General features: G+C 39.6%; 3 protein-coding genes across 6 annotated transcripts; all 3 read left to right on the forward strand.

Annotated features, from left to right (window-relative positions):
• Positions 1 to 19,498: 19,498 nt before the first annotated feature.
• Positions 19,499 to 23,472, forward strand: zfp64 (zinc finger protein 64 homolog (mouse)). 3 transcript variants are annotated; one of them, XM_037771872.1, is made up of 7 exons: positions 19,499 to 19,766; positions 19,921 to 19,940; positions 20,016 to 20,082; positions 20,172 to 20,318; positions 20,527 to 20,589; positions 21,476 to 21,727; positions 21,824 to 23,472. In XM_037771872.1, exons 1-7 carry the CDS (start codon positions 19,745 to 19,747, stop codon positions 23,242 to 23,244), a joined length of 1,992 nt encoding a protein of 663 aa, XP_037627800.1. In that variant the 5' UTR covers positions 19,499 to 19,744; the 3' UTR covers positions 23,245 to 23,472. The 3 variants fall into 3 exon arrangements, with proteins under 3 accessions (XP_037627800.1, XP_037627799.1, XP_037627801.1); XM_037771871.1 differs by having other exon boundaries at positions 19,500 to 19,766; positions 19,921 to 20,082; XM_037771873.1 differs by lacking the exon at positions 19,921 to 19,940 and having other exon boundaries at positions 19,500 to 19,766.
• A 37,806-nt stretch (positions 23,473 to 61,278) lies between these two features.
• Positions 61,279 to 68,845, forward strand: sall4 (spalt-like transcription factor 4). The gene is made up of 4 exons (XM_037771849.1): positions 61,279 to 61,532; positions 63,901 to 66,369; positions 66,456 to 66,760; positions 66,858 to 68,845. The coding sequence occupies exons 1-4, from the start codon at positions 61,466 to 61,468 to the stop codon at positions 67,296 to 67,298; spliced, it is 3,282 nt and encodes a 1,093-aa protein (XP_037627777.1). The 5' UTR covers positions 61,279 to 61,465; the 3' UTR covers positions 67,299 to 68,845.
• Positions 68,846 to 75,725: 6,880 nt separating this feature from the next.
• Positions 75,726 to 121,576, forward strand: LOC119489433 (probable phospholipid-transporting ATPase IIA). Of its 2 annotated transcripts, none has more exons than XM_037771852.1 (28): positions 75,726 to 75,886; positions 79,381 to 79,525; positions 83,503 to 83,616; positions 83,812 to 83,920; positions 85,597 to 85,655; positions 86,593 to 86,644; positions 87,795 to 87,889; positions 91,393 to 91,473; positions 91,898 to 91,973; positions 92,331 to 92,407; positions 93,838 to 93,998; positions 94,096 to 94,238; positions 95,073 to 95,185; positions 96,503 to 96,712; positions 102,023 to 102,184; positions 102,737 to 102,829; positions 102,946 to 103,029; positions 105,026 to 105,196; positions 107,048 to 107,146; positions 108,443 to 108,532; positions 108,796 to 108,940; positions 110,768 to 110,832; positions 113,022 to 113,177; positions 116,039 to 116,103; positions 116,340 to 116,448; positions 116,531 to 116,588; positions 117,415 to 117,618; positions 119,817 to 121,576. In XM_037771852.1, the coding sequence occupies exons 1-28, from the start codon at positions 75,843 to 75,845 to the stop codon at positions 119,951 to 119,953; spliced, it is 3,117 nt and encodes a 1,038-aa protein (XP_037627780.1). In that variant the 5' UTR covers positions 75,726 to 75,842; the 3' UTR covers positions 119,954 to 121,576. The 2 variants fall into 2 exon arrangements, with proteins under 2 accessions (XP_037627780.1, XP_037627779.1); XM_037771851.1 differs by having other exon boundaries at positions 75,727 to 75,910.
• The last annotated feature ends 2,592 nt before the right edge of the window (positions 121,577 to 124,168 follow it).

Here is a 124,168-nt window from a genome sequence, read left to right on the forward strand (position 1 = left end):
AAAATGATGAAATGCTTTGGCTGAGAGGTAAACTATTAATAGACTCCTCCACCTGAAACTGTCACTGTGATCCCTGCTCTACAGCCCCGCATCCACACCAGGAGCACCTTTCAGGGACCTGTGAAGGGCTGCTGAGAAGGACTAACACATATGCTGCGGCGCGCACAGCGCCTACTGTACAGAAGGCACGCCTATCCAGAGACCAATACGGTTCATAATTGATAGTAGCATGCATGTGTCAGTAACTCGATGATGTGAAAGCAAAGTGTGGGCATGCAGATATTTCCTATTGTGCTGATTCTGTGTGTATAACTGCAAGTCTGTTATAAAAGCCTAAAGTATTGTTGAGTCAAATAGAGGGTGATAGTAAAACAGGCACGCCTGCATTTTTCATGGCCGACTAATTAGCCATTTCCCCTAAGAAGCACAATAAGAGCTCTTGCGTGTGTCACTGCCGTCTGCTGTGCATCATGAATAAAACGCTCATTTTAAATATTTTGGGGACAACTATCGGGGATGTAAATCAGCCAGCAGTAAAGTTATGTCAGAGGAAAAGTCACTGCCGGTAGCGGCCACGTTCCGCAAATGATCATTTATTACCCAACACTATTTTTAAGGGGGGAAATGGCAGCCTCCCTTTGTCAAATCTAACAAGGGAATAGCTTTCAGGTGCTTATACCACTATAACTCATCTCGGTGACCTTTTGAGCAGGAATTAGGGCACTTTCATCCTTGCTCAGGTGCTTGTTGGAGTCCATTAGCATTTTTAAAAAGTGCGACGGAGTGTAAAGAAAAACAGGGAATCTTTCATTAATAGACCTAGTGAACTTTAGCATGTTGGGTAAATTATGAAAAATGACGTGATAAGGGATGATTATAGCATTGCTGCAGACTTTACTGGGGAGACACCCCGAGTGAATAGGGTACAAAAATGAACTATATCACCGTGAAACTTCCCCGGTTCATTACTTACATCAAGACAATTATTTATTACATTTATAAGTTTTCTGAAAAAAAATGTTCAAATGATGCATTATCTTATCAAATGGGTGCTAATTTGCATAAATTTCCAAGAACAGAAATCTGAACATTGGATAAAGCAACCCGATCTCATGAGAAGGCGCATAAATAGCACAACATAACAAAGACAGTCTGCATGTCATGAGGACGCATTTTTGGCTTTTGGTGTGTCATTTGTACACCACACAACAAAACTACGGTAATGTCCGCAGTTAGGTTTAGGCAACAAAACCACTCACTTAGGTTTAGGAAAAACGTCATGGTCAAGTACGTAAACTAAGTAAAATAATTACAGAAACAACTTAAGATGAGCATGGAAAACACGTCACAAACGTAACTTACAAAACAAAACAACGGTTTCCTGGTTGAAAGTCGTCCTGGTTGTTGGACCCATTCACCTCCCCTCCCGTCCGCCATAAGCAGTCTTTCTCACTTTTTATCTAAGACACAAGCTCTGAGTGTAGCATAATTCAAGCAGATGCATTTGCATTGCAGTCAGTACAAACTACACGGCGTACAAATGACACGCCAAAAGCAAGAACTGCGATCTTACTGCACGCTACATGCCTTGCGAATTATCATATCACTCATATGCCTCATATGTGCAACAAGGGTGGGATATAGCCACGTTCAAAGTTCTTGTTTCATTTTGTTAACCTATTGGAGTCAAAGGTTTTTACAGAGGGAATTTTTTATATCTCTTTTTATCGCTCCATAAATCAGAAAATACTGACAAAGAAAAATCAATTTCTGCCATGTTTTTAGGAATAAAATATAAAAATCAGGCTATGAATGATATATGAACAATCCCCGCTGTAAAAACCTTCAGAATATAGAAAGGAATGGAACTGGAAAGTTTGGTGTACGTAAGTGCTACTGAAGTGGAGATTTCTTGCTCAGAGTATGAGAAAAACCTCATTTTGAGAAAACAGCCTTTAAAGTTGTGTTTTATAAAATACCTTACATTTTGAAGACACTACAGGTGAATAGGATGAAATACATTTTAACTACTAGATATCACCATGAACTGTCCCCAGTTGATTACTTACATTAAGACAATTTTTCTTTTGTATTACAAGTTTTCTGAGATGTTATGTTTAAATACGCAAATGAGGCATTATCTAATGCTAACTTTGGGTGATTTTCGGAGAAATCTACAGACGCAAATCAACAAAGTGTAGTAAAATAAACACCTGAAAGTGTATTTTGGATGCTTTCTTTCCACTAGTCTGATTGAAGACATGTTATGGAAGCAAAATAGCCCAAAATCTCAAAACTGACCAGTGTATGAATAACCATGTTTTTGCCTGGGGTGTCTCCCCTTAAAGCACCATCTACTGACTAACAAGATGAATTGTGTGGTTTTATTTTATAGCTCTGGTTTTGCACAGCATTTCATATTGAAGCTAAAATCCATGACAACTTCAAGCACACGTAGCAATCATGAGTTCATTTTTCCTTGTTTCAAATGCTCAGTTCCTCCTTTATCATTATTCTCCAATTCAACATGCCCCTCCTTCAGGGAAATTACATAGCCAACCACCTAATCCCAGTCGTGGTGAGTGCTATTCCACGCTAGTACACCAAATTAAACATCTGACTGAGATTGCTGAGAGAGACAGGACGCACACAGTCTTGGAACCCATTCTCTATTTTTGAAGCTTCTAAATAATTCATAGATAAAACAAAACACAACAAATACCTTGAGACGCGTGCTACCCGGTAAGTTAATCCCACAAAATGAAATAGAACTTTATCTTGCTGCTCAAATTGAAGCAATACCGTGATATTAAAGTGTGAAAGAGAACACAAACACTGCAACAAATTACAAAATGCCAGGGGGACCAACAACAGTATTACAGAGGACGACCAAATACCATTTCGAGTTTCAGTGTGGGACATGCAGTTCAATACTATCGTTATTGTCAATAAATTGTTACATGCAAGCTCGTTGGAGTCATCAGCGCCAGTGTGATGGGTGATTCACTGTTGTGCACCGTCAGAATTATTATGCAAGACCAGCAAAATTACTGATTATAACGTTTAGTTTGAATCAACCATGTAAGGCACACAGGAATCCTAAAGTGCCACATTGTGTTGAGATGTCATACCTGCTGCTGTCTGCCGCTCGTTTTGTATTACCAGTTTCCCTGTGATCAAAAGCATTAATCTAAAAAAAGGGGATATCTGAGTGCAAATATCATCTTTATATGGCCATTACTTATTAATCTTTATGTTCATTCCGGGGCCACTAAGTCATGTCACCTAGATGTCCTCTGAAAGCAAATGGCCCGACACAGTATATTGAATTACATGTTCCCCTATTTACTGGAAAAGCAGGTCTTGGAGATAACAAGAAAGGTGATATTTACAGTAGCCTGCAGCCGTGTGATGTGCCCTGCCAAATCACAGCTCAGGTGGGCCGGGGAGCTCCTCCGTGGTGGGAAGAGGACGAGACGGTGTCAGAGACGTACGAAGAAGATGCATTTACAAGCACCTCACATATGTGCTGAAAAGAGCGATTGTGCCTAAAGATCAGCGACTAGTGGTGATTGTTTAAGTGCCCTTTACAGTGTGGCCTGTACTGCCTTTTTTTTCCCCCCCTTGGGTTTTCTGTTAATCAAATTTCTATACAGACAGTTTTTTTTGTTTTTCTGTTTAGCCATGGTGACAAATGCTGCTTTATTCTTTTAATTCTCTCAGACAAACCACTGTGGCTGCTGTTGAGAGGTTGCTTTTTCCCAGGAAAGAACTTGCTGAAACAGCAAATGCAGTAAACAAAGCAGTCTCAAAAAAAAGAAATTGGTGATACCGCCGCAAACTGAAACGCAGATAAGGTCCTATGAATGCAAATAATGTGAGGAATATACAAGGTTATGTGACAACAGCTTAACCGTTTTCATTTTAGGACAGTGGTTCCCAACATGGGGTCTGGGGGCACCAAAGATCACAGGGGGTGCGCCAGGATTTGTCTGCTCTGAGGATGTCAAAATTAGATTTGCACATGTATAAGTAAAAAGTCATAACACATTTTCTGCATAATTTATACAAAAGTCTGTGTATAAAACTATTTAAAAAGATATGTTTTTTTGCTACTTAGTAGGCCTCATTCTGTCACTGCACAGTTGCAGATAAAGATCAGGCTACACTAAAATTATTAGTATTATACTTTTTATAGACTGAAGTGATTTGTGTGATCCAAACATTTCCAATGACTACAGGGCGTTGTAACGTCCAGAAGTCAAAATTTATTGTAAAAAGATAGATGTGGTGGCCAAAATGTTTAATATTTATCTTTGCTCTACTTTAGTGTCCAATATGACGCAATTGTGCCATAGCGTCATCTAATGGAATGTCAAATCTGTTCAATTTCTGTGGTTCGATGTCACGAGTTGATGGAAATTCATGCGGCCTCCTTTTTTCGGTAGTGATATATTATAGCTAAAAAACTAAAATTGAAAAGATTTTTTTCACTTCATTGTATTTGTCATTGTTTTTTTAACTAGGCAATATAGTTTTAGTGTAGTTTTAGTTTTTCTTAAAGGATATTTTTATTTAGTTTCAGTCAGTTTACTAAAAATATTTTTCACTGCTTACTTTCGTTTTAGTTTCAGTTTTAGTTTACTATAATAACCCTGATGTTTCCTCTATATTCATTCTGATGTGGTGCACCACCGCGAGTCCATGAGCGAGGCAAGTGGATAGTTCACATGTCGGTAATAACATCAGGAGAGTTGAGTGTCTGTTATTTAAACTTTTAAAATCAGTTGAAGAGGTGAAGTGAAGATAACGCTGTCGGTAGCCTACTGGTTACAAACAGACTCAGTAGTGAATGGCACACTAACGTGCTGACGGATTTGTGTGCTTCTAGCCAACCTGATCACATGGGAAGGTTTATAAATAGCATGACATTACAAGGACATTCTGCATATCATGAGGATTTATACGCCGCATTTATATGCCACGCAACAAAACTACGGTAACGTCCGCAGGTTTAGGCAACAATACCACTTAGTTAGGTTTAGGAAAAATGGCATGGTTGGTTAAAATAAGTATGTAACCTAAGTAAAATACATACAGAAAAAAACGTAACAGAAGCACGTAAAACACGTCACAAACATCACTTCAAAACACCGGTCTCAAACACCGGTCACCTGGTTGAAAGTCCTGTGTTTGTTGGACCCATCTACCTCCCCTTCCACCCACCATAAGCAGTCTTTCTCACTTTTTATTCTCCGTCACTAGCTCTGAGCGTAGCATATTTACACAGATGCGTTTACATTGGAGTCAGTACAGACTACATGGCGTACAAATGACACACCAAAAGGAAGAAGAGCGTTCTTATTGCACGCTAAATGCCTTGTGAATTATCATGTCATTCATACGCCTTTTCGTGCGACCAGGCTATTTTAGCTGAGCTAAACCAGAGAATATTTGGTTAAAACAGATCGCTGATGCTGGTTTGCCCTCACTGTTCTGATGTAACATAGCCCCAGTGCATTTTATGTGGAGTGACCACTGCACCGGACTCCCTTTAAAAAAGTAGCCTTTTAAATGCAACATTTCTTATCAGCAACTGGTCATATGGTAACTTGGGAGGCAATTTGGCCGTGTGTGTGTTCTGATTAATTTGGCATGCAGTTAGCAGTTAACACACCAGTCATAATTTAGTTTTAATGAAAACTCATCTAAACCTTTCATTTGCTCCTGGTGTTCTTCACCACTGTTTTGGAAGAAGGAAATAATGGGAGTAACTGGCAAACCAGCTTCATAAGTGACGTATGACTTTCTTTTGAAATAAGTGCTGTGCGGTGGATCTAATTTATGCCGATGTGAAGATTGTCTCATGTGGATTTGGAAAAGTGAGTGATAAATATTTGGAAAAGTAACTTTAATCCATTAATCAAAAAAATGCCGTGCAGATTAAAGAATAATGAAAATAATCATTAGTTGCAGCCTTACACCAGATGTTTGGGGGTCTTTGCTGTAGCTCGAGGGTGACCGCGTGTGGAAAGACTTCAGCTTTGGGTTTAGGGTTGAACTCCTTGGTCGTGGTTACTGTCAGATTTTCATGTCATAGTAAAAAAAATTGCTTCACATTTCACCAAGAAGAAATGTACTTCTCTGATTTCATGCATGAAGCACATACTTGGACACATTTTAAGACAGCTTGTTTATTAAAAGAATCATCGATGCTTTCATGAGCTGTTTTTTTACTGTAGTTTAAATCGATTTGCAAAATATCAAATTAAAGTTTATGTTTTTAGTTGGCTACATTTTCCTGTCTATATACATGATTTTTGACGCAATAACCTCCGTTACATCAATTAATTACTTCATGGTAATATGTGACTGTGAAACATTTAGAGGCAGAGATAGTGCAGCATGCGAACGAGAGCACTTTATGGTTAATAAAGTGTTTTGATCATCATATATAGGACTTGGGGAAACAGGTGCAGATGAAACAACTGGAACACATGGTGGAAGCCAGAAGCTCAGCGCACCTGTTCCCTCCCTGCTAAACAGCCTCGCAGTGGATCGTCTCTGGAGCACAAAATAACTTCCATCTCACACACGCGGCAGCAGCAGCAGCAGCAGCACCACCACCACACATTTCTCCAATTCTAATAGCGCAGAGATGGAGAACAGACATTTGTCCCTTTTAGGGCCAATAGCAATGGTGATAAATGAAAGCAGGACTCTTTCTCTATGCTGCTGGAAGATCTTAATGCATTTTCCTCTGGCCTGTGTAGACAGAGCACTCCACAGGGAGGGAGGGGAGGATAAGTAACTATAGGAGGTGGTAATGGTGTTGGTATCGGCTGGTGTTGTTTGCCCTAGCTGTATTGAAGCGATGGTCCCTGAGGAGCCTGGCACAGGGAGCTGGGTTTGTCAACCTTGTCTGAGGGACTTAATATGAAAACAACACTAATGAGAACCATTTCCATTGCTCTGTTTATTTTCAGAGATGCATTGAGCGGGGCATACGCACGGCTCAGTGATCGCACGTTGCATTGCATTCATTATGGGGCCCTGGATGGGCTACTGATACATTACACACAAACACACTTATAATTGCATTTTTTTTTTTATTGTTCAGTGCTACTTTTAATGCCGCACTGAAGCAAAATGGGCTCCATCTGACCAAACACAATCATAAGGTTATGCATCTTTTATCCTTTTAGAAATTCTGACTAAAAGCTAGAAATTAGACGTATTTAATAAGGAATCCACGACCAGAGCAAAAACACTACCATACTGTAGATTCTATAGTATCTGAAGAGTTATTCTCTTCATCAATAAATGACAAGCTTCAGCAGACAAGTATCATTTCCTCAAGCAAAATGAATCCTCCCGCGTCCATCTATTCACTCACAGACATGCCATTTTGAAAATCTCTCTAAAGTGACATTACTCCAGAGATTGAAACCACTATTTCATTGAGCAGAAAATTGCTATTGAATTTGGAGCTGAATAATTGGAAGCCGCGTTCCAATTCAAGCCGCAGAAAAGGTAGAGTTATGTTTTACTGTCACACTCAAACCAATGACATTCTGAAGCTGAGCGGCACAAATGGTATGGGTATTGTTGGACGGGACATTGCTCTCCTTTGTATATGTGCCATATCAAGCACGGAGTTGGAAGGCAATTTGGGAAAAGGATGCAATTCTCTTTGATTTGATAGAAGGCCATGAAATGGAATAAAGAAAAAAATAAATATCAGCATTTTAAAGCAAAGATACATGCATTGAGCTGTGTCCTTACATTTGCTGTATTTGTCAACATATTAGATTCCAAAATATTGGCTGAACTGAAACTGAAAACAGCGCTAAAGTCTTCTTTCAACTATTTCTGTACAGTTTTACAAAAGAATGCAGGGACGTATTCTTTGTGCAATGTCTAAGTATAAAAATCATAAATTAAATGTTTATTGTAATATTATGTTTACTAGGGGTGGGAACCACCAGAGGCCCCACAATACAACATTATCACAATACGATCTTACGATTTTAAACATTTGGCGATATGCTGAGTATTGTGATATGCTGTGTATTGTGATATACTGCGATTTATTACCTTTTTTCAACTGCAAATTATGTCGCTTGTCAACATCTGTATTATCTAATAACATACAGTTTTCAGTCTGTTCTACTCAGAGTTTTAATTCATGTATCTTGAGGTCAGAGGTCAAGGGACCCCTTTGAAAATGGCCATGCCAGATTTTCTTTGTCAAAATTTAGCATAACTTTGGAGCGTTATTTAGCGTTCTTCCCGACAAGCTTACAGGACATGTCTAACAGGACACCAATCTATTCCTTAGGTTTTTCTAGTTTCATATGATACCAGTAACTTCCCTCTAGCTTTAAAGGCATCAAAGAACTAGCGCCAACGAAGGCCAACCGTTGCGTCGTCTCACGTCGCCTTTGTCTTGGCCAAAAAGTTGAACTCGAACACACCGCAAAGACCACAGCCACAGCCAACTACCACGTACATTCTGCTCCTGCGTGAGATGAAATAACTCTCCACACCAGCAGGTAGCGGAAGTCCAGAAAACCAGAAGACCGAGGAAGGAGAATATACAAGCTGTTGTTATGATACATAAATGAAACAAAGCAGTGTTTGCCGACCATTTTCACACCACTCTCACTCACCACTTAGCTTCATTCCAGATGGCCATGTCGTTGTGAAAATATCCATGTGTCGGAATTAGGGCTGCACAAATAATCAAATATTAATCACGATCATGATTTTGTGATTGTGATATCGAGTTCAATAGAGTGCTGCAGCGATGACGTATTTTTGTAGGCCAACCAGGAAGTTAGCATCGTCCTGGTTCCCTCGACAAAATGCCAATGGGATTTTTCCATTGAATTTTGGATTATTGCAGAAAACAAGCTCTGTGGCAAAAAAACATTTATGCTACTTAATGATAATAATTACAAATGAACACCACTTTTATGATTTTTTAAGTGTAAATGCAATCGCCATAAGTAAAAAGCTAGCGCTACGCTATTAACAAACTACGCCAGTATATGTATACACATGACGGTGTTTAGTAGTCTCATTTAACCACTAGTTAGCAACCGCCTTTTTTAAGACACATAAAGGCCTCAAAATTCAAGAGTGGGATATTTACTGACATATTTTATGTCGTAGCACAAAAACGTTGAAATCTCTAAAGCTTGAATTAACCACAGACCTTATTTCAGGCAACTAACTAAAAACCCATTCCAAAAAACCCATTGACTTCCAGAAGGGGGGAACCGGAAGTGCTAAAATGCTAACTCATTTCCGGGTTTTAGGACTCATTCCTGCAGCCCTTTATATTGCCACAAAAAATATTGCGATACTATGCTGTATCATGTGTATTTTCCCCCACCCCAAATGTTGACATGCATCCAAATCAAAAGCGACACTATATTCCCCCTGATGTGGCAATAATGTTACAGGCATCTTTACAAAATTCTCATTTACAAAAACAGCCATCATTTAAGAAAAGAAGAAGTGCTTCAGTAGCTCTTTATCTGTTTGCTGTATTTCTTGTGTTGAGGTTGGTGGCACTGCCTCTCCCCCCCCCCGCCCCCCATCTCTCTGCCCCTCCCTTCATTCAGTGATCGTTTTGTGAACCCGTTAGCCTGTCATTGGTTTAGAGACTCCAAATGACCCTGTGTTTCTGCAGAAGACTCATTCATCCCCTCCCTCTCCCTCCCCAGGCCACTGGCAATACTGATGACCACCAGAAAGACACACGCACAGACATACACACACTTTATACAGACAGGCATTAGCACATGCACGAACACACTCGCACGCACACACACTGCTGGCTGCTGTGGTTTGCTGGTGTAATGTGCTTTGTTGTGTGAAGGTATCAATCAGAGGGGAGCAGATTATTAGAGTGTCTGAAAGAGATCAAACAATGTTGCCGTCTGCACCCACACATGGCTGATTTACAGGCAGGCTGATAAAGTACTGCAGCTCTCTGTCAGGGGCTACATGACGGCTCGCCGCGCTCTTAGGATAAATTATTGCAGAGGCCCGCGGTAATGTCTCTCCACCTAGCAACCAGCCGCCCCAGCCGCTGCCAGGGGAGCCCTGCCTCGTCTGCCATAATGGCACTGTGTCCGGGGTCAGCAGTTACTGTATCGTAGCAGGGTGGGAGGGATATATACACACACATATACACACGCGCACGCTCGAAATGCGTGTGCGTGCCGCTCCTCGTTTGTCTCTACACCTGCCATTGGAAGCAATGCCAAAAGACACTCAGGGATGACTGCAGGAGGACTGAGTGGACACAGGGGAGGCGCTGATGTCCCGCCACAATTTTGCAGTAGAGCAACATTTTGAAAAACTGACGCCAAGGTTCCAAACAAGACAGCGCTGAGAAGGGAGGGGGGGCGCCATTATCAAAAAATAAGGCTTGGCGAAAACATTATAGAAAGCCATTTGTAACACTACGTCTGATCTCACTTATGCGATTGGCTGAGAGGCAATTCTACAGACACATTATTTCACACTAAGCCGTAACTGTCTCTGCCCTCATGTCAGTACGCAGGCCTGCACAAACACAACCGCTTCCTGATTGATAAGAGCCTAATAGGCACATTTTTATATACTAGCGTCTTTATGACAAAACACAGCATCTACTTGATCCACTTCCCAAAACAAGGCCACACATTTTGCTTTAGCAGGCAGTGACAAAGATAGATATATAGATAGGAATCAAAATGAATAAGTCACCACCCAGAAGTGGATTTCACTTACAGATGACGCATAACTATTTCATATCCCGCTGAGTTCCTGGCCTTTTATTTACTCAAGATGGCTTTTTTTTCTCTCTCTACACTGAGCAAGGTCAGAGAATGTAGAAGAAATTGGTAGGGAAGACACAGAGCTGCAAAAAAACAGAGTAGAAAAACTATACCGAGATGCTAAAAGATAGATGCTGTCGATTGAGTGTAATGAATATTTTACTGAGGCTTTCTCCATTAGAGCTTTTCAACGGCATCTTTCTATATAAAAAAAAGAGAGAATGTAAGAAATAAAAACAACTAAAACGTATTTTTTTCTAGCACTAAGGTGGTCCGCAGTGAGGAGTTCAGAAACTGGCTTTGGCAAGTCGTCTGCCATTTCAGTAGTGGCTGGGTGATCGCCGTCTCCCTGCCCCCTCCCCTGTGTTATCTCGCTCAAAGCAGTGCCATCCCTCCATTGTAATAATGCCGCTTCCCAGCAGCCCTTGGAGTGACCTTTCTTTAATTAACTGCATCTTGATGAGCAGATCTACATAGAATGTGAAGGTTAATTAATGAAGTATCACTGCTTAGTCTTAAAACCATCACCTAGCGGATGACAGCCAGCCCACCACTCTCAATTTTACCCCCCGATCTCATTAGCAATGGTAGGCCAACGGACAGCTTCGCTCTGGCCAGTGGATCTCAAGTAAATTGTATCAAAGACAGGCCCTTTGATATCCTTCATATGGCTACATAAGACCACATTCTGACTCTACACTTTGAATAATATATGAGAAATGCTCACAAATACACACACACACACACACACACAGTCTTGCATCACATAATGTGTTTCTCTGAGGTATGAATCTAGTCGGCAACCCCATAAATAATTCAAATGAAGGTAAAATAATATTTCAATTAAGATCCGTGTAATCGGTTTTCCTGCAAACAAATACATGATGGATGGTGATGGATAATTCTTGTATTATTGCACAGTTTCATCTTGATAAGCTTTCGGTTTCCGCGTGATTTCATTTCAGCGTCGCTTATCGTCGCGATTCGGAAAGAGGATCCACATTAGCGAACGTCGCCCGACTACTAAAAGTGTCCTCCGGTGGCGGTTTCGAGCTGGTAAAGGATGGGACGATGATGATGATCGGGGGGTCTACGGTTACGGCGCGTTATTCCCAAACCTGGCTGTGCTCACACAGCTTTTTCGTCTATCTGTAATCTATCACAGGAAAGCGGATGATGTGAGCCGTCACCTCAAAGCACTTAGAGCACAGACACTAGGACACGGTGGACATGTCCATCACCATGCATGTTGTTGATTGCAAAGTTTTCCCTCCTGGGTATCGCGGGCCGGGCCAGCCACCTGGGCTCATTTACCTCCCCACCTGGCCTGGACATTGGAAAATTAAACTGAAAGTATCCAAGATTACCACACTGGGCTTGGCTGCTTTCATGTCGAACGAGTCAAAAGAGGATGATTTTTCGAATTCATTCAGATTTTTCCACCCGATTGAATATCGTGTCATTATCCTGCTATAAATCTGCCAGCTTGTATGCATTGTATGCAGTTTCACTGACAACTAACAACTTCTCTGAGTGACTGTGTGCTGCTGCAGCATATACACAGATGTGCACGGAGATCTCCATCAGGAATCACTATATCGTCTCTGTGCCAGTATTTCTCAGCGCTGAGAAATATGATTGAGGTTCTCTGAGTAACCTTGCCGTAGCCCCTAAAGTCAAAGCATTAATGCATGGCTTGACTTTCGGAGGCACGAAACAACTTCCGCGAGACAGCCGAGTTTGACAAGTGCGTGTTTATCCTTTTTATCCAATATCTGCGGAATAAAAAGAATAAAATATGACAGATGTACCACGGCCATCTGGATGCGGCTAACCCGGGAGCAAAGCTACCAGTCTCTATTTGTGTCTGTTAGCACTAAAAAGTTATTGATTCTCACCGTTTACCCGCTAAAGCCGTTTGACAGCAGACACAACCACGTATGTAAAAGCTGACATGGCTGACTTCATGACAAGCTAACAAAGAGTGATACTCCCCTGCTGTCTGTGTATTTTATAGAAAAAGAATAGAATAGAACTTTCTCTTCTGGCGCTGTATATCTATACCTTATTTGTATGACAATGCCTCATTTATGGATCAAGTCGTAAAGAAAAAGACAGAGTGAAATTCCATTTTGTTTCTCATGAATTGTTAAGATTTTGCCGGGGTAAACTCGATCCCTAATTGGTGTAGCTTTTTGCTACCACTGATACGGTGTCACGCCTTCACTGATGATGACTGTCAGGTAAACTTTCTATATAGAAGTATTTCTCCGTCGAGGCGTCTATCTGATTTCCCTTTCAGCGCCTCGAATGACACCCCGCTAAAAGCTGGCACAATACGCTTTCCCGCACACAACGCTGTCACCAAAGACAACTTGGGGAGAGAGAAGAAGCGAGTGTTTTTTGAGAGTTTGAAACAAAATAGCTGGTGCAGCATTTCCCCATTTCCGTCTGAAATCCTTGACGCCAGAGGATTTACAGCGAAGTGAAGTGAGGTGGGTGCTGCTGTATGGAACGAGCTGTGGGGGCTGACTTAGCTGGGGTGTGTGTGTGTGTGTCTGTGAAAGTGGGGGGGTCCACACTATACACTCATGCTGACAGGGATCCTCCCTGTAGCGCGTGCTTTTTTTTCCATTAGTTCCTTACTCACTCTCTTGCCCTCCAGACCCGCAGAGTGAGGAAGATTTAAGTGGCCAGTCAAGTGAAATCCCCAAGGTTTGGCAGGTGTGAGGTCTGGCTTCATTATCTACAGACACCTCTGTCCAATTATGAGCCTTTCTCCCTCTGTGACGATGATGATGCCGCGTGTGTGTGTGTGTGTATCCGCGAGTTTGTCTGTAGGTGTGTGTGTGTCATGAATAAGCCAGCCTCATTGTTATCTGTCTAACTATCAAGATTCTCTCCTCTCTATCATTGACAACACACACATTCGCACGTCACACTCACGCGCGCACATGCACACATCTTTTGTTTAGATTTAGCTCTGTAGATCTATCTATCAAAAACCCAAAAATATTCATCCCATCCGTGGCTTCGTTTTCCTGCACTTTCCTGCAACACCTGAAACCGACTCGTGCGTTAATGGTCAGCAACCGTTAATTAGGACTCGCTGTAAAAGCAAAGCGAAGCAAAAGCAATAAATTACACGCGACCGTCCTGTAATCAAAAGTCTCACTTGGTTTTTGATACATCTCTGTGGCTTCTCCATTTTGCTGACCCACTGGTTCCAAAATGTCAGCTTACTACAAACTGGAGCACTGCTTCAAACAAACACAGGGGTCTCTTTTTCTAGCCTGATTTTGGACACCCCCTGCTGACACTACAGCAAAATACAAGGCACCTACCTACAATGCATTCCTTCCACAGCAGACTTCACTAAAAAATACTTCAGTTTTGACAGAAATGCGCTTTTTAATGAGGAGACACGAAAGCTAATTTTTATTCCTAAGAGTAACATTCACATTTGATGCGTCCAAGCCGCTGTATCAGCAAAAACGTACATTTTAAACAATATCAAAAATTGTTATACATAAAAACAATGGTTACAATTGTGTCTTCATTTACATCCCAGCGTGTTTCTTAGGGTTGAATATTCCCCTACTGAGGCTACGGCCTGCTATTGTCTAAGAAGCCACATGTACCCTCTGGTCTCTGGTTAGCCTGCACTCATCTGCAGCCCTATCATCTGCATCAGTTGGCAGATACAAAGAGCATTGCGCTGTTTTGCGTGTGAGCATGTGCGCCTTTTGTGTGTAGCGCTGCCTTGCGCTTGCTCGTGTGTGTGTATGTGTGTGTTTGTGTGTGTTCACTGTCTTTTTATATGATAAAGTGGGAGTGTTGGAGGCATGTGACGGTTCCCAGACTTGGGCTCTGTTTTTATCTGATGCTGGGATGGCAGCTGTGTGGACCAAAGGAATTCATACATGTGTGTATAATTTGTCTTATGGCTCTAAACAAAAACACGGTACTCTTTTTACCCCTTCGATTTTTTACATGACCCAAACAGGAGGTCACTGAGTGTGTTTAGTTTCATTATAATTCAAGTGCTGTCTATAAATAGGATAGACCACAAATCTAAGCAGTGTTTTCTCTCTATATATATAACAAACTATCAACATATTTGAACCAATGAGGGCTGAAGCATGTTGCAGCACCAGCTTTGAACTCACCATTTTATTTGCCTCCTCTTAATGATAATAATCTCTGGGCTGGCAGCGGCGAATGAGCCTCCCCTGAATCGCAAAAAGAGAAAAAAAAGACATGAATTAATAATGAGCAAAATTACTCACACGCTGCACACCACGACCTGCCGCAGCACGGTGAGCAGCGGGCCCTAAGGTGACAAAGCTGGATAAATATTTTATGTCTAAATATGATTTTGGGGTCCCGGGCCTGCTGTCTGACAATCCTGCCCAGGTTATTGCAGCACATGGATGAACCGTATAGCTAAAAAAGAGCTTTGGAATCCGTCTGCGGCTCTTGTCTGGACACTCAGAGATCAGGTTTTAATGTGTAGCACCAGCCAGGCTTCTGAGGCTTGCTTCTTTGCCAGTGAAGTGAGTAGACGGTGTTCTTTGGGTGCCCTCAGGTGGAAGCCCGGTATAATTGCTGTTGACAACCTACAAGTCATTGTGCAATTAAAGCATCTGCCGCTCCTGTGTGGCAGCGGGCTGTGATGCCTTGTGACAGCTCGTAGCCATTAAGCAACTGTAAGCAGCTGGCGTGCCTCGGTGGGGGAAAATAATGTGACAGAGGCACTCCCCCCTATTGTTGCCCTTGTCTCATTGGGGAAAAGAGGGACATTACATCACTCACTGAATTCCCGGGCATCTCGATGAATGGGGAAGGAGCAAATCTACCAAATTAGACTTGGCACAGCAGGATGTCCAAGTGATACTTTGTTTCTGAGTGCAACACATGAAAAAGAGCTTATTGTTTTAAAAAAGACAGAGATCCCCTTAACTCTAGTGACAAAACAGGGACTATCATGCAGTCGCCTAACCAGGTTGGTATTGCTGTAAATTAAGAGCTATAAACAATTTGTCCCTTGGTCGATTAGTCAGGAAATCAATTGGCAACAATTCTGATAATCAATCAATCAATCATTTAAGTAATTTCAGCAAAAAAAAGTAATCAAATGTTTATATATATTCAATATGTGTACAAAAGTTTTTTTTTCTTTTAAAAGTACAGTGTGTAGGATTTGGCAGCATCTGTACAGGTGGGAATCACCAAGAGGCCTCACATATATACGATACAATATCATCATGATACTTAAGTCACGATATGATCTTATTGCAATTTTAATATGGTGAGTAATGTGATAATATATATTGCAATTTATTACCTTTTTTCAACTGCAAATCTTGCAGTTCGTCAACATCTGTTTTATTTAATAAGATACAGTTTTCATTCTGTTCATCTCAGAGTTTTTATTCATATATCTTGAGGTTAGAGGTCAATGGACCCCTTTGAAAATGACCATGCCTGTTTTTCCTCACCAAAATTTTGCGTAACTTTGGAGCGTTATTTAGCGTTCTTCCCGACAAGCTAACATGACATATTTGGTACCGTTGGTTTTCTTGTTTCATAAGATACCAGTATCTTCACTCCAGCTTTAAGACTGAGCCTGCTACAACCTCTGAAAGCAGCTACAGAATAGCGGCCGTCAGATTATTAAGAGGTTAATTGTTTATATAATAAAAGATATATCAATACTTGACATCCATGTATCGATACAATATTGCCCCGCGATACTATGCTGTATCGATTTTTACCCCACCCCTAGCATGTAGTGGTGTGGTTGCAGATTGCAACCAACTGAATACTCCTCCCTTTCCAAGATTGCGGAAACATGAGCTGCCAAGTGCAAAGCTTTTGCACTCTGTGGTTCACATTACTGCAGTTACACAAGCGTGTCGGAGAACTACGGTGGTCTTCAGGTAACGTATAAACGCGAAAGGCTCTCTCCAGAACCAGTGTTTGGTTTGTCTGTTCTGCGCTACTGTAGAAACATGGCAGAGCAACATGGCAGACTCCGTGAAGAGGACTCGCTCCCTATGTAGATATGAAGGGCTCATTCTAAGCTAACGAAAACACAACGATTCTTAGTTACAGGTGATTATACACTAATGAAAACATAGTTATGAATATCATATTCCATTTCTGCTAATAGATCCCCTGAAATGTTACACACTGCTCCTTTAATCTGAAAATAATTTGCATCTTAATCGATAATGAAAATAATTGCAAGTTGCAGTCTTTCTGGGAGTATTTGTAATGATACACCTTACTGTTGGTGCAGAGTTTCCTCATAAATAAGAGCTTATAATAAAGTGACTTAACTGTTCACTCATAAGACTCAGGAGCTGCAAGAGTGAAAAGTGAAAAACCAGATTTACAATTCTTTTGGTTGAGTCTAGATCAAAGTAGAGAGCATTGGCCTGTTCTCCGCTGCTGGGGGGATGACACAAGTCTTTCTTTAATTAACCCATGTCTGAGTCATTTGTCTGTCGCATGTGAATGTGCTCTTTGATGTACATTTAACAGTACCGACTTTGTGGGGGGATTTATGTGCATATGATTTGCACACTCTTCGGTCAGATCAAATGATTTATTTAATCATTTCCTTTTCATGCATTTTCTTTTTTCTTTTGGACCGAGTCATCCATTTTTAAAATGCCCTGAGAAAACAGTACTTTTCCTACTAATATGACATAAACTGTTACCATACATGCTTTTGAATCTATGGGGACAATCCTGACAGAATCAAATTCAAAGACAGCAGTAATCAAGTAGTCAGATTCGTTTGAGCAGGCCATGAAAGGCACTGCACTGTGTGTGAGTGTGTGTGTGTGTGTGTGTGTGTGTGTCAAGGATTTGCTGTTTCAGCAGGGAAGGAATCAGTCCTGTGCCTTTGCCATGCAGGAAAGTCAGCGTAAGGAAATTCCTGAGCTTCACAGTGGCAATCAGGCAGTTAAGGACCTGCCACTGAAAATGGAGCTGTATGTCAGTCACTTTCATGGCTTATTCACACTAGCACGACTGCTCTGGCATAAAAAAAGAGGCATTCTCATTCACTCACCCCAACAACTCAGTAAATTGCCCTTACTTGAAAGATGGTAGAGTATGTATATTTAAGTGCCCTACAGCAATTGCTACATCTGAAAGCTTACCTTCTCACACCAGGAATATTCTTTTAGTCGTTGCACCACAGCCAGGACTTTTAGGCCAACGTCGAGTATCAGTTGTTATTTTTATGGTCCAACAAACGAGTATTTTTAGTATGCATGGTAGCTAGGCCATTGTGGGCCTTTTCATTGGACTTCCAACACGACAGGTGGCAGTAATGCTTACATTAGCTTAACGGTCGTCCTAAGCTTTTTAGAAACGAAGAAAACACGGTTATAGCGGGAGAATATCCTCAAATGTTTCTCACTTTGAGTTGAATGTTGTCTGAATGATAAAGTTTTATATGAGTAGGCTGTCTGTACTTTTTTAAAAAGAACTAAATAACATGTTCAGGACAGAAGAGGCCATGTGGCTGAATCCCAAGTTCAGTGCTAAAGCTGCATTCAGGTACTCGTAAATACCCAAAGTCAATTACTCCAGTGACATTTACTCAACAATAGGCCAGGGGTCAGCAACCTTTACCGTCAAAAGAGTATAGAGAATATTACGAGAATAAAGTCATACGTTTACGAGAAAAAAATAATATTCATAATATTATGACTTTATTCTTGAAATCTCAGATTTTTTTTTTTTCCTCAATGGGGCCCTAATACTCCGTTGTAGCGTTGAACCATAGACCTACACCAATGATAAATAAAAATGAAAATGTAAACAAAAAACAGTGATTCATTTCCATTTTTAAAAACCCACAGGGAGCCACTAGAGAGGGGCTAAAGAGCCGCATGTGGCTCCGGAGCCGCAGGTTGCTGACCCCTGCAATAGGCCATGATTATTTATGTATTCATTTATTTGTTTACACTTTTTTTTTTGCGCAATTAAGACAGTCAGAAGACAGGTTATGACACACTGGCAGAATACACAGAGGAAAAATATCAGGCTTTTACAATTGGTGTTTTGATTAGTTGACTTTCCAAAATTACAAGTATATACAAGACAATTCTAGAGGAAAACCAAATAGCAATAAAAAATATATAAATAATAACAACAGTACAATAGTTACTGTAAAAAATATAATCGTGTAACCAAAAAAATACACAACTTTTATCGTGTTATCGTTCCTATCAGTTTTTATGCACCAAATATATCTGGAACAAGCTCCCAGAAAACTGCAGGTGCAACCAAAGCTTAAAACCTTCCTGTTTGCTGCTGCCTTTTATTAAACCAGATAATGATCTTATACTGCACTAGAGCTTTTACTCTTGTGTGTTATACTCTATTTTAGCTTCTTTCTATCCAAGCTTTTATTTTTAGCTTGTTTTTATTTTCTAATCTTTAATGTTTTTATGTTTTTATAACTGTTTTAATTATGTCTTAATGTTCTTGAATGTTTATGTAAAGCACTTTGAATTGCCCTGTTGCTGAAATGTGCTCTACAAATAAAGCTGCCTTTGCTTTGCCTATGGTCCATGCTCAGAGGTGATAGTTTAGATTTTTCCTACAGCTTTTAAAGGCATCATGTGACGTAGCCCGGACGACAAAACGCATGCTTATCCCGCTGCCGTAAAGCCCACGCAGCATGTCGCAAACCCGACTTGTATTAGTGTTGTCAGAGAAGTAAACTGTTATTGCCATTGATAATGTAAACCGCGGTAGATTTGCGTTTTGAAATATAATAATAGTTGTGCTGTCTGCGTTTAGTGCAGTTTAAAGACATGCTGGACGTCTTATAGGCTTTAAGGAGCCAGAAGATGAGTTGATCAGCAGAAACAAGCTCGAAAATGGCAACATACAACACCGAAGGTAAAGGATCCCTAACTAGACTACATCTCTAACATCCCAGTCATGATTTAGCATCTTAATATTGCAGTCATCTTGTTGCCAGTGTCACATATTCATGCAGCTTCCTATATTGACATCATGGGTGCTTGTTTTGTGTCTCCTGGTGTCTGTGCAGGACATGCTGTTGTGGTGGAGGTGAGCCCAGACATCCACATCTGTGGCTTCTGCAAGCAGCAGTATAATAACTTTGAGATCTTTCTCGCCCACAAGCAAAATGGATGCTCCTTACCCACCTCTGACACATCAGCCACCACTGCAACAACAACCACTCTCACAGGTAAAAAAACAAAAAGCTGTACTTCTGGTTTTGTTGTCAATTATTTGCATGCAGACTTGATTTACAGTCATATTCTCATTCTGCTCCAGATTCCAGCACTGAGTTTGTTTTCGAGGAAACCTACCAGACCTGTGTCATGAGAGGTGTCAAAAAGATCCTGACCAAAGCACAGAAAACACCTTCCAAAAAATTAAAACCTTCCCTGACTTCAAAGAGACACAGCTGCTGTTTCTCAGGTTGGTGCCTCTTTCCATTTACGACCGTAACACATTCCTTCTTTTTCAGCTGCCGTGCAGGGAAAACAGCACTTCCTGCCCACGTCTATTAGCTGTTATTTATTTAGGACGCTTCTAGATGCATTTACAACAGGCTACACACACCGGCTACACACACCTTGTAAAAGCACTATTTCAGTTTTTTTCTGTTCTGTATTTCTGTCTACAGGTTGCACTTTTAAGACGCAGTATGGCCAAAAAGACATGGAGCGGCATCTCAAAACCCACACCGGTATGTCAACGCTTTGCACTTGTCATTCTCTGTTGCTTAAGCACTTAAAGCAGCAGTAGGCAGAATGTTTTTGGCATTATTGGGACAAAAATTCCATAATAACCTTTCAGCATATTGTAATTCAAGTGTTCTGAGAGAAAACTAGACTTCTCACCTCCTCATGGCTCTGTTTACAGGCTTTAAAAAATGTATCCCTGTGACGGGAGACTTTGGCCAATCACAGGTCATTTCAGAGAGAGAGCGTTCCTATTGGCTGTTCATTCAACGGAGGCAGCTGTCAATCACTCGCAAACTCCGATCAAACGGTCAAACTAGGCAGCGCTGATCGAATATGAATCAATATTCTGTTACTTTAATGCCTATTTATGTTTTCAGAAACATCTTGTAGTGTACTGTTTAGCTGTGAAATGAGAAAGTTTGCTCCGGCTGGTGGGCGGTGCTTGGTAGTTCCTCAATTGATCTCAACATGGCTTCAAACTTTCTCATTTTATAGCTTTAACAGTACACTACAAGAAGTTTCTGAAAACGTTTTGTGCGAGAAATAGGCATTACAGTAACAGTATATTGATTTATATTTGATCAGCGCTGCCTAGTTTGACCGTTTGATTAGAGTTTGCGAGTGACTGACAGCTGCTCAGAGACGGCAAGGCTCCAGCTCGGCTCTGATTGGTTGTTTTCCTCCGGTCTCTGAAATCTTGCAGATGCCATTAGGAGCACCGGAGGACACAGAGGCACATTATTTTTTTTAAATTAACTATCTCATGCATTACTGTCAGGATATAGTGACTGTTTTATAAAAATAACTTTTTAAAATCAGATTTGCTCCACAGCTTCCCACTGCTGCTTTAAGAATCAGATATTGACTGGTGTTGTTTTTCCCATCCAGGTGAGAAGCCGTTTGAATGTGAGCTGTGCCACAAGCGCTTCAGTCGGCGGGACAAGCTCAACATGCACAGCCGCTCGCACACGGGCGAGAAGCCGCACAAGTGCAAACACTGTCCTTACGCGGCGGCAGACAGCAGCAGTCTGAAGAAGCACCTTCGCATCCACTATGATGAGCGGCCTTTCAAATGCCAGATCTGTCCATACGCCAGCCGTAACTCCAGCCAGCTCACCGTCCACCTCCGCTCACACACTGGTAGGTAGTCACAAATCAAGAATTGTCAGCAACTGTGGAATTTAGACTGCATTTAAGAATCATTTTTTCTTGTCATTCATTTGATTTCACTCCAAGGGGACGCACCTTTCCAGTGCCAACAGTGTGATGCAAAGTTCAAAATCAACTCAGACCTGAAGAGGCACATCCGGATCCACTCCGGCGAGAAACCCTACAAGTGTGACTTCTGCGAGTATCGCTGCGCCATGAAAGGCAACCTGAAGTCTCACATCCAGATCAAGCACGGCACCGAGAACTCCTTCCACTGCGTGCACTGCGATTTCCAGTGTGCCAGCAAGACCGCTCTGCGGCAACACTCGCGAGAACACCAGCCCACCCAGCCCATCCGGTGCTCCAAGTGCACTTACTCCTGCGCAAGCAAGGGGGCGCTCAAGGTCCACGAGAGGATCCACTCGGAGGATCGCCCCTTTAGGTGCGACTTCTGCAACTTCGCCTCCAAGCAGCGCAGCAACCTCGTCATCCACAAAAAGAAGTGCCACTCGGATAAGCCGGAAAACGGCGGTGGCGGCGGCGGGAAAGGTGGGGGGAAAAGCGGAGGAGGGGACTCCCCGAAGCCCGTTGGCTCCAGGTACCGGGCCAAGCTGGAGGCGGCTCGAGCTTTCTGCTGTGACTCGTGCGACGCTTCCTTTGTGAGGGAAGACTCCCTGCGAAGCCACAAGAAGCAGCACAGAGACACTCAGAACGTGTTGCAGCTCCAGCTCTCCGCGCCAACCGATACAGTCAACCTGGTTCCCGTCACGGCGTCGCAGAGCAACACCCAGCTGGAAGTTCCTCTCCCGTCTGACTCCATGGCTCCTTACAGCAGTGCACAGCTCAAAATCATCGTCTCCCACCCTCTTGGTCAGGAGAACGCCTTAATTCCAGCTGGTGTGGACAGTCAGCACAAGACCAGCATGGTCCTACTGAGCCCAGAGAACCAGGACATGGTTGTGAACTCCATGATCCAACATGTGAACCTGCTCACGCCCATGCAGCCCCTCGGGATGTCCCAGACTGCAGAGGCCACCCTAGAACCCCAGACAGTCCTGTTGACGCAGCTCAGCCCCGGCGGCGGCGACGCAAACAACCCACTCCACCAGGCCCTGCTGCACACGGCCATTACCGCTCAAGACTCCGGCGGCAGCTCACAGACTTTCATCACAACCTGCTCTGAGCTGGAGGGACTCAACGCCTTGATCCAGGAGGGCGGCACGGAGGTCACAGTGGTGACAGAAGGGAACACCGCCACCATGGTGACCACAGCGACTCCACCCGACATGGTGTGCGGTCCGTCGGAGGACCTGTCCAAGCCAGCGGTTGCGTTCAGGGAGAGTGCCTTAACCTGCGAGGAAAGGGCGCTGCTGGTGCCGAACATCAGCCTGGGTGGCCAGAATGTGGTCATCCACGGCGTTCCACTGATAGTGTCCACTCAGCCACAGCAGCTCTCTCCTCAAACACTCTACTCAGACTCACACACACTGGAAGGCATCCCTCAATGAGTGGAGGGTCCGGTGTGTTTTTCTGAAAATAGAAAAACTTTAACTGCATCATAAGCTATTTCTTTGCCAGTAAGAACTCTTAGGTTATGTTACGTATGTGCAGGCTGATAACCCTCTGAGACCCACAATAGACCTGTTTTTGTCTTTTTTAGGGGGGTACAGGGGGTCTTTAGGGGGAGATAGCAGGTCAACAGTAGATGTCACATAGAAGTGGTGTACATCATCTGAAAGCGGAGAACCTGAAGATTAATTTGAGATGCAGCTCAGCACTGTGTGTCAAGTTGTTCTAGTCATAAATCAGAAATAAACATTCATTAATTTATTAAAATAAAGTGTATAAGGGTTTAGAACATTATGATTGACGTAAATGATGGTCATTCTCATGCTCTATTATGACTCATACATTTTTGGATTGATATCGTTTGAGTTAGTGCTAAATTTAAAACATTTTTACCAATTGAGAATTGATAATCCCTCCAAAATACCACATTAAGACACCAAGACCTTGAGGAACAGCATAGAAAAAGACATGCTGAGATTTGGTATCAAACACTTTTGACATTTGGAGATTTCCGCAAGAATTTCATTTTTTGGCGATTAGATGGCGAGCACTTCTGTTCTGGTAACTGCTCAGAAAGCCCCTTATTATCAATCTAGCTAGGAAAGTGATCCATCCTCTGAATGCTCTAGGTATCTAGTTTGTGGCTGTAAAGTTTCATGAGGCTGTGATAATGCTAGAGGTCACTACAGGTCATTTTATACAGTGAGGTCAAGTTTAAAAAAAATGGTCTCTCAACAATGAAATGGCTACTATGGGGACTAACGTCATTACACACATGAATACAATTGGGCTCATTGGATCCACAAGAATCTCAGCTTTCCAGTCATACCCAATTTATGTAATTCCAAGACTGTTTAGGTACCCCAGGATGCAGAAATATTCAAACACATAATTTTTAGAATAGCTAATAGAAACACATTTATACTGCATGTGATTATCATAAAGTGGGCATGTCTGTAAAGGGGAGACTCGTGGGTACCCATAGAACCCATTTTCATTCACATATCTTGATGTCAGCGGTCAAGGGACCCCTTTGAAAATGGCCATGCCAGTTTTTCCTTGCCAAAATTTAGCCCAAAGTGCGAGCGTTATTTAGCTCCTTTGCAACAAACTAGTATGACATGGTTGGTACCATTGGATTCCTTAATCTTTCTAGTTTCATATGAGATATGTAGCTTCACTAGCTCTAAAAGTGAACCTGTTACAGCATCTGAAAGACAGTAAAGTGGGTCGGGATCGCGGGTCTCAGAGGGGTAAACTGCTTTTGTTTCTTGCAATTTAATCATTGACCACTGAAGCAACAATGCTGTTGACTTTGAAGACATAATTGTTTTAGTTTCCAGCTTTTAGAATAATGAATTGTTGTCGTAGCACAATATTACTGAATAACTTTTGAATATGAAAGCTAATCATTTGGACATCATTTTTGCATACTCTATATTCAAGGGTTATTTTTGGATGCATCAAAATGAAAATATGAATTTAAAGAATATATATTTTTTATTAAAAATAAGGCTTTATTTTCAGGCAACATCTTGAGGAAAAACAAGTCTGAATGAGAGCATGAAAGAAATGGACACGAATTGAAATTGAATGTCTTCATATGATGGAGTTCTCCAGTTTGTCCACTAAGTGGCAGCAGAGTGATGCGAGTGACGGGTGAAGTTTACCCTGAAATTGTGGAGTATTGCAGTGTTGTAGTATTGATTCTACATATGTATGTGTAGCTTTTTTTTTCTGGAAATGAACCATTTTCAAGTCCTCTTGAAATTCTGAATCTAGGAAGTAGATGTCATTTGTAGAAAACATTAGTCTGCATATGAAGGTCTTTAGTTTTTAAAAGCCAAGTTGCTCTCCCAATAGATTTTTTCAATAAAGTGCCTGTCCTGCTCGTGGCTATCTACTATTGTGGCCGTTTTTTTACGCTCAGACTTCAGCACTTAGTGTTTCCAGAGATTGAAGGCTGCACCTGAATGGGAGTCTCCTATGAACAAGATGACCATTGATTTCTCTCTCGTCCCTTTGCACTAATGGCTCTCTGCTGATGCAGACTCTGGCTCAGCACGGCCACAGACTCTTTGCCAGCATTGAAGTTTCACCTCACTGTTGGAGGGGGGTAAAGGAAATGGTGTACTAGCAAAGGAATATAAAGACCATACTCCTTTTGTTGCTATACATGTTAGATTACCTTGTATATATTTGAATTGTTGATACTTTTATTCTGTTCCATTTATTGTCTGCCATTTCTACATTTTCTTGATGTGAAACTATCAGTGGTAGAATGTAACTAAGTACTTTAGGTGCAGTACTTGGTACATTGTAAAGATTTATTTTTATGATTACTACCATTTTATGATACTAACAATTCTCCTTCACGACATTTATGAGGGTAGTATTGTCCTTGTTACTACATGTGTTACACACATATTACTACAACTATTAGTTGGCTAGGCTACTAGTTACTTAGCAGATTAAAGGAAGAGTTTGACACTTTGTAAAATACACTTATTCGCCTTCTTGTTGAGAGTTGGATGAGAATATTGATACATATGTCTGCTAACAGTGGTATCGATCTTCTCATTTAACTCTGCAAGAAAGCAAATAAGCATATTTTTCATAATGTCAAACTATTCCTTTTAAGATTTAAAGGAACAGTGTGTAACATTTAGGGGAATCTATTGTCAGAAATGAAATATAATATTAATAAGTATGTTTTCTCTAGTGTATCACCTGAAACCAAGAATTGTGTTTTCATTAGCTTAGAATAAGCCCTTCTTATTTACATAGGGAGCGGGTCCTCTTAACGGAGTCCACCATGTAGCTCCTCCGTGTTTCTACAGTAGCCCAGAACGGACAAACCAAACACTGGCTCTAGAGAGAGCCTTTCACATTTATATGTTACCTGAAAGTTCTCCGACACGCTTGTGAAACTACGGTTTCTACGCCAGCCGCCGTCTGACTTCCGTTGCTCCTAAAGTAGTGGTATTATGGTATGGATGGCCTCTGAGTGAGGTGAACAGCGTTACCAAGGTTTTGCACTCGGCGGCTCACGTTACCGCAGTCTTGGAAAGGAAGGAGAAAGCGGAGGGGTACTCAGTTGGTTGCAGTCTGCAACCCCACTGCTAGATGTCACCAAATCCTACACACTGCACCTTTAAGTCGTCTACATTCTGCTGATAAGACTTATACATTTTTGAATGCAGGTCTTTTACTTTTAAATTACTCTCTCAATTCGCAGTGGGTATTTCATTTTCTCTGCTGCTCACAATTAATAACAAATTCTTCACAACTTCAGTTACTGAACGTAACCCATTCATAAAGAGCACCTTGTTCTGATTCTCCGGTGGGTCCAGACTGGGTTAAGTTTTGCTCTTTGCATTGTCAGTACCTGCACTTGAGCTCGCATTTATATTATAATCGCGCCAGTGATCCGCGGTGACCCCTTTTCAACATTGTGTGTGATTCAAGGACCAAAGTCTTGTCGTCTGATCTTCAGGTGGAATTGCAAAAAATTCCATTATGTATGAAGATGAGCGTTATGTGGGGAAAAGCAAGAAGTGCTCCCTGGTGTATCTCTTTGATCTATTATCTAACAGACTTCCAGGCCCTAATCCTGAGCACCCTTGAGGAGGAGAGCCCCCCCCATCCACCCACCGTCTCCAGTTCCTGTTCCATATGTGACGAAATGGGTGAGTTAAGTGCTTCTACTATGGACATCTTTAGAGCTTGTGGAGTTTGAAATGTTAGAATCATGCAGATCTTCATTTATTTTGTGTATGTTTGGTGGGTTTTTGGTTGAATAATGAATTAATATGTCACCTTGTTTTAAGCACTTAGATTTCAGACGATTAGACTGTTGTCAGGCTATTAAATACTGTAGGTGTTATTAGTCACTATAAGTCCCATAGATGTGGGGCAATAGGGGCGTGCTACAGGTTTTTCACCCAGGAGACTGGATTTCACATCCCGTGTAAAACCAACAATGTGTAGTTGTCTTTGTGTTAGTAGTTATTCTAATCCAAAACACAATGTTTTTCATTAAACTTAACTAGGTGATTTTTTTTTTGTACGAACCGAAAGAAATTGTAGTTTTGTTGCCTTAACCTAAAGAAGTAGTAGGCTTTTTTGCCTAAACCAAAAGAAGTTGTAGTTTTTTTTATTTTGCCTAAACCTAAAGAAGTTGTAGGTTTTTCTTTGCCTAAACCTAAAGAAGTTGTAGTTGTTTTTTTTACCGAAACCTAAAGAAGTTTAGTTTTTTGGTTTTTTTTGCCTAAACCTAAAGAAGTTGTAGTTTTTGTTGCCTAAACCTAAAGAAGTTAAAGTTTTTGTTTCCTAAACCTAAAGAAGTTGTAGTTATTTTTTTTTGCCTAAACCTAAAGATGTTATAGTTTTTGTTGCCTAAACCTAAAGAAGTTGTAATTTTTTTGCTTAAACCTAAAGAAGTTGTAGTTTTTGTTGCCTAAACCTAAAGAAGTTGTAGTTATTTTTTTGCCTAAACCTAAAGAAGTTAAAGTTTTTCTTTCCTAAACCTAAAGAAGTTGTAGTTATTTTTTTTGCCTAAACCTAAAGATGTTATAGTTTTTGTTGCCTAAACCTAAAGAAGTTGTAATTTTATTGCCTAAACCTTAAGAAGTTGTAGTTGTTGTTGTTTTTTTGCTTAAACCTAAAGAAGTTGTAGTTTTTGTGGCCTAAAACTAAAGAAGTTGTAGTTATTTTTTTGCCTAAACCTAAAGAAGTTAAAGTTTTTGTTTCCTAAACCTAAAGAAGTTGTAGTTATTTTTTTTTGCCTAAACCTAAAGATGTTATAGTTTTTGTTGCCTAAACCTAAAGAAGTTGTAATTTTATTGCCTAAACCTTAAGAAGTTGTAGTTGTTGTTTTTGTTTTGCTTAAACCTAAAGAAGTTGTAGTTTTTGTGACCTAAAACTAAAGAAGTTGTAGTTTTATTGCCTAAACTTACTCTTTTTTTGCATAAAACTAAAGAAGTTGAAGTTATATTGCCTAAAACTAATTAGAACGTGTTGCTTTTAAGTTTCATTTTCTCATTCACAACGTAGTAGGTGTAGTAGGCCCCTAAGGAACCACATCTATGGTGCTTATAGTGACTGATTATAACGCCTATTTAATGGCCTGATAAATGTCAAATCGGGTGCAGATTTAGTTAAAATATAAGAAAAATCACTTCCCTTCTGTCATGAAATCTTAAACTATTTCTTTTATTAAAAGTTATTTTAGTTTTTTCAAAAAGGTAGCTTGCGTTTTGAACAGACCCTTTTGATACTGTATGGCACTTCTTCTTCTCAGTTCCTTCCTTCCTGTGTTTGAGATGTCAGCCTTTGAATGGGGGGGTCATAAATGTCTCCCCGAAAAGCAATTTCCACTCACAGCTGCTTAAAGAAATCGTAAGTTGTGATGCATTCCTTCTGGACATAAACAGATCCGGAGAGGGCCAGGTGGTCGGAGGACAATAAGCAGAAACCAGACCAACACACGCGGCAGAAGAGGACAGGTACTTTAAATAGTGTGAACATGTCATGAATTTAATGAATTTAGCATTACGGCTCATTTCTTTCATCAGAGGTGGTTATAAATCGTCCAGACAGCCAAACTGTTATTCACACATGCGCTCCTCCGGGTGCAATCTGTCACTTCAACTACACATTTCAGACCTTTGGCTTTGTTTGCCGTCCCATCAGTAAATGGCACTGAATGCCTTAATGAAATTAACTGATTGGTGAAGTATTGATATGGATTTGTTTTTCCAATGCGGGCGTCTTTTCACTGTGACACTATTGACATCTTAAGTGAGTTTTGATTTCTGGGTACACTGGAGGCTTTTATCTCGCCCCCTGTTCAATTCTGATTGTCTGTGTGATAGAAATGCAACAGGATAGAACAAATTGATCCACAGTTTAAAGCCACATGTCACAAAAAGACACTTTCTGAATGCAATGTGATTATTTGCTAAGATGTTATTAGGTTATTGTAGTGTCCCAAGGGTGGAATCAATAGCACAACTTTAGGGCAAAATTGGTTGTAAGAGCCTTTGTGGGTGGTCGTATGTTTTTATTTATTTTTAACAAAATCATGCACAACATTTGTGATTTTCTGCTCAAATCTACAATTTTTATGAGGATTTTTTCATATTTTCTGAAAGCTTTGTCACCTTTTTTTTGTGGTTTTTATCAGAATGTTTAGGGTGTTGTTTTTCTCTATCTCGGGTTGTCAGGAAGCATTACCCTGACAGCCTCTTTTGTTGTTGTTTCTTTAAGATTGAAAGCAGCCGTTTAAGAGCAGTCCTCAGGGGGCAGAAAAAATAAGTATAATTTTGAGCCAATGGGCATGGCCGGAGTGAGAGAGAGCCAAAGCCCATAAAAGTCCTTTGATGGACAAAAGCATTGCTACAGTATCTCCCGCTCTCCCAACACAGAGCCACTGCCTTTTATAACAATGTCCTTTATAACGATGCCGGTTTCCCCATTTAGCAGTGAGCGCTGAGTGTGATCTCGTGAATGCAAATAAGCAGCTATCAGCTTTTGTGGTTCGGTAACAAAGACATTTGGCCATTGTTTCCCCCCCCTGCCCTGTTTCTGTGCCACTAACCCTAAACAAATGCATGGTTTTGACCGTGCACATGGTGCCATGTATTGAAGCTGGAACAATCGCTCAATTGTTTTTCTTTTATTCCATATTTTTTTGTGGGATGCAAGTTGGGAACGGTGGCTAAATGTTAGCCGTGTGCCATCAGGTTTTTTAGGATTTGTTTTTTTTTTTTTTGCTCGGTTTTGTGGCAGCTCATCGTTCTCACATGTCAGCATGTTGCTTTGTTGTTTTCTCTATCTGCATTCTCATCGTTCACACTGCAGGACAGCCAGGTTTTGTGTGGTTCAACATTTGTTGCCATTGCCAGCCTGACATTATAGAGTGATCAGATTGTTCTTAAGCTTGTGAGGAACTGGAATAGTAAAGCTGATATACCAATACAGATATTGTAGGGTTATGTGGACTTAGAATGAGGCCATACCAGTTGCTTTATTTCTAGGATTGTAACAGACATCTTTAAAATTAATCTACAGTATAGGTCTACAGATATGTTTTTCTTCTTCTTTTTTTTCTCTCTTGGATATATAAGGACTGTTTTTTAGCACATGGGACTCATTTTTGTTTATTGGGTTCTAAAAAAACAAATGAGGCTTTGAAAATGTGCAGAACCGCATAGTTTAAATGTATTGATCAGCCTATATTTCTAGTTTTCAGCTAGGGCTGGCAAAGTTAACGCAATAATAACAAGTTAACGCAAATTCGTTGTAACGCCACTAATTTCTTTAATACATATTAATGCAATCAATGTTTCAGAGGTTGTAGAGTGAAGATACTGATAACAAATGAAACTAGAAAAAACCTAAAGAATCCATCCAACCATGTCATACTAGTTTGTCGAGAAGGAGGCTAAATAACACTCCAAACTTGAGCTAAATTTTGGCGAGGAAAAACAGTCATGGCAATTTTCAAAGGGGTCCCTTGACCTCTGACCTCAATATATGTGAATGAAAATAGGTTTTATGGGTACCCACGAGTCTCCTCTTTACAGACATGCCCACTTTATGATAACCACATGCAGTTTTGGGCAAGTCATAGTCAAGTCAGCACACTGACACACTGACAGCTGTTGTTGCCTGTTGGGCTTGAGTTTGCCATGTTATGATTTGAGCATATTTGTTATGCTAAATGCAGTACCTGTGAGGGTTTCTGGACAATATCTGTCATTTTGTTGTGTAGTTAACTGATTTCCAATAATGAATATATACATACATTTGCATAAAGCAAGCATATTTGCCAACTATTAAATACTTGACAAATTTCCCTTTAAGGTTCATTTTGAACAGATAACAAATGTGTGATTAATTTGCCATTAATTTGGATTAACTATGGACTATCATGCAATTAATCGCTATTAAATATTTTAATCGATTGACAGCCCTTTTTATTTCATTATCAGACCAAAAAAAAGAAGTGTAAACAGCTGGTGGGCTCCACAATTCAAACATGTAACTTTTAAATGAATACCTATGTGTTCTCTCAGTCAGAGGCTAGTGTTGGAACAGTGTCCCAATTAAACAAACCTATTAACAATTTTAGACATTCCTCCGGTTTCAACAGATGGCAATGAGCAAGCAAAATATTTTCTTTGTTCGCAAATGCCTTATCCTAAGAAAACAAACATGATGGAAATCTGATCTTTACAGATACAAGCCATTGTTGTGTGCATGTGTATGTGCTTAAGTCTGTGTTTACCTTTCCTGCTTTCAAAGCACTTAATGTGCACAGAAACCGCCGGTGCCAAATTCATTCTTGTGCAATCTGAAAACATAAAACAACAAAAAAAAATCCAGGGTGGATATGGAGCAATTAGGAAAGCAGTGTGAGTAATGTGGATTATTGTATACTCAAAAGATTAACCCATTTGTGCCCAAAGACTATATTCAGTATGATAAGGAAAAATGCCACAACAATTGTTCTAATCAGACATACTTTGGGCAAGTGTCTTAACAGAACAACTTTGAAAAAACACATGAAAAATCACACTTTTATTAATAGTCAAAGTCAGGATTTTTGGAAAATGAGGAAAACACTAACATTGTGTTTATTCAATGTTTTCCATATGAAATATTTTTTACACACTGTATGCATATAGTTGATAATCAACTTGTTATGAGTTCAAAGATACCAGATACATGATTGTGCTCCTTGTAGTTCCTGAGATACAGACATTTTTCTTATCATACTATACTGTTTTTACCTAAAATATAATGCAGTCTATTTGAAAAAATTGTATTCCCATGTGCCCAAAGACTAGATATGATAAGAAAAACTAACTTGTCAGCCAAACGGTTTGAAATTTCTTATCATTTGTGCTTAGGCAAGCCCAGAGAACACTTCCACCAAAGGAAATTAAAAATTTCAGTTGCGGCACAAATGGGTTAATGAGTTTTTTTAACCATCTTTACAGGAAAGTTGATATAAAGTGTTTTGTTTCCAGCAAATCCTGAATCACAAACATTGTGAAAAAAACATTATTTTTTTGTACATGCAACGGGTCAAGAAATATTTTAAACTTCATAGCAGCTGTGGTTGCATGTATATCCTTTTTCATCACCGGTGATGATTCAGTACACTGAGAGGACTGGGACCCAGGAAATGTTCTTGTTTTCATTTTGATATGGCTCAGTGTTTCTCAGGAATGGAGAGAGAGGAGATGGGGACGGGGGCAGAGGGAGAAGATAAGATTAAGGCTTTTTCAAGTATTACTATTAGCATAACTGGTTGCAAAAGGGAGTTCTATTTTTTTGTGGTTACCAGTAAATAAAAGAATCCATCCCTACTGGTGCCCATTCTTCTTAAATTGTTCTGCCTTTAAATGAAGTTCTCTCACTGCCACCATAATGTCCACCCAACCCCATGATCTAAGTCATAGCCTGTCCATATTTGCTGTTTGTTTGACCCCATAAGGGCACGAACCCTGGCTGATCCTTCATCTGAGGACAAAGCTTATGTTTGCTGTGACATCATAAATGCCTGTGCAGAGAAAACAATGGCTGATGAATTCAGCGGGAGTCGGGCACAGTGGACGGCAGCAGAGACACACACAGACCCGAAACTTCCAGTGTCATGGAAAGTTTTTTTAGACAAGGACTCACACACCTTGGCCAAACACACAAATTGCTCCCAAAATGAAGGGAGTTAGTCTGAAGGGATCAGGTTGCGGCGGTTGTTTTAGAGACGGTGGCAGGGAGGGACGGAGTGTTGCGTTGGGTTATAACACTAAATGTTTATATGAAGCTTTGAGGCTGCTGGAGACAGTCGGAGATGGGGCTCTGCTCCTTGGGGAAGAAAGCCGCTTTGTTTTTATAGGCTGCCTGGAATGTGTTGAGGACTGCGGACATCTGCTTTATTAGCATATGTGATTCCACCACCACCCCCAGCTATGAATCTGCTGGTGGTCTGATAATGTGTCATACTGTCACTGATATCTGTAAATACAGAGCGTGTGAATGATTGACACCAGTTAATGAATGGGGTTGCGGTTGAGAGCCATATTTAAACATTTGCATTTTAATATGTGACACCAGAGGAGGCGGTTAAGTGCATGTTTTTGAATGCAAGAAGTGTTTTTTTGTTTCAATTGCACCACACAGAGATTAGCACTATATGAATGTGTGGTGCTGCAAAGTTTTAGTCTGGCTCTCCTGCAGCTTATTGGTGTGAAAATTCCTCAGAAGTATTCGCAGGTCTTTACAGATGCATCCCACCCATGGACTCATACTGGTTCATGGATTACCATTTTCTTTGTTAGGCTAATTGCATTATTGTGGCTTTTTGTCAAATCAAGCAGGGGGTCAATGGGCCTATGTATGAATGTACAATCACTTATGGATGAGATTTATTTTTCTTCAAATGGAAATGAAATCGTTTGAGATTCTTGTGACTTATTTGAAGATTTTAAAATGATAGAATTTTTTTTTTGATTGACAATTATAAAATATATAATTTCAAGCTCTTCCCTGATATTTCCCTGGTTCGTGACCCACGACACGCAGCCTCGGGGTATTTCCTGTTATCACGACGTCACGCCAGGGAATTAATTAGTTTATGAATGATGCCCCATTTCTCAAAAAAAAAGCCCAGTGATAAAGATCACGTGGCAAAGTCCCCCTCAGACAGATATCATCTATTAAATAGAGCCGGCCCCGTGTAACCTAACACCTTTTAGGGAATGCACTCATTCAAGCCTATTGTTTCTGCTCACATACAGTTCCCTCTGTGAGATAAGTACGGCCTGGCCACAGAGATAACAACAATGCCTTAAAAGCACGGATGAGACGTTCACTGTCAACACTTCAGTTTGTGAGAATCCTGTCCAGATTAAAGTGCTAGTCCGGCTCGGTCAGCTGGTCATTCGAGTGGAAGCAATTTATTATATTTTAAAGTTTATATTGATAACATTTTTATGTAGACAAATATTTGAAAAACCTACACCTACAGAGCTTTTAGAAAGGTGCCGAATAAAAATATGGCTTTTCCTGAAAAAAAAATATATATATATTATGATTGTGAATTAATCATTAAAAATATTTGGCGGGTCCAAAATGAATGTTTTGTTTATATCTGTAGACGATATCAGACATTCGGTTCCCATTTCTAACAAGGCTTGTGAGCCAATAGTATAACGACGTTGGTATCACGTGGTGTCTCTGTGTCATCAGTGAACAAGTTTCTAGTTAGTGTGGAAAAAAACAGACAAATGGCTGAGTTTGACACCATCTGGCTGCAGAGTACCTGAATATTTACCTTAGCAACAAGTGACAACTGATGTTAGCACAGATTAGCTGTCTTAGTTTAATCGTCCAAACAATAATAACTCATAAAATTACAATTTGGCATATTTAAACTAAACCAACAACAACTACCATCAGCCATAGTTCTTACAACCTAAACTGATGTTTTGTCACCAGTTAGATTGTCAAAATGAGAAAAATAACCACTTCAATCTCTGAGGAGCTATTTTTAGTTTTAGAAGTTTTATTTTGTTTCTGTCGAGTTTGACTGAAGTGTGCTTTACGATGCTCAGCCGCTACGTGTTCCAAAATGACTACATTACCCTTCCATGAAAGATTCATCACTTGACATGACTGTCTGTCTGAGTCTCACTCCATTCGACCATAAAATATGCAGGTTGTGTAACAAACTGGCAACCACTTGTTGTGAAGTGAATGCAATGGAACGGGGGAGGGAGAATGCGGTATCTAGTGACTGAATGTTATCAATGTTAGCTTATTATTATCTCCTTTAACAGTGTATATGGAAAGTTCTATTACGGCAGTGACTCTGCAGTACGTCATTGTTTGTATCCCTGACTAATATTCCGACTATTAGTCAGGATGTAATGAAGTGCGTCGGTGCCTGTGGTGGGATTCGCATAGCAATTAGACGAGGGGCAGCTTCTGAATGGGCGGCATAAATATTATGGCACGGAGGATGTGAGTCAGGACGGAGAGAAGCCAGTTCATTGGGCCATTATTTCAGTTGAAAGGAAGGAGAGGAAGTTAGTTTGAAGATTTGTCACCAGCAGATCTCTGTGTTCTAGGAAGGGGGTGGGCTCTGCACAGCTCAGGAATGTGGGAAAAAAAAGACCTGGGTGTTGGGAGGTTTTTCATAAATAAGACTAGTTACCAGATTCTATGTGTGTGTGTGGTGCTGTTTAACAGTAATTCCAAATGTATAAAAAAAAAAAAAAAAAAAATTATTTCATATTTATTTCACATCATAATTGAATGAAAAGCAACAGAATTCCTGAGACCTAAACATGCTGCATGTGTGAACAACAGATTCAGAAATCTCAGAGAAACAGGTAAATCAGACACCGACTGCATTCTCTTTAATTTTGTTTTCTGCTCCGGTTGGCTCATTATTTCATTTCAACTATTTTGACTAAATCTGCATTCATGCTAAAAGCCTCATTTGAGACAGTTGTCCTGCTCCGACACTCATCACCGGCGGTGGGTGGCTGATATATCCATCTGCGCCTGCGAAGGGCCGCTAATCCTTGACAACTGTGCCCCTCTGGCACCGTATCCGTTGCACTGCTGCTTGTGTGATACAATGGACTCCCCTCCTTTGTCCTTGAAATTGTTTTAATTAGCCCCACGGCGGGGGTTGGTGCTGCAAACATAAGACTGATTCAATGGGATTGACAAAATCACAGGAGCATGATACTACGGGCTCGGAGATGACAGACGCGTGTTAGAAACGGACCATCTGTAATGAAACCGGTGACAGATCTAGAATCCTCACAGACTTTTAAATCACAATGAGTCAAATCAACCTTGGGTGCTCAGCTCGAATAAATACAGGCTATCAGAAAGAGTATGAATAACTTTGGATCCTCCTAAATTTGGATCCATGAAGGTGTTTTAAACATGTTTCAGTGTCATGACAATGTAATTATCCTGAACTTTAATTAAGTGATTAAAGCAAATGGAGCAAATATGATTAAAAAAAAGTTATTTTTATAAAACGGTCACTATATCCTGACAGTAGTTTATGAGACAGGTAATCTGAAAAAAATCATGTTCCTCTGTGTCCTCCGGTGCTCCTAATGGCTTCTGCAAGATTTCACAGACCGGAGGAAAACAACCAATCAGAGCCGAGCTGGAGTATTGCCGTCTCTGAGCAGCTGTCAATCACTCGCCAACTTCGATCAAACGGTCAAACTAGGCAGCGCTGATCAAATGTGATCAATATTCTCTTACTGTAATGCCTATTTCTCTCCTCAAATGTTTTCAGAAACATTACTGTTTAGCTGTAAAATTAGAAAAGTTTGTGACCCGGCAGCCATGTTGAGATCAGTTGAGGAAATACCAAGCATCGCCCACCAGCCGGAGCAAACTTTCTCATTTTACAGCTAAACAGTACACTACAAGATGTTTCTGAACACATTTGAGGCGAGAAATAGGCATTACAGTAACAGAATATTGATTCATATTTGATCAGCACTTCCTAATTTGATCAGAGTTTGCGAGTGATTGACAGCTGCCTCCGTTGAATGAACCGCCAATAAGAATTTCTCTGGAATGACCTGTGATTGGCCAAAGTCTCCCGTCACGGGCTAGATTTTTTAAAGTCTGAAAACAAAGCCATGAGGAGGTGCAGAGGTCTCTCTCAGAACACTTGAATTACAATATGCTGAAAGATTATTATGGAATTTTTGCCCAATGGTGCCAAAATGATTCTGCCTACTGCTGCTTTAAGTGGCCGGTGATGAATATTTCTTGCTTGTAAAACCTGCTGCAAAACACACAACTAGACAATGACCCCAACAATAAATTGTCCTCAAATGTCACTTGCAGCACTTATTGCAAAACTCAAAAACCTGTTACGCTTGCTGGCCCATGGTTCACTCAACAAATGTGTGTGTGAACATGCACGTGTAGAGTCCAATAAGCCACAGCCACATTGCATTCTCTTGTCCCACCACCATACTTGCAGCACTTAGGACCTCCCAGCAGTCGGCCGGGCCTAGCTGCCAACAAGAGGTGACAAGAAGCCAAGTCTTTACCTGATCCAAGAGGATCATGTGACCTCTAAAACGCTACTATAATCCAATATCCATGTCTGTTGTGCAGGTCACCTTCTATTGGACAGTTTAATTCAAGGAATCTCGGTCGTAGCATTAGCACCAGTTTCTGATACGGGGGGAGGAACAGATGTAATTTAGAGCAATGACAACAAAACTCTCTGTGGGTGAAACATGCAGGCAAAAAAAACTTAGTTTGGCCTTTTATGTAAATGCTAATTCCCCCCCTTCCAAATTCAGCTCTCCCAAGTCAAACACACCCATCCCCCCTCGTGTTCTCCTCCTCCTCTCCCTGCCGCCCCATGGGAGGAGGGGTGGTGGAGAGAGAGAGAGAGAGAGAGAGAGAGAGAGAGAGAGAGATCCCAAACCATCTGAATCCTTTTTAAGTGGCCAGAGAGGAGTAAGTAAGGGCAATTATTCCACCGTGATGCATTCCTTTTCAAAAGAGGACACCATCACCGTTCAACACATGGAATGCAAGCTGTGTTATGGGCACTGAAGGCATGTCACATCCTCCTGCATGCTTGCCAAAAACTAGAGCCGTGCATCAAAAAACAGCAAAACAGGTGCTCGCAAAATTCATTGAGTGCTGCATGCACAGTGGGAAACTGAACATGTAAATGCTTTTATAGTGTGTTTTTTACTCACTAAAGTCTTATTTAGCAAATAGCCAAGTGGATTAGATTGAAATGTTTTAAGATGAAAATTCTGTCATAATTGCAAATTAACATGCACAGGAATGAAAGAATCAGCATCAAACTGATTTAGTTGTTTAGCTCCTTCATCCTGAATGTATTCACAATTTTATTTCATGGATTTGTTAATAATCAGAACATATTTTTTTTGTGCAAACCTTTTTTATTGTTTTTTTTGCAGACATGGCAAAGGTCATCATATCAAATGCAGAACATAACTGAGTGTCCTTGACATGAAATAAAAACATAAAAAGAGGACCCTCCACCCCATGTTGGTCTTGGTCACACGAAAAAAAAAAAAAATACATTAAAAAAAATTTAAAATAAAAATAATAATAATAATAATAATAATAATAATAATAATAATAATAATAATAATAAAAATAAAAATAAAAATATAATTAAAAAAATAAAAATTATAATAAAATAACAAAAGAGAGGGAAAAAATTAATTTAATTAAATAATAGATTTAGCTTAAAAAAGGAAATCAAATTAAGTTATCAGAAGATATTTTAACAGAATTTGGTGTAGATGTGGATAAACACTAGGATTTTAATGTATAAGACTCTTTGTACTATTGCACTATAGATGAACAAAATAGTTTGTGTTATGTTGTCGGTCAGTTTCCTGACACTATAAACAGGCCTAATGATGAAAAAATACCGCTCTGGGACGTTTGAATAGGGAAGCCTAAAATTAACAAAGATTAATAACGCTGCTCTTGTGATGAAGCCCCTCCTCATACCGGCTCCCTCAGGCAAAAAAGTTCTGTGAGAAAAAAAGTGTTTGTTTATTTTCACCCTTCATAGTCATGCTGATTATAAGAAACTGGAGACGTTGCATTCTTGTCTGCATGGAATTTGAAGTGTTTTCAACCCCCCCTGTCACCTTTCATCATCAGTTCATTGAAAATGAACAAAGGAGGGCATGTCGGTTTTCATAAGACAAAATGATGAAGGATATTGCATGTATTTTTAATTGTTAAATCAATACATTTAACATATTGCTTCTACTAATAACCACTTTTGTTAATGCTGATCTTCCAGACATCATAACTGCCTTTAACAAGAAATAATACACACTTTATTTTGACCACACCTTACGATAAAGTAGCATACTTCAAGTTATTATTATGAAGTAAACTTAATTAAAGTTCAAGTAAATTTCCCAGTAAGTATACTAATATCAATGTACTAGTGGTATACTTGTAAGTCGACTACTTCAATACTTCTTGGGATTAAATTTGTCCACTTTTTAGTTTATAAAAGTATACTATTTTAGGTGTACCTTAAGTGTAAGAATAGTACTCTTTGAGTGCACAACTTGTTTACATCTAAGTTGTATTTTGCAAAGCATGTTATACTATGAAGTGAACTATACTACAAGTGAACTTATAGGTATACTGTTAGTTTACTAGTCATATACTTGTAGCCCACGTTTTAGTTTATGAAAGTACACTTTAAAGTATACTCTCAGTAAACTACTAGTTTAATAGTTTTTACTGCAAGTATACTTGTAAGTTATCTTTACTTAACTTATAGTGCATAGCCAATGATTTATGTATTACATAAAGAGACGTTGAACGGAGAATGGAAAAACATGGAAAATTCTTGATGAATGAAGTAAATTCATATCAAAACATACGTTTACAAACTCTCACACAATCTAATAGGCTACTCTATCAAACAGCAAGCATAAGCCAAGTGTACTTAGACTTTTCTGTATGCTTGTCAGCATAAGCCAAATATGCTTAGACCTTTCTGTTTACTTGTCAGTATAAGCCAAGTATACATAGACTTTTCTGTATGCTTGTCAGCATAAGCCAAATATACTTAGACTTTTCTGTATACTTGTCAGTATATGCCTAATATACATAAGTATAATTTTGTTAAGTATATATCTGATAAGTACATAAAAAGAAAACTGAAAGCCTATTCTCTTATTTTATGTTTAAAACAACTATACTAACAGCACACTTGAATAAACCTCTTTTGGTAAGGGCAAAGATGTTAGTGTAGTGTGGCCCTGGCCTCACTCCCCATACCCCACCTGTAGCTTGTGCAGTATTGATTGCTCCTGCGAGGTCCACTTCTCCACTGGTGTTTAATGGAGCTCATCGTCCCCTACCAATTCTCTCACCATTTCCTCTGAAACTGGACACTTCTGCCCATGTTTCATCCAATAGCGCCTTTCTTAGGAAGCGACTGGAGCATGGCGCGAGAGCTTTAACGCTTCTTTTTTAAAAGAGCGTAAGACAATGAGCGCAAGACAAATTTCCAATGGAGCAGCTGTGTGGTGGAAAACACTCGCCTTTGTCCCATCCTTCCCGCCGTTGCATAGGGGCTGTCATATGCTGAGCATTTGTTTGACTGTTTCGGATGGGTTTTTGAATGCATGTGGGGTGGAACCAAACACATTCTTATGGGTGTGAAAGTCACAGGGTATAAAGACAGATGTAGTGTTGCTCAACTCCTGCTCTCCCACATTACTGCACTGTCCTGGAGGAATCAGCTGGGTTGTGTTTGATGAATTGATGTAAGCACCAATGTTTTTTACCTACATAAATGTTTATGTTGAAACAGGGGGAAACGGCTAACATGGCTCTGTCCAAAGGTAGCAAAACCTATACCATCACCTCTAAAGCTAATTTATTAACATATTCTTGTACGTTTGGGCAGTGCCGGACTAGCTGTTTCCAGTCTTTGCGCTAAACTAAGATAATTGATTGTTTGATTTTATTTGATACATTAAAATACAGTTCACAAATGTGCATTCAGTAATACAAATTCATCAGGATATGACTTATTTCCATTGCGGTCCAGTAGTCAGCAGACTAGGAGGCAGGCAGGGGAAGGAGACGACATGTATATGCTACTAATATCCCACTTCACAGTAATACACCTAAAAACATCAATAATTATAGAGTCGTAAAAATAATTTAAAAAGAAAACAAATTCAGAAACCAAAGGGTTTTAGGTTAGATACACTAGCCCTCGTATTCAGGCCATACATTTCCGAAACATACTGAAAATAGGCAATAAAATAATTTGGACATAGACCTTGTAAAATCTTGAGGACCATAATCATCCGTAATAATCTGTTGGTTCAAGCTTCATATTTACCGTAACCAGGTTGCACGAAAAGGCGATAATGCGCAAGGCAAAAATGTGTAATAAGAACGCCGTTCTTGCTTTAGGCGTGTCATTTTCATGCCATGTAGTCTGTACTGACTGCAATGTAATGATGTAGAATAAAAGCAGAAAGACCACTAATGGTGGGTAGAGGGAGAGGTGGCTGGATCCAACAAACACAGGACTTCCAACCTGGAGACCGGTGTTTTGTTTTGTAAGTTAGTGTTGTTAGTGACATGTTTTCCGTAGTTATGTTACATTTTTTTTCGTAAGTATTTTACTTAGTTTACGTACTTATTTTAAGCCCAACCATGACGTTTTGCTTAAACCTAACTAAGTGGTTTTGTTGCCCCCTGCTGGTACTGCACCTTAATACATGCATGTAATATTCACACCTAGGCAAGGCAAAACCATGAACTGTATAAAATATGGACGTAGTTTCCGTGACGTCACCCATAGGTTTCTAACGAGCCGTTGTGAAGCTCAAAGTGGGTGGCTCCGGGTCGTTGCCATCTCGGTAGTGACTTACTCAAAGCGTTAACATCCTCATAATGCTGAACTTTAAGCTTTAATATAAGTTAAACGGGTGAGTTATATAAAATTCAACCCCTGTACAGTTGTCACGAACGGGGAAATTAGCTTATAGAGACCAAAACCGTTTTTGTACCAGGCTGTAAACATGTTTATATCTGCTGTAAATATGGGCATTTTAACATGGGAGTCTACGGGGATTGACTCGCTTTTGGAGCCAGCCTCAAGTGGCCGTTTGAAGAACTGCAGTTTATGGCACTTCCTCGTTAGCTTTCTCAGCATCGGAGGTTGCTGCTTGGGCAAAACGTGACACTGATACACTATCCTCTGGTGGATAGGTGGATTTATTGCGCGCTTTGGCGTGATATCAGGTTGCGTACAGACATGAGAGTGCTTCAGTATTCTCATCAAACTAAAAAAATCAAATAGGCATAATTCCCAAAATGTCAAACTTAACTCCAAAATGTGTTGCCATTTTAACGTTAGCGAGAGAAGACATGAGTTCTCTATAATCTCTATATCTCATACCGAACCTCCCAGTGTCTGTATCATGTTAGCAGGCAGATTCTATGTGCTGACACACAGACAGGAGTCAGCTAAATGTGTCTGTGTGATAAGTCCGAGCCTTTCATCCTCTGGACGCTCGGACGGAGACACAGACAGGTCAGGGTTAATGACGGTGCTGTCAATGCACCTTTAATGTACTATGTGTTGAGTAAAGGGCGTTTATGGATAATACTTTTGAAAAGAGAAATCGTATACATAAAAGGAATTTGATAATGAAATATTGATGAGAACCTACAAGCTGTAGATGTATTCTGACTGGTTAATTGTGATAACGATGAGTCATTTTGATTTATAATGAATTCATCTCCCATCATACACCACAAAGGTGAGTTTATATCCCATATCTGTTGCAGCCCACCTCCCCTCTCCCCCCCACAAAGAAACAGAGTATGAACATTTCCTTCAGATCAGTCCGACTGTAATGGAATACTTGTTAAAAAGGGAAGAATGTGCTTTAATTTGTCAAGGGGATCTGAGCTGACAACTTTAGTAAAGTCCACTATAACAACCTTCCAGGGCCCCTGACCTAGGGAGGGAGTGACCCCTGACCTTATTTGGGCCTCTTTTATGAGGACTTTTTTTCGGCTCCGGCCAGATGGCTAAACTATCAAAGGGTTTTTTATGAGAAAAATCTGCAGGCAAGAGCGGAGTAGTATATTTATCTCATTGTGTGGAGGACGAAGCCTCTGTAACTTCCGACTAGGTGGGTCGAGCAAGAATCGGATACACAGAGGGGGTGTGTGAGTGCCAGCCTGCTCAAACATCTGAAGAGTTTTCAGTTAGACAATATTTCATAAATAATATCAGGACATTTTTCATTATTGACCTCCATATTTTCCATCTTTCAACTCTTTCATATTCAAACACATTCATGCTCACAACATATATATTCTGACAGTGTGATATAATTGCTATATGTTATATATTTTGCACAATGGTTTGGATTCACTATCCACAAAAAAATAGATGATGAGCAGCTTACTAGTGGCTCAGTTCTCCATCTCTAGCCAGCCAACGCTATAACAACAACAGGAAAAAACTGCTTGTCAATAGTGGCAATCAGACAATAGATTATATGAACATGTTTGTTGAATGAGGCTGCTGCTCTTCTATTTTCAAACAAAACGTTTTTCCCCATTTTTTACAGGTAACGTAAAACCAGCATATGAAAAGATTTTACAAATGCTACCCTGAAACTGATGTGACAGTTGCTTGAGATCACAGATGAGCGCAAATCAGTGGAATTTGCGTGTTTGAGAACGGGGAAGAGTTGTGTGTCCCAGGGTCACTATAACTCGCTCTGCTCACATCACTCATGTGGCGTCTTTATGAGCGATGGGCTGTTTTGTTGGGTTGGGTTTCTGGGGAAGCATTTAGGGCCGGCCTATTTGCACAGCAACACGGGAACAGACTTTAAGATCCCGGTAAATGTTTGATATGATGTTTGATATGCATAGAGTCCATGTTTGGATGAATCTGACTTTGTGAATGATGAGAAATGCTATACCATATTTTATGCAGTGGTGGAAAACCCGCTCAGCAGGAAGTGGGTGCCTTAATATACACACATGAATAGTCACACAGCTGCTGTAAGCATTACCTGTTTGTTGTTCTCTGCAGACACCAAATCAGCTGCTCCCTCTGAGCCTACTCATCATGCGTCTTTTGACCTCCGTATGAACAGGAGCAAGATAATTTCCAGACATGTATTCCGCACGAGTGGAAGCCGGGGGGATACAGGAGGGTTAAAGGCAGCATCGCACTAGATTCACCAAAGATGCAAAGTACCACAAATTATGTCACCAAAATATCATATATATATATATATATATATATATATATATATATATATATATATATATATATATATATGTGTTTTGGTATTTCTAACCTTCCATAATGATTCCCATAGACACCGATCAATCATTTATGAGCATGTGTAGCTTTTAAAGTAGCGTGTAACCCTTCATAACTGGGGTAACCTAAGCTGTCGCCGACCTGCTTGTTTTAATGTGGCCATTCCTTCCCCTGATTGCGCTCAGAGGTCGAGCAAGATCTGAAGTCACTGGAAGCAGTTAAAATAATAGGAGCTGACCATGTGTTTGAGGTTATGAGGAGGGGAGGGACGGCCCCCTTTTACACAGAGTCAAAACAGCAGCAGCGGAGAGAGTTTACTTCAACACTATTAGAACCTGGAGAGTGTATGATGATAAAGTATCAGCTAAAGTCAGTTATAGCTATGTATGTATGTATGTATGTATGTATATATTTATATATATATATATATATATATATATGTATAAAATTAAATAGAAAATAAGATTTAATCACGATTAATCACATGATTGTCCATAGTTAATCGTGAATTAATCGCACATTTTTTATCTGTTCAAAATGTCCCTTACAGGTAGATTTGTCAAGTATTTAATACTCTTATCAACATGGGAGTGGGCAAATATGTTGCTTTATGCAAATGTATGTATATATTTATTATTGGAAATCAATTAACAACACAAAACAATGACAAATATTGTCCAGAAACCCTCACAGGTACTGCATTGAGTATAAAAAATATCCTCAAATTGTAACATGGCAAACTGCAGCCCAACAGGCAACAACAGCTGTCAGTGTGTCAGTGTGCTGACTTGACTATGACTTGCCCCAAACTGCATGTGATTATCATAAAGAGGGCATGTCTGTAAAGGGGAGACCCGTGGGTACCCATAGAACTCATTTTCATTCACATATCTTGAGGTCAGAGGTCAAGGGACCTTTGAAAATGGCCATGCCAGTTTTTCCACACCAAAATGTAGTGTAACTTTGGAGCGTTATTTAGCCTCCTTCACGACAAGCTATAACATGGTACATGGTACCAATGGAATCATTAGGTTTTTATAGTTTGATATGAAAAGCAGTATCTTCTCTCTAGCTTTAAAACTGAGCCCGCTCCAACCAGTTGCGTTAAATAAATTAGTTGTGTTAAAACTAATTTGCATTAACGTGTTATTATCGCGTTAACTTTGACAGCCCTAATATATATATCATTTTACATTCTGCAGTACGCAGTCTTTAAAATGAATATTGTTGAACACCTATGCTAAATAAGATACAACAAAGTAAACAACAATCCAGTTCAAAGAAAAAAAACATTCACACAAACATACACTATGCAAATTAGCAATTTCAAAAAAAAAAATCAATAATGTTTTGGTGTGTACACTTCCTAAAGTCTGTACACACCGCATGTTTACTTTCCCCTGCAGGGCAACGGCTCAGCACATATACATCCACTGCTTTCAAAAATACTCACCCGCACACACACACACACATGTACATCCACTCCACATCGCTGTCTCCACCCATTTTCATTCACAAAGAGAAGCGTGGTGAGGAAGGGGGTGGAGTTTTTAAAGCTTACCAGAAATGTGTGCGTCACTGAAAGAGCTCACCAGGCATCTGCTGCAGAGCAAGTCAGCCCGAGTGATGACTTTTATTGTGAAAACATCCTCTAAACTCTAAACAAAAATGTTTATCATGAAGATGCTTATCAGTGTGCTTTATGAGCGCTTTGCTCCACAGCAGTTTGACTTCACAGTTTGATTTGTGTGCCTTGCAAATGAGCTATAACCAGATTTATGGAGGGGGGATAGAGGGGGTCCTTCACCTTTTTTTTTTTCTGTTCCACTGTTAAATCTCCCAAAGTTTAAAACACAAAGACCCCTCTGCGCTGGCCAGCCCACCCTGCAGATGGCCGGAGGATCAGAGGCTGTCAGCACGCTTAAACGAGCCAAGAGTCGAGGCTTCAGCCCCGCGGGGGAGGACAGAGCATGAATGGGCTATTTCCACCAACCTCTATAGCCCCCCACTGGGCATTTGTAATATGATTTGTGGCAAATTTGTTTAATCAATATGGATGTGGGGGTTTGGATACCCTCCTCGGACACAAGTCTTTCTTTCCCCCTCCCTTTTTCTCTTGCCTGTAAATGCATCAGTGGTCACCGCCCTGTATTAGGAAAACTCAGGATTAACTCAGTTTTTTTTGTTTGTTTGAGAGTACAAAAGTGAGCGAATGCATACCTGAGAGGAAAGCTAGTGATCAGGAGAGGACTCTTCAAACAAGTAATACAAGTTTGGACACTTCATATCTCAAAGACCTTTTGACAACATCTATTGCATGTGTGTGATCCCTCCTCTGCTGCTCCTCCTCATGTTTTTTTTTCCTTTTTCTCCCTTTAAATGTTATTTTTGGGGGGAGTATTTCCTTATCTGTACCAAGGGTTTAAAGATAGAGGGTGTCATGTGCTGTATAGATTGTAAAGCCCTGGAAGGCATATATGTAATTTGTGATTTTTGGATTATACAAATTGATTTCCATGAGTTCTGAATTCCCTTTGATGACATAATGTATCATACCAGGACCAATTACCTTTTTATACTTTACATACTGTTTTACAAACTTTTACAGCTCTGTATACATGTTTATTACTTCTGTATACATATTACATTCCTGTTTACACCTCTGTATATATATTTGTAGTACTTCTCATTATTACATACTACATTCCTTTTTACACCTGTGTAAATATATTACTTCTCATCATGCATATACATACTACATCCTGTTTACATTCAGTTTTCCCATCAGAAATATTGTCCTCAACAAAATTACAACTTACAAATTTACATTTACCTACTTACTTTTATATATTTACTTATGTTTATATTTAAGCCCTATATTTTAACTGCACTATTTTATTCCTTAGATTATATATTTTTGCAATTTCCCCTTATAGACCGTATATATATATATATATATATACATATGAAGGTTAGACCAAAGATTTTCATTGCCAATGACTGCTTTGCTGGAATTGACAAATGACAAATAAAGAACGTTGTAATGTAAAAAGCTTAAGGGGAGACCCCCCAGGTTAATAAGGTAAACAATATATATATATATATATGTAACTAATAGATATCACCATGAATCTTCCCCAGTTGATTACTTACATTAAGACAATTATTTTTTGTATTGTAAGTTTTCTGAAAATGTATATTTAAATATGCAAATGAAGCATTATCTTATCAAATATTTGCTAATTTACATACATTTCAAGAAGAGAATCCTGAACATTGGATAAAGTCACATTAAAAATTCTTACTTACATTTTGTTGACATATTAGAGTCAAATGTTTTTACTGAGGGATTTTTTTGATATCTCTTTTTATCACTCCATAAATCTGAAAATACTGTCAAAAAAATCCATTATCCATTATTATATGTTTTTAGGAATTAAATGTTCTATAAACCAGGCTATGAATGATATCTGAACAAACCCCTCCATAAAAACCTTCAGAATATAGATAGGAATGAAACTGGAAAGTATAGTGTATGTGAGTGTTACTGAAGTGGAGATTTCTGGCCTTCAGTATGAGGGAAAAAATGGCCTTTAAAGATATGTACTTTAAAATTCCATACATTTTGCAAGACACTAAAGGTTATCTAATGCAAACTGTTGGTGAATTTAGGAGAAATCTACAGACGCAAATAGACGGTGAAGTAAAATAAACACCTAAATGTGTATTTTGGATGTTTACTTTCCACTAGTCTGAAAGAAGACATGTTACGTAAGCAAAATAGCCCAAAATCTCAAAATTGAGTGCATGAAAACCATTTTTTTTGGTCTGGGGTGTCTCCCTTTGACTCCTTCCTTCATGATGTGGGGAAGCAGCAGTTGTGTCTCTTTTCTTCCTTGTGCACGGTGGCTTTGCAGACAGGCAGGTGGCTTCAATCCAATTCTACCATGGCTGCTGTCCATGAGGAATCAAAGGACAAAAGGCACTGGAGGGGTTTCTCCTTTTTGTCCAGCTTGTGATTTACAGTTGTGCCTCCCATAAAGTAAACCACCCTCTCTCTCTCACACACACACACAAACTTTTGCTCAATTTTTTTCTCGTCTGGCGGGAGAGTGAGGTTGCTGTGGTATTCACATCCATTCAATTTATGATGTGACTTTAGAAAATCATAAAAATCTTCAATTCTCACACCAGCATATTTATTTTCATAGCTCTCACACAAGTCCTGCTCTCTTTGAAACATCTTACTTTTTAATTGTCTTGCTGTTTGTATGTCCTGTTGTATCTGCCTCTGTTTATTCACCTGTTGTGTTTATGTCCCATTATGTGTCACCAATAAAAGCTAAAAGAAAGTCCTGGAAGCGCACATATTCTACCTCTCTGGTTGCTATGCACTGTTATTATTTACAGCCTCCCCAGCTGGATGCTTCTGGTTCTTCCTCCGTTATAAACCTCACACAGCACATAAGAACTTTTGTCACAGACATTTTTTTCAACCCCATTGAGTTGAATAACTTCAACCCTCATATGTCTCCTTTCTCTTTCTTTTACTTCCTATCAGAGTGGCGTTACACCGGAGCTCACTGCGTCACAGCTCCTGCACAGATGTTGGCAGAATTCCTAATTTCATTCTCATTCTCTGAGCCTGTCAGTTTTGAAAGGGGGAAACAGGACAGAAAATAATCGGCAGAACATCCCATAAGTCTGAATGTGGGGGCAGCAGATGTGGGTGTGGAAGGAGGCCTCCCCAAGGCCCAGCTGACTATTGTTCAGCACAGAAGCCATGTCTGCGGTTGCTATAACAACCATGATACACTCTTATCCATGCCCCTGCGCTCATGCTTCTTTGAGATCTGATTCTTGGAATTTTATTGACAAGAAGCAATAACAAGCTCATGCATGTCTTTTTAATATTTCTTCTTTTTAATTTCAAAATAAAATAACAATAAAATCTGACATTAGGGGACCAGGAAGCATAAGAACACCATGTTATTTTACTCATCTTACAGGAAATATAAGTAGATTTGAAGTGCCAGGGAGGGAATATTGTTGAACACAGTATAGACAGAGGCTGTGGGGATTAAGAGTTTCCTTTCAGCAGTCATTACCTCTGAGATCCGCTGCCGTCTTTGTCAATGGCCGCTGTAAACTTACATTGAAGAGCCTGGAAACCCACCAGGTGTCTTATAGTCTTTGAGCCCCGTGAAGAACGACCACATTCACTGTCAAGTGCTTTATGCTGCGTGTTCCTTTTGTATTCAAGGAAGTCTTTACCCTTCAACACCCCCAAGGTCACTTTTGAGATCTTTTTGCTTATGCTAAATTAACCCTTTAACTTAATTTAAATTAGCCATTTTTTTCTATTTGTACCTTTTCTGTAATTTCTTTTGCAGCTTCTGCCAGTGACAAGACTTAAAGCTAGGGTTGGTAATATTTAGAAACTAGCAAGAGTACGCTCGATTTTAAAAATGATCAAACCGAAAAACTGAGTCCAGTGTTGCCAACTCTTTTCCAATAAAAGTAGCTAGCAGCACTAGCTCTAAAAGTTGCTAAATCTAGCAAGAAAGTCGGCAACACTGACAACTCGTCAAATACCGCCGCTTGGTCAGTGACCCTCGGCATCGGAGGCCGACGCACGGAGTACCCCTCTTGCGTTACTTTTGGACGGACCAGGGACAGCGTGTCAATATAAGCTCAATATAGTGTCCTTTCAAAATAAACTTCCGTTTTCACAGGAAGTTAGGTTTAGGCAACACAACCACTTAGTTGAGGTTAGAAAACGGTCATGGTTGACGTTAACACTGACTAACAACTCACATGACAGAGACACATAAAAAATTAAAAAGTTCATAATACGGTCAAGAAAAGGCCAATAAAAGCAATAAGTAAAGTGGAGCAGTTATTCAGACAGATTAACTAAATTCTGTCTGAATAAAAACGTTTTCAGCTGCTTCATAAAAATGTCACAGGACTCTAGGGATCGCAGCGATAGGGGGATGGCATTCCATAAATTGGGTGCTACAGACTCCGGTGACGCGCAATCATTTCATTCGGGCCGAATGAAATGATTGGCTGGATTTATTACTGTCCTGCAACAGCCACAGATACCAAATTTTTTTTGTCAGAGCATTTGATTCATTGATTGCTATCAGGATGTAATGGGAATTTCAACAAATATAAAAATGTAAATGTTTTTGATGAAAATTACCAACCCTAGCTTTAAAAATGTAAGTGTGCTGCAATGTGTTTAGGACATGGAACATGGCAATACTTTGATATGTGTTATTATTAATTTTCTGAACATTTTTGTGTTTGCGTGTAAATAAATGAGACGTCGATATAGTCAATCAATATTCCTGCTTCATTGCAAATATAGAATCTGTGTGAGTGTGTGTGTGTGTGTGTCAGCATGAGATCATGTTAACATGGGCGTGTTACAATCATCAATGTTTCATCAGTGCCATACTTTACACTGGTCTCTTTGCCATCTGGCTGCACTTTTCCACAAAACTTAATAAATCAATGTAAATGAATGTAACATGTGTGCTCCTGCACCGTAAAACAACTCGGTTACATATGATTTTAAAAAGCAACCAAATGATAACAAAAATAAATGTATTCGTCTACAAAGTTGACTTATTTGAAGAGAGAATGTCCATTTGTAGTTTTCATTTCATGTTTTCTCTAGTACATTAATCTGATATCTATTTTATTCCTCTGCTGTAAGCTAAAACTCTATTTTCCCACTTCATCCTATTGCTCTGAATGGATTTCTACTGAAATTAACACTTGCAAATCCCCAAAATAAGAGTTGGCAGTGTGTTATTGTATAAGTGGTTCATTCTCATAAGCTAATTAGAAGTGAGAAAGGACTGATATCCTGCAGGCCCTCTGCTCAGCACTTCCCGCCCTGTAAATGTTTATGACCCTGGCCCAGATTGCATCTCAGATTTGAAGGATTGGCCCCCTGTTGACTCACAGCTTGATAGTGACTGCCAAAGCTCTGCCTATCTCTTTGTTTATTGTGTCTCAAATTCTCCAAGTTTGACCTCTTTATCCCCAAAACTACAATTCATCTTGATAAACATATTGAAATGTGTAAGTTAATAGCAGAGTTGTGGGGTTTTCTGACTGAATTAAGTGTGTGGTTGTGCTTTACCTTCTCTCTAATGTGTGGCTTCATCTCTCCGGGCTCCTTATTGAACAGAGTCATCATACGCTTCTTTTTCTGTGTGGCTGATTAGAAGTGAAAGAGAGAAGTGGACACAGTGGGGTTCTCTCTTCATACAGTGAGTCCTTGTTGCCCTCCCCAACACTCTATTGTTTATTGATGGAGGTGCTTGTCATAGTCATGCAATAACAAAAGCCTGACTATTGGTGTGTTTACCTCTGCACAGGAACCACTGGGCAATTCTCCATTAAATTACAGCCATGTGTGGGCCACTGATCTCTCCCCTCACCCGCCTCTGCACCAGAGACACACACACTCACACACACACAGATCACACTGCGCTCAGCAGGATATTAGACTGTTACCATCACTATACAATACTTTCTTTTATCATGTCACCACCTGTGAGGAAATAATAGGTAATTAAAGCAAATAAATAGCAGTTTGCAAAAATCTTGACAAGAATTATTATCCGAAACTAAATTTTAGGAATTCATGAGCGGAGCAGAAGTTGTTTGTGGAATGCTGTGGCACATGATTTCCTTCAGTGCCAACGCCCAACATCCCGGTCAACAGTGTGAGACAAATAAGCAGTCATCTTGTTATCTCTTAACATGCAAATGGATCAGTTCAATTTGATGTTGTGTTTCGTCACATTTTGTATTCAAAGAAATCCCCTCCATGTTTTAAAGGTCCCATATTATGTTCATTTTCAGGTTCATACTTGTATTTTGTGTTTCTACTAGAACATGTTTTACATGCTGTGATGTTAAAAAAAAACTTTATTTCCCTCATACTGTCTCCCTGAATATACCTGTATTTACCCTCTTTCTGAAACGCTCCGTTTTAGTGCATTTTGACGGAATTGCAACAGGGTCAGTGTGTACTTCCTGTCAGCTTATGACATTCACATACACTGCAACTAGGAATAAACTGAGACACATCTAGAAGATTTCAGTTTAAAATTGTGTCAAGGGTCTAAATATTGTATATTTGTGACATCACGAATGGGCAGAAATCCTGACAGCTTGTTTCAAATGCAGAGTTTCTGAATACGGGCTGTGTGTATTTCCCTGTGGATTGAGTGTTTCGATACTTTCACAGTATTTATATAGGACTTTAGCCTGCTTTATAATAAAAAATGTGTAAATCTCACTTTCTTATAATATGGGACCTTTAAGACATATAAAAAATGGTAAAAATTTGTGTCTGATATGGTTTTTCTACACACCCAAAAAAAATCTGCAATCAATGAATATGAAAATAAATGAAAATTGCATCTTGGCTTCCAAACCAGTTGTGATGTCACAAAATCATGAGTTGCTGGTCAACCACTGCCTCAATCTGTTAGTTTGTTTGTGCTATTGTGTGACCTTGGTGAATCATTACTGGGTTTTTTTCAATGGAGTCTGGTTGCTTTGGCGTGAGCATAGATAACAGCTTTAATTGCCCGTCTGCAACGTAGACTGTATAGTGACTGTATATTTTGGTTTTCATTAGTTTGGATTCACAAAAGTCACACAATAACACAAACAAAATAACCGAGGAAGGCAGCGGTAGACCAGCAACCGCCGTGTTCTGTGAGGTAAAATTACTGTTTTTTTCAATGGAGTCTGGTTGCTTTGGCGAGAGCATAGATAACGGCTTCAATTCCCTGTCAGAAACATAGATTCTATAGCTGTCTCATGGTAAAACATTCTAAATATAGCATACACTTAAAATGATATTGATTTTTTTAAGTGAGCTTTTCTTTTAAGTGTCTAAAATGTGTTTTGCTGCCAGCCCCGTCCACAGCAGTATATTGCTATGCTGTAACTCTCTGCTTCTCCAAACTGGGGGTGTGCCGACCGCCATCTACTGTAGGTAATACACTGACTATGGATAAGTACCTCATACAAGCCCACTTCAAAACACCCGAACTATCCCTTTAAACTCACCCTGTAGCGCTCACCTTAAATCGATGAATGTGAAAACCGCTTTTTGTATGAAACTCATACATTTTTATGCACACTGAAGGTCAAACATCCAAGTGAAGTAACAATAAACACATTTTTTGAGTGGAGGGGGCTTGAAAAATGTAATTTTATTACAGAAAACCCACAATACATACGCTGTGTCTACATCTAAATCAGTGGTCACATGTTGACCAGTAGGTATACAGTATGTGGCATGTTGTATGACTCATATGGGCAATGTTTTTCAAAACAGCTACATTCAATGGGGAAAAAAACAATATTGGAACAGTAGACAAACATCCAATACCATTCACCTCTATGCCCCCAGTCTCTATTCTATGCTGATGTTACCCAACAAAAGAACTAAATACATGTTCATGAAAAGGAGGACATTTGAATGGGTGTTTGCTGATCAATAATGAAAACAATCTGACACTATAGTGATTGCTGTGAGCCTCTTTGCTTGTATTTGCTAGATAATGCCATGTTTAGATGAAAACAAAGGGTGGCAGGGAAAATGACTACATAGTCTTAACAGCGCTCTCATAGAAAAAGGTGCATTGATCGCCTGCGAGCAAAGTGTATGTTGCGATATGACTAATATGAGTGGAAAAAAACCCAGGACCTAGGTAGTCTAAGTAACAACAAAAGGTCAGAGGGACTGTTTTCATTTGCGCTCGCCTGTCTTCGGCATTACTTACCCTTTCCATGGGAATCAAGTCTTGCATGAAAAAACAAACTTTTCCCTTTGTCCTTTGTGTGAGTTTTAATGACGTTATTTATGACTACAAGGGAGGAAATGTTTTAAGAGGCACCTGAAGAAAACCAACAGAGGATAAAATAATAAAACAGGATATAGGAAACACACTCAGAAGAAATCCTGGTGTCAGTGAGCAAGAAACTGGTCAACCATTAAAAGACTATGTTGAAGAGAACACATCTGAAATGTGGAGAAACAAACGGCCTGGTTGTGTTTTCGGGTCCTTTCCTACATAAAAATGCTGTTTTTCAGTGTGTTTTTCCCGAAGGCAGTTCACTATTTGCAATCTAGCACTTGTCAAGTGTGTGATTCAATGCAGCACAGGATTGTACTCAAATGACATCATGAATGTTGAAATGTTATGACTAATTGGGAAGGGTTTCCGGGTACATTTTGTGCCCATGGTTGATCATAAGCTATTTGGGTTTTCCCCCTCTAGAAATGTTTGAAGACAAATAAAGATACTCCGCTTTTAAGACTGTTTTGTGTGTGGTTTGTTTTCTTCACACCTAGTAAAAATAAATAAACTAATTTAAAAAAATCTCAAAAGCACATCTACTCTTCCTCTCTCACTGAATCGAAAGTATAAAAATATGTTATATTTCAAAAGTTGCTGGACACAAGATGTCTCCTTCTTCACTGAAAAGTCAATTATCCATATACAGTTTAGGCATATTGGACCATGATTGGCTTTCAAGATAGTTGTGACATCACAAAATCATGCTCGCACACACACGTCAGATTTAAGGCAGCGATATTTCTTCTTTGGCAGATGAATGTGAAAACAGCTATTTCTTTTGTCAAACTAGAAATACAGAATTTTGCACAGTGAGGGTCAAACATCCAAATGAAGAAAAAACAAGCAAAACACACTTCTGAGTGGAGGGGGCTTTAAGGCGTGGGGGCTTTTTTTTTGTCCATTTGCACTCTTTTTTTTCAAATGGAAACACCCACTCAGCCGATAGCAAAAACATAGATTACCAAAGGAAGCTAATCAATAAGGTTATGAATAAAGTGAATGCCAGCACTAGCTGAATCAACTAAACAAAGTTTAGAAATAACTGAAAGTTCAGATTTTTTGAAGTGGGGTTGTATGTATACTACCGTGTTCTGCAAGGTTAAATTACTGCTTTTGTCAATGGAGTCTGGTGGCTTTGAGAGAGCGTTATAACAGCTTCAGTACACTGTGGGAAAGGGCTGTCTGACGGCGAGTTAAAGCGGTTGTGGACGGGAGCAGCAGAAAAACATATTTTAGCCACCTAAAAAAATCAATATAATTTTAAGTGTACACTATATTTAGAATATTTTCATCACTTTACCGTGCCATGAGATAGCCCTTTTCGACAGGGAACTGAAGCCGTTATCTGTGCTCTCTTCAAAGCCACCAGACTCCATTGACAAAAATAGTAATTTTACCACACAGAACCAAGAGTTGCTGGTCTACCGCTGCAGCGATCGGTTTGTTTGTGTTATTGTGTGACTTTCGGATCCGAAGTAAAGTGGTGTCCACAGCAGTACATTGCTTTGCTTCCGTGACGGTACTCCTGTCTGCTTCTCCAAACTAGGAGCGTGCCGACCGCCATCTATGTTACTATATGTAACGATACACTGACTATAAGAATGTATATATACTGTACATGTAGCACGTCTTCATGCAGAAACCCACTCCAGGTCACGTGGGAAACAGTTTTTAGAAGGGCTTGGGAAAATAGCATTTTGACCATAGACTGTATATAAGAAGTGGACGTAGTCACCGTGACGTCACCCATTGGTTTGTGGACTGCCATTTTGAAGCCTCGAGTTTTGCATTTTGGCCGTCGCCATCTTGGTTTTTCACAAACAGAAGTGACACGAGAGGGTGGAGCTAAGTACAACCGAACCCTGAATAAGACATTTTTAGGGGACCAAAATATTATAATTAACTTTCATGAACTGAAAACTAACTGTGAAAGGGTTATGTTCTACGACGAAAACACGGACAACTCCCAGACCGGACAACACTGTGGTAGCGACCTGTCATTCACAAGGTAGCCACACCCTAAAGCATACCCTGCTTTATGGTCTATTTGACTCTAAATGGGACCATAATTTACTAAATGAACATCATGCTGTATTGAAGAAGACTTGAAACTAGTGATTGAGACCATAAACTCATGTTTACAATGTTTACTGAGGTAATAAATCAGATGAGAAGTAGGCTCATTTTCTCATAGACTTCTATACAACCAGACTTCTTTTTGTAACCAGAGGAGTCGCCCCCTGCAGGCTATACAATAGAATGCAAGTTTAACGCACTTCCGCATTGGTTTTCGCTTCTCAGAGCCGGAAGTAGCCCACTGATTTTGACGCTCAAACGTACATACTACCAACATTTGAATGATCGGATAAGGAACACCACTGGGAAGCTCCAGAATGATATAAAACATTATGGACATGCCCTTTAAGTTAGCTTGGCTCAGGATTTTGACTGAGTTTTCAGACAAACACGCTGATTACTGAAGAAGGATCTCTTCATAAAAAAATGGGCTTGTTTTGTCACACTGATGTTAAACAGCTCATCCTTCCTAGCTTGGTCTGTGCCTTTCATCTTTTACTGAGTCCTAAAAAACACATGTTCAATTCACAATTCCTCAGCAAGTGTTGTTGAGGCTGTTATTGTTTGTCCACTGCAAGGTCATCGTAAAGCTCGGCAAATGTGAGCAACTTAACGTTCCTCCATCTCTCAGCATTCTCTTGTGTAAACTCCAAAGGGAATGGGGGAAAGGTCAGGATACAACTGTCATGGGTCCATCAGTAGATATAGTGAACATATATTCATTATTGTCAGATACATGACCTGGTCAAGGACGCACTATATGTTATGGCTTCTATGCTCACTTCAACAATTTTTCTTTTCTCAAACATAACATGGCCAGCACAAAATTATCACAATTGACCTCAGCAGCTGACAAACAATTATCCCTTCAACAAAAGGCAGAAAAACGGCTGTTCATCTATCTTTCTATATGGTTTATTGCTTTTTACAGAAAAGCAGCAATATGGATTTCTATTCTTTTACATAATCACCGGCGTCTCCGTTGATTGTGTGTTTATCAAGGTGAAAATTGATTTTTAGTTTCAATGAACTTCTCTTACGTATCACCGTTATGTTTTATTGTTATTTGAGATTTACTGTTATTTGATTTAAAAAAAAAAAAAAAAAGGGTATGCCATGTAGCTGATAAATCCCCTCCGGTTCCCACAACTGCATTTTTACAACTGCACACAGTTTGGGTTGTTTAGACTGAGCGTAGCAGAAACAGTGTATTCAAGCATAGGTTCTTATTGGGGCAATAAAGCGTCTAGACAGCACTCCCCTCTTTTTCACCTTCAGCCGGTCCCTTAAAGGGCATTTGTTTATCTGAATATATTGGCTCGTCTTTGTCTCGCACTTATCAGCTGTGGCATTATATAACACATAAGGAGGCATTTTAGACTGAAATAGAACTATAAAGTGCCAATATCATGTATAGCAGCTCATTTAAATCATAGGTGTGAAAATTAACTTTGCAACTATTGACAATATTCAATATCTGCTAATGTATGCATTACTTTTTCATCTATTAATTGTCTTAAAGTTTCAAAATAGTAGCAAACGCTCATCTCAAGTTTAGAGTCAAAACTGTAGATTTAATTATTAATCTTTGGTTCATCAACAGTGGTCTCTTAATGTTATGTTCATTGCTTTTATTTTGTTTTAATGTCTTTATTTATATTATATACATATCAGAATTGCCTTCAAATGTGTATAAATATTCATGTTCAATCTTTTACAGTAAAGGTTTACATTTTTTTAAGGTTAAAGGTCTGTAAAGCACTTTAAAACTACCTTGTGTATGAATTATACTATATAAAAAAAAAAAAAATTAAAAAAAATAATTAAGTAAATAGATAACTAACTAACTAAATAAATAAATAGATAAATAAAAAAATAAAAAAATAAAAAAATAAATGTGCTTGGCCTCATAGACTAATTGTTTCTGCATTATTGTGAAAGGAAAGCTTTCTGTGTGTCCATTCTGTGTCTGTGGACAGTTTTATATCCCCTTTGAACTCATTCCATTCTACTTTGTACAGAAATGTGTGATGTTTCTTTCACACTGTTTACTCTCTGAAAGCCAGAAGGAGTTTTATATATAATATCATCCTTGTTATATCTCAGTGTCCTTCCGCTCTTCTCCTACATCTCATGTATAATACATTTGTATCCAAAATACATTTTCCCACACTCCAGTGATCTCAGCTGACCCCTCGGTGTCCGTACAGCAGCATTTGCACACAGCTTGGTATGTCCTCGCTGTGTCACATTCCAAAAATAGATTCCTGCCTGCATAAGGTAACGTGAGAATGAAGCACAAGTAAGGCAGTTTATATGTCCTCTACTTCATATCTCCATGCTCTGAACTAAAGATGTGGTCTGGATTCTTTTGTATAGGCAAATCATCCTGCGTTATCACTGAACATGATCAGGATCTTTATCCTCACAGATTCAAGTGTTATCAGAAGATGTAATGTTGGGTTATTGATTAGTTGATAATCCATTTAGGTGTTCTATTATACCCGTCTAAACCACTTTTGCTATTATATAGGTCACAATAAATATGAAGGAGGGCACTAATAAAGGTTGTCCCCTCATGTAAATCCTCTTCAGTGACGTGTAGTGAACTTCTTGGAATGTTTTTTTGCACACCACCGATGCCCAAAAGGTGAATGTTAATGTGAATTATTTGTTTTTACAGAATAGTCAGTACTACATTAGCCCCAAAACATTTGAAGATTGGGGTGACGTTTTTCTTTTTTTTTGACATATAGCCCTAAATTATATTAGAGCTCAGCACATTGACATAGGAAACAAAGGACAAATTCAGCCTCATTAATAAATAATGCATCACTGCAAAATGGAAAAAATAAATGCAAAAGCCACCAGTGTCATGGCTTATTATTGTTTGCATTAGCCTGAATAATCACAGTAGTTAAGTGATCTCTGTCTATAATACTAAAGGATAAAGGTTACTGGGCACAGTTGTACATTTAAAAGTGGGGAAACAACAACTTACATTCACAATAACCACCATGAACCAAAAACAACCTTATGGTGAAATTCTTTAGTAAATCTACATCATAAATACGTATGTCAGCCTAAAAAAAGATGTAAAAACAGAGTTGATGTGTGTGTACCCTCCGTTACTGTACATTCCTGCTCTAACCTTTTGACTGTATTTGGAAGATGAACATTTATACCCTTACCACTAATAAAGAGCGATCCCACGATGATATTTATTAGAAGAATATCAAAACAAATCCATAAATGCCCCAAGGAATAATATGAGAACATAGTGATACCATATGTTTGTATGTGTGTGTGTGTATATATATATATAGAAGGATGATTAGATTACCATAAACTGACTTTTCCTTACACACAGATGCACCACATTTGCCTACAGGAACATAAACACATTACAGTTTACTTCCATTTTAAAATAGGGATGCACCGATCTGACTTTTTCAGTCCTGATACATCCTCTTGAATTTGCAGTCTGTCTATTGTTATGCACCAGTCACCAAGACAAATCACAAGGGATTGTGCAAACCAACTTGGCAATAAAAACATTGTTTCTGATTCTTTCAGATTGTAGTGATGCTGTAGAATACATACAATATGATGTAAGTGTTGGGCATGACTATACAAGATCAAAAATGTACAGTATGTATGAATCTGATAGGGATGTAATGGGAAATCAAATAAGTACCACAAAGTACGTATGGTATTTCATAATTATAATATTCCAGTGTTTTAAGCAGACTACCAGTTTAAGATTGTTTTTTTCTTTCTTTGTTTTTCATCTTGAATTTGCAGTCTGTTTATTGTTATGCACCAAGACAAATCCCTTTTATGTATGTGCAAACCTACTTGGCAATAAAAACCTGTTTCTGATTCTTTCAGATTGTAGTGATGCTGTAGGATACATACAATATGATGTAAGTGTTGGGCATGACTATACAAGATCAAAAATGTACAGTATGTATGAATTTGATAGGTATCTAATTGGAAATCAAATAAGTAGGCCTATACCACAAAGTATGTATGGTATTTCATAATTATAATAATTTGGTGTTTGGAGTTTGGAGTGTGGAAATATTCTGCAGACCTTAAAATGATAAAGACATTCAGTTACCAGTTTATTAGGTACACCTTGCTAAAACAAATGCAGTCTAATACAATAGTTCTGCAATAAATCCTACCTTCATGAAGGTTATAATGTTCAGTGTTTGTTGAAACTGATTTAAAAAAGATGTTGATTCAACTGTTTGACCATTTTGGATGCTGTTGAATTGTATTGTATTATAGGTGATCCAAATATTTTGTCCACCCCATGCGTCTTGATGTGTGAGTTTACAGTTTGAGTCAACATATGATGGACACTGGCTAAAAGTGTATCAGGTTAATGCTTATGAGTCGTAATACAGTAGGGTGGCTTCTTCTGGTGCTGTATCTGTATAATGTTCATTTGTATTAGTTAAGTTACTTGCAGTGCTATTACTGCACAGTAGCCTTACTGATATCTGGAGGTCATTTTGAAGAAATGTATGTTTTTTGGGAGTGATTCTCAAGGGCATGACTATACAAGATCAAAAATGTACAGTATGTATGAATTTGATATAGGAATCTAATGGGAAATCAAATAAGTAGGCCTATACCACAAAGTATGTATGATATTTCATAATTATAATATTCCAGTGTTTTAAGCAGAATACCAGTTTAAGATTGTTTTGTCAATTTGTTTTCCTCTTGAATTTGCAGTCTGTTTATTGTTATGCACCAGTCACCAAGACAAATCCCATGTGTCTAGAAAGTAACTCACAAATTGCAAAAGAAATCTGATGAGACGCACTACCGGTGTAAGAATGTGTTGTCTGACTGGTCGCTTGTGTCTGTCGGTGACAATATTTCTTTTTCTTTTTTTCTTTTTTTTCTCCAGGAACAAGGTAAAGAGAGCTCCGATGAGTGTGGTGTTATTAACCCAGCCTCCATGCCCTCAGCCCGGCCACTAGCAGGACTCCTCCCACCCCCCTCCTGGCTCTCCGCTCCGCTCATCAATAGAGGAGCTCATTTGAATAATGTGTGAGCACTTTGGACTGGAGCCAATCAGCTGTCAGAGGACCGTGATAAATCGCAATGCATTATTGATAATAATAATTACGTTGACATGCGCATTTCTACTTTGCAGGGGACTAATTTTCACCGACGAGCAGAAGAATTTGCTGAAGAAGGAGAGGAATATTGTTTGGCAACTCTTTTGCTCCTGATGGTTGCACCATGTCGAGGCGCAAGCAAGCCAAACCGCAACACATCAACTCCGACGAGCCAGAGTCGCTGCAAAATGGTAAGTTTACACACAAGATGAAACTTATCGAGTAGCTCCGGCCATGCCGTGTTGCAAACTATCGACATTTAATGTTAAAGTTTGGGGTGGGCTGCCTTTTTACGTGGTTCTCCTTCGCACTTTGACCTGTTGCTGTCCGTTTGAGTTGACCAGGAGTAAAAGTTAGACACAGACAGACATGAAGAAGTGACGCATTTAGAAATGATTTTTAACACAATACAGGTGTTACAGCTGTTTTAAAATACAGCATGTATTTAGTCTACATTAAGACAGGTCAAACAATAAAGTGATCTTTTAGGCTGTTTGTAACTTTTATGTGTTATTAATATTAAAATAATTGACAAAATGAATGCTAAATCAATATTTATCTATTAGTAACTCCTTTGAACTTTTTTTTGGCTTTATTGAAGCGTGTGTTGCTACCTGTTGATTATTTATTAAATACATTTTAGCCTTATTTAGGAAGTTGTGTGGCAAATAATGGTTTCCTAGGCTGGTCAGGATGTATTTTGTGTATTATTTTACATCATTCTGATATTAATAACGGATTTCATTTATCATGAAACCTCACTATTTCCAAAGCTCTTTGACTGAATTTAAAGGGGCATTGCTACAGTTGCCATTGTTGTAAAATTTAATGTTTAACATTCACTTTGCTAAGAATGTTTTCTGTATCTAATGTAACATGAATATTTGGATATTAGTCTACTATATTTTTTTGGGTGTATTTTGCTTTGCAAGTGCGCGCCAATATTGTGGTTTTAAACAAAGATACATAAAAAAAAAAAACAGTATGAAATGTGACTCTGGAGTAAGCTGAGCTAAAGGCAATAAATCCCCCAGTTTAATGCATGACTGTTTCCTTTCGTACATATGTGGAGAGGTGGGGGATGGAGCTGTGGCCTTTTTTTTTTGTGTGTGGAGACTGACTGGGTGGGTGGGGGGTGCGTTTTGGTGTTGCCATATGCAAGCTCCCAGTATAGCTGCTGGCGAAGACCTCACCTTTACAATGAGGAAACACGGTGTCTGTAGAGCTGCAGTGCACTCTGATTTCTATCATCACCGTTGTTTGATGAGCTATTCCACATTGTAGTGAAGCGCACACACAGGTCCATGTATTGAATGTGAAGTCTGACCTCGTGTCACGTACCCCACCAAAGGTGATCGGATGCAGGTCATGCGCCTTCAAGTGGTTAAACTAGCACGTTGCCTCCTTATTTTACTTCATAATCGACACATTTTATTGGAAATAGTTACATATTCATCAGTTCCACCTTGTGTGTGTGTGTGTGCTGTTCCTATCAAAGTTAATTGCATTATGATAAGAGTACTATAGTGAGTAAATGTGTGTTTGTAGCTGAGCCCCTGCTGCTATTTCCTCATGGATCAGAGTGTAAAAATGCAGTTTGCAACTTTTTTTTGTGTGGCTTCAATGCCTCCTGGTGAGCAATTAACAAGTCCAAACAGTTTCCTTGGGCAAATGCAAACAGGTGGTCTACCCCCTTTTCTCTGAGGCATTAGCATTTAACAATACACCCAGTTGTGAAATGGCCTCTTGGTTAGCAGACAAATTAAAATGCTCACTTGGAGCACTTATCAGGTTTTCACAGGCTGTGAAAATGCTTGAAGGTAATCAGCATTAGATAGCCCTGTTTTTTTTGTGTGTGTTTTTTAGCCCATGTTTGCATAGTAAACTTAATCTTGTTTTTTTCCCCCTGTCTACTCTTTATTTTATACCAATTGTCTAGGACATCAGATTCAGTTTATAGATATTCATGAACCCAGATTTATATTTTACTGGGTTTAAGTTTGGTATCAGTCACAAGTTTTGCCCCACATGTTGCACTGGAAACAGATCTGATTTTTAGCAAGTACTTGGTGGACTATTTCAGAAACACAGTAATTCAATGCCCATGGCTCTTTGTCTTTCTGGACATTGTTCTGGGTGATGTCAAAGGTAGATGATTGCCCTCTGCTGGCCCTGTAGGCAAATTCAGTGACCCACAGGGAGTAGACAAAAGAAAAGGGGACATACTGCAAGATTATCCAATGAATGAATAAATAAATACACATATACATAAATGAAGCCTAAAAAATACTACAGAATCAAATCAACTCTTTGTCACAATGGCAACAAAATTTAACATAGTTAAATTGTGTTAACATAGTTAGTTACATTTTCTTTCAATGCTGTTGCAAGGTTGTCTTCTTTACTATAATTTGACTTTTCTTGACAAGATTACCATGAAGACTGTTTTCTAAACTTGCAAGTCTATTATTATACTATTATTTTATTGTTTATTAGTGGGATATTGTCATGACTGTATGAAGAGCATTAATTAAATTCCTGTATCTTGTTTTTTTTTAGGGATTCCTCGAGATGATCAAGCTGAGGAAACTGGAACTGAAACAAAGAGGTTCAGAATGGACGAGACCAGGGTCTGCAACAAGTGTTGCGCTGAATTCTTCGACGAAGACGACTTTCTCGAGCATGAGAAAAAATGCACTGAAAGTCAGAAAGTGGTCATCATGAAAGATGGAGATGGCAACGAAGTGCCTGAGGAATATTCACAAGGCTCTTTCGAAGGCCTCACGAGTGACCATGACGACAGCCAGTCCAGCAGTCATTCCCTATCAAATGTCAATACAGACCATCTGGAAAGAACAGAGGAAGAGTCAAGCGTGAATGCGGAGGACTCAGGACTGCAGGATCAGATGGAGATGCCTGCTAGCCCTGACATGACTTTCCATCCATCACGGAAAATGCAACATTCAAATGTCACTCTTGAAACCATGGCGGACACTAAAGTGGCCGTCTCCCAACATTATTCAAACGATACATGTCTGACCTCATCGCAGGATGTGCTGCAGGCCATCCCAATGATCTTGGAACAGTTGGTGTGCCTCCAGCAACAGCAGCTACAGCAAATCCAGCTAACAGAACAGATTAGAATCCAAGTAGCAATGATGACTCCACAGGGTCTCCAGGCGTCAGTAGGGGCAGCAATGGACCCTCTGAAAGCCCTCGGTGCACATCTCTCTCAGCAGCTGTCTGCTGCAGCAGCTCAAATAGGAAAAAGGACCGGCAGTCAGAGCCTTTCTCTGGAGACAATGAAGCAAGGTAAACTACCTCTGCCCACTGGCATCCCTACCTCTCTACCCAGAGGACTGGACTCTATGACTTCTAAAACAAACATTTTGAAGGGCAATCCAGATCTGGCTAGCCGTTTACCAGCACAACTACCACAGTCACCAGGTGTCATGGGTTTCACCAGCACCTTCAATGGCATCCAAGCAGGGATCGAGTCCTCCAAAAAAGTGAAAGCGAAGATGCTGAGCCCCCTGCCAGAATCAAATAATGGTGACTCGTTATACAAGCACAAGTGTAAGTACTGCGGAAAGTCCTTTGGAAATGACAGCGCTCTCCAGATTCACTTGCGCTCTCACACCGGCGAGAGGCCGTTCAAGTGCAACATCTGCGGAAACCGCTTCACAACCAAAGGAAACCTCAAAGTGCATTTCCAGAGGCACAGAGACAAGTACCCTTACATCGGCATGAACCCACATCCTGTGCCAGAGCACCTTGACAACATCCCCACCAGCAGCGGCATTCCCTTTGGCATGTCCGTGCCCATGGACGAGTCAAACATGACCGACGTTAAGCCTGTGCTAGGTCATCCTGCGGCTGGCTTCCACCCATCGCCCGTACCAGGATTCAAGACATTTGAGAGCTTTCCAGGTGATCCATTTTCCCGGAGACCCTCTCCATCAACAAGCAACTGCTCCCCATCTGTTTCCTCTAACGCGTTTGGCCAAGAGACAGGAGTGGATCCGACTCAGAAGGATGCTAAAGAACTACTTGGTGCGCTGCATCACATGAATGGTAACGCCCTCATGGGAGAACAAAGCTCTGGAACTGCAAAACTTCAGGAGATGGTGGACGGCCTGGAAAAGAGGACCGGCGATCCCAATGAGTGTGTGATCTGCCATAGAGTGCTCAGCTGCCAGAGCTCACTCAAAATGCATTACCGCACGCACACCGGTGAGAGGCCCTACAAGTGCAAAATCTGCGGCCGCGCGTTCTCCACCAAAGGTAACCTCAAGGCCCATTACGGAGTGCACAGGGCTAATACTCCTCTCAAAATGCAGCACTCGTGTCCCATCTGCCAGAAGAAGTTCACCAACGCCGTGGTTCTGCAGCAGCACATTCGCATGCACATGGGCGGGCAGATCCCCAACACCCCGATGCCAGAGAACCAGTTTGACGCAGCAGCAGAAGCAATGGAGTCCTCTCTATCGGAGGAGAAGTCTATGGACATGAATGGTTTTGAAGCAAGCACGGAGGACAATGAGCCAGAGCTGAACTCCCAGAAGCCAAACGACACCTCAGATATCCTCCCACCTCCCTCTGAGGAACAACCACAGAAGCACGCCGTCTCCCCCACCGTGTTCTCCAGCCTTGACGTTTTGAAGAATCTCACCTCTGCTCTTGCACTGAATCGACAGAGTAGCACCGCTTCGGAAAGCGAGGGAACATCCAAAGAGTTGCCATCAGTTCCCAGAGAGCAGGAATATCACAACGGCCGAAGTCCCACCATTTCTGACTCCGCCATGTCGTTTCTCTCCTCTTCCCCACTACACAACAATATGAGTATTGGCAAGTCAACCGAGTCTGCTGCTGATGAATTTGCCCGTAGTGTGCCTAAACTGGAGTCTGACGGTGGTGCTCATGGTGGCGCCGAGTCAAGTGGAGCCCTCGACCTCACGGCTTCCAGCAGCTTCACCCCCAAAGTGATCAAAGAGGAGCCTGGCATGCCATTCACAAATGGAGAATATGGTGAGTTAATATAGAAAATTATTTATATTTGAGACTCTTATCCTGTTTGATGCTTGGATCTAATTTTCCACCTCTTATTCCAACAGTTCCTGGGAACATGGCCTTCATGAGGATACCATCAAGTCTGGCCAGCCTGGAGATGACGCTCCCTCCAGAGAATCCTATGGGACCTCATGGTTTGTTCAGCTCCCACATGCCTCAGGGAACAGCCATGAACTCCTCCATCTCCACCGCCCCGCGCCGATCAGCCAAGCAGCACGTGTGTCACGCCTGCGGCAAGAACTTCTCCTCCGCCAGCGCCTTGCAGATCCACGAGCGCACTCACACAGGGGAGAAGCCATTTGGCTGCAACATCTGTGGCAGGGCTTTCACCACCAAGGGAAATCTAAAGGTAAGTCATCGACAAAATGCTGAGTAGGCCATTTTTTTAAGTATGCTATTGGGAATAATGTGATGGAATTGTAATTAACTGTGTGTCTTGTCTTTAGGTGCATATTGGCACTCACATGTGGAACAACACATCGCGGCGTGGCCAGCGCCTGTCTCTGGATAACCCCATGGCGTTGATGGCGATGGGTTCCGAGGCTCCGCAGATGTTGCCAGAGATTATGCATGCCCCCAAAGAACTGGGTGCTCCACCACCAATGAACTTTGACCAGTCTCTGTGGAACCAGTACGCTGCTGCCTTCAGCGGGGGCCTGACCATGAAGACCAATGAAATTTCCGTCATCCAGGGTGGCGGCGTCCCGCTCCCAGGGAGCCCCTCCGGCGGGCCTCTGATCGGATCCACTGGAGGCCTCATGAAGATGGACGGATCCCACTCCGGCCTGCCCGTCACCATGGCCGAAATCGAGAAGAACAACTCCGACAGCGTGCCAAAATCGCAGTTCCCACATTTCATGGAGGAGGGTAAAATTGCAGTGAATTAGGCTTTCAGTGAATTTACCACCCAAAGTCAATTCTTGAATGTCTCCTTTCTGAATGAGGTACAATCAATATTCACAGAGAACCTTGTAGAATGTGCTGAGATTGGTTGAATTTTTTTCCAGTATCGCAGCTTTCTCCCCTCCTGATTCTAAGTGTTATTTTTAGTTGAACTTGATATAACTACTGTAGTTATATTTTATTTTCTATAAATATATATGCGGGTATTTTTTTCCTGTGAGTTTTGTTTTGCTGTCTATCCAGAAGTTTGAATGTATAACTTACTTGAAACTGCTTTAATTCAGACCGTCTCCTCGTTACTTTATTTTGAAGGATTTTTGACTTTAATAGGAACGTTTCAGGGCATTTTAAGGACACCATGTCTCAGTGTTCAGAAATAATGGTGTAGTTAACCGTATGTATCTAGAATGACTACTTTCCCTCCTATTGTGTGCCATAGGTTTTATGACATTTTTTGTAGTGGTAAATGTCATTAGCGTGTCATTTTGAAGGGGCTTTTGATCAGACTGACATATTTATTCCAGTGTCTTGTCCATTAAATCAAGTTGCAACAGTTCATTTGTCAATTTTGGATACTGTAGATTACAAAATAGGCTTTCATCATTGTTGCATTGTTGCTAAGATACGGTAGGTAATGACTCGGACCTTTTGCCAAGTGCCTCATTTTGAATTGTACAATGTTGCTGTTGTCTTTCACAGCACCATAAGGTTGTTATGAAGGCTCTGTTAGACTGATAAATTAGTGTGTTGTACCGTGTAACATTGTATTTCATATTTTCATCAGTTTACAAAAGTCAATTTTCCACCTTAACATATTCCACTTGTAAATCTGCAGATTCACATTTAGTTGGCTGAGCGCTGAAGGCTATTGTGTGCTTAATGGTCTCATGCCTGCACTTTATTTCAGGTTACATTAACATTTTATAGTTACATTTCACTGCTTTTATTGTGATGGGAAAGGGCAAATCAACGATTTTGTCAACTTTTCCTTCCTGTCAGATTTTGTGTGAAACAACCAGTTGTCAGACTTTTTTTTTCTTCTAGGTTCTCGTATCAACTGTAGCATCATTAATTTATTTATAGTTCACAAAATGCTTGAGGTTAGGGGGTAAGTTCTACCTCGTTTAGATTTTAGTTGTCCTACGCACCCCCTACGCTCAACGCAATGCTCTGTATACATTTTCCGATACATTCTTCTCTGAGTATACGGTAAACATTTTCATTCTCAACCTGCTGAGTTGGAACAGTACTGAATGTATCACTGGACACTTTACACCACTCAGAATGGTCAGAGTACTTTTGAGGCCCCCCTGCTGTACATTCCTTATCGATATGCATTTGCCAAGTTGTGCCTTTCTTTAGCAAACCATGTCAAAACTGCTTTCAAGTTGGTCTCTACAGTTCAAGTGATGTTGAGCCAATTTGGCCTGTTTACAATGTAAATGTTTTTTTTGTTTTGTTTTTTTTCAAATGTTTCCTACATCGAAATATTTTCTGATTTTGAAAAATAAAATCAGGGTGACTTTTTCAATATTTTTCCTGTCATTACTGAAGACACTGTAGCCAAACAGGGCTGTAGCAAGGGTTTAGAAATTAGTGAGGTCCAGAATCTTCTCTTTTAACCCTCTGAGACTCACAATAGACCTGTTTTTGTCTTTTTTAGGGGAGTACAGCGGGTTTTTAGGGGGAGATAGCAGGTCAGCAGTATATGTCACATAGAAGTGGTGTAAATCATGTGAATGCTGGGAACCTGAAAATGAATTTGAGATGCACCTCCACACTGTGTGTCAAGTTGTTCTTGTCATAAATCATAAATAAACATGAATTAATTAATTTCTTAATTAAAATAAATTGTGAAAGTGTATCACATAAGAACACTTTGGTAGAAGTATATGATGGCCATTCTTATGCTCTATTATGTCTCATAAATTTTTGCAGCAATTTTTGGGTTAATACCATTTATTACACAGACTTTGTGCTAAATTTAAAAAAATTTTACCGTTCAAGAATTGATAAAAATTATGAATAATCCAAAATACTGCAAAATATCACATGAAAACACCAAGACCTTGAGGAACACCATAGAAAAACCCATGCTGTGATTTTGTATCAAAAACCTTTGACATTTGGAGATTTCTGCAAGAGTCTTTTTTCGGCGATTAGATGGCGAGCACTTCTGTTCTGGAAACTGCTCAGAAACCCCCTTATTGTCAATCTACCTAGGGAAATTATCCACCCTCTGAATGCTCTAGGTCTCTAGTTTGTGGCTGTACAGTTTCACGAGGCTGTGATTATCCTTGAGGTCACCACAGGTCATTTTATACAGTGAGGTCAAATTTCAATAAATGGCCTCACTACAATGAAATAGCAACTATGGGGACTAACGTCATCACACATGAATACTGTTGGGCTTAGTGGATCCACAAGAGTCTCAACTTTATAGTGATACCCAATTTATGCAATTCGAAGACTGTTTATGGACCCCAGTATGCAGAAATATTCAAACATCATTTTTAGAATAGACAAAATTAAAACAATTATACTGCATGCAAAAAATGTGAGTATCATAAAGGGGACATGTCTGTAAAGGGGAGACTCGTGGGTACCCATAGAACCCATTTTCATTCATACTGTATATCTTGAGGTCAGAGGTCGAGGCACCCCTTTGAAAATGGCCATGCCAGTTTTTCCTCGCCATATTTTAGCCTAACTTTGGAGCGTTATTTAGCCTCCTTCTAGCATGACATGGTTGGTACCAATGGATTCCTTAGGTTTCATATGATATCTGTATCTTCACTCTACCTCTAACACTGAACCTGCTAGAGCCTCTGACAGACAGTAAAGTTGGTTGGGATCGCCTGCGAAAATTTGACCGTCAAACACTTAATTTCCTGCATTCTGGTGAATTTTTATGCACCAATTTATGGTGGTAATGTCTTTATTTATGTTAAGGAAAACACAAAATTCAGGCGGCAGTTGACAATTCAAGATATACAAATATAATGAAATATAATGCAGTAAGGCATTCTGTATTGCTTTCAAATATTTGGATTTATGGTTTTTAATAGCTCATATGTGTTCAAGCAATATTTCTGCTCATGTTTAAAACAGGTCCCACATTAGGGCTGCACTATACAAGGAAAATATGCAATAAGAGATAATGTTGTTGAATATCGCGATACTTGCGATAAATAGACAGATATGAAAGTGCACAGTTCTGCTTTTCGGCTGCTTTATACAACAAATTGCTTGAATTAAAAGGAAAATATTTCCAACATTCTTTTATTGAACAAATTGAACATTGAACTGAACACAAAAGGCACCAATAAAAAAAGAGTGACAGTCACATTTTATAGTGCAGTTTTGTACAGATACTCTCTTCAAACTAACTGAAAAAATCCCTGACAATATTGCAGTCTTTTGCAATGTGTTTATCGCGCAAGTTGACATCGCGATGATGATAATAAAGCGATATATTGTGCAGCCTTATCCCACATACCTGTGTTTTTTGAGTAGAGAATAAATTTGTTATATTACGAGAGTAAAGTCACAATTTATTGAGAATAAAGTCAGAATATTTTAAGAAAAAATCGTCCTGCCCCACATTATCTGTCTCTGCTGATATATTGAAGATCTGTCTCTGCTTGCATACAGTAGGATGGAAATTTATTTGATATGTACCGTATCCCTATGCTAATTTATGTGCCAGCACAGGCAAGTTCAAATGCACATAAAATCCCTAATTTACATCAATTCACCTTCAGACGACTCAAGCGAAGTGCATTTTTATATTCTCGGGATCCACCGGTAGCCATTAATCCCTTTCCATTTTGCATCCTCAACGAACAACTATTTGCATCCACAACTGAAGCACGATCTCCAATCATGTGTCCACAATCCATTTAAGGTCAACTATACTGTGGCCTTTCTTTTACAATTTGGACATCTTATAATACTCTGCTTAAATGTCATTACAGTGAGTGAACAGAAACTCCTGTACTACAATATGACCATAGTCCTAAAGTTCAGTTTTTGTTTTGATTCTGTCACAGACAACACAACACACTTGTCCAAACATTCACAAAATTAAATAAAAGTTGAACGCATGGCAAAGGATAAAAACACTAAAAGTTAATACAACATATTTGCATTGTGGTGGTTGCAAAACAACAAAGATTGCTGTGCCTCTTCTACATTAGAGACTTAGTCAAAGTTGTGGCACTCATTAAACAAATAGTTTTGCTATAGCATACATTCACTCATCTCTCCTCTTTCTACTTCCTTTAATAGGTGTTTACACCTGTTTTTAGAAGCTTATGTAATCTGTTAAACTGTTCCTTTGACCCCCACAAAGATTCAGATCCAAAAGAGACATATCTGTGAATTGTTATTGCTATAAGTATACTTCTTTAAACTTAAAATAAGAGAGTATGCTTTCAGTTTACTTTGTATGTACTTATCAGAGATACACTTAACAAAATCCTACTTAAGTATACTTGGCTTATACTGACAAGTTTACGGAAAAGTATAAGTATAGTTGGCTAAGTACTATAAGTTCACTTAAAGAAAACAAGTATACTTGCAGTAAAAGTATTAAACTAGTAGTTTACGGGGAGCATACTTTAAAGTGTACTTTCATAAACTAAAAAGTATACCTATAAAACAGTATACCTAATATGTTCATATTATAGCTGCAGTACAAAATACAACTTGGATGTAAACTAGTTATGTACTCAAAATTTACTACCCTTACATTTAAAGTATACTTAAAAATGTACTTTTATAAACTAAGTGGGCCAATTTAGTCCCAAGAAGTAGTCAAGTAGTACACTTAGTATACTTATTACATAAAGTATACTTGGAATTATACTTGGACTATACTTAGGTTTACTACATAAAATAAACTTGATGTATACTTCTTTTCTGTAAGTCCAACCTGAACCGGTCTAATCAGCCACAATAGCTGAAAATGCCATTTATTTAATTTATAAACATGCTTCAAAATCCAAAAGTGTGAAACCAAAGTGACAGGTAACTATAGCTGTTAAATAAATGGTGGGGGAGACTGGGGGCAATTGTAACATCTCAAATACCTCCAATCAGAAACGAGACAGAACTATGAAACTCATTATGGTCTGTGATGATCCTTCTCTGCCTACCAAAGGACCAACTGATGTCTCATACTTATCAATGTTTTTACTGCCAAGACTCATTTTTGAGGTATGAAAATAATTAATTGTTCAACGGATATCAAAATAAACTATATCTATATTCTTGGTAGTTTTCATGTGGTCCTTGGTATTTATATGAAGGTATTACTTGTATTGTTTCAATTGCCCCCAGATGCTGTTACAATCGCCCTTGCATGTGGGGGCAGACGCAACATTTGACTTATAGAGTTTCAATCAATATTGTGACTAACATTGCTTGTGAAAACATTTGATGACTGTTAACAAGTAGAACACAAATAAAAGTTAAAGCTGTAGTGTGTAGAATTGCAGGAAATATGATTAAAAATTTGTTTTTTCTAAAACAGTCACTATATCCTGACAGTAGTGCATGAGACGGGTAATCTAAAAAAAATCATGTCCTTCGGTGTCCTCCGGTACTCCTAATGGCATCTGCAAGATTTCACAGATCGGAGGAAAACAACCAATCAGAGCCGAGCTGGAGCCTTGCCGTCTCTGAGCAGCTGTCAATCACTCACGAACTCCGATAAAACAGTCAAACTAGGCAGCGCTGATCAAATATTAATCAATATTCTGTTACTGTAATGCCTATATCTTGCCTCAACTTTTTCAGAGACATCTTGTAGTGTACTGTTTGTGCCATGTTGAGATCAGTTGAGGAAATACCAAGCACCGCCCACCAGCCAGAGCACAGCCAATAGGAAGGCTCAATAGGAACGCTCTCTCTGAAATGACCTGTGATTGGCCAAAGTCTCCCGTCACAGGCTAGATTTTTTAAAGCCTAAAAAACAGAGCCATGAGGAGGTGCAGAAGTTTAGTTTTTTTCTCAGAGCACTTGAATTACAATATGCTGAAAGGTTATATGGAATTTTTGCCCAATGATGCCAAATATATTCTGCCTACTGCACGTTTATCTACATAAAAATTGTATCCAAATAGCTCAAGAGGTTTTTGAGTAATGACATCAAAACTAAAAATTTTTGCAATTGCCCCTCGGTCAGTACAAAATAAAAATGTAGTGGAGTAGAGGTATAAAGTAGCAGAAAATGTAAATGCAATATAATGTCCAAGCAATTGAAAGCCTGTAATACTGGGTGCATGGTTGGGAATACTTTAGTGAAACATATCATGTATGCTGATGATCTTGTGGTCTTTAGTCCAAGTAGCGCTGGTCTTCAGCAGCTCCTCAATGTATGTTCTGTGTATGGTGTGGAACATGATATCCAATACAATGCCAGTAAGAGTGTAGTCTTGACCTGTAGAATGAAGGAGGACAAATGTCTAAATTTCCAGACTTCAAATTGTCTGATAACAATCTTTGTGTCTGTAATAAGGTAAAATATCTTGGACATTTCATTACTGAAGACATGACAGATGATGATGATATTTATAGGCAATGTAGCAAGATGTACGCACATGCAAACATTCTCTCACGGAAGTTTAGTATGTGTTCAGATAGAGTGAAGATGTCTCTGTTCAGGGTATATTGTACACCACTGTATATAGCCCATTTGTGGTCAAACTATAAAAAAGCGAGCTTACAGAGACACGTGCATATAATGATGCAATGAGAATATTACTAAAAAGACCAAGATGTTCCAGTACAAGTGAAATGTTTGTGTCTGCAGGCATAAATACTTTTCAAACTGTATTAAGAAATCTCATGTACAAATTTATATGCCGGCTTAATCATTCACTTAATCATTCATTGACAATGGCATAATCTTGCGGTCGTCTAACATCAGATTTAGCACTACACGGTAACAATCACAGCTGTGGAGGCACTGGTATAGTTCTTTATATGTAAGGCATTGATGTATGTATATATTTATATTAAAATATCTATATTTAATATCTTTTAATCATGACTTTTTATAGTGCTTCCATTATTGTAATGTATTATATGTAATGTATTGTTGTTGTTTTTTCTTTTTTCTTATCTGGACCTTGAGTCTGCAATAAAGTTTGAATTAGAATGAATTATCTAAATATTATATATTATAAATAGGGTCAGTGGTTGGTCCCAGCAGCCAGCAGTGCTGACCTGCTGACTGTTAGCCTAATTTTATAGACACAGAGTGATAAGATAAGATAAGATAAGATATTCCTTCATTAGTCTCGCAGTGGGGACATTTGCAGTGTACAGCAGCAAAGGGGATAGTGCAAAAAAACAAGATGCATCAGCTAACACAGTAAAAAAGAGCTAAACAAAGTGTAACAAAACAGGAACCATTTAAATAGAAGGAAGTATAAAAAAAGGAGCAGTATATACTGTATTGGCAATAAACAGACTATTAACAAAATTGCACAAGTCCATCACTGCTCAGTAGTTTCCAAAAAACAGCATTATATAGAGGTATGCTGACAGGTATTTTGATGTTGCTTCCTATAGGCTACCTATATCACCAGAAATATATCATATATGTAAGTTAAACCATAACTACTATTTGATGTTAGCCTAATTTTATAGACACAGAGTGATAAGATAAGATAAGATAAGATAAGATATTCCTTTATTTTTAACAAAATATGAACCATTTAAATAGAAGGAAGTATAAAAATAGGAGCAGTATATACTGTATTGGCAATAAACAGACTATTAACAAAATTGCACAAGTCCATCACTGCTCAGTAGTTTCCAAAAAACAGCATTATATAGAGGTATGCTGACAGGTATTTTGATGTTGCTTCCTATAGGCTACCTATATCACCAGAAATATATCATATATGTAAGTTAAACCATAACTACTATTTGATGTTAGCCTAATTTTATAGACACAGAGTGATAAGATAAGATAAGATAAGATAAGATATTCCTTTATTTTTAACAAAATATGAACCATTTAAATAGAAGGAAGTATAAAAATAGGAGCAATATATACAGTATTGACAATAAACAGACTATTAACAAAAGTGGAAGTGGAAAATGATATTGCGCAGAGTGACTGATAAGAAATTAAACTTCCTACTAATAATTATCCCCCAAGCAATATACAAATAGAGTGAGTAAGTCTAAATCTAAAGAGTGAATAAGTCTCAAAGTAAACCTAATGTGCACTTTATAAAAAAATATTTTCTCACACACTATGAACATTTTTTAACGTTAATATATGTTTGATTCTGATATTATATTATATTATATTATATATGATCAATAGGGTGAGTGTTTGGTCCCAGCAGCCAGCCTGCATAGTGCTGACCTGCTGACTGTTGAACCGTCCCAGTGACTGTGTGTGTTTGTGAGTGACAGCTGGCCTGAGCAGGAAGTCTCCACCCAGAAGCTGCAGCCAGGCGGACAGCCTCACAGCCTCCACCCGGCCGCTACCAGGAGCTGCAGGAATGACCGACAATATCCCCCTACAACCCGTCAGGCGGCCGAAAAGGCAAGACAGTAAACACAGGAATGGGTAAGGGGCGTTTATACAGCAAAAGAAATATGAATACGAAGCCATTTGTTGACGTTATGTCGCTCCTCGTCGGCTTCTTCTTCTTCTTGCTGCTGTGTTACCATCGTTAGCTGCTCAATTGTTTACAGACGCGCGTCGACATTGTCTCTAAAACTAGCTTATAGCGGTGGAAATGTAGCAAATAGAGGAAACAATAACGACCAATAGATACATTTATGTCATTATAAATGATGCAGCGACTCATAGTAGCTTTAAAACAGCTAGCTCATAGCTGGACACATCCTTGTTCCGGGGTGTAGTTGGAGCAAGTGCATTTGACGCCCATGATGTCAATATTTGCTCTGTCAAAGACATGTAGGCCCTGATTTAAACCATACTGTGTGCTAACTAAATTCACATGCTGGCTATAAATGATTGCTTTTGTAGTGTTATTTTTGACCAGCACATAAATAAAGGAGGCAGGCCTCATAGATGATGATGATGATGATGATGATGGAGAAACACGAACAGGGCAGTGCTGAAATGCAGCCAATAAGTCAGGTCATGGTGATGTCAGCTCCATTAATAATCACACTATACAAAGACAAAAGATTTGTTATAACAGCAGAGATTTTAGCTTTTAAAATCAGCAGTTACTCACTCTAAATATTGGATTTATGGTACCAGCTTTGTCCAATCTGATTAAAACAGAACATATGTGAAACATTTGCTGTACATCATGTTATTGTATGCTGTGTTATCACATTCAATTAACTATTAGATATGTAGTTGAATCATTTACTATATATCATGTAAATTAAACATGTATTACTTTTAAGACAGCACAGCTAAAAGATTCGGGTCCATGACTGACTCTATTATACAGCACTGCTGCAAAATACAAATATTAGCTGCTCCATGTACAGTATTTTCCAATTCACCTGTCCCACCCTCTGACAGGGTAGTTTATACATTCAATTGCCAGTTTATTAGGTACACCTAGGTAAAAAAATAATGCAGTCTAATACAAAGGCCCTGCTATAAATCCTCCCTTCATGAAGTTTTCAGTTCAGTTTTATATCAGTGAGGGTATGATGAATGATAGAAACACATCTCTGTGAAACGCATCACAAATTGTATCCTCAACTAAAGTTGAATCTACACCTTTTTGTTAAACAGTCTCAACAACAACAACAACAACTGATCATTATAACCTTCATGAAGGGAGGATTTATTGCAGGACTGTTGTATTAGACTGCATTAGTTTTAGCTATAGGTGTACCTAATAAACTGGCGTTTGAGCGTACTACAAAAACCAACTTAATATTCCAATGAAATGAAAACATGCCTTGGTCTATTTTAGCTGTAAAGCATTAACATCTTCAGTAAAGCAGAATAATAAATTAATCAATCAGTCGGTTGACAGAAAATTAATTGGCAACGATAATTAATGCCTCATTTAAGTCATCAAAAATAACAAAATTGTACAGGTTCTGGCTTCGTAAATGTGTGGACAAACTGTTGGTTGGACAAAACAAGATATTTGAATACGTCATCTTGGGTTCTGGGAAATTTTAATGATCATTTTCACTATTTTAAGATTTAGCGTGGTGATCCCTCACTATGTTGGGCTGATGTTTCATACTTTAAAGTTTAGAGTAGAAAATATCAGCCATCAATTAATCGAGAACTATTTGACAGAATAATCAATAACAAAAATAAAGGGCCCTTATCACATTTTGACTTGTCATAGTATGAAGAGCACAGGTGTCACTAATAACACTAACAATGCTCCATTCTATTCAACTGTCACAGTGAGCCGTGACAGTGAGCCAGCGTGCACAATACCCCGACAACCCTGAGACCGAAAAAAGCTAAATCCAATTCAGGAATCAATCATTTTATTATTTGCACCTGTGTCTTTTCCTTCTGCGACATGTCAAAATGTCTTCTGTGTAAAAGGCATAGCTCATGAATGGCAGCCATAATCCGGCGTAGGATGCACTGTAGGTTAGCAGTCTCTGTGAGAGATGTCTGAGGTCTAAAGAGAGCACCATGAGGATTATTTCACTCACAATTACAGAAACCAGGAGTTGCTTTACAATGACGAGCTGTTATGTTATTCTCCAACATGTACAAGAACTGTATCTTTAAATATAGTAGGCTATATATCATATAGGCGAACAAAAATATATCTTCATATGTGGAACTGATATAATCATGTTTGGTTTATCCTAGAGCCGGGCAACATGACAGTATATATCATTAAAACGATATAAAAAATGTCTTTTGTATATATTTTTTTATATCGGTTCTATCGTGATATAGGCTAGGCTTACATTTATTTATTTTTTCTTTATAATTTCACTTAAAACTGTTATGTTAATTTATGTTCAAGTTCTTAAAATGAAAAAACACTGAATACTTTTCATTTGTCAAGTATTTAATTCACACAAAAATACACTTTACCATGTGGTTATTTCATATAGACTATTTATTTACCAGAAAACAAAACATGCCATATCGTGACATATATCGTTATCGAGATATGAAATGACATTTATCGTGATAGAAGATTTTGGCCATATCACCCAGCCCTAGTTTCTCTCTAGATACGCTATACAGGAACCCTAGCTCTAGTGTATTAAGTTGGAGAGGAACCTTGTGTTTGGTGTCCAATCCACTGCAGGGTTATCACACAGTATTCTCTGAAAAGAGAGAAGGCAGACAACTTTTGAACAATGAATATTGTTTAAAAAACACATCTGTCATAAAACTATTGATTCCTCAATGCCCCATCTCTGATTGGAACCATTTTTGTGTGCATCAAATAGAGGCTTTGTATTTGTCACACCTGTATTTTTGTGTGAAACACAAGTGTTTTATAACTTAGAAAGTAGTTCAATTATTAATCACAAGGTCACTGGGCTCATAGTTTATTGATATGGAATGCTTTGTTTTGGTAGAGCGAAGGGAGTGGCCACCCTTTTTCCAGATGAAGTTAATGTGTATCTTGTAGGGCATAATCTCTCCAGACTCCGTGTTCATGGAGCCTTGGCTCAGCCTTGTCGGTTCTGTGGGTTTGTAGCTGCAATAAGGCAACACATTAACTAAGAGCTGTGACAGGAAATTCATTAAAAATGGAGCCGTTACCTCAACAGCTTCACACAATAGACCATTTCACAGTTGCAAAGGTTAACATTCCACATTGTGTGCCAGTTTATTTCCTGTTGCAGTGTCTGTGAATGACATAAGCTGGCAGGAAGTAAACATGGACCCAAGCTGTTGCTTAGCAATGCAATTCCAATAAACCGGTCTATGCAACTTGGCATTATGAGTCAAAGCAAAGTAAAATGATGCAGCCTAAACAAATCAACTAAATCCTAAATATTTAGTTCTTTTTCTGTCTGTTTCTCAGCATGTCTGCTATTGAACCAAATGGTGAGATTGAGCATTGGCATATCTTAACCCTCCCCGTCTCTTCCTCTCAGGTGCTGCCCGTGGTCGCGATGCTGCGGCATGGGGGACTTCCGTCCTCGCACCGTGTGGCTCGGCCACCCAGAAAAGAGGGAGCAGAGGTACCCGAGGAATGTCATTAACAACCAGAAGTACAACTTCTTCACCTTCCTGCCTGCGGTTAGTGTCAGTCAAAGGTCACCTCTCTACCCTCCCTCCCTTTAACCTCCAAAACCACCACCCACCTCTCTCTGACTGGCTCTGATTTCATTGTCACTTGTCGGACACATTTTCCCATCAAGGCAGTCATAACCTGAGGAATCTGGTCATCTTTACCACCCACTTTAATGGCAACATTGGGTGGTCATTGTCGTGGCTTAGAGCAGAGGTTCTCAAACTTTTTGGGGCCAGGGACCCCTTACAGGGTAGAAAGTTTTTCCAAGGACCCCCTCATAATCATAACAATTAATCGTACTCGACAATCATAATTAAGCATATGCTTACTGCCATTTGTACTCTTAGCCATTGGAACTATTTGTATTGTAAAACTTTTTAACATAAATACTTCAGTCCTGTTTCATAATGATAAACAGAAACACATTTCAATTTGAATCAGGTTAATATCAATGTTCAATGAATCCAGACATTTAAAATTAATAGTTTAATGCCGATTTTCAGTAAATTCTTCATCTGTAAAACAATGAACGTATTACTCCTTCTTCAAATCATTGGCAGAAAGCTCAGAGCAAATCAAAACAAAAGTTATTATAACAGCGTTGCATAGTAATTAAGCATATTACTTCAGAAAATTTTGATTTGAATATTTGCATTAGAGTGAGAGAAGTGATTCATGACAGATTGACATAATGTTTCACAATCATATCAGAGTTTCTGTTGGCACAGAGCTAACATGGGTGGGAGTAATACAATATGCTTGTTTTATTGGTGCAAATGGACCCCCCTGACAGAGTGCCACTGATCCCTGGGGTTCCCCGGACCCCACTTTGAGAATCACTGGTTTAGAGGATCACATTAGGGCTGGTCTGACGGTTATTTTCCAGATTAATCAATCAATAGTTTAGTCTAAATTGTCGGGAAAATAATGAGAAATGCCCATCAGATGGTGGTGTCACTCATTTTGTCCGATCAAAACGCAAAGATATTCAGTTTACAATAATGTAAAACAGAGAAAAGCAGAAAATAGTCACATTTACGAGGCTGATACAAGCAAATGTTTGTCTTGAAAAGCGACTCAAACAATTAATCCATTATAAAAAATAGTTGTTGATTAGATTAATACCAAACGACTACATATTAGCATGCCTCCGAATAGAAGCGGATTACAATTTTACTTATATGACTTGTGCTGGAGGAAATTTCCTGATAGATGCACCATCATAGGAATGTGCCTGGTATGTTGACAAGACTTCGCTTCACATGCTGACAGTTTAATAAGATCATTAGTCATACATAAATATTGGAATGTCTCATGTTCAAATTAAGATCTTTAAATGGTGACAAAAGAAGCGTGATGGATAGTTTCACTCACATTTGGACAAACAGTCAGCAACATGGTGTCAAAGCATCAGATCACATTCAGGCAGTTACTAAGCCGTGTGTTCCCTGATTTGCATATGTATTTGGTTTCCAGACATTCAGTTGTCTTAAGATCTTATGAGTTTTTTTTGTATATGAAGTACGACATTGAAAGTAGTTCAAATTTGTTTGAAAAGCCAAAGACAAGAGCAGAGCCTTTTTTGCATTGCAAATTTTGATTATTTACTTTGGATCGTTTCAAGAAGTTGTTTCTCGCTAGAACATATTGTAGTCTTTATGTTTCTGTGTCGGGTTTCATGTTCTCTACTCTCCGCTTGGCAACAGTTTTGGAAATGACGTACAGCAGCAATGTGAAGACACAAGTTTTCCCCTGGTAGTAATTTTGCACACTGGTGGTAATGAAAATTGGCAAAGTTGAAGTGTGAGTGTTAATTTTAAGAATGACACTAGTGGAGGAAAATCTGCTATATGTGTTTGCATATTGTTTTATATCGCTTAGGTTGTTTATAAGGCCAACGAGGACGATCAGTGTGGAAAATGTTGGATTTTATTCAGATTTTTGAATCAATATGAGGAAGTTTTTTAACTTGTCAAGTTTTTAATTCAGTGAATTTTATTCAGAAACAGGTTCTCGTGGGATTTTTCTAGCGTTGGGTTATTTTCATATTGATTAATTTGCAGATTATTATGCCTCTGCATCAGCGACAGCCGTGGCCGGTGGCATTATGTTTTCGTGTTGTCCATCCGTCCATCTTTACGTATGTCCATACCATTCTTGTGAACCCAATATCTCAGCAACACCTGGAGGTAATTTCTCATTTCAAATTTGGCACAAACGTCCACCTGGACTCAAGAATGAACTGATTCGATTTTGGTGATAAAAGGTCAAATGTCACTGTGACCACATTAAAACACATTTTTGGCCATAACTCAATGATTCATATGCTACTTATGACAATTTCACACAAATGTCTAATAGGATAAAATTATGACATGATGACATTTTGGACAGACATGGATGGATGACTGCAACTTGATTGGTTGGCGGAGGCATACAACCGTGAGACGATATTTCTAGTTTTCTCAGTAAATCAGTTAATTGTTTGATCCATTAAAGCTGACATTGGTAACTTTGAGCAAATATGCTAAAAAGTTCTTTTTTAAAACTGTCACTATATCCTGACAGTAATGTATCAGACAGATAATCTGTATTATATATTTTAGTGTACCGTTTAGCTGTAAACAGAGTTTGTGACCCGGCCGCCATGTTGAAAACAGTCAAGCCAAAACAAAGCACCGCCCACCAGCAGGAGCAAACTTTTTCATTTTACAGCTAAACAGTACACTACAAGATGTTTCATTTTCAACATTTGAGGCAAGAAATAGGCATTACAGTGACAGAATATTGATTCATATTTGATCAGCGCTGCTCGGTCAAACTCAAACCGACACACCGTACACATAGCAGAGGAGAGACAGAGGAGCAGGGGAAACTCACAGCGATGTAACAAACCCGTTCTCATCCGTCAAATACAGCCGCTTTGTATCTGCTGTAGGGTTTCGGCCAGAAAAGTTGTTAGGACCAGCACGGGACGGTTAGCCCGCCTTAAGCGAGCATGAGCCAAAGTTGAGGCTAACTTCGGGGCTAAGCACTTCAGTAAACAGACTGTGGCAAGCAAGGCACTGGAACTGTACACACACTGCACTGTTACACTCACAGCTATAATGTTACTGCCGTACTCGCCTTCAGTCCGTCACACACACTCCCTCGCTCTCTCTGTCTCCCTCTCCCTCTCTCTCTCTCTCTTGCATACCAACACTTGCTAACATTAAAAACACAACCATCTCAGCGAGTTATTCCTTAAAGGAGTTTGCTACTTGTATAAAACATTTTAGTTTAAAAAACATTTTGAAAATACATAATTCCTAGATGCTTAGGCCCGAAGAGGAGTCATCCGTGGCCCAGCGTGCCGCCGGGCCTGCAATACACTGACAGAAACCCTGTGATGGAGCCAAAGCGGGGGCCTTGTGCCTCGGTATCAGACAAAGCGGCGGTATTTGACGACTTGAATGGGCTGCACACCCTACGTGCTGTTATTGTCTGGGGGTTACACCACCACGTCGTGCCCAAAGGCTATTTGCTCACGAATTTACTTCTAGGCTATTTGCTGACGCCCAGAAAAGGACACAGCGAAATAAGAAGAAACGAGAAAATCCAGGCAGAGGGCAGGGTCTCTGCAGATACAAACACCACCATACACTTCTTTTGGGTCAGAAGTGATGATTGAGAGAAATTATTTTTGTATCAGTTTATACATTGTTTTTTAGGAAATTCTTGCATATTATACATTTAAAGGAAACATTGTTAAAAGTGTCATATTGAAACAATTTCTGTTTATATATGTTTAGATGACTTTTCATCTACAGGCCACTAAGACAGTATTATAACAAGGGGAAATAAAGTCCAATGGCGTCAAATACATTTTCTATCAAAATCAGTCATGGCCTAATAGTAAATGTCATATACAGTCATATGCACAATAACTTGCCACACAGCAACTGTTTCACTCTGTGCTTCCTTCTTTGTTTTATGTTCACAGGTGCTGTACAATCAGTTCAAGTACTTCTTCAACTTGTACTTTTTGCTTTTGGCGTGCTCTCAATTTATCAAGGAGCTACGCTTGGGTGCGCTCTACACCTACTGGGTCCCTCTGGTATGTGGCATTTCACTTACTGTTAATTATTATGGTCATTGTCAGTCAACTTCTATACTTTATTAGTGCTCAGGGCTTCTTTTTTTGATGGAAATGTTCCCACGAACACAGTTGCAGCATTCCCTCACATAAAGTTGGTTTGTTGTTCTCCGCTTTGGAGAAATAACGTTTTAATTTAGACATTTCACTCTCCAGGGTCTCGTTTTGGCTATTACCATCATGAGAGAGGCAGTTGAAGAAATAAGATGCTACGTTCGAGACAAAGAAATGAACTCTCAGATTTACAGCAAGCTTTCAACGAGAGGTAAGGATTTGAGGACAACGCTGGTTTATGTTTTTGGCTGTGTTGATATCTGAACCGTGTTGCTTATTTCTCAGCATCAGCGTCTATTAACTGTAGGAGGTTGGTCCTATTAAACCTTATTGGGGCTAGGGGAAATGGGGGGTAATTCAAAACAGAGATGTAAAAGTATACATAAGAGGCCTTGGTATAAAGTGCTACCAGCAATAAAAAGCAGGAGACCTCTTGTGGTTTCCATCACTTTGCCCCTTTGATGTGGCAGCTTGTTTTACCCATAAACACAATGACTGGTTGCCTCCGTGATAGCGGCCCCCGTGCATATCTCATGGTTTATAGAAACTTTATAGTGTCAGAACTTGGTGTGTTGTTTTCTAGCATAGGAAAAAAAACTGGTTGAAGTTGTTTTGTTGATTAATCGATTAATCGTTTTGTCTATAAAATGTCAAAAAAGTGGAAAATGGCCGTTATGATATCTCGCTCCTCCAGGAGATTTATTCAAATTACTTTTTTTATTCGACCGACAGTCCAAGAAGCAAATATATTCAGTTTACTGTCATACCCGGCAAAGAAAAGCACCAAAAGCTTCATGTTTTTAAGGCTGAAACGAATGAATGTTTGCCATTTTTGTTTGAAAAATTTAAATTGATTATCAAAATAGTTGCAGGCTAATTTTCTATTAATTGACCAGTCAGTTAATCAACTAATCATTACAGCTCTGATTACATGTTTAGCATCAAATGTGCATGAGATATTGACATAAAAGCACTTCTTATATTAATGAAAGCTTCATCTTTTATTTTAAATATAGTACATTTTGACGCATTTTGTTTCTGAATGGTGTGACATAGAGCTGCAACAATTAATTGATTAATCGACTTGTTGTCAACTATTAAATTAATCGGCAACTATTTTGATGATCTGTTAATCGGTTTGAGTAATTTTTAAAGAAAAAAAAGGTCAAAATTCTCTGATTCCAGCTTCTTAAATGGGAAAATGTTCTGTTTTTTTTTACTCATCTGTGACAGTAAACTGAATATCTTTGAGTTATGGACAAAACAAGACATTTGAGGACGTCATCTTGGGCTTTGGGAAACACTGATCAACATTTTCACCATTTTCATTTATAGACCAAATAACTAATCGATTAATCAAGAAAATAATCGACAGATTAATCAACAATGAAATTGATCGTTACTTGCAGCCCTAGTGTGACGTGAAGCTGCTCTGTAATCTTAAATGTTTAGAGCACTAATGAGAAGTCCCTTGAAGCCCAATGCACAGCAATATTAATGTGCTTTAATGTCTTACATATGCAAAGCCCAGAGGTCACGGCAGAGGTCAAGGGTCAGTGATCTCTCCCAAACAATTTTGCCTGTTCGTTTCAAATGGAATGAGAGAAAAGGCTCAACTCCCCCAGGATTCTTTCAAATCCTTTCCCAAAATTCACTGGGGGCGACTGGTGAGGCATGCAGAACAAAAGTTCACCCAAGGAAGTGTTAGAATTAGTGTTTTGGAGGCACTTTGTGTGTTTTTAGATATGATCTTTGAAGGATCATTTCCATTAATGCTTAGAAATCTAAGTTAAATCTAAGTTTAACGACATGATTTTTAGCATAAAAATAATCTACAAAGTTACTAAACGCTTCATTAACTCTACACTTTTTTTCTGTGTATTCCAGGCACAGTGAAGGTCAAAAGCAGCGGCATTCAAGTCGGAGATCTTATAATCGTGGAGAAGGTTTGTTAAAGATTGTTTCATCCACATCTGTAAATAGTTTTGCTTTTTTTAGGACTGTCAAGTTCCCATTTATATGACAGCGAATAATGAGGGGGTTGTTAATCTTCTGTGCTCCACTGGTGACTGAGGTGAAAGGAGTTAGTAAAGATTTTGTAATCTTGTGATCAATGCTGAGCCTCGGCCTGTCACACTCAATGCACACACAACACGTGTGAACCTAAAATGCCTTTAATTAGATCTCGAACACAAATTCAATTAAGTAGTATTTATTGATGTTATTGTTTTCGTCTTGAAATCCCATTTATAAATAGTTAGTAAGTTAGTTTGAGTTTTCAGGGGAATCTGTTGGGTTGCTCTTCTCGTGAAACATGAGAAGTGAGTGCTGTCTTCAGTTTCCAACTGAGGGCTTCTTTCTGAATCGCTCATTTCACAGCAGCTGAAAGAAAGGTCACACATGTTGTCCTGCACGTTTCACTAATATGACTGAGTGACTCTGAGTTATGTGGGTTACAATTGAGGAACTCATGAGCAGAGGTGAAACCAGTAGCTGACAAAAAGAAAGAATTTCTAAATTAACCTGCATTTGAAGAGTCATACAATACATCTCTTTTAGACTATCGACCACTTAGCAATAATCCATGCACAGTTTTGTTTTTGGGAAGCTGTCCAGATGTCTTAAATAGAGAATTTGTCTAGTGTAGCGGAGGGAGCAGGTCAGGCAGAGTGTATAAACCCGGTCAGGGTCCTGTTCAGGCCACGACAGGATGATTTGCTGGAGGGCTTATTATTTTGACTGACTGGCTGTCGGTAATGTGGCACATGAAAAGCTAAAAGTCTTGACTTTTCCACAGTTAAAGAGCAGAAGAGGGAGGAGGGAAAAGTGCAGGATCAGGAAGTGATGTTGACGTGATGTTTTTCTTTCTGCCTTTCTTTGTAGAACCAGCGTGTTCCTGCTGACATGATCTTTTTAAGGACCTCTGAAAGAAATGGTAAACATCTGCTGGTCATTCATCCAGATCTCCACAACAGGCTGGCTGGCTGACTGGCTGGGGAAATGACTTGTTTAAAAAGGCGCTGAGGTGCAGGGATTAGCCCTGAGCCAGGACAGGAAGTCCTACAATGTCTAAATTGTAATTGGGTCCAGTACTAAACTATCACTCAAAGGGCAGTGTGGTAGAGACTAGTTCCTACTCCATGAAATGGAGACAAAACATTGGTCTCTCTTCATCTTCGATGACTAATTTTGTCTTTCAAATGAGAAGATAATGAAAAGGAAAATCTAGGGACACATAAATCCAATGCAAAGAGAAAACAGGAGACATGAGAGGAGGATGCCTCATCTGAATAATCAAATATGGATTAGGACAAGACTTGTCAGTGATTGCACAAACTTGGCAAAATGCATTGCTCTGTTTATTTGCACATATACAAAATACACACAAGTCCATTCAAAATAACAACCTCCAAGGCACAGCACATCAAAAATCACATCACAGGGACGAGATGATTTATTATCCGCTTCCACAAACCCAAATGTGACTGTCAGGGAAGCTAGGTGCATATTGTTGTTGTTGTTATTGTTTCCTCTTCCTGTTGAGGGGAAGAAAAACAACAGCTTTGTTTTACTGGAAACAGTGCTCGGTTGGTTATCTCTCTTCCATGTGGAGGCCATTAGGTCAATTATGAAGAGCCTAGGCCAGGATTGGGAGTTTTGGGCAGGATGACGCATGCAAGCCAGTGGGGGGATGGGCTTTGTGTGGTGGAAGCCTTCACTTCTATCCCAACAGTGATATGCAGCTCAGTCCCATTCACACAAGTTGCTGTTATTCATTTGTGGCCACATGCTAAATATTTTCATTTTCATGTATTTATTCAAACCAGGAACTTGAAAACAGATGTTTATTAGAACAAATAGAATCAGAAACCAGCAACAGTTGACAGTAGCTTTCAGTATCTATTGAGATATAAATGTAGTGATTTATACAATCAATGCCACCATCGAGAGTAGAGATTGTAATGCCCCCCCCTCCCTCCCCCCCTCCCCTTTAACTAAAAGCCTATCTATTGTTGCCCCCTAAGGGTGAATGTGTTTCCTATCTGGCATCAGTGGCAGCTCTTCTCTTGTCCCCTCTCTCCCAGGCTCCTGTTTCCTGCGGACTGACCAGCTGGATGGTGAGACGGACTGGAAACTACGCCTCCCAGTGGCCTGCACACAACGACTGCCAACTGCTGCTGTGAGTCATAGAAAAATGATGGAGAGATAGTGAGGATGCAAGAGAAAATGTGTTTATGCCATCGCTATGCCTTGTAAGAACTGATGAATACACATGATTGCACATACTGACTGTGGTCTCAGAGAGGCAAGTCATTAAGACACAGTAGTAGTTTAACTAGAGTGCAGGGTGGCCTGGTCATCAGAGAATGACTAAAAGGTCAAAGGTTCACCTCAGGCTGTTTGCTCTTCGAGTTCTTCACTGGTCGACCAGTTTGGGTTTTTAAAGGCAAATATTCCTGCTGATAATTTTAGATTTCAAATTGTCAGTAAATTTGAACAGTTTTCAGTCTGATAAACTAAACTAAAATAGTGTTATTTATTTAGTGATTTAGTCTGGAATTGGTGGTGGGTAAGTATGGGCCGAAATATGTCATTAGAAAACTAAATTTGAATCATTTATATTTTAATTTAAATTGCTCAACTTGCATTAAAAAAACTGAATTTGAATCACATAATTTGAATTTGTATGTTTAACTTGAATACATTTATTGAGAAACTGAATCTCAATAGCATAATTTGAAATGGATTTGATTAGTTTGGAACTGAATTCCAATAAACTTGAAACTGAATGTAATATTATGAAATCAAATTCAGTTGCTATGAAAATCTGTATTGATCCTCACTGAGAATTTTGATCCCGGTGCTGGGGATCACAGCGGGCTGGTGGCCACTGGGTCTAACCTGTGGCAGCAATACAGAGTTTGCTGATCCAGCAGGGAGCCGGGGCGGTCTGGGATCAGATCCCCGGCGCTGGGGTTTGAACTGGCTTAATTACAGTTACTACAGCCGCTTACTGACGGTCCATCTCCAGAGCTGCAACCCGCTCTCCTCCCAGTCTCCAGCGGCGGGGAGTGATGTAATGTTAGACAGCGGGACCACGAGGTGCTCTAGCTCGCTAATTCTTGTCTCATTTGTGGTCTGATAAACAATAAATTCATATCACTATTTTCCAAGCTACTGTAGCTGTCATATTTCACAGAGATGGACCTTCCTTTCTGCCGCTTTGTATTCAGGATTTTATCAATTAGCAAACTATCAAAACGTAGGCTACACGGACCCGAGTTCTGTGAATCTGCACTCGATTGCACTTCCTCGACGACTGGATGTGTGTCTCACTAAACTGAAATTGAATTACAAGAACTGAATTTGAAATGTGAGAACTAAATGTGGAAGTACAGATAGCTAAATTTTCAGGATGATATTTTTCTGAGGATCAAATACAGTTCCAGAGCTACTGAATTCAACTTCAGAATATTACATTCAGTTTCAAGTTTATTGGAATTAAATTCCGGACTAATAAATTAAATTTCAAATTATTATTATTGTAATGCAGTTATTAGGGGTGTGAAAATAGATTCTCCTATGTATCGGTATTATTATATATTACGTATTTTTTTTTTTTTTTATTATGTATTTTACAATTTTGAAATACATTTTTATTGCCAGAATTGATATATTTCCTTCATTTGAGTCTATGCGGAGGTAGAAGGAAGTTACCACTTTCATTGCTGTAGTCTGTGACGTCATATCCGTTCTGTATTCATCACTCGAAACAAACCGTAGCCGGCCGGCCGTAGCGAGCAGAAACCGACAGATACGACAGAGCAGAAAATGGTGGAGGGTCCGCATGTATACGACCTGCACGCTCATATTTTAAATCCTACATGGTAAACACTACACATACAGTAAAGTATGGAAACTCTTTGGGTTTCACACATTGCCAGGAAAAGCAGAGCTAGACATCACAAGCTGCATGCTAACTGTCATGGACAGGAAACGTTATCGTATTGCGGCAACGTGCGGTCAAGCCGGCCGTCACTCGCATCTCTGTGGTCAAATCAGCCGACGCTACAACTGTAGAGCACCCATATACTGACATTTATGTTAAATGCATTTCAAACGGCCCCGATGGAGCTGACCATGGATGTATAAAGAGAATGGAGCTAACGGTAAGAGCTAGCGACGGACTTGGCGAAGATAGCGGAAGTATACAGGTGTGACTATGTCTGGTTTTCAAAATAAGGTGTTAACAAAGGGAACTGTTTATACAAAATACATTTATAGAAATAAGATTGATTAGATTATATTCACCAGAAGTATAAAACATTACATGTCCCTTATAAATTAAATAGAAAATACCACTAATTTGTGAGGGAAATGTCTTTATTCTTTGATTTTTGGGTTGCTGGAAAAAAATTTAATAGATAAAGCCTGACAATGACTGATATATTTGACGTCAGGACATCTCTGACTACATACATGCTGAAAATCAAACATTTTTACGTATTAATTTTGATATTTTCCAAAGTGAAAGTACCTAGAAGTGTATGATTCAACTTTCTTCCCATGGTCTAGTGTTAAAAAAGTTAACATAAATCGTAATATCGAATTGCAATACATATTGAATCGGCACCCCAGTATCGTGATAGTAGCGAGTCGGGACATAGGTGTATTGTCCTAGTCCAAGCAATTATTCCAGTTAAACAATTAAAATTATTTGATTCAAATTCAGTTTCTAGTGACACATATTTCTGCCCATAGGTAAGCAGTATGGGCTTTAATTTTGTAATTTTGTAATTATAGATTTTAAAAACTAATGTTTGGAAGCTGGTGTCAGGAAGAAATCCGAGGTGGACAGCATTGCTGTTACTTAATATGCAGTAAAAGGCTAATAATCGCTGCTGTTGGCAAGCTGATATATTGGTCCAGAGCTGAAACAATTAATCATTTAGGCCATCGACAGAAAACTATTTGACAACTATTTTGATAACTGATTATTTGTTTAAGTACATTTTTAAGTCAAAGTGCCCAAGAGAAAGTATCTTTGGGTTTCGGACTATTGGTCAGACGAAACAAGACACATTGAAGATGTTAATTTGAGCTCTGGGAAATTGTGATGGGCATCCTTCACAATTTTCTGACATTTTATGGACCAAATTATTAATTGATTAATTGAAATAATAATCAGCAGATGAATCAATAATAGAAATGACTGTAAGTTGCAGCCCTGGGTCTAACTCCCCCCCTTGATGGCTAATTTTCCCACCTGTCTTGCGTCTGTTGTCACGTGCTCTCCGAGCCGCAGGTGACAGGACATGTTTTGAGAGGAAACTATGAGCCTCAGGATGGACAAGATAGTGAAATTAAAAGAACCGCCGGCGCCAGTGGTCATCATTGTCAAACAAATATATAACGAATATTTTTGTTTTGAATATGTCAAAGCCGTTTGTCTACTATTATAGCCTCGGGCAAAGGTTCTCGATGTGATATGTAAAACCAAAGAGCAAACACTGCTGTTGCATAAACTGTAAAGGACAAATTAATCTGGTGTCCATGTAGGTGATATATATTCTTGGACATAGTTAAATAATGTTTTGTGGTGTGGTTGTGGAAGGTGGTTTGTCATTATTCAATCACTTTTTCCCATCAGTGATCCTAAACCGTGTTTTTGATGTCTCACAGGACCTTCTACAAATCAGATCATATGTATACGCAGAAGAACCAAACATTGATATCCATAACTTCATTGGAACCTTCACCAGGGTGAGTGCTTACGTTACTATTTCTGTTGAACCCTAAGCCCCTTGCAGACATGTACCCCTTTATGTTAATGTGATTTAACATGTCGATCAATCTTGCTTGGTCGGGCCGGGAGATTAAACCTCGTACCGCCACGGTAATAATTTGACCAGCAGTCTCTCTCTGTATTCTCAATTTTCATTTTGTGATGTTAAATAATGAAATAGATTTGAAATGTATCAGCGGATTCACTGGGAGAAGTGGGGGGCGAGTCATACAGCAGCTTCAACGGCAAAATAAATTTTAAATCCTAATCCAAACATTTGTTAGGTGACAGATGGAATAAGCCGGCAATGTTTACAAACGTCTTATAACGAACACAGCGGTTAGTTGACTGTTTTTTGTCTTTGCTCATGATTCTGTATATTTGTCGTCTCAACTGTTACAGGAGGACGGAGATCCCCCAGTCAACGAAAGTCTCAGCATTGAGAACACCCTGTGGGCCAGCACCGTTGTCGCCTCTGGTAAATAACTGCCCTGCAGTGCAGATGTGTTGATAACGCATCTGAATCCCAGACCAGCCTTTGCCGTTAGCACACATAGTTGAACGGTTGCTCTGATGACTGATACGTCACATATTGCTCAATTATAAATAGCTCCGGGGCAACTACCCATAATTGTGTTTCTTCCATAGGAGACTTTAATATATACATAACATTGGGCAATTACCGCAAGTCATAGCATGAAGCCCAAAGGCAAAAGAAATTGAGAAAAAAAGACATCTTGTCAAGATTATAAGTCTGGGAAACATCTTCTTGACATAACTGTGTTTTATGTTGTCCATTTTTTATATTGGCCTCTTTTTCTCTCCCTCACTCCAGGCACAGTGGTGGGAGTGGTGATTTACACAGGCAAGGAGCTGCGCAGTGTCATGAACACCTCCAACCCAAGGCACAAGGTACAGTAGTGTGAACCAGAACCCGAGGACCAACATTTGATCATTTAGCTAGGGTTAGTAATGTTGAGAAACTAGCAAGAGTGCACTAGATTTTAAAAATGATCCAACTGAAATACCCAGCCCAGTGTTGCCAACTCTTTTCCAATGACAGTAATTAGCAGCACTCGCTCCAAAAGTCCCTAAATCTAGAGAGAAAGTCGCCAAGTCGGCAACACTGACTCCCGCACTCCCAGAAAAATGTACATAATGAATGCAAACAATGAACATGGCTATTGTTAGTACTCACAGCTGTCAAGCTAGTAGCTTGTGGAAGACTCTGGTGATGCGCAATGGGCCTCATGCAGCAACGTTCTCTTAAAAATGTTTGTATATTTTCTGTTAATAAAAAATAAAATCTGAGAAGTCAACACTCCAGATGCACCAAACACTCTTAACCATCTATATCTGTTCTTACCCAGATGTGATGAATGATTAATCCCACTTGATCACTAATTGGAGGCGCATGGCAGATTAATTTATTATAAGCATAGGAAACACTCCCTAAACTCTATAAAAGGGCTGGTGCAAATACTCGCCCATGCCCAATTGGAGAGATTCCACCAAAAAACGTCTGTAAGGAGAAGAACTTCAGCAGTAGTGAAATCGAGGTACTGTATAAACCTAAACAAAGTAAACACGTGATTTTCCAACTTGGGATCAATAGACCAATAGTATTACTTTAGCCCAGGAATTTAATAATCCAATCATTACATTTACTCTAAAACATATAATAATATATGTTCTATCCATTTGATTATATGACATTCATGCATTTTAATTTAAAACTTATTTTTTCTTGCGTTGGACAAACAATTTGTGCACTTTGAAAACATGTTTTTTTTCTTATCTTGGTAAGAGTTCTCTCGACCACTCGCACAATTTTCTCTTACCAAAGAGAAGAACACAAATAAGAAAACATTGGGGAATCCCAGAAATCAAAAGGTACTAACAAAAAAAGAACAAATCGTGGATATGAACAAAAATAAGAGGAAAGTTCATATATTGCTTCATGCATGAGGCCCAATGAGTGCACCGCAGAGTGCGCGCAGGCAGGCAGGCAGGTAACTCGTCCAATCCTTTTATTTGGGCCGAATGAAATAATTGGACAGGCTTATTACAGTTCTGCGACAGACACTGTTTTAAAAAAAAAAAAATGATTGCTATCGGGATGTAAAGATAATTCCAACAAATATAACAAGACCTGTTTTTGAAGAATATTACCAACCCTTGCTTTAATAATTAATTGTGAAATGTATTTAACTTTTAATTGATTCTTTGATTTACTTCAACCTACATATTGCACTACTACTACTACTACTACTACTAGTGTACACACCCCATTTGTTTGTACATTAATTTGACTCATAATGTTTGCCTCTGTTGCTCCTCAGGTGGGTTTATTTGACTTGGAAGTGAACTGTTTGACTAAGATCCTGTTTGGGGCCCTCGTGGTGGTGTCACTAGTCATGGTGGCCCTCCAGCACTTCGCTGGCCGTTGGTACCTCCAGATCGTTCGCTTCCTGCTGCTCTTCTCTAACATTGTGCCGATCAGGTGCGACTTCAGTTTTCCTACTTCCAAGTCATCTGCAGTGTTGCATTGTGTGTTACATGTAGGGAGTTAAAACATTTACTGTTTTTATTTGATGTAGTTTGCGTGTCAATCTGGATATGGGAAAGATGGTTTTCAGTTGGATGATTAAAAAAGACTCCAAGATCCCCGGGACGATGGTGAGGGCGAGCACCATACCCGAACAGCTCGGACGCATCTCCTACCTGCTGACTGACAAAACAGGTTAGACTGCAGGAAACGCCAGTGAAAAGCAACACACTGTATATTAAAATAGCCTTGGATGTGTGGCCCAAAAGAATCAGTGAGGCCAGCGTGTGGAGTACTAAAATGAGGAGTTATAGTGCTGAGGATTTGCCTAGGAAGTAACCAGTAGGACAGAGTTAAGTCGTTTCCTTCCCTGGGGGGGTTTTGCTCTGTGGTGGGGTTTCTGCTCCCAGAGACCCTGCTACTTATTGGACCCTTAAATCTTAAAAAAAAAAAAAAAAGTCTCTCATCCATACACACCTTTAGAGCACAAACACCTCCACCAGTGCACTTCCTCAGGCGCGAGGTGTTACACGTCAGATTTACAGCCCCATGCCCAATAAACTGATCAGCCATTTCCCCATCCAGAGCGCGATAAGGCCAGTGGGGTCTGCAGGTCAGGCTAATGTACGCGCGAGGCCCCTGAGGTCTTTTTGATATACTGGCGGAAAATGCTTTTAAAGTGAGTGTGAGGATACAGAGGTTGTGTGTAGTGTTGGAGGAAAGGCTTCTGGCTTCCTTACCATATGTGACGTGCAACCTCTCTTTTAAGTTTGTAAATCCAAACCCGTTAACGGTATGGAAATATTTATACAGATATCAACGCCTTTTTTAATTGTTTTAAATGATATCCATTTAGCATGCAAAATCTGAAACACCGTATCATATTTTGTGCTGTCAATCATAATGCAAAAAGTGTCACATGTAGAACAGGATGCTGAAATTCATCTTGAGTTGAACTCTTTCAATTGTACATTTTTTTTTAGAGGAATTTCACTATTTGAATAACTGTGATGTAATTATCTTTACCAGGAACTCTTACTCAAAATGAAATGGTGTTCAGGCGCCTCCATCTTGGAACTGTGGCATATGGGATGGACTCAATGGACGAAGTACAGAGCCTTGTGTTCAGCGCCTACACGCAGGTAACAAAAACAACAAACATGCAGGAGGCTATGCAAAGAGAAGAAAATGAATGAACTAGGGCTGTCAAAGTTAACGCAATAATAACGTGTTAACGCAAATTCGTTTTAACGCCACTAATTTTTAAAACACATTAACGCAACATGTGATTTTCGGGTTGTAGTGGGCTCAGTTTTAAAGCTAGAGTGAAGATACTGTCGTACTAGCTCGTCTCGAAGGAGGCTAAATAATGCTCCAAACTTTTTTGCTAAATTTTGGCGAGGAAAAACTTGCATGGCCATTTTCAAAGGGGTCCCTTGACCTCTGACCTCAAGATATGTGAATGAAAATGGTTCTATGGGTACCCACGAGTCTCCCCTTTACAGACATGCCCACTTTATGATAATCACATGCAGATTGGGGCAAGTCATAGTCAAGTCAGCACACTGACACACTGACGGCTGTTGTTGCCTGTTGGGCTGCAGTTTGCCATGTTATGATTTGAGCATATTTATGCTAAATGCAGTACCTGTGAGGGTTTCTGGACAATATTTGTCATTGTTTTGTGTTGTTAATTGACTTCTAATAATAAAATCATACATATATTTTCATGTATTATGAACAGATAAAAATGTGCGATTATTCGCGATTAAATATTTGAATCGATTGACAGCCCTAGAATGAACAAATTCTCTCACAACATTTAGAAAACAAAAGACTTAAATTCCAAACTCTTAGGGAAAGGTTACAACAAACAGACATGAGCATTGTTTTCAGGAACATATCGGTTTGTGATTATTGTTTGGTTGAATGCTTCCTGACCTCAGATGACACTCTTTGTCCCCCTTGACATCAGAGGTTAGTGAAGCAGGAAACAGGATTAGCCCACAAGCGAAGCACTGACCGGACTTCTTAAATGACGCTACCATTAACCCCTGGAACGCACGGGCTTCTAAAAATAGCAAGGCCACAATACGAAAGCAAATTGTTCATATTTACTTTACACATCTGGTTATGTTTACAGGCCGCTATCACAGCAATCACTGAAGCTGCTGTTAGTGAAGCATTGAGTTTCTCCGACTAAAACATCTCCAGATAGTAATCTCTTTTTTTAAAATGAGCTTTTTGAAGTGTGTATTGTTGTCTATAGGAGTTCACTTGTTCATGCAGCTTGTTTATTTTGACAATACAGATTATTAGTTCTTCTGGCTACAATAGCTGTCCTCTCTCAGAAAAACCTTGACCGCAATGAAAGATTCTCATTAGAAAAGGTTATAACTCTTTTCACATTCCTGTATGGCCCTCTTATTGATCACAGTCCCTTCTGTAATTGTCTTCAGCCCACCCATGACCTTCAAGCCTCCAGGGTTCAGGCAGCCACCAAGGTCCGCAAGACCATCAGCAGTAGAGTCCACGAGGCTGTGAAGGCCATCGCCCTGGTGCACAACGTGACGCCCGTGTACGAGGCCAACGGCGTGACAGACCAGGCCGAGGCCGAGCAGCATTACGAGGATACATGCAGAGTCTACCAGGCTTCCAGCCCAGATGAGGTACGATGGCCAGCCACACAGAACCACACACATGCTCCTCCAGTTTTAGTGATGCTCATGTTGTTTCTATCAACAGAAGGGTGGACTGAGATGAGCATGTCCTGATATGATGATTTTATAGTACTGATTATCTTCGCTTGAATTCGCACAAAATATTATTGATTTTTAAATCCTCAAATGTATCTTATTAAGAATTGATAAAAAAAAAAAAAAAAAGATCAATAATCCCTCCAAAATACCACATTAAGACACCAAGACCTTGAGGAATACCATAGAAAAATCCATGCTGTGATTTGGTTTCAAAAACCTTTGACATTTGGAAAATTCTGCAAGAATTACATTTTTCAGCGATTGGATGGCGAGCACTTCTGTTCTGGAAACTTCTCAGAAACCCCCTTGTAGTGACTTTTAACAAACAAATACCTAAATATATAAGCCACTGAGGGGTGTACGGGAGAACTTGTCCAGTGCGCTGTGTAACGTTATATCAGTTACATTTATTTACACTTTCACATCTCACCATCATGTTCTTCCCCTGTTTCCATTCAGCGGGATCTAATTCAACAATGTTCATATGGCAAGGCTTGGCTCGGCACGGTCAAAAACTGTTTGGCTCTCCGTCTCACACACCCCTGATCCTAATCAGGAGAGCTTATCTATATGCACTTTCATGTTCATGTTACCCCCTGTGGTCAGTGCTAGAACTGCAGGCTTACATTTATTGTGTCATCCACAGATAAAAGTAAAACAAACAAAAAACTACATTAAGGCTCCAACACCCCTTATTGTCAATATAGCTAGGAAAGCCATCCATCCTCTAACTGAGAAAGTTTGTGAACTGGCCGCCATGTTGAAAACAGTCGAGCCAAAACAAAGCACTGCCCACAAGCCGGAGCAAATTCTCTCATTTTACAGCTAAACAGTACACTAAAATATGTTTCTGAAAACATTTGAGGCAAGAAATAGGCATTACAGTAACAGAATTTAATTCATATTTGATCAGCGCTGCCTAGTTTGACAGTTTAATCAGAGTTTGTGAGTTTCGTGAGCAGTGATTGACAGCTGCTGTAGAGACTCCTCTTCCCTGATTGGTTGGGTTTTTTTGGGCACGGTAGAATCTTGCAAATGCCATTAAAAGCACTAAAAGGAGGCAGAGGAACCAGATTTTTCGGTCTCATGCACTACTGTCAGGATATAGTGACAGTTTGAGCAAATATGACAAAAGAGTCAGAGTTTCTGTTTTTTAGAGAGTAGACTTTTTAACAAGGTAAACTATATAAACTATAAACTATACCAACCTGACTGAATTATTATTATTATTAGAATTATTACTCATAGCAGAGTATTAGCTTTAACATTTTTTCATCATCTAATCATCATATCATATAGCATTTAATTTCAATTTCAATTAAAAAAGAAATAAAAAAAATATTGGGCTGAGAAAACATTCTCAGTTGCTCAGTTCTTAATATATGTGACTGCAAAAAAATTTAACTTTGTGATAAACTCATCATTCAGTTGTTGGAGTGCAGGTCATAAACCGTATTTATATACTGATAGAACTTTTCATACAAGAAATGCAGCTCAAAGTGCTTTACAAAACAAGAAAAAAAAAAAAATCAAACAATTTAAGATATTAAAAAGCCTTTAAAAGAGGAGGGAAGTAAAATAAAAAATCAGTTACAAAAAGAGGGAAATAAAATGAAATAACAAAAACAAGGCAGGGTGGGCTCACTGGATTTATTCATTAGAAATATTTTCAACAACAATAGCTATTAATTTCTCTGCTATTTTTTTTGTGTGTGCATCTTTATAGAAACATGCATGTAGACTCGCACGATTCACATATTTATTATACAAACAGCTGCAGTATATCCATCACATCATATACATATATAAATACACACAGGCAAATACCTACATGTTGATATACATCAACTTGACGTGTTGGGAAATGTACACTTAATCTACTTAAACATAATTTTGTCAAGGACAAACACGGAAGGCTCGACAGGAGAACAGACTTCCGATCTCAAGACGGAGAGTTGTTGGTTCTTGTCAGTAAAAGCCATTATGTTGAGTGTCTTCCCTACTTTCTTACTTGAAGAGGAACGTTCACAAGCCAAAAGGCATTCAGCATTTATGTCCTTGATCAGTATGAATTCTTTGAACATCAGGAAGAGGGCTGCGGAATTCGACTTCGATCCATTTCCTGCGGTGTAAATACGGATTTCCTTAATGTGCTCCCCAGCCCATTGCACTTATGCCCTTTTGAATTTCCTCTTTGATAGCACATTTTAATAGAGCCCGGTACATGTGTTGTGATTGAAGAGCTGTGGTTTATATTGTGGGAAGGACATTGAGCCGTTTTATTGTTTCAGGATAAAAATTGTAACCGTTCTTTTTGAGTTGCTGTGTGTGAAAGTTGCATTATATCAGTTTGATACAATCTAGATTCAGTTTGCTTTCCTACAGCTTTCAGGAAGTCTTAATATAGATCTGGTTTTGGCTGTGAGTGATATGGACACAATGTCAGTAACTGTTGAATGAATGGTTTCTACCAATGCAGTCAAAACTGACAAATTACTACACACCAATCATAATAGTTTTTTTGCACAAGTAATAATAATGAAAAGGATGACTTATATCAGTAGTTCCAAGCCTTTTTCCTTAAGGGACCCCTTTAATATCAATGAGTCAACTGACGACAACTGAGTAAGTGACATGTTTTATGGATATTTCATTTTATATTCAATGCTTAACAATATCAGTACAGAACAACTGATCAACTGTACAATTAACCCAAACAGTGAACGCAATAACTGCAGGAAGTTTGTGTAAAACGAGCGATTTGGAGGAATTTTGAGCAGATTATTTCCTGTGAATATTGCATCAAAGATGAGTTTTCTTGTCATTTTTAGGGAACTTTTAATACAATTCTCTGTATGATATATTTTTTTTAACTATCATTAATACTTATTGGGCTTCTTTTTTGACCCATTCAGTGTTTTCTTCTCCCTGACACTTGGCCATTGTTCTATTAGCTCTTTGGTTGTTTTAACTGTGCACTTTTTAAATACAGGACGAGGCTGTTTAGTAGAGATGGAAGGCTCTGTGATTATAACTTGTGTTCAGGTCTTCAACGTGCCCTTAACCTGTGAGATTTCTTTTTAGTTTATATCTTGAAAAATAATCCAAACTTTAAAAATATCAATTCAATTTGGTTTTCCTCACAGAAATTAATGAAATGCTGAGATATAGGCCAGCTCTATATTTAAAAAAAAATTTGTCTAAAGCCCCGTTTCGACCACAGGAACTTTCCCCCGAATCTAGGAACCTTTTAAGGAACTCTTTGCGTTTCGACTGCAGGGACCAGGGTCTAACTTAAGTTCCTGGGACATTTTCCGGGGCCCTTTTACCGCCAAAAAAGGCCCTGCTTGGGGTAGGTCTTTCTGAAAGTACTGGAACTTTCGGGTGGAGTTTGCAGGGATGACCATCACTGATTGGTCAAACACACACACACACACACACTGTATCGCTTCATTCATAAAACAAGGAAGTACTCTGGCATCGATTTAGGACCATTTCAGGACGAGGGGAGAGCATTTCTCTTTGTTTGATAACATTAAAAGTAAAGTAAGGCTCTGGTTTTAGCTTCCCAACTCATTTTAAAAAAGACAGAGAGAAAAAAAAGAGAAAGAAAAAAATCGCACAAACGAGAGGGAGATTGGTAGAAGAGAGACAGAGAGCGCAGCGTGGTGGTGCTGTGAATGAGAGAAATAAATGTTACTTCCTGATTGTTTCACGGTGGTTACAGTCTAAAGCACAAATAATAACCATCAAACACTCATCAGATTATTACTGTGGAGACAGACGCTCTTAGTTTCATTTTCCTCCTCTGCATTTCATTCATTACATCCAACGTCCATCAGTAAATACTATGCAGCAGTAAATGTCATCACAATACGATAAAACCTAATGTTATTTTTTTTCCAGCATGACTTTTGGATGAAACAAGCGGACACACTGAACTGCAGGCTGAAGATTGTGTTTACGGCTGGGACCACCAGCAGTCCTCTTCCCATGTCCTGTTGCTTTTTCATACGTCAGAGGACTAATTTGCCTCATCTTCGCAGGTCTTTAGACCGCGGTGGAAACGCAGACAATAGTGGGCTGAAGGAACCTTTTAATTGTTTAAAAGTAGTTCTAGGAACTAAAAAGTCTCAGGAACTTTTGGTGGAAACCCAACTTAACACCCCTTAAAATCAAGAAGGCCTCGCGACCCCCACAAAGCTTTGGCAATCCCTAGTGGGGGTCAGGACCCCCAGGTCCGGAACCAGTGACTTATATTATGTGTAATTCACCAAAGAACGTTGATATGTGAATCACTTTCCTTTTCAGCTCATAAGAAACTTGTCAGCCACGCGGTGGTTCTGAGTCAAGCCAACTGCCAACAGTATTATTCAGTCCAGTCAGAAATCTGCAGCCAGAACCAGATGCTGCTATAACAAGATGGTGCTGCTGTGGCAGCCACCAGTCAAAGAGAGCCCCCACACTGAATATTTCTAGACTGTGACTAAGCACAATCCTCATATTTCCCAACCTGGATGACAAACAGTACGGTAGTCAGAGCTTTTGTGACGTTAAAGTGCTCCTGGCCAGGCATTGTCAGACTACGAGGTCATGCATTTCCAAAATAAGGAATTTCGCAAAACCACAAAATCTTTTGTTTTAAAATAACAGTTGGAACGTGGCGATCTCTGTCGTTTTCTCTCATCTGTGTCCATTTGGCCGCTCTGCTATTAGACCTGTCAGAAGATGAATGATGAATGTGATGTGACTTCTGGTCTGGAAGTCATTGGGTATTGTCGTCTCCCCTCTTTTTCTCCCCACACACGTTAACGTTGTATTAATGGATGTCATGACTGTTCTGTCCTTCAGAAAGGAACGAGCAAAAACATTTTTTTCAGTTCAGAAATGGACATTTCCCTAGTAGTTTATCAATCAATAGTGTTGAGTGCTGAAAATGTTTGAGCTATATTGATTAAGACTAAATGGTTACTGTGCTCTCCGGCATCCAAAGTGCCCTTCACTGTTTGTTTTGTAATTCAAGTAATGGGACATCATATTGACAGTCATATTGATAGTCCTTTACCATGAGAACATTAAAAAGCAGTGGTCGCTTTTCTCCCTCGCTGTGTCTACCACAATTATGATTATGTTTTATTATTTGGTAAAGACATCAAATGTTTTTCCTCACATATATTTTAATGACCACCCCCTAACGCCTTTACAACGTGGTGTTGATAGGTGTCGCTGGTGCAGTGGACTGAGAGCGTTGGTCTCACACTGGTGGGAAGAGACCAGTCCTCCATGCAGCTGCGGACCCCTACTGGCCAAATCCTGAACTTCACCATCCTGCAGATATTCCCCTTCACCTACGAGAGCAAGAGGATGGGCATCATCGTGCGAGTGAGTGCCAAGACATGTGATTAATGTTATCTTCTGTTCTGTCAGTTTAAATTGCAGGAGCTATTGTGCATTTTGTGCTTTCTTATGCCCTCCAGAGAAATTCAATTGTCTGACCAATTGCTTAAATATTCTTTCAACTACAATGTAGGTCAGGGCTTGTTGCTGGGAGGGGGATTTGGACGTGACACCGGCTATAACAAGACAAACAAAAGGAAAACAGATTGATAATAAACAACATTATCTGTGAAAAAGCTCACCTCATAACCTCTGACTAAGTCTGATGACTAACTTTATTTATTTTGGCCGGCCTATAGCTCAGGAAGCCTGGGATTTTTCGAACTTTCCTGTGACGATATTCTCAGACCTTTTTTTTTAATCCCCTTGGTGATACAAAAATAAGTTTTGCATTTCTAGGCAACACAAAATCACAGGATAGTGCATGTGCACCTTGGCTCACGTGGGTATGGAGGAATTGTGAGTGAAACACACTGGGATGTTTAATGTAAGATGTATTTTTCTATCCTAGTTATGTCTGAATAAACTGTTTTCCAGGATGAGTCTACAGGAGAGATCACGTTCTACATGAAGGGTGCTGATGTGGTGATGGCGGGCATCGTCCAGTACAACGACTGGCTGGAGGAGGAGGTAGATCGCCTTCTTTTTCACAAGACACGATGAAGATGTAACAACAGTGATTTTATTCCCGTTATAAATAACTCACAGACTTTGTAATCCAGATGTTTGCTGACTCTGTTTTCTAGTGCGGGAACATGGCGAGGGAAGGCCTGAGGGTCCTTGTGGTCTCAAAGAAGTCCCTGACAGAGGAGCAATATCAAGATTTTGAGGTGAGCGCCATCTCATAAGTAGGGTTGTAACGATATGAGAATTTCACGGTACGATAAACATCCTCGAAAATATCACAGTCTGAAATCATCACGGTGTACGGTATTACTCTATTATTTCTATTATTATTAGGACAGTTAACGCGATAATGATGTGTTAACGCAAATTCATTACGCCACTAATTTCTTTAACGCATTAATGCAACTTGCAGTTTTTAGTTTAATAACGATGCAGACTTGCGGTAAATTTTGGCGAGGAAAAACTGGCATGGCCATTGTCAGAGGGATCCCTTGACCTCTGACCTCAAGATATGTGAATGAAAATGGGTTCTATGGATACCCACGAGTCTCCTCTCTACAGACATGCCCACTTTATGATAATCACATGTAGTTTGGGGCACGTCATAGTCAAGTCAGCACACTGACACACTGACAGCTGTTATTGCCTGTTGGCCTTGAGTTTGCCATGTTATCACTCACTCTCATCTTCAACCGCTTCAACAGCTTGTTACTGCCATGTTATGATTTGAGCATATTTTCTATGCTAAATGCAGTACCTGTGAGGGTTTCTGGACAATATCTGTCATTGTTTTGTGCTGTTAATTGATTTCCAATAATAAATATATACATATATTTGCATAAATCAAGCATATTTGTCCACTCCCATGTTGATAAGAGTATTAAATACTTGACAAATCTCCCTTAAGGTACATTTTGAACAGATAAAAAATGTGCGATTAATTGCGATTAACTATGGACAATCATAGCCCTAATTATTATTATTATTAGTAGTAGTAGTAGTAGTAGTAGTAGTAGTATCAGTTACAATGACCCTTAAAGGAACGAGAACAGAATTATAAACTTGTTAAAAAAATAGCATGTAACTACAATATGTTATATAACTAAAGCATGTTGGTTGACATGTTAGCAGCACTATAGCATGTTAAATTAACTACTAGATGAAAAATAAGCTCAGCTGTGAGATTTTAAAATAATGTCCTATGATAATTAACATATACTGTAGGTACGCTACAGCGCAGTCAGGCTGCTCCTGTGTGTATCTTTACCTCACATACTCACTATTGTCAGTTTTTTTCAATACCGTATATAAGCGAATGCACACGGTATGATAACCGTCAACTTTCCTACCACGGTATACCGGTATGCCATTACAACCCTACTCATAAGATGAACACACAGCGATCTGAGGCTTAACTTACACATTTACACTTCGCCTGGCTTGTGTTTAATAAAGCGGTTATATCTGGTAAACCACAGAAATATCAACAGCTTGTTAAATATGCTCAAATTACACTCAGAAATACACACAAATGCAGAATGATGTTCAGCATTTTCTAAATGTCAAAGTGTGAGTAATTAGAGTGACCTTTGACCCCCGTCCCTCCAGTCCATGCACCCCACCCTCCCACGCACACACACCCCACTCATTGTTAGAGCAGGGCAGGGCCGTCTCCCCTGCAGTCTTCAGCCCCAGGCCCGTTTCTGAAGTGTATAATTGTGTGAGCAGAGCTGGTGGGCAGCAGTGAGTCACACACTGAGTCACACACAGAGTTTGTGTTCCTGTATGAGTCACGCTCGAATTGTTTTTGCTTTATCTCACTCGCTAATTGTCTGGAGTTGGAACGCTGGAGATGGGCGTTAACCGATTGATCGTGTCTGCTCTGTATTTCCAGCTTTGTAAAACATGGTAGCTGCACAGCTGCATGCAAGTAAAATACCTGAAAGTTTATAAGAAAACTAGAACTTTGATATCTTATATGGATGTTTCTGTGCATGTTGAATGGTGTGTATTCATGCTGCACACAGTTTAATCTGTGTGTAGGTTGGGGGGAAAAAAATTGAATGTATGCACACTGTGAACGACTTCCACAGCTATTTTCTCATTCTACTCATTGCTGCTTTTCCTTCTTTGGTCTTGCAGCGATTCTGCTTTATTTCTACTAATTTCATCTCTAAATATTCCCCTCCATCTCCCCAGGCGCGGTACGTCCAGGCCAAGCTCAGCGTCCACGACCGCTCTCTGAAGGTGGCAACAGTGATTGAGAGCCTGGAGATGGAGATGGAGCTGCTGTGTCTGACAGGGGTGGAAGACCAGCTCCAGACTGACGTGAGGCCCACCCTGGAGATCCTCCGCAACGCAGGCATCAAGGTCCGGAGGGGGGGCAGACAGACTCATTGCTCACAGTAGCAACAGGCTAAGAAAACAAAACATAGAGACGAGACCAGTACATGTGTTTTTCATATCTACCTACTGTACATGGACAAGCCTCATCCAAGTGCCTCCTTTAAGTAGAAAAAACAAGATTATAATGACTTTGAATGAATTATAAGGACATTTTTAAGTGGTTTTGGTCAGCACCCTTCAGATGGTTGATGTGAAATATTTGGTAACACTTTCTATGACGCCCATGTCTATAATGCTTTATAAACATACATACAATGTGTTAAAATCTGCTTATAGCACTGTATAATGTAGTTATAAGCACTTATAAATATTGTGATATGTATAAATATATGTTATACAATGCTTTATTATAAAAATGATCATAACACATTATAAAACATTTTATAATGACTTATAAGGTCAAGTATCATAATACTTCATAAATGATAGTCACTCACTAACATTTTCTTTTTCAAGGATCATAGTGTTTTATAATTCCCATAGTTGTAATACGTTATAATCTTTTTTTTATAATGCATTATAATCACTGTTATAATGCATTATTATGTGATTAGAAGTTACTTTAAGTGGTCATTGTTTGCTTTAAGTAAAATCAAAATTAATTTTATTATGTTTTGTGTGTTGTTCTTGCATAGATTTAATTACATGTTTCACTTTACTTAAATCAAACAATGACCACTTAAAGTGACTAATAATCACATTATAATGCATTATAACAGTGATTATAATGCATTTAAAAAAAAGATTATAATGTATTACAGCTATGTGACTTATAATAAACTTTGATCCTTGGAAAAGAAAATGTATGAAAAAGATATGAAGTATTATGATACTTGACCTTATAAGTCATTATAAAATGCTTTATACTGTCATGATTATTGTTATAAAGTATTATGGATATTTGTGAGTGCTTATAACTATAATTAAACAGTGCTATTAGCTGATTATAATGCATCGTAAGTATGTTTATAGTGCATTATAGACATGGGCGTCATAGAAAGTGTTACCAAATATTTCACCACATTTTTTTTATTGTAAATTAGCTTTTTTTTTTTTTGCAAGGGAACTAGAAAGCTAATTCAAAGGGTCGGTTCACCCAAAATATGTAAAAACACATGTTCTCACTTGGCTCCAGTGGTATCTAACAGTGCAGGTCCATTTAGTGTTATTTGCTTCCACCCACAGTACAGTGGAGGTGAATGGGATTTCATTTCAGCTGCTTACAGTGTTTAAAAAATAATCAATAGCTGTATCTTCCCAGATAAAATGTTCATTTCCTTTAAGTCTTGATAAACCATAGAACATGCTGCCAACAGTTTTCATAGGGACTATTTCTTCTGTAGAAGTTAGTTGTGTGTTCGGTGGATTATCCAGAGTGAGAGGAGCATTGTTTTTGGAAAGACATATTACTGCAGATTTTTTTTTAATGTAACTTTTTCAGACATTTTTCAGCCAACACTCTGCTATAACATCCAAAACCATCCATTAAGAATCAATCTGAGACAGACTTTGGATACTGTGATGACTTCTGTTTGAAGCACAATGACTACAATAAAGTAAACCGTGTTTGATCGTAAGATAAATTCACAAACTTAAACTTCCAGACTGAGCAGTTTACAGGTTGTTTGAAGTCAGTGATTAGAGTCTTTGATCCCTGGAATTCAGCTGTTGTTAGCTGATTCAACAGACAGATTATGGAAACATTTTGTTTCATGTAGTCACACATTTCAGTGGAATTTCTCTTTAAACTCCTTCGCATCTTAGGAATTTCAAAAATGATCTCTCACTACATGTTTCTCTCTGGTTTCTGTGTAGGTTTGGATGCTGACAGGAGACAAGCTTGAGACGGCCACATGCACTGCTAAGAACGCCCATCTGATCACCCGCAACCAGGACATCCACACCTTCAGACCTGTAAGTGCAGGACAAGCAACCCTCTTCCTCTTATATGGATATGAAGTGGCTAATAGTTGATTTTAGTACCACAGGTTCATCCCAGTACAATGCAGCACTTCCTGACTCCCTCGACCGGCGGGCATCCATCCTCTGTGCGACCGAGGCGCCGTTAGCTAGTGGTCATACAGCCCTACACAACTACGCATGCAGCCCCAGCCAGCATCCACACAGCTGAATAAATCACCTCCCACCAGCGAACGCATCCAAGCCGCTGTCAATGAGAACAAACAGGCCTTCGCTCAAACAGAGAGGAGAAACGAGCTGAACCACTCCCAGAGGGAACGTGCAGAGGGCTCACTTCCTAATTTGTTTTGCAGGTTTCGGGGCTCTTTCGCCGCTTTGATAGTCCCCTTCTGCCTTCCCCTCTGGAACGGCGCCAGAGCAGAAGGAGCGCCTGCCATATGGGAAGGTTACAACTTGCGTACAACCGCGGTTACTGGAAGAGAATAACAATGGTTGGCAAGGCTTGAAAACCGCCGTCCCAGTGGACGGGGGAGTGCTGACTGGGCCTGCAACACATACATCTGGATTAGCTTCCTGGTGGCCACCAATGGCCTGATCTGGATTGACGTATGAATAGTCAGCGGCTGAAGGATATTCATACCAGAGCATAACTCTTGCTGACAGATTAACACCATGCCTTGTCAGTGCTGCATTTCTGGAGCATTTTTAAGTCTATATTTGACCCAAGTTGAGTTGATTTTATAATACAGTCTATTTCCCCACTTCCCAGTTTCACATTCCAAGATAGATTTTATTACTTCATCCCTCCCTATTAAGCATTTAAAAGCACTGCATAAACATTTTGTGTTTATTGCTACACATTGCACATTGTGTTTATAAAACACTATAATCTAGTTGTACACAGATCTAAGGAAATTATAAGTGTTTATTAATGTATTTCAACATTTATAATGTTAGTTGTTAACAGATAAATTAATAAACACTATTGTCTGTTTACAGCTACATTATAATGTGTTATAAACATTTACTATTGATTTTTCTAAATTACCATGATTTTAATAGAATTGCTGATATGGGAAAAACACTCCTATCATATATCATATCATCCAGCCTTATCAGTTATTTAGTTAGTTGGCTGTTTGCCAGGTATTTAGTGGCTCTAACGGCCTACTGTCCTGATAACAATCAGGATGCAAATGCTGACAGATTGTCATCCCTGATAATGTTTCAAACAAACATAAGCGAGTGTGTTTTGTGCGTGCTTCATAAATGCGGTTGCCTTTGCCACAGGTGACAACGCGAGGGGAAGCCCACCTGGAGCTCAACGCTTTCAGGAGAAAACACGACTGTGCGCTGGTGATATCGGGGGACTCCCTTGAGGTAAACTCCTGAGTGCATCTGTGCGTGTCTAACCTTCCTCCTGCTGACTTATCTCTCCATATGAAACTGTGACATGTTTTCTGTGTGATGCACGATAATATCGCTGCCACGGACGCATCTCTGGAAGTGGTATCTGTGGTTAGAGTCACTTTCTGAAAAGCAGTAGGAGTTAAACTGTAAGTTAAGTTGAGGTGTTGAAGATCAGTTATATGCGGTGGCCTAATAGTTGCTCCCTCGTCCGTTCTGGTGGTTTTTTTTTGCAGGTTTGTCTGAAATACTACGAGTATGAGTTCATGGAGCTTGCGTGTCAGTGTCCCGCTGTGGTTTGCTGCCGATGTACCCCCACTCAGAAGGCTCAGATAGTCCGACTGCTGCAGGAGCGCACAGGAAAACTCACCTGCGCTGTAGGTGAGTCGAGAATAGAAACCGTCCAACAGCTTTCTCAGGGGGGGATTCAGTCTGTACAGCTTTTAGTTTTCTTTTTTTTTATACTGTGGGGTTTTAACATTTAACAACTTCTTTCCCTTCTCCACATCCTCCTCAAAACACATTTTATCTGTTGCAGCCACAAACGCTCTCACTCACTTCTACTCATCTCACCAGCACTCCCTTTATGAGCAATGATAGAAATGCCACAATTAAGCAGAGCTGATTAAAGTGTGCATTAAAGCTATAGTTGGTAACTTTTAGCAAATATGATAAAATGTTATTTTTATAAAACTGTCTCTATATCCTGACGGTAGTGCATGAGACGGATAATCTGAAAAAAAAAATCACTTGGTACTTGATACTTGCTTTTGGCTCGACTGTCTTCAACATGGCGGCCGGGTCACAAACTTACTCATTTTACAGATTTAACAGTACACTAAAATATGTTTCTATTAGGGCTGTTAATCATTGTCAACATGGGAGTGGGCAAATATACTGCTTTATGTATATATTTAATATTGGAAATCAATTAACAACACAAAACAATGAAAAAATATTGTCCAGAAACCCTCACAGGTACTGCATTTAGCATTAAAAATATGCTTAAATCATAACATGGCAAACTCAAGCCAAACAGTCAACAATAGCTGTCAGTGTGCTGACTTGACTATGACTTGCCCAAAACTGCATGTGCAGGTCAGAGGTCAAGGAATCCCTTTGAAAAAGGCCATGCCAGTTTTTCCTCACCAAAATGTAGCTTAGTTTGTTAGAGTGTTATTTATCCTCCTTCACGGCAAGCTAGTATGACATGGTTGGTACCAATGGATTCCTTAGGTTTTCTAGTTTCATATGATACCAGTATCTTCATTCTAGATTGAGCCCGCTATAACCAAAAAATAGCAATTTGCATTAATACGATAAAGAAATTAGTGTCATTAAAACAAATTTATGTTAACGCATTATTATTCCGTTAACTTTGACAGCCCTAGCTTCTATAAACATTTGAGGCGAGAAATATGCATTATAGTAACATAATCTTGATTCATAACTGATCAGCTCTGCCTAGCTTGATCAGAGTTCTCAAGTTTCGCGAGCAGTGATTGACAGCTGCTTTAGAGACTGCTCGGCTACGATTGGCTGTTTTGGTTTGGGCAATTGGTGAAATCTTGCAAATGCCATTAGGAGCACTAAAAAGAGAAACCAGATTTTTTTTCATGCACTACTGTCAGGATATAGAGAGAGTTTTATAAAAATAACTTTTTATCATATTTGCTCAAAGTAACCGACTGCAGCTTTAATGCATCACTTGATGATGATGACACCTACGGCTGGGTGATAACTCATATTAAAGTTTGTTATTGCCTTTCAATAAAATCATAGCATGTTCTTTTGTTGCAAAATTCTGACCCTGATGTCAGTGATTCCTCCTAACTTAAAACTAAATCAATTATTGAGCTTCCTCTTAAACACATGAAGAGTTTTGTAATGCATAACGGTGGAACACAGCTCACTGAATTAAACATCATTTTCTATGTTATTTTATTGTGTTAGAAATATGTTTTTAGAATCATTGTGCTTTTCAGCCGTATCACCGAGCCCCTTTATTTCACCCATTATCTGGCAAATTCCAAAGGTCCAGACATTTTGTTTTCCTGTCTGTGGCTGTAGTTCTGATCCCCTAATCAGGCCAAGTTAAGGGAGTGTCTCGCGTAATACGCACACGCACACAATACTCTCACTAACAGTTTGTATTGGTGAGTCACTGATGTGAATCCTGACACCTCCATGGCTTTTGTTTTCTCTTAGGGGATGGAGGAAACGATGTCAGCATGATCCAGGAAGCCGACTGTGGCGTGGGAGTGGAGGGAAAAGTAAGACTCTCTCCATCTCATCGCCTCACACTGACGTGCCGCTCTCACACATTTTCACTCTGTGTTTCCTGTCAAGATCTCTCTCACGTTCAGAGACTTGTAGAGAGAGACATGCACACAGATGATTCCTCTTTGTGAGGATCCATTGTCTGAGTAGAGGAAGCAAAGATGACAGGATGCCTCTGTGCTTAAGTAAAAGTAAGAGTCTCTCATCATCAGCCTGTCTCTTTTACTGTGGTTGTCTGTAAATTCAGGATGCCTAGTTCGCTCAGACATGGACCTCACACGGGTCGGCAATGATACTACTAGGAGACATTTTTTTTCCCGACTTTTTGGGACATTCACTTATTCCTTTTCTTGCCAAGAGTTAGTTGTCCGTTAAAGATAGCAGTCAGTTAGCTTAGCTTACCATAAAGACTGGAAACGAGGAAATAGCTGACCAAGGGTAACAAAATCTAACCTGACACGCCAGATGGTTTGTTACACAGAACTACCTGAGAAGCAGTCATTGGAAACTGTTTGGAAAAGGGCAGGCACTTTCAAAAAAAATACTTTGCAGGTGATTGGATGAACCATCAATCAATCAAACTCTTACCGAAGCCAGTCGGGAGAAGAGCGAAAACATATTTTCCATCGAGGAAAGCCTTCAGTGCTGTTCTTTGCTCTGATATAACTGATGCTGTTGCAGCATCTACGCTAACCTCTTATAGGAGTTGTTATACATTGTTGTTTAGAACGAACAGTCGCCTCTCCGTGTCGCCTCACATACACATAAACTACGCCCGAAGCTGCCAGTAGCTCCTCACAGGACGTTGATTGGTCCGGTCACTGGCTGGCCAGAGACAAACACATTACTTGAAGCTCACCAGCACCTCTAAAGCTCACTAATTAACATGTTATATAATGTTAGTGTAATCAGTCCAAAAAACAAACAAAAATAAAAAGAACAATTCGTGATTTTACTAGGGGTTATGTGCAGAACTATTTCTTGGCTGGCTCTCACATGTACAACGGTGTATTAGTCATACGCATACCTGCCATTGAAGGTAAAAAAAAACAATAATTACGGAGCTGGGGCAGGGGGCTTATATTCCGAGAAAAACCTCAGAATTTCCAAGATTAAAATCGCAAATTTACGAGAAAAAACTCAAAAATTTGCAAGATTATAAAGTAATAAATTTATGAAGAAAAAAACTCTGATAATCTGAGCGAGGCCCTGAAAGTTACAAATACACATTTTCTTTCATGTTCTTAATATGTTCTTTTATGAACATAAGTACTTAAATAAGTACTATAAGTACTATATTATAGAAGTTACAGGAAAGTAGAGACAAACAACTTCTATCTTTGACTACACAAAGGTGTATCTTTTATTTGCACTACCTGGGTGCAATACCTGCCATGGTGTGTGTGATAGTATGTGCCATTATGTACGTGAACTGTGTATGTGTTGAAACATCTGTTTCTGTGAAACTGTTTCCCTGTCTTGTGTGGAATCGTTTATTATTGTTGTTGATGCTGTTTTAATTTAGTGTTTGTAACTGCAGTTGGACGGAGTCCAGGAAAAATGTCCCTATCTTATCTTATGTCAGCACAGCTGACACTAAAAACCAACCGTTGAGAAGACGTTACTCTGAACACACTGCATTACCATAATTATACACCGATGCTTTTAACTGTCACGGTGTCAGTGTGAAGGGAAAAAAAACAGAAAAGACATAATGTAACTGCTTGTTTTGAACCACAGACTATGGTGAATTATGTCATTAGAGTTTGCTGGGGAGATAGACGTCTGGATTACCCTGCTTAGCCTGCATTTTTTTTTACCACATAGTCTTCCATGACAGTAAACTGAATTTCTTTGGGTTTTGGACTGTTGGTTGGACAAAATCTTACCATTTTCTGGGATTTTACAGAACAAACATTTAATAACTAATTGAGGACATAATCGGCAGAATATAAAAAAACCTTGAATTTGAAATGGCACATTCAAAGTTGTTGCATTTCCATGCATGTCATGTCTGCAGGGAGTATTTGTCCACCATCTGTCAGATTGTTGTGTTTCCATATAACCGAGCTCTATATCTGTCACTGTATGATCATAAAAAGCAGCCTAAAGCCTGCCCAACAGGTCAGCTCAGACTTCTTTAGCGTGTCCTCACTGCCCCTTTGTGCTGTGTGTTTGACAGGAAGGAAAGCAGGCCTCGCTGGCAGCCGACTTCTCTGTGACTCAGTTCAAACATTTAGGCCGCCTGCTCATGGTCCACGGTCGCAACAGCTACAAAAGGTCTGCCGCCCTCAGCCAGTTCGTCATCCACAGGAGCCTGTGCATCAGCACCATGCAGGTAGAGTACAACTCAAACATGGTGCCATTTAGGTTTGTATCCATCAGTCATGTTTAAATTACACATTTGAATTACAAGTATTGTATAATTGCTTTGGCTCAATTTTCACAACATCATTTTGCAAAACTCTGACCACAAAATGCTCCTTCAAAAGTTACATAGCACATAACATGAAAACATCTGTATCACAGTAGATTATACATCACATACTGAGTTTATCTGAACACAACAATTAGCATGTTTATCCAATGATCATTAAATCATCAAATAATGCTGTCAAACAGTAACTAATTCTCATCAAAGTCTAGAATGGTAATTTCCAATAGATTACAAAAACAGCAATGAGAAAAAAAAATGTAAAATGTTGCAGACCAGTTTTGTTAATTGATGTAGAGTAAGAATGACTTCTATAAACGTTAATTTTATTCATTGAAGAGGATATATTACTGTAAATATAGATAATAAAGTCCAGAGTCTGAAGTAGCAGTAATTCCTACCTTCATACGAGGCAAAAGATTTTACTTTATTGCACCAGTTTACTTTTTCTGTTCTGTATCAACCACAGTGTTTGTTTTTAAGATGTGAAACCTGTTTCAATCATTTTTAAATTTAACGTAAATCTGATCTGAATCTAAACTACAGCAACAGGCACTCAATGCTTTGTAACATTTTGATACTAATCTAAAGGAAATAAATTGCAAAATAAGGTGAAATGCTTGCGAAAGCATGTTGTATTGATTTAGTAATACACAGTGATACTTGTTCTAATATGAGGTGGCTGTATACTGAAGAGCATGTCGTTGATTTACCTTTTGTATGTAGGACAGCATTTTGTTTTTAAAGGTGTGAATTCAGCAAGTCAGCTATTAAAACTTTGAACCAAAACAATAATAAAATACTTTAAAATGTCTGAAAAAGAATGTATGCTATCTTAAAGTAATATTCTTGAGGATTTTGAATGAGAAATTAAAATTTTTAAAGGGCTGGTACATTTGTTTTTGAGTTTTTTTGAGGTTTTTATATCATTCTGTAGCTTCCTAGTGGTGTTCCTTATGTATTCAAATCCCAACATTCAAATTTTGGTCAAAGTATGTATGTTTTAGTGTTAAAATGCTATTTTCCCAGGTCCTTCCAAAAACCTTTTCCCACTTGACCTGACGTAGGTTTCAGCATGATGCTGCTGCTAAATGTACAGTATATATACAGCCTTATAGTCAGTGTATTAACATTACAAACAGTAACTTAGATGGCGGTCGCAATGCTCCCAGTTTGGAAAAGCAGGCAGGTGTACCGGCACAGAAGCTAAACAATGTACTGCTGTGTGGACGCCATGTTAGTTTGGATCTGAAAGTCACACAATAACCCAAACTAACCGATTGATGCAGCAGTAGACCAGCAGTTCCTGTGTTCTGTGAGGTAAAATTACTATTTTTGTGAATGGAGTCTGGTCTGGTAGCTTTGAAGCCCGCGATATAACGGCTTCACGTCCCCGTTGGAAGGGCTGTCTGATGGCAAGGACAAGCTGTGAACATTTTCTAAATATACATTAAAATGCTAGTGATTTTTTTAGGTGGCTAAAATAATTTTTTTTGCTGCTTCCGTCCACAGCTGTTTTACCTCGCCATCAGACAGCCCTTTCCGACGGGGAACTGAAGCTGTTATATCGCTCTCTTCAAAGCCACCAGACTCCATTCACAAAAGCAGTAATTTTAACTCTCGAAACACGGTAGTATACATACAACCCCACTTCAGAAAATCCAAACTAACCCTTTCAGTTATTTCCAAACTTAGCACAGCTAACTTGGACTCAGCTAGTGCTAGCGTTCACATTATTCATAACCTTATTGATTAGCTTACTTTGGTAACCTACGTCACAAATTTTTGCAATGGCTTAGTGGGCGTTTCGATTTGGAAAAAAAAAAACATAACAGAACGCAGATGGACCCGCCCTTTAAGTCACTATCTATCGCCAAATGAAGTAACACAATGGTGATTTGGCCTATGGCCCCCTGATGAAAGCTCTTGCATTTGCAGTATTACGAACTGTGTCTGTGGCGACATTCCTGGGAATTCCCCACACCGCTTGGATCTCTGGGAAGTGAGATCCCAAAACACACCTGCAGTTACCGCTTATCGCCACAGGTGCCGCCAAAGAGAACAGAACAGAACTGAGATCTTTGAGATTGTAACTTGAAAGTTTGGGCAGGGAGATATGGGTTGTGTTTATCCACAACAATGTGAGGAGAGGAAGTGATCGGGGCGGGGCAGAGAGAGGTTTTAGGGGTGTTCATGGAAGGGCGTGGTGCATGGTGTGACTCAGAGGAGTCAGCCCGTGGTGGTGCCCTTCTGAGCCGCCCCCCACACACACACCCAACACCGTCCCCCCCCAGTCAAATTCCCATGTCCCAGTCCAACCTCAGCCCCCGCCATGGAGGGACAGCCCATGACTCACTGCATCGTGGACTTTGGGGTTTCAGGGAGGCCCTCCTACACATGTCTCACATTAACACCAACCACAGCCACATATGTGACCTGTCTGGTCTGGGGCCGCCTGGATGGTAGGATGACTAGTTGACGGGTCAATATTGGTAACGTCCATATGTTCAAGAAGACACATGCTACAGTTAGTCAGTAGCGCTGCGGTAGAATGAGGATTATTGAGGTGTTGCATTTTATGTGTGGGATTTAGCTCATTGATTAGTGAAAGTGTGGCCACCCTGTGATATGTGTTGCCAGATTCACGCTTTATCTTTCATTTCCTCCTATTTCTCTTATGTAAATTGACTGATTATCATCCGTTATGCCATTTGAGTACTGATATGAAAAGACTGACTGACTTTCTTCTTTTTCTGTTTCCCTAGGCGGTGTTCTCCTCTGTTTTCTACTTTGCTTCAGTCCCTCTCTACCAAGGATTTCTGGTTATTGGGTGAGATACAAACTGAATGGCTATGACTTATCAAGAGAGCATTTGGCTGCCTCGTCTTCCTGGCATTTCCTCTGTGTTAAAGGCGCTGTTGAAATGCGAGAAGGGGGAAAATATGAAAGTCTGGACTGGACTGATGCACTTCACTGCTGAATCTAACAATGAAATGTGTTACAAACTTGTGCCATTTTATGTGGAGAATACTCCTCACACTGATGACATGAATGTGTCCGTTTCAGCTACTCCACTGTCTACACCATGTTCCCCGTCTTCTCCCTGGTGTTGGACAAAGATGTGAAGTCAGAGGTCGCCATGTTATACCCAGAATTATACAAAGATCTCTTGAAGGTATTTAATGAATGATAACACACCAAATATAATATAGAGAAACGTACGTGGAAAATGGTAAAATACTGTTTTCTTTCCGCAGGGCCGACCACTGTCTTTCAAGACATTTCTAATATGGGTCCTAATCAGTATCTATCAAGGTAAGGAAGAGTTTGACTGATAATCAAGAGTCATTATATTGGAGCGTTCAAGCCGTATTTCACATCATTTGGTATTCAAGGCAACAGATCACCAGGATGACGATTGAGCAGACAAATCAAATCCTGACAAACAAAATCTGCTTCATGTGACAATCACTCGTTAACAGCCAGCATTTCATTCATTTCAAGGGGATTTTATTTATGTATGAGAAATTTACAGAAAGTGAATCATATTCTGTATGAAGCCCCAAACCAACAAACGGCAGTAAAGAGGTCAAACATATAATTAAATAAATCAGTAAATATGTTTTAGTTACTCAAATGGGGGATAAAAAGCAAACATTTTTATTTTTGTTCTTTTCCAATCGCGATAAAATAAATTTAAACTTCATTAATTTTTCTCCTCTGTGTAAATTTCTCCAGCTTCTTTTATTTTTCAGCTCCTTCTTTTTATAGTTTTTTTTCGGTCTTGGCACACAATTAATCATTTAGCTATTCCCCATTTTCCCCACACACATTTCCCATTTTCCTCATGCTTATATGATAATGAGATGGCCATGTCCATGTGTGTCCAGCGATTGGACCAGGCCATGTGTGTGTGTCTATTTAAAGGGAGAATGAGTAGGATTTGTCATTTGCGGTTTGTAAACACAACATTTGTTGGCCGCCCATCAATTTTGGTCCCTCGGTGTGCGTCTGTCGCCCTAGTATTCTGCCCACTGTTCTGCCCGTGTGGGCGGCTTTTTGGCCGATTCAGCATGTTGAATCTGCAGCAGAGCTCGGTGTTGGTCTCCTTCTTAGGCTGTGCCCTCTTTTAACTCCACAGGGAGCATCATCATGTACGGGGCGATGCTGCTCTTCGAGTCCGAGTTCGTCCACATCGTCGCCATTTCCTTCACCTCTCTCATCCTGACCGAGCTGCTGATGGTGGCCCTGACCATTCAGACGTGGCACTGGCTCATGATAGTCGGCGAACTCCTGAGCTTGGCCTGCTACGTCGCCTCGCTCGTCTTCCTGCACGAGTTCATAGGTGAGTGAGCACGAACACATTGTACATAAACTCATATTTCACCCGCACAGAAGGTGACTCTGAACCCTGTAGCGGGTCATCTAATTGAGACGAGAAAACAAATGCAGTCTGCATTCGACTCCCTGCAGCCTGATGGATGTTATTGTGCTTTTGCTGACCTTGAAATAGTGCGTCAGCAGTAAGGTGGACATGCTTATTCATATTAGGCCTCTGGTGTACAATTAGCGGCAGTATGCTGGATATGAGGAAGGCTAAAGGTGAGTGCATTGACGAAGTGTCCTAGTGTGGACTAAGCTCAGACATGCCTTAGTATCAAAGAGGAAATGCCATCAGTCCTGTTAGCTTCCTGTGGACCGCCAAGGTTCATGTGTTTATCTCAGTAAAGGTGTGTACGGTGGGAAACACCGGTCACTAAAGTAATACTCTACCTCATGTTAGATAGAAACACATGCACAGCTATTAGAAGGCTGAAACATAAACAACTTCTTTAGCCATTTGTTGGTGTTAATATGACTCTATCACAGCCTGCATGTTGCCAGGCTGTTGGACAAAAATATAGCCAATTTTAGTTAAGACTCGTGACATATATAATACCCCAACCGAGAGCTTTCCAGGCCTTTATTTTCAGCTTTATGTGGGGCGTGGAGTTCCATTTTCAGCCTACAATCTGGACCACTGAGGATCATGACTGGCATGTGGTCAAGTGTACCCTTTTAGGACACTTTTCCTCCCTCTTTGAAGTCAGACTGGAATAGTTTTTAAAGGCTGTTCTTCTGTTGCATGTGCAGTTTAGTTGGACATTTTACAACCAAATTTGTTTAGGTTCATTTTCCTGTCTCCTGCACGTTTCAAAACAAAAGATTTTGTCAAGAACTACTGGGAGGAATTGAAAGGGCGGGCGTGGAGTTGGAAGAGGTGGCATGGAGGGAGAGATGAGAGGCAAAGATACTGTGTGTGGTGAAAGAGTTAGGTGTATGCCGGTGCTCTAAAAACAACTGGAAGTTAGTTATTGCAATTTGGATGATTAACAGTTGGAGCTGCAACAGTGGCTGTGACACAGAGCTTATCACCCGATTGCCGCAATTTGTGTCAACCTTAGTACTCCTTCTCTGAGTCATACCTCAGTCAAATCTGAAGACACAGACATACACAGATATTTTTAGATTCACTGTGTGACCTACACTTTACAATATCCAAATAAACGTCCATAAAATCTGCTTGGAAATCATAGAAAAACTAGTGACCATCTTACGATGGAATCACACACATCACAAAACAATACCAGCCACACGCGGTTGTGGCTAATATGGCATACGTTTAATGGTGTCCATTTTCCAAAATGTAAACAAATACAGGATTTAAAAAAAATTAAGGCTGTCCTTAATACCAATTTTTTGGGCATTGAAGCTTCGGTGAGAAATATTCGAAGGTATTCGAAGCTTCAGGACAATGCCGCTGCCGCACTACAGTACACACATGCACCGCTACACTTAACAAACAGCGATATCCATCTGAGCTATTGAGGCGCCCACATACAAACATTTTGCATGACTTGAATATTCAACAAGAAATTAATTGAGATACAGCTACGTGATGAAAGTATCAAAGAATTACATGAAAAAAATCACTTTTTTCACTCAGAATTGTTTCTTGGATGTGTTATTGGTATGGTTTTTCCGTTCTGGGCTACTGTAGAAACATGGAAGAGCAACATGACGGTCTCCATGAAGAGGATCCGCTCCCTATTTAGATATAAAAATCTATTCTAAGATAACGGAAACACGATTCTTAGTTTCAGCTGATTATACACCAAGGCCTATGGAAAGGAGGCTGGGTCACGCGTCATCAATGCGTCATATCTTTGGGGGTACAACACATGCGCAGTAAAATCTGGCCTGCACTCGCCGAAATTGAGCCAATCGCAACGCACGACCACAGCTTCAGTTACACTGCGCATGTGTTATACCCCACCGCCCGTGACCCAGCCTCCTTTCCATAGGCCTTGTTATACACTAAAGAAAACATATTTCCAATATATCCCTCTAAATGCTACACACTGGCCCTTTAAGGATTCCCATTAGACGCACATGGGGTGTGCCTCTAAGTCTTCCTGGGGTCTGACCTGTTAAATGATGCTTATCAGTGTTTGTATGTATCCTACAACCTCATTCTGACCTTTGCCTCTTTGTCCACGCCAGACGTGTACTTCATCACCACAGTGTCTTTCTTGTGGAAGGTGACCGTCATCACGCTGGTGAGCTGCCTGCCCCTTTACATCCTCAAGTACCTCCGCAGACGCTTCTCCCCGCCCAGCTACTCCAAGCTGACGTCATAAGGACTGAGAAGGAGCCTCATTTACGGTGGGAAAACAAACAGAAAGGCGTCCCTGTCTTCATCCAGCAGAGCCTGCGCTTAGACCAGAGAATCAAACACAGATTCCTCCCCCTTTCATTTGTCCTGAAAAGTTCCACTTGGAAATGGGAAAGACGGGACAGTTTTGTCGGGGACAGTTTGTTTACTGTGTTAAAAAGCAGCGTTGCTTGCTACATGTGTTTGATGCAAAAACTGATGATTTCTCTATGTGGAGAACACCTGCACTGAGTCCGAATTATGAACATAAAAGTGTCCTATTTAGCCTGTATGTATTAAATTAAGGCACAGAATCAGTTCAGTAAATCATGCAGATCAAGATTGTTTTATAATGTCAAAAATCATATCACGGAAAGGTGGGCTGTCTCTCACTCAGCTCTGCAGATGTGTCATTTGGGCTGGAAACTAATTTTCACTTCCATCTGAAATAGTCAAACCGTCTTTATTGTTAGACACCGAGATTGACGTAGCTTTCTCACTCAGGACTTGATTCACACTCTCCTCAAACAGTGATTTCTAAAAGGAGTTTGAGAATTATATGGTGAAGAAAAAAAAAAGTTTACTGGCTAGACTTTGCATAAAACACACGTCGGCAAGTTTGTGTATTTGTTTATGCGTCACCGCGATGCTGCAGCCCGACACGGCGGAGGTGGTGTGGTTGTTTATTTTAGCATGACCCGTGGTTTCTGATGTTAAATCTGTCTTTGTCTCATTGTGCGGACCCTGAGTTGTTAGTGTTTGTGGAGCGCGGTCAGAACGGCCACAAAGGAGCGTTGGTTATTTGCGACCAAACCTTCCGCCGGGGCTCCCGGCAGGCTGCGCGTCCGCAGGGGGAATGAGCAGCCTCTCATGTGGTCGCCAGGCAGGCCAGCGACCGGCCACGCTTCAGCATTGCATGATGACTCACTGTAACAGTGACCTAAAGCCATAACTGAAAATACCCTGGTGACCCAGCAGTCTAATCCAAGGCCCCCCTCACTTATCACTTCTACTAACCTCCGCAGTTAAGGCTGTGAAAGAAAAGAAAGGGATCAAATCACCTCTCCTCAGTCTAATACAATGTGAATATTGTCAATAAGTACTGATATGATACCACACTCCTCGTGTGTCATTTCACTGGTGGTGTGATGGTGGAGATACTGTAAATAAGCAGCAACTAACAGAATAACTTTCAAATTACTTAAAAAAAATAATAATTAAATTTAGTTGTAAAATACATTAAAAAAAACTGACACTTTTCTCATGTGACTTGATGAATCTTTATGCGTCAAACAGAGCGTCCAGGGTGCCATAAGTTATCTCATATGTTCCACTAAATCTGTAACCCCCCCACTGAATTCAGTAAGCTGTTTGCACAGAATTTTGTTTTGTACACTGATTATTATATTTTTTACGTTATTCTGTAATAGAATAACTAAAACACAAATGATGCTAAAATGATTTGGTTGCTTGTAAATAACCAGGTTTTTTTAATTTATTAACATGTTTTATTTAATAGTTTCGATTGCACTCAAATGAGCAGAACATAAAGGGAGAATTGTGTTGATGTCAATGTTGTGATGATGATTAATAAATCTTGTGTTTTCTAGTCTTGTGACATTTGTTTTCTTCTATGTGACATTTAAAAAAAAAAAAAAAAAAAAAAACAGCTTGAAGGATGAGGCTAGTGTTATTTTATATTTTTCTTATTGTCAACAAATCTCAGTAACAGACCAAATGTATCTGTCTCTTAATATAAGATTATCCTTGGCTGTAGCATTCAGTCCCAAGCCTATTCGTAAAAGAAGAAAATCTTTAAGGGGATAGTTTGGGTGTTTTGAAGTTGGGTTGAATGAGGTACTTATCCATAGTCAGTGTATTACTTACAGTAGATGATGGTCAGTGTGGCTCCAGCATCGAGAAACAGACGGGAGCACCGACACCGGAGCAAAGCAATACAGTGCTGTGAATGGGGGCAGCAGAAAATTATTTTAGCCACCTAAAAGAAAGGCTCACCTTGGTAACTTCCTTATACAGCTGGGTATTGTAGTTTTTACCAAACGTTACTCAAACAGGAGTAAATAGTGCATTTGTTGGGGACTATTTTCAGCGGTGGATTAATCCACATTTGGGGCTGTAGTGAGTATTTGGGGCAGCCGGACGGTGTATGTGGAACTGACTCAAAATCAACTACAGTATGTGTCCGTTTTATGACAGAGGAATATATCAGATGCATTGCTTCTCAGTAGGATACATTCATTGATGGTTTTGGTCTTTTTATGGGATTTATTTATGTACCTAGATATTATATAAAAATACTGTGTATGCCCATGTGATTGGTATTATGAGATTTTTGAGGACTTTGACGTCATTTGGTGAAACACAGCCACAAAGTGTAGTAATGGAGCTTAATGTGGCTTAATGACCTTTTCATGAATTATAAAAGTGGAGCTTAATGTGGCCTAAAATGGCTTTGTGGCTTCAAACTAAGTCTGAATTAAATTAAAAGCAAGGGTTGCCATAGACGTGCTGCTGGGATAAAAATAGTAAGTGAAAAAGAAAACAGATTATTTTTTGTGTGTGTGTGTGTGTGTGAATGAAACAAACTATTACTTTCCTTTTCCCAGGACATTTCCAGGACATGGACACTGAATTTAGACAGAAACTCAATCACAGTTTGTATGCAAAAACAATTATAGTTATTATGGTTGTGTTCCACTTCAGTCCGGTTTGTGATGAGGTGCGAGTTACACTGAACATGCTGTGCAGCCCGGGTGTTTTGCTCTCTCTCACCAGACGAGGGAGTCCCTGATGCCTGGAGACTCTGTTGGGTTTTCACCCTCTTCCACTCACAGTTAAACACATCCTAAATGTCTCAGGTTGTCCACAATCTCAACCTTTGACATTAAAACAATCAGAAATCAAAAAGCAAAGTAACATTTTATTAAATCCCTAAAGGTTATAACTCCACAGAAAACATTTCCCAATTTCCTTTTGAAGTCCACGCTTGGTTTGAATTTGATTTTAATTATCTATGTAAGTTATGAGAGTCTTGAAGCTTAAAAGGCCTTTCAGCCCAGATATTCTCAGTCATAAAATCTTTTCCTTTTTTTTAACCATGCATGCCAAGCACCTCGGTACTGCATGTTCAAATTAATACTACAGCGTTTGTCCAACTTTTTTTTTCTTGTTCCATTGCCCAAATGCGTAAGTTATACCATTAAAAGAAAACCATTTAACTTAATCAGTCCCATGAAAACTGAAATTCCACTCCAAAATCAACAGAGCTGCCTGCTAACCTCAACATTCGTGGTCTTTCCTCCTCTCTTGAAGCCAGCTATGGAGCCCCCCCCCCCCATCCCCCCGCTGCTGGTCCACCGCCAAATCCACAATCCAATCACAGTCAAAGTGAGTTTTGAGACTGACTTTGCATTTTACAAGGTTTGGATTATCAGCCTTTAAAAGAAAGAGGTATAGCTTGCAGCTGTTATGTAACGTATCCCAGCTAATTATCACAAGGTCGGTGCATTTTTATCTTTGGCACTTCAAGACAGAATTTCTTTCCAGCTTGGAAACATCGTACACGCTGCTCCCGATGGAACAGTGCAAGAGAGACTGCCGTGAATGTGATGCAGAGTACACCACAAACTGTCACAGGGGCCTGACTGGAGCACTTAATCCATATGATAGAATGGAACCATTTGGGATCCGTATCCAACCTTCAGGCCAAGGCGACCACATCAACGAGGTCACTGGGCCTCGGCCAGTTTCCTGGAGAGAACGCTGAACTCCTGCTGCACAGTTTAGGCCCCCCGAGGTCAGTTGTGCTTCCTGTGTCACATCTGATTGGTTAAAGGCCTAATAATGAACTAACTTGGATTAAAAATGTGGATAATGCTCCTTGGATCATATGCCACACTAAAGCGACAGTAGGCAGAATATCTTTGGCATCGTGCTGATTTGACTATTACTTGCCCCAAAACTGCATGTGATTATCATACAGTGGGCATGTCTGTAAAGGGGAGACTTGTGGGTACCCATAGAACCCATTTTCATTCACATATTTTGAGGTTAGAGGTCAAGGGACCCCTTTGAAAATGGCCATGCCAGTTTTTCCTTGCCAAAATTGAACGCAAGTTTGGAGCGTTATTTAGGCTCCTTGGTGCCAAGCTAGTATGACATGGTTGGTACCAATGGATTC

The sequence above is a fragment of the Sebastes umbrosus genome, chromosome 6 (genome assembly GCF_015220745.1).
Source record: "Sebastes umbrosus isolate fSebUmb1 chromosome 6, fSebUmb1.pri, whole genome shotgun sequence".
Classification (NCBI taxonomy): domain Eukaryota; kingdom Metazoa; phylum Chordata; class Actinopteri; order Perciformes; family Sebastidae; genus Sebastes; species Sebastes umbrosus.

Excerpts from the sequence above, each read along its gene's own strand:
- zfp64 (XM_037771871.1), top strand. The coding sequence starts at position 19,745 with ATGGCAACATACAACACCGAAG. Across the intron at positions 20,083-20,171 it reads AACAACAACCACTCTCACAG|ATTCCAGCACTGAGTTTGTT; the intron begins GTAAAAAAACAA and ends ATTCTGCTCCAG. Across the intron at positions 20,590-21,475 it reads GCATCTCAAAACCCACACCG|GTGAGAAGCCGTTTGAATGT; the intron begins GTATGTCAACGC and ends TTTCCCATCCAG.
- sall4 (XM_037771849.1), top strand. The coding sequence starts at position 61,466 with ATGTCGAGGCGCAAGCAAGCCAAACCGCAACACATCAACTCCGACGAG. Across the intron at positions 66,370-66,455 it reads ATTCACAAATGGAGAATATG|TTCCTGGGAACATGGCCTTC; the intron begins GTGAGTTAATAT and ends TTATTCCAACAG. Across the intron at positions 66,761-66,857 it reads CCACCAAGGGAAATCTAAAG|GTGCATATTGGCACTCACAT; the intron begins GTAAGTCATCGA and ends TCTTGTCTTTAG.
- LOC119489433 (XM_037771851.1), top strand. The coding sequence starts at position 75,843 with ATGACCGACAATATCCCCCTACAACCCGTCAGGCGGCCGAAAAGGCAA. Across the intron at positions 75,911-79,380 it reads GACAGTAAACACAGGAATGG|GTGCTGCCCGTGGTCGCGAT; the intron begins GTAAGGGGCGTT and ends TCTTCCTCTCAG. Across the intron at positions 93,999-94,095 it reads TCTAACATTGTGCCGATCAG|TTTGCGTGTCAATCTGGATA; the intron begins GTGCGACTTCAG and ends TATTTGATGTAG.